Source organism: Pyxicephalus adspersus, chromosome 1 (genome assembly GCF_032062135.1).
Source record: "Pyxicephalus adspersus chromosome 1, UCB_Pads_2.0, whole genome shotgun sequence".
In the NCBI taxonomy this organism is placed as follows: domain Eukaryota; kingdom Metazoa; phylum Chordata; class Amphibia; order Anura; family Pyxicephalidae; genus Pyxicephalus; species Pyxicephalus adspersus.
In genome coordinates, this window is record NC_092858.1 from 93,356,014 (window position 1) to 93,500,192 (window position 144,179).

At 36.8% G+C, this 144,179-nt stretch overlaps 5 protein-coding genes and 2 long non-coding RNA genes across 10 annotated transcripts; 4 read left to right on the plus strand and 3 right to left on the minus strand.

Moving 5' to 3' along the window:
* The first annotated feature begins 9,267 nt into the window (after nucleotides 1–9,267).
* Nucleotides 9,268–25,112, plus strand: IFNLR1 (interferon lambda receptor 1). The gene is made up of 7 exons (XM_072419283.1): nucleotides 9,268–9,409; nucleotides 15,360–15,492; nucleotides 16,296–16,465; nucleotides 17,532–17,692; nucleotides 18,541–18,694; nucleotides 20,558–20,682; nucleotides 22,014–25,112. The coding sequence occupies exons 1-7, from the start codon at nucleotides 9,349–9,351 to the stop codon at nucleotides 22,728–22,730; spliced, it is 1,521 nt and encodes a 506-aa protein (XP_072275384.1). The 5' UTR covers nucleotides 9,268–9,348; the 3' UTR covers nucleotides 22,731–25,112.
* A 14,155-nt stretch (nucleotides 25,113–39,267) lies between these two features.
* On the plus strand, nucleotides 39,268–97,024 carry MYOM3 (myomesin 3). 2 transcript variants are annotated; one of them, XM_072419303.1, is made up of 37 exons: nucleotides 39,268–39,695; nucleotides 53,498–53,611; nucleotides 57,657–57,737; nucleotides 59,701–59,860; nucleotides 60,815–60,972; nucleotides 67,440–67,535; nucleotides 68,601–68,689; nucleotides 68,889–68,933; nucleotides 69,506–69,646; nucleotides 71,090–71,251; nucleotides 73,951–74,092; nucleotides 74,662–74,861; nucleotides 75,841–75,894; nucleotides 76,171–76,298; nucleotides 76,450–76,633; nucleotides 77,751–77,925; nucleotides 79,573–79,694; nucleotides 80,431–80,618; nucleotides 80,870–80,996; nucleotides 81,477–81,655; nucleotides 82,548–82,662; nucleotides 82,888–83,044; nucleotides 84,073–84,179; nucleotides 85,122–85,166; nucleotides 86,176–86,312; nucleotides 86,785–86,929; nucleotides 88,022–88,081; nucleotides 88,618–88,685; nucleotides 89,533–89,643; nucleotides 90,168–90,255; nucleotides 90,481–90,519; nucleotides 92,073–92,178; nucleotides 93,131–93,294; nucleotides 94,250–94,286; nucleotides 94,896–94,918; nucleotides 95,696–95,751; nucleotides 96,632–97,024. In XM_072419303.1, exons 2-37 carry the CDS (start codon nucleotides 53,505–53,507, stop codon nucleotides 96,917–96,919), a joined length of 4,284 nt encoding a protein of 1,427 aa, XP_072275404.1. In that variant the 5' UTR covers nucleotides 39,268–39,695; nucleotides 53,498–53,504; the 3' UTR covers nucleotides 96,920–97,024. The 2 variants fall into 2 exon arrangements, with proteins under 2 accessions (XP_072275404.1, XP_072275395.1); XM_072419294.1 differs by lacking the exon at nucleotides 39,268–39,695 and adding an exon at nucleotides 51,013–51,195.
* On the minus strand, nucleotides 71,428–75,421 carry LOC140336317 (uncharacterized). Its single transcript, XR_011921866.1, has 3 exons — nucleotides 75,311–75,421; nucleotides 73,731–73,775; nucleotides 71,428–71,506 (listed from the first exon to the last, which is right to left on the minus strand). It is a non-coding gene; the product is annotated as an uncharacterized lncRNA (long non-coding RNA).
* A 5,794-nt stretch (nucleotides 97,025–102,818) lies between the features above and the next one.
* On the plus strand, nucleotides 102,819–105,388 carry LOC140336320 (fatty acid-binding protein, liver). Its single transcript, XM_072419325.1, has 4 exons — nucleotides 102,819–102,977; nucleotides 103,801–103,973; nucleotides 104,568–104,657; nucleotides 105,271–105,388. Exons 1-4 carry the CDS (start codon nucleotides 102,911–102,913, stop codon nucleotides 105,319–105,321), a joined length of 381 nt encoding a protein of 126 aa, XP_072275426.1. The 5' UTR covers nucleotides 102,819–102,910; the 3' UTR covers nucleotides 105,322–105,388.
* Nucleotides 105,389–110,640: 5,252 nt separating this feature from the next.
* SRSF10 (serine and arginine rich splicing factor 10) lies at nucleotides 110,641–122,948 on the plus strand. 2 transcript variants are annotated; one of them, XM_072419344.1, is made up of 7 exons: nucleotides 110,784–110,828; nucleotides 115,446–115,612; nucleotides 117,137–117,451; nucleotides 118,825–118,920; nucleotides 119,590–119,752; nucleotides 119,834–119,881; nucleotides 120,981–122,948. In XM_072419344.1, exons 3-7 carry the CDS (start codon nucleotides 117,415–117,417, stop codon nucleotides 121,249–121,251), a joined length of 615 nt encoding a protein of 204 aa, XP_072275445.1. In that variant the 5' UTR covers nucleotides 110,784–110,828; nucleotides 115,446–115,612; nucleotides 117,137–117,414; the 3' UTR covers nucleotides 121,252–122,948. The 2 variants fall into 2 exon arrangements, with proteins under 2 accessions (XP_072275437.1, XP_072275445.1); XM_072419336.1 differs by lacking the exon at nucleotides 117,137–117,451 and having other exon boundaries at nucleotides 110,641–110,828; nucleotides 115,446–115,550; nucleotides 118,817–118,920.
* A 2,112-nt stretch (nucleotides 122,949–125,060) lies between these two features.
* On the minus strand, nucleotides 125,061–128,074 carry LOC140336349 (uncharacterized). Its single transcript, XR_011921873.1, has 2 exons — nucleotides 126,136–128,074; nucleotides 125,061–125,863 (listed from the first exon to the last, which is right to left on the minus strand). It is a non-coding gene; the product is annotated as an uncharacterized lncRNA (long non-coding RNA).
* Nucleotides 128,075–129,704: 1,630 nt separating this feature from the next.
* PNRC2 (proline rich nuclear receptor coactivator 2) lies at nucleotides 129,705–133,274 on the minus strand. Of its 2 annotated transcripts, none has more exons than XM_072419364.1 (3): nucleotides 133,109–133,274; nucleotides 132,274–132,422; nucleotides 129,705–131,756 (listed from the first exon to the last, which is right to left on the minus strand). In XM_072419364.1, the coding sequence occupies exon 3, from the start codon at nucleotides 131,736–131,738 to the stop codon at nucleotides 131,340–131,342; it is 399 nt and encodes a 132-aa protein (XP_072275465.1). In that variant the 5' UTR covers nucleotides 131,739–131,756; nucleotides 132,274–132,422; nucleotides 133,109–133,274; the 3' UTR covers nucleotides 129,705–131,339. The 2 variants fall into 2 exon arrangements, with proteins under 2 accessions (XP_072275465.1, XP_072275457.1); XM_072419356.1 differs by having other exon boundaries at nucleotides 132,274–132,456.
* Nucleotides 133,275–144,179: the final 10,905 nt, after the last annotated feature.

The window sequence follows — 144,179 nt, forward strand, 5'->3', positions numbered from 1 at the left end:
CAGTTGCCACTATGCAGTAGAACAGACTTCAAACTTCAAAAGCCGCCAGTCTTCTGCTCAGTGCTTCTGCTCGGCATTCTGGTACTCCCATATGGGCTAGTAGTCCAGGGATGTTACAACAGTACACAAAGTCTCCATCCTCAGACATATATGGTTGGAGTGTCACCTCTCTTGTCCTATAAACCGTTATTTTTTATTTCCGGTCCCAGACAGTTCTTTTCCTTTAGCCTGGATGCTAAAAGTTCAGATGCTTGTTTTGACAGACTTAGGTCATGTATTAAATCATTGAGCATGTTCTTGGGAGAACTGCTGGTTTGATGAAACACTTCCTTCATATTCACTTCTACTGCTAACTCCTGGATTAAACTGCAAACCCTGTATATCCTCCATGTCGGTTACATGAATATCAGGGAGTGTACTGAACACTGGTATGGGAACATCAGCACCATGCGGCACAGGTCGTCTTGCTGGTTCCAAATCGGGGTGCTCCCACTTGTTTTTCTTGTAACGATTGAAACCTTTTACATTCACAACACAAAAATAACAATCATTATGATGATCAATATGGTCATACCATAGGTACACCAAATTTCAAACTTTTCAGTTTTCCATTTTTCATCTGACGTAGACACTCTACACAAGTTTTGCATACCATATGGGGAGCCCAATACTTATCTTGGTCCCCTCGTTTAATACCAAAATATGCAAGATATGCTTGTTTCACAAATTCTGTAATGTTTCTTCTCTGTTTTTGCTGAGAATATTCATCACAAATGCATTAGGGTCATTTATGCAACTTCTTCTTAAACAACTCAGATATCTGTAAAAAAAAAAAAAAAAAGGGAAATGTATGAATAAAAAGAAGGCAAATGAAAGTTTCATAAAAATAATGCTACATTTAATATATAAAATGAAAAACATTGGTATAAATAAAGATTGATAATATTATGCTGTGTTAACATTTGTTGTTGCTAAAATCGTCTATTCCAATTCCTGTATCACAAGAACTAGAGCCAATTCAATTAAACTGATGTAATTTCTGGATTCAGCAGACCTGAAATACACTAAATATATTGAAAAATCGTCGTGAAAAATATGTTTTTTTTGTTAGGCTGTGTTCTGTGTTTTTCTTCTCAGAAAACTGTACAATTTTTTTCTACTTATCAGCAGTGCTTTGCTGCCATAGTTACTTCAATGGGTATAATTGTTCCCTCTACATGTAATAGCAAATATTACCAGAGTGGTACACAATTGCATCACTTGCACAATGATCCCTACCCTGATATCACAATTTAACCAAGACTATTCACCACCCATTCTCATAGAATTTGTAATATGCAGACCACCATGCCTTCTGTCTATGTTAACGCTGTGGTTCCTGGTAATACAGACCTGTCTGTCTGTGCCTGAATTGGGTCTAAATGCTACAGTTAGTATGGAATATAACAGCTAATAGAATGTGATTGTCACCTAATACAATGAACCTTCTAAAAGTGTACTTATATCACATATTTAATTTAAGGGACCTTGATGTAGATGTAGATGTAGACATTAATTTGCTGATCAAACATTTGTAGATGATTTTTCTAATACAACTAAACATCTGAAGTTCTCCCTACCTTCAAAACACTTCAGCACACATCTATCTTCGTACTTCTTTATTCAGTTTGATAGTGTCCTTTGAACTTTGATTTTGCAGCAATTCAGATTTTACTACCTTAAAAGTCACCCATGCAAATAAAGGAACATTTCATTACCCCAACCAACAAGTCTAAAAACTAATGTTTCTAATAATGTTTGGGAATTTAGACATCTGAAAAATTCTCTTCAATTCGGTTCAACTGGATTTTTTCATTTCACATTGCTCTTTTGTATTCTAATCCTGACTCTAAATATGAAGCACCTGATCTTTTTTCAGGCCAAAATAATTGTCTGATTGAAACTTTTGTACTGTATAGGTGAGGCCCATTTGCTCTTTACTGTTCTTTATTTAATTCAATGTCATTTAAATGTACTGGCTTTTATATGTTTCTAATTGATTTTTTACCTTGAACAACATAAAGAAAAGCTTGTATGTGCTGTTATTTAAAGTATATCCAACATATATATTTTAGATATAAAAAGAGTAGTAAGGGTTAGAATTCAGGCTCAGATTTTTGTTGTAGAGGTTGAACAAGTAGAGAAAATTCCCCCTTTGCTAGTTGATGGGAAGTTTTACAGATGTTACCACAACAGATGATGAAGAGAAATCTTCCAGTGAGGACACCAATTTAATAGGGGGATTCCCCCTATCTAATGAGAATTCATCTTACTTCCCGTTGCATTTACAGGACAGGAAGTTAAGTCAAATTTCAGTTCCTGTCCTGTATACAATTGGCAAAAGATAAACTGGTAGGAATTTTTAACCCCTCCCTACTCTAAATCCATATTTAAACAGAGCAGTTTTGGCTATAGATACAAAATAATTATTACAGTTGTGGTGAATTTGTTGATTTTTATCAGTAAAATCATATTTTATGTCAAAAACTGCCTCATTCTTGACTTTGCTACTGTAATACACTGACTGTAAATATAACAAAATGAAAATTGTTGTCACACATTTAGCATATAATAATATCCTCACTTAATGCCATAATGCATATGTCAGGTAGATGGAAAAAATATTCTTACATTATGATAAAAATGTTTATATTTTATGTTAGAAGGGATAAACCCCTCTGTACTGTTTAGCACAAAACATTTTCTTTATTAGGAAAGGGGAAGGACCAATGCACTTTACAAAGCTTTCTTTGGTTCCGTCTGATGTCTGTATTGGGAGTGGTGACAAAAGCCCCAAGTTTCTGTGACATACCACAACAAACAAACATACAAGCTATGGTTAATATTTTGTGTTTATGTGGAAAAATGTCACCTTTTATGTCATGAGTATTGAAGGACAAGTCTCCCACTAGTTCAGTGACCTGCTGGCTGACATTTAAGAAAGCAGTGATGTGAAAACTGCTCTTTAATGCATGATAATAACATCACAGCTATGTGGTAATCTGTGTACGGTGTAGGATGGTACAACTGGAAATTACTTGTGTTTTATTCGCTTCCTATGTCTATAACATCTTTTTTCTGACCTTTAAGATTTTCAAAGGCAGGAAATATACACGTTTGCAAATTTAAAACTCTGTATATTGATGCCCACAGTAAAATGTCTGATAGATCATTATTATTTAACTTTTTTGGAAATAAATACAAGCCAGAGGTTTCATACAATATTTTTAGAAACAGCTGTATATGATTTTTTGTTCACCATTTATTCTTAATCTTACCTCAGAATGTTACACCTCCCACAAATTGAAAGAATTTTTAACAGTAACAGTTGGCCAGGATTGTAAAAACATAACGGTATCATTATCATCTGGCAGAAATATATACAGTATGTATTCAACCAGAGTGGACATCCCATTCAAAGTTTAGGCCCTGAGGAATATAAATTAAAGTAAAAATCCAACAAACTTCTCTTCTATATAAATAAAAGAACCTATCTTCCCCCTTTAATGGGAAGAATTACCTATTGTTTAGTCTGTATTCTGTCTGGAATCTGTCTTTGCTTTGTGTCTTTTAACAAAATGGTTGGCTAAGTTAGTGGTTTTACCTGACCCTATAACAAATAAATGTTCACTAAAACCTGTCCCCTAATTTCCAAGTTGTTCTCCCTGCATATCGTATATCACATTCTACACAAGTGACAACATAAAACACAAGCCTGGTGTTACAGTTCAGTATTTATTTTACCTATTTCACAATTTTTCATTGTCAGTTGTAAACTCAACCACAGTGGTACCCAAGACAATTCAATCCTCTCCCCAGTCATTTAAACTTTGTGTTAATAACCCCAGGGTATTATAGGGATTTTAGGGTGATTGGAATGGATTTACTAAAAGTAATTTGCTATTAGTTGGAAAATGTTTTCAATCCTGGACCAGATCAGTTGCAGGTTTGCTGTATCACCCAGGTTCACTGATGAAAGTGTATCCTCCCCAGCCTTGGAGAACTTTAATAAATCAGGCCCAATGCCTCATTTCTCTAACTTAGACAACACCCAATTGCTTAATATTTATACATTTCCTGAAGAAAAATATCTTTGGCTCAGTATAGCCATATTTTTTTCTGATTTGTTTCCATAGAAAATAAATTTTTACCTTAAAAGGCAGCATATGTGGCTCTCAAACTCCAATTGTCATCGCAAAAGTAATACTTCTCATGCTGACTTATTCTACAATTTTAGGGAATATCCCTATAATTAACATTTCTGGCATCTCAATACTCACCACTAGAGGATGTACTGGGACTTGTAGTTCCTATTCTCAGATTTACAGTATGCAGAGGAGCATTAAGTTTTAAAGCGGACCTATCATCACATAAAAGGGTGGCTAACCCTTTTTATATAATAAAAAATGTTTTTGTTTTTTTTTTATAGATATTTTTTGAGGGGGCGGGAGCCCTCTTCCCTTCTATTTTTACTGCTGAAGTAGACTGTACTGAAACCCTCCTTGGATGCATTTGCCACTGCGTGTTGCTCCTTATGCCTAAGATCAGGCATACGTCAGGAAAGGCTTTCCTGGAATGTAAAAAAAAAACTCATTCACAGATTGGACCTTTTTTTTTCTGGAAGAAATGTCACCCTAATGTCACCCTGCTAAGTGCAAGATCGGGTGATGTGAGGAAGAAGTAGAAAGAAGATGGCGGTGCCCACTGTCCCATCGGCGCTGGAAATATACACACTTACATTTTTTATTAAAGATCTGCTTTAAAAATTGCAAGGCAAGGCTGGCAGGCTCTACATATGTACCTGTTGCACATGTGTGAAGCTCAGCGTAGGATACTGGGATATACCAGGCGCTGGTACTGAAATAACACCTGCACACTTCGTCTTGGCCTGGCCAATCAAGATGGCTAAAGGTCCAATACAAGGAAGAAGACAAGATGAAGATTGTGGCATTTGTGATAGAGTGAGAACAGGGGAGTGTAAACATAAAATTGCAACACGCATTTAAGGTTATTTTATTTCAGAAGTGATAGATAATGTACCTGTCTGGTTACAATTGTCTGTTTTAGTTCTGCTTTAAATAATATTCACCTTTTTCATGTATATTTACATCTAGTTGCATTTGTTTTGGAGAAAGGAATAAAAGAATAATAGATGTTAATATTATGTAAGCAATCTGACAGTTAATTGTATCAACTGAGCAATAATAGTTGCCTGTAGGTAGGGTTGGTAATGGGAGCTGTGAAGGTCATGGCAGTTTCTCTCCAGTTCTTGTTACATAGTCTTGCAGTTTCCTGCTTTCACTGAAACCAACAAGTTAGCAAATGGAATCTAAAGTTCTTAGTATTATTCAGATGGTTTGTAGCAATGACTTTCACAAATGAGTCATAAAGAGATTAAGTGTATGTCTGAGATTTCACATAAACAGTAGAGACACACTACAGAAAAAAAGTTCTTTTATATGTTTGAAGAAACCAAACTGTGTTGTGCCTATGCAGAAATTATTTTTCAGAGGTCTGTTTTTGCTAAATCAGAAGTATCCTTCCTAAATACCTGCAAATGGTAACAATAAAGAATGAAACTCAACACTGTGTAGTTTACATAACCATATGAATACTTGACAGTACAATAAACAGCATGTAAAAAAAATGCCCATAGGTAAAATATATACATAGTCACTGGATATTAAAGCTAATTTCAAACGTATGGTAAACATACCAAAAGTTACTATAAGCTTAGCCAAACTCCCAGTCATTCAAGTAGGAAGGTGAAGTAGTTTCTACTTCTGGCTTGTTCAGGTTATCTGGTGGCAGAGCATTCTGACTCAGCATTGTGCCTAACAATAGTAAAGCCTAGTAAAGTAGTATAGTAATAACAAAAGACTGATTTAGACTGCACCCATGTCCATATACACGTCAAGGGTTGGTGGAAAACATCAGCTTGCTCAACATTAAAGCTATGCACACAAGGATTATTGTGGCTCAAAATCTGTCAAAAACTCCTCCTATGGAAAGGAGCACAGCAGGGCACTGTTCACCCATTCTCCCCTCTCCATAAAATAGAACAGAACTGTGTGTACATAGCTCATTTGTTTTCCTGTTACTAAAAACAATCACAGAAGATTGTTTCTAGCCACAGAAATCTGGTCTATCTAGCTTAAGCTGTATGAGTCTAAAAAGGAAAAAGCTGCAATTAGGATTTTCGGATTCTTTTGGCCAATGTGGGGTGAAATAAAATGTCTGCTGGCTTACTGTAAAAAGCATTTACCTTGCTTTGAATTTTAAAGCCCCAAAGAAAAGGATTGTTTATCACCCATACAGTTATTGTATCACGCACACACACAGTACATGTAAACCTTTAAAGCTGTTTACTTTTCCTTTCATTGTTTGCTGTAAGATGATATATACACTGTGGCAGTTGCATGGAGAGAGTGTCAGAAAAATTAATAGAGGGTGTGTATTTATGTCCCAGATTTCTGTACCCTGCACTGCCATTTTGAAAGTTCACTCCAGGATTTTGCATTCTCCCTGGTAAGGGGGTTCCCAGCCATCATAAAAAGACTGAGCTGCTCTGAGAACCTAATGTCTGTGTTGGGCTGTGAAAGGATCTGCAGGTTTCTTGGCTCTATTCCTCTGTGATCTCTCACCGTCCCAGTGTCTCTCAGTGCATCAGATCAGGCACCTGGGAAGAATTGGTCAACGACGCATACACTCGTATGGTATCAAGCAATCTTCAACTTTATTGTAACAAACATCCAGTTTTTATAACATAACAATATATCCTAGCGCATGCTTATTCATTAGAATAGATACTAGTGTATCTATTCTAGATTGAAATTAATTAGCTACATAATTTCAGACACGTACAAAACATCTTGTTATTCATAAACAATCGACATTATCTGAGTTGGCAAAATTAACAAGGACACTGGTCTTGGCAGAACATCAGGTTTATAGAATCTAAACAACCAAGAAATACATTCATAACTAAGCTAGAATCTGAAACAAAATGGAGTGTCTCAGGCAACAAAATGGAGTGTCTCAGACCCTTTCAGGCTGTTCAAATTTTAAGAAATGTGCTGCTGTAATGCCAGCCTGTGTTGTATTTGTTTGGGGACAAAAGGTAGGTTTGCTTACGGGTAGGGTTCCTCAAATTTACATTGAAGTTAGTTGCCTATCTGCTGGCAACATTAGAGAGGCAACACAGAAAAATATTTTGGTACATTAAACATTTTGGTATAATATGGATGCCATATTTACAATACACTTTGTCTCTGGAACAACTGAATGAAATAATTGAGCTTTTTCCAGCATACTGTATGGTATGATACTAAAAACCTAGGTTCATCAAACAATTAGGAGATTAAGCTAGTATTTTATAGTCATCCATCCGATACTGGTGGGAAAATAGTTGAGCTGCAGGAATTTTCTTCTTTACCTTAGTTATTGTTCTCCTTCCCCTCTTTCCCTGGTTTTAAAGGTTGATGTTGGAAACTGTTTCTATATATAAAAACAAAAAGAATATACAAAAAAGAGGTAGATAAGGCTCAGGGTTGCAAATATTGCACTGAAACTATTTTGTAATATTGCTTGTGATGTTATGTCAAATGTATGCTTCTGTTGTGTATTATTTATATATTATTATATTAAAATATTATTTATATTTTTGTATGTTTTCTACCTTGTCAATAAAAATATTTAAAAAAGAGACAACACACTAATGAATTCTCTGTAACACCTCTCTCTTGTCCTATCAGTATGCTCATTACACTACAACACCTGTGATTGGCTCCTTGTGTTGCTGCTACCTACTTCTCTCTTAGATCTGATGTACAGAGACTGCAAGGAGCTGATACTAGGTCAAGTTCTGGTACTTATACTGTTTACAGAAACAAAAATGCATTTAAAGCCATATCGTGACTGATGGATGGGCATTAATAGATCAGAGAATTTACATTTGTGTTGTTACATGGAAATGCAATGCTACTTTTCCTGGTACTTATGGCCTGCAGACAGTACTAGAACTGCTATTAGACATCTTTGGTACTAAAACTGTCTGCTGCATGTAATCAGAGTACAATGTCAGGAACTGTAGCATCCCATTGATACCAATCTATTGTCCATGAAAGTCCATGCAGATACCAATCCATTGTCCATGCAAGGGATTTTTACCACTACCATTTGGTTGCATGAAAAAGATGCCAGCAAAGAAAGGACCCTGAAATAATATGGCAAAAGTGTGCAGTGGTAGAGGAGAGTGCAGAGATGTATAAAAAACATGACTTGTTTCATTTTATTTATTAAATCTACCAATGATCATTGCAAAAAAAAAAGATCCTGCCATAATCTCTTACTTTGCTGTTCTGTTATCAGTCACCTTCTTTTCAGCTGTCTCTATAGAAAATAGAATGCCTAATAAGAAAGATAGGTAAATGTTCTAATCTACATCCTATCCTCAGTCAGCAATGCTGTTCCTTCATAGAAACAATAAGGTGAGTGATGGGTATCACTGCAGGGCAGGATGGATGTAATGGCAGGATCAGCACATGAAATTTAACTCCTCATTTTCATCTCTTCATTGCCAGCGCCATCATCTTCACCTGGGTTTGTGATCCTCAGCCATGTTTATTGGACAGGTCGGATTGACATTCATTCCCGGCAGGAAGATATGCTGGGAATACACACTGGTTGTACATTCAAAGCTCAGTGTACATTTCAGTATGAGATTGTAAACAGGCAGATAGATTCCATAGACGTTTTTTGGATAGGAGATAAAGCACACATACGCTCACTGCCCCATTTACTATCAGGAATGTCCTAAGCCTATTGCAGCCTGGTTTCCAAATTATGGGGAAAGACCCCCAAACTGTTTCTTTTCCCTGTTTCGCTTAGACATTAAAATACAGCAAAACACAATATTTTGTGGTTTGTTTTCATACATTTCAAATAGAGCAGTTTAGTGTACTGTATGTTTTTTTTTTAATTTCTAAAAAGATAAGCATTGGGCAAAAGAAGAATTTATTTATCTGTTGAATCAGCAAAGGAACTGGCAACATTGTGAAAATTATTATTTAGGGACATGTAACTTGTAACATTTCACTAAATACTGTAAAGAAGACTGTGCATGACTTTGTTATCCTGACAGCAAGGGGTTACAAATATTGCCACACACCCAGTGGGACTTCCCTGATGGGCGTGTTGTATTACGTGCTGTGACGAGCTCAGGTGCAGTAAAGTTACCTAGTAAGTCAGGAAATCCATTTTGCAACATCTGAAAAACATGGTCTCACTGAAGAGGATTGTAATGTAGCAATGCGTACCATGCAAGAATGGACCCTTTTGGTCATATTTGGGATTCTGTATTGTGTATCAGGTATGTAACTTTATTTAAGTACAAGGGTTTTAGGAAACCTTTAAGATAAAATGCAGGGAAGGCAGCCGGAATGTACTATGTAGTGTATGAACATGTTGAAATGACATAAGTTAAAAGGAAACTAAAGCAAGGACATGTAAAGAGTATAACATGCAGCTGAGCAAATACAGTACGTAATGAAAGCGAAAAGTGTAAGGTGTGAGATCAAAGCTACAATACCCAGCTAACAAGTTATTTGGGAACATTTATAGCAGAATTGGGTAAACAAAATGTAGCCATGAATATTAATTACCGTGATTGGGACTGCGCTAACACAAGCTAGGAACCTAGCCTAGATTAATCATAGTGTAGAGTTTTAAATAAATGGATTTTTAAAAACCAAAAACATTTACACATGCGTTTCAAATGCTTAGCTTATCTTCCTGATGTGTCCCATTACCTGTAATATTTTTAATTTTTTTGAAAGCTGTTAATCAACATTTTTCAGGCTTGTATCATTGACCATGAACGTATACGATAAAAAGCATAACTGAGTCATTTAATTGTACTTTTCACAGTCTAGAGCAGGGGTGTCAAGTTCAAATACGCAGTGGGCCAAAATGAAAAATTTGAACAAAGTTGCAGTCCAACCTTGATATTTATTGATACCACACCTACTTCATGCCTAATTTACAAATGCAGTAGGTAAATTCTGTATTCTATCATAGCTGTAGATTTTTTTTAAAAAAAATTGCAATGTCAATAGATGTTCACTGTTTGTTGTTACAGTGCAAACACTGCAAATAATGGTCACAGCCAAAGCCACATAGTGTATATATATAGTGTATATATATATATATATATATATGTGTGTATATATATATATATATATATTTGTATATATATATATATACAGTATATATTCTACAGAACATTGCTTTGGATTTATGTATAAATTCTGGCAGAATAACCCATTGACACTGTGTAGCCATGTAGCTTTGTGATTTTACCATCTTTTGAATTGCTATTAGGTTTCAAAGCTACAACCAGGTGGCAAGCCTAAAGTTTGATGAACATTATGACCTCAGAACAAGACTTTCTGGAATGTGACAATGATTGCAGAAAAAGAATAGGGATATCAGCTGGGAACACTCCTCATGGCTTACGGCCATCTACTGTATACTATGCATTACAATAAGATTAATAGCCCTGTGGCAGTCACTAGTACACTTCATATTATGACTAATTGCAGCAAGTGCAAGTAGTGGCCATGACAACAGGGTGAGGTATGAGGGGAGCCTTAGTGACAGAATTCTGCCAGATAAATAGTTGATCTATGAGTATTTATCATATATCTCTAATTGATTTGCTCACTACAAAGTTTTTATTTTAGAAGACTTTAATTGACTGCTCACTTTGGCATTTTTACTTTCAAATGCTGTCCATCCTGTGTATATGCTGTTATCCTATATTATTTTCAATAGTTACTTTGTTTTATTTGTATCTAGTTTTGCTGTTAGCTATCAATTTAAAGCCAACACCTATTTGTAAATACATCTTCTTTACGAAGGAATTGTGATCAGAGATGTATAATTAGTATTGTTGTTTGGATTTGGATATAGTGTCCACATTCCCATGCCAGTTGTGCAAGACACTTCAGCACTCAAGGCGTCAGGCTGCTTGACTTGGCTCATTGGTGTTGTTTTCCTTGACTGCCTTTTTCTGTGCTCACATGCACTCAATATTAACATTCACATTTTTATTGATTTCTATGGCAAGAACCCAATTGTAAGTGCCTAAAGGATACAGTGTCATACCTAGGTGCGTGATAGAATTCAGATCAATCAGATGATCTGCTTTGAGGCTTTCCCTGGGATGTAAGGGTAGGCAGATCGCCTGTTAACCTCCTGGGCGTTACACTGATGTCTAGATTTCTGTACCAAAAGCGGTACACTGTTTTTCATGAAATTTTTTTTTTTAAATTGTAGACCTGTAACTTAAAGAAATATGTCCGAACAGGGTTCTAGTAGATATCATGAATATAAAAAATGTTTGAAACACACAATCATGTAAAAAAAAAATACTTTTAATAAAATTAAATAAAAGACACAAAAATCAGCTTAAACAAGAATACATAAATAAATGAAAAATACTGAAAATGCGATAATTCGGTATACTGTATAGTAATATATTTTTCTAAAACACCTCCCTAGTGTCCAACAGTCCAACGTCACATACCTATAGACAAAACCACATAAATATATTTTGTATTATTTTGGATTGGATTGGATACAGGACTTTGTATTCAATCCAATACAAAATGAGCGTTTGAATTTACCAGTTATATACTTTGTATTTATTTTATATTATTTTGTATTGGGTTGGATACAGGAGTTTGTATTCAATCCAATACAAAATGAGAGTTTGAATTTACCAATTACATACTTTGTATTTATTTTGAATTATTTTGTATTGGATTGGATACAGGAGTTTGTATTCAATCCAATACAAAATGTGTTTGAATGAGTTTGAATTTGAATTTCCCGCACACGCGCCGATGTCATCGCCGAGGGACACGTACACGCTACGGACAGAGAAGAAGAAGGCAGCCGGCTTCTTCTTCTCCGCCGGCCGGCTTCTTCTTCTCGGAGAAGGCACCCGATGCTGGAGAGGGAGATCGACACTGGGGGACGACGCTGGAACACGAACACGACGCTGGATGATCACAGCGGGACCAGGTAAGTGATCGATAAACCCGAACTTTTCTCACTGTATTTTCATACAGTGAGAAAAGTTCGGGTTTATCGATAATTGCAATTTTTTTTAACCAGAACCAAAGTCGGATAAGGGTTTAATGGTCGGATGGTTAAAGTTCCACTCATCATGTTTGGATTAGCTCTCTGTAGCACCTGCATGTTTATTGAGTCAAAATTATTAAATCAGGTACAGCAAGACAAAAACACATTTCCAGCTGGCAATGGCAACCCTTGTTTTTTTTTTTCTTTCCTTTATAACAAACCTGTACTTTGCCCGTTGGTTTACTAAAACATGTTTATTTTAACCTCCCTGGCATTATCTCCAGAAATAACTCCAACTAGGAATTTATTACAAACAGCGATCAGAGAATGTTACTCTAGGTAACTGTTTTAAAATTCAGGTTTTGGCTCAACACTCAAACTGGATTACTGTCGGGGACTCAGAGTGGCAAGCGGTGTTCAGTATGGCCTAGCGGATTAAAGAACATTAATTTATCAATGCTCACTATTTAATATAACCTGAGGATTTTTTAATCGATTACTTCTGGGTTGATGGAAAAATTGTAACTTGTCAGCTCCTTTGTGATATTACCAAGACGTGAGATGAAAACAATAATTTAATAAAATACATTTTTTAAAAATGAAGGGACCTACCACGTGCGCTATCACATAGAGGATTCTCAGTGCTCTTGTGGTAGTAAAAAAATTAGTACAAAAATAAAGTTGGATGTAACACAAACAATTTAAGCTACCCACAGATCTGCTTCGATGCCTATAAACACGGACAACCCCAGGACACAAGTATTGGGTATCCTACACCTTGTTGGAGGAGAATTTCTAGAATACTAATTTATAGTTGACACTAGTGATCAGCTTTCTAGGATTTAAAACATCTCCTATGAACAATTTTGAGTTGTATAATTTTTTATTGCTTTGCTGTTGCAAAATTATATGTCTGACATATTTGGTATTGTTTTTTTTTTACTTGACATGGTTTTATTTTATTAAAAATTTAAATGTATTGTTTATCGAAAAAAAAAAATAGAAACACAAAAATGATGCATTAACATAAACATTTGCAATTGCTATCTTTTTATTCTCTACAGTACAAATATTTGGTCATTCTAGACCCAAAATACCCATTTTAACATGTGTGTTTAAAAAAAACATTGTTTTGCATGTTTTTCTAGAGGGAAATGTAATGCTAAGAAGTGGTATACTCCATCACACACAAAAAACAGGAAAATCTCAATGCTCTAAATCAAATTTGTAGCAAGCAAAGGTTTTTTTTTAATTCAATGTAAGGAAGCAATTCATCACAAGTTATGGTATAATGTTATTTATTTTTTTTTGGGGGGGGGGGGGGTTCTTACTTTTTTAAGGAGCTTGCAGAACATAGACATCAATAACAGCCTTGGCATTCATTCAAAGAACTAGATGGAAAGTTGTCATGGTCATTAACAAAAATAAAAAAGTGTGTGCTATTTTTTTCTTCTCTGTGAAGGCCCCAGATTGTGATCTGCATGGTCCTGTAACATATATGACTGTGATATAGGAAATATTTTGCAACTATAGTAAGGCATTTATCAATGTTCATATTATAAACTGCACTGTATTATCTACAACAAGGAATATGAAGCACAACTCTGGCCCTTTGCTTTTGATATCTGAAATAATGGCTTTGTGAAATTGTTATTAGTCACATACAAATGTGCATTAAGTTACATGATATCCTAACTTTTCCCAAATTCTTCTACTAATTGAGTGCAGCCATAGAAATGTGAAAAAACACAATGATTATTCACCAAATGTAACGCACATTTGCCTTCTACACAATCATCAAGTCAGCTAAGGTTCACTACTAATTGAGGTTCATCTATATATATTAGTTAAATACTTTTACCTTAGAACCCCTTTCTGTAAATGTCAGCTGTTTAGAAAATTTAATACCATTCTGTTAGGATAGATAGGATCTATCTAAGGTGTGCCCATAGTGACATTGTGGTTGTCAGGAATGTTAGAAGTCATCTGTTCATACAGTGTAATCTTGAATACTCTACAAGTAAAATGCAGCTTGGAAGTCAGAGTGCAGCCATCATCTGAGGCTTTTGTAGAGGTGGTTTGCTTGATTATAGATTCTCTTTAAATGCTGTGAGTTCAAGTATTATTATAACTTTCAATAAAATTGGAAGTTATTGTACTAATAAACTCTGTGGGTTTGAACGTTTTATTTTTTTTAATTTTTTTTTACAATTTTTAAAAACATTTTTTAGTTTGCACTCACTAGTAAAAAGAAATTGGTGTACATAGTCCTCAGTCAATTTTATCTTTATTATAGCAAAATAAGGTGTGTGAGTCACAGAGCAAACACCAAAGGCATACCAGAGCAAAACTATGCTTACTCACAGAAACCTCTCTCCCTCCCACACCACTTTCTGTCTTTATCCTTTATTTTTCTGATGATATTTTTATTTGTTTATAGTATTATAAATGGAATAAATCATAGATTACAATTTTGTAAATGTTATCTGCAATACTACAAATAAACAAATAGAAAAAAGTGCACATTCTACCAATCTATCTCACAGGCATGAAGGGGCAAAAGACGCTACTAAGCCACACCATAAGTTCACTTTTGGACTTCAGTTTTTGAATTTGTGTTATTGTGTTAATATTGTTATGATATTATGTGATTTCAGTGTTTCCTTCTTGAACATAACTTTTTAAATATCCGTAAAACAGTTAAAAAATAAACAGGGAAATATACATCCACAATATTCAAGAACACCTCTTTACATTTCTGAAGCAGGAGAAAAGGGTCATAATCTGATCAGTTAAGCCTGCAATGTGATATCTTATTATTAAGTAAACCATAATTATCTGCAGCATCTAACCCTGCATAACAATGTAGAAGTAATTGTTCTTCTGATCCAGCTGTATATATGTTTCAGGAAATGTACCCTCTACATGAAAAATAAATATTTTTCATGTCATTTTTACCAGCAGTATTTTAAAATATGTTTGATTTTATTGTTTACATACATAATACATAATTAGTTTTTTTATTATATTTTTATGTTTATTATAATTTTATTATATTTATTATATTATAAAAGTTAAGCAACTAACTTTTTTTAATGCAAAAGTTTCATTTTAGTGACTTGAAATTAAATAAATACTTCTGAACATATTGATTTGACATTTTTTTTTAATAGGCAAGCTACATCAACCATTAAACATCAAAACAGAATCCAGAAACTTTAGTCTCTTCTTGACATGGCTGCCGGCTCCTGAAAATCCTCCTAATGTAACCTACACTGTCCGATATATGCTCGTCATGGCTGAAAAGTAAATATAGAACTGTTGGAAATTTTTTTTTTTTTTAAATAGAGAGTTGTAATCAGGAAAGTTTAGAAGCTATGTTGCTCGAAAAACATCTGTGTAATGCAAATATTTAAGGACATTAGTCATACTATTATCTTTATTTCTGGATCAAAGTCTTCTACCCTCCATATCAGGGGAAAGAGCTTTTAATGACCAATGATGCACTGTCATTGGACACAGAGGTTAATGCAGGGTAATACTTAGTGCTGAAGTTTGGGAGAAGGCTCTGTAGTAGAAAAAAGATAAGTGAGCCACACCATAGAAGATGTTTAGACTAACAAGTAATGTGATGCACTGAAGAGAAAGTGGGTATTAAGCCTCATCATGACGGTAAGAGCAGGTTAGGACCTGTAGGGGAATCAATTGATCCCACACAGCATCCCTTGCCAGCCACTCACAAGTTAGCTAGTTTCTTAAAAACCATCACTTTGACAATGGATGCCCCCTTCCATCTTCTATTGGATGACCACAGGTAGATTCTTTTTATTGTAGTAGACACAATAAAAACACACAAAAAATGCCCAGTGTTGGTGTCTGTGGACAGACTCATAACTCCCATCATTGGTGTTAGTTAATGCAATCATAACACACAGCATTTGTATTCGTGGGGGTCAGGAACAGTGTTGGTGACTACCCCATCTTTGCCTTCTGAAACTGGTGGACATTTGGCAGAACAATATATCTGTCATAAATATGTTTATGGTATTTTGTAACTAAATGTAGTATCTGTATGATCACAAACTAATATTTAATCTCTTTATTTTAAGGTGGCAAGCAGTTAAAAAATGTAGGACTACCTTCGCAACAGAGTGTGATTTAACATGTGCCCTTATACAGAACTTTAGTAACTTGCACAGAGTGCAAGTCAGGGCTGTTTCTGTGTCCCAGGAAAAGTCATCATGGGTTTTATTAGATAACATCACTTATATGTTTACAGGTAGGTGTAATACTGTACTAACTAGACATATGCTGCATATAATATTTGGGCTTCCTGTTTTGTAGTCATAAATGCTTTAAATAATTGTTTCTTTTTTTTCAGTAAAAGTATTTTTTTTTGTCCTGGAGGTAAAAATATAACAATTATAACATACCATATCAGAAACCTGAATAGACTATCTTTGAATTATAGTACAAAACAGCCATGATTTCAGGCCTGCATTTGTGGAACAGTGGCTCTGCAAAGAAACAGGCTTCTCTCTGCCTAGTGTAGTCCCCAGACTCCAGTCCAACATAGCTCCTCACTTTAAACACATAAAGCAATAAAACTATTGAGCCCAGGTATACATGTAGGTAGCCTATCCTTTCTTAAAAGTGCAATGACACACCTAAAACAGCACAATGGCAGAATAGACTTCTGGTGTGTATTTGCGCCAAATCCATCAAACAAGCGTAGAGCTCACCCTCACAGTACCAGCTCTTAGTTCCTGGGTTCTTCCTGGTGGGATGACTTTAGAAATTCACACAGGCTGTCACAAATGTCTTTTTGAAGTTTTATTATAAAAATCCAACATACAAAGGAGAAAGGGTGAGGGCAGAGGATCATTACAGAATATATTCAAACCTCCTACAGTAATGTCCCAAACACAAATGACATTTACATGAAAATCCAAAGGCAATAATATTACTTTCAAAAACAAAGTTAGCTTTACCCTAAAGTCCCAAGAATATGGACACCTAAAGTAACCCAATCACCCTAAAGTGGTACAACGCAAAGTAAAAAATGGAAAGTGCTTTGATGAATTCATAACTAGTTTTTTAAAGTAAGGTGCAGATCTGCAGAGCAATCCATAGAGCAATACAACACACAGTATTCCCCAGCACACTTTACCAGCAAGTCAAAAAAAAAACTCAACTGGTATAACCCTTAGCATTAAAAACCAAGGTTATTTTTGCATCTAAATTTCAGCAAACAAAATTAAAAAAAGGCTTTAATGTAGAAGACATATGTTGTACAGCTAAAGTAAAGTTTCCTATTGTAACCAGAATATTGCATTTTCTTGCAGTGGACCCATCACCTCCTATTTTACAAATAAAGAGAGTAGATGATGGAAGCTTAATCGTTAATACTTCAGTGCGAAGACCATTGTGCGCCCCACCAAGTTTTCCTTTTTTTTTGTATTTGAAGCATGTGTTGGAAATCAGAAATATTAACAACCCTGGAGAGGTATTTTTGTCTTTTTTTGCAATAATGATGGCACTTTGACAGAATTAAACTGTATGTATAGCCATTTTTTTAAAGATTTGAATATAGTAGGTAAGAGTTATGACTCTGCTAAGCTATTTACTACCAGTTCAAACAGAAGGGTAAATCTTTACAGTCCAGGAAAAATGAAGTAGCAAAATTTTACCACAAAAAAAAAAATATCTGGTGAAAGGGTGGGGGGACAAGTCAGTTCTGCTCAGGAGCCCACTGTTGATTGGATCTACCTCTGTTAGATATGTCTTTTCTTTTAATTGTTGGTTTATTAAAAGACCATACGCAAACATCAGTGGAGAGAAAAGTTTTACAAAAGATGATCAAAAGGTCTCTTTTTGAAGGCAAATTTGCATCTCATGATCAGTTTCCTACTTAACATCTTCCAAAGGTTTTTTTTTTTAAGGGTTTTGTTTAAAGGGTGTTTTGGAAGAGTTCACCAACCTCTAAGAAATATTATATTTATATTTTATACTGTGTTCATAACGTTTTCAGAATTGGGTTTCATTATTTTATTATTTTAACCTAATATGTTTTCTCTTATTACTATGTGATGTAATAAAATGCAGTATGTATAGTACCCATTCCATGGATAACATTGCACCCCTTACCGAACTGTACCAATTCTCCCTATGAACCATGTCTCCCTATGAAAATTCTGGTTGGATGAAACATGTAGCTGTTCATTTGTAGTTTGCCTAATGGTTTCTCCTACCTAGCCCCTCTAAGTAAGGTCTTGCAGATTGCATACTGTATTGATCCTCTGTAAAGTATCAATTCCCACATCTAATGTTGTAATATTGTTTATTCTTTGCCAGCAAATCCGGAAAATTGAAATGATGAAGTCATCAGAACTAATCAAAACAGATGCATATGAAGGAGAATACTGTCTGACTGTGAGCGCCATATTGGAAATAACTAGAAAAAACAGCACACCATCACCATCTATTTGTTTAACCTTTAGCCAGAAAGGTAATTTTGTAGTAAATTGTTTGCTATGTTACTTTGTATGCTTTGTATGATGAACAGTTATATAATGTAGATCCCATGTTTACAAAGTTAGATTTACAACAGAATAATATGATCCCTAAAACTTAAACTACACTACATAGTAAAAGCATCCAAGCTGTAAACACTCCCTATTGCATTGTTTGGCCTACATTTCAGAGGGAGTTTCAGGGTTCAAAAAGAGGGGTACATGCTGTAAAATTTGGCTTATAAACCTTGTTCACTGACAAAGGGTGTGCTGCCACAAACTGTGTATAAAGTGAAGTGGTGGACAGAATACTTGTTGTATAGGCCAAATGTGCTTCTACACAACTTCATCTCATTACGTCCAATCTCTGAATTCAGCCAGTGGGAAGGTCAATAAGATGTGACAATGTCACTCCCAAAACAAGGAAGCACAATAAATGCCAGAATGCATTCCCCAGCGTCCCAGCATTTTACAAGAAACCATGGGTTCATGTGTCAAAAGGGAGCAATCGCTTCTCGGCCTAAGATTCTTTGGCTAAGATCAAGTGTAGTACCTAATCCTTCTAGTGTGCAGGAGTGGAACAACACTGTATTCCTTGCCAGAATGCAGTGGATTAGTACCCCTGTTAGGAAGGGCAGCTAGATGGTGATGCTCTGTAAGGGGCCTTCCTATGCTAATTTCTCCGGTATGGTCTGGGCCAGAGAGAGGAGCGGGCCCTGCCCTGAGAAGGAGCTCCCGGAAAGGCAGTTCATCCCACTGGTTAGAAGTGGGGAAAGCTTCGTTCTGGCCCTTAGGTCTGAGGAGCTGTGTCATCCCCCTGGAGTGGTGAACCAGGGGTACTTTACAATCACTTTGGTCTAGTCTACCCACAGTAATTTTTGGTCATTCTGCATTAGCTGCAGCTAGTGCAGATGGGCAATTTTTTACTCTTTGCCCAGTGTGTTATGTACTGAGCACTTATTTTGTATTTATTTTTATTTTTTGTCACTGTCACTGGTGTGGTTTTGTGTGCCACTGTCAATGGAGGGTGCTGTTTCCCTATGGGTCGGCCCTGAAGTCTGGGAAGTGCTTTGGTCATATGGTTGAGTGCTCTCTTACTGGAAATTTCTCTTCGGGAGAGCTCCCAGCTTGGTATCTGGTGGGTAGGCTTAGGCCAAGTCCACAGAGAACAGAACCTAGTAGACCCACTGGACTTCGGCCGGGTGGTCTTGGTACCCAGTCCCTGTCAGAAGCATTGCGCCCTGGGGGTCAGGGCACATTTTTTGTGGTGTGTTTTTGCACATTCACTTTTTTACTGAGCACCAGGGTTTTTGTGTAGAGAATAATGATTAGCGAGATTCGACAAAAAAACAACTTTCCACCACTCCATATCTCACCTCCTATTGTATGATACTTCCCCCACCTCCTGGATTTTAGGCTTTTCTGGGTAGGGTCCTCTCCTCTTCCTGTGTCACTGTCTGTATTCATCTGTCATTTGCAACCCCTATTTAATGTACAGCGCTGTGTAATATGTTGGCGTTATACAAATCCTGTTTATTAAAAATAATAATTTAACACAACCATGCCAAGTGGTTTGTTTAAGAAATTAGTTTACTAATATGCAGGACTGTATTTCCTTCGTGTTTTCCACTTTAATGTGCATTTCCTTTGGACATACCAAGAAAGGATTATGGGTAAAAAATTGATGAATACAAAGCATAAATAAAACAAATCACACAAAGCTAAAATATATACTAATGTATATAACTACTAAGAAAGCAATTTTAAAGTGTATATCTATATAAGTACACTTCTATTACTGTAGGTGTAGAAGATGAAATGTATAATGCATTAAAACATAATTTTTTTTTCTTCTCCAGATCAAAATCATCATTTATTGCCATTGGTTGGATTGCCAGTAATACTGTTAGTCTTTGTGATTGTGAGTGCAATTTTCACAATCTTGCATGTGATAAATCTGAAAGCTACAATTCCCAAATCATTGGTAAGTTGTGTTCTGAGTCGAAAATTGCTTTGAAAGTATCAGTATATAAAGAAAGCCTTTCACATACTCTAATGGACTCTAAAAGAGTGGTATTTATTACAAGTAATATGGGTGTTATGGGGATTGCTCAGAACCATACATTTTACATGACTTCTGCTTTATGATAATCTTACAATATAAACATTTACACATTTAACTATTTATATATTTTTGTAGCACAAATAAATAGCATTTTTATGCATAGTGTTGGGAAAGACTGGAATCTCTGGATGATGACACTGAATGATGAGAAGGCGGGATAACTTGGGTCACATCCCTCTATAAATTTCAAAGTGTACAAAAAAGAGTAACCCAAAACAGGGAAGTTATAGGTATAAACAAGTAATGTGAAAATATGAAAAAGTGTACAGTTACATTATTAAAGTTAATAAAGTCTCCAAAAAATAAGTGCATAAATACATCACAGATTTGAGGTACAAAAGCAGAGGTGACCATCACTTTCACAATTGCAATATGTGATTTTAGAGACTTCAAAATATTTCTTTTTCCCCCCATATGTAATTGTACAAAAATAGTATACTTTTCTACTAGTTTATCATCTTTGATTAGGTGTTTTATTTTAATTGGTATTTTGTAATTAATGCAGGTGGTACAGTCCTGCTGTCAGATGTATACCTATAGTCCCTGCAAACCCCATAGTTGTGGGGTGGGGGCTAACAGGCTGCAGTAACCAATAACTTTCCTTTCCTGAGTTGCAGCAGTAACTTGTTATACAGTCATATCATTCTGCTGTATTTTCAGCAGGGGGATGTTTATGGATCAGAATTTCCTAAGGCTTATACTCCAGAACTTAGAGGGTGTATGAAGCAGTGAAGACCACCACACCACACTGATCATGCCAACATTACTCTTTCCAGTCACTAATTGGCACTAAGTCCACTTTTTCCCCAGGGCTCTGGCACTCAAATGTGGCTGAACTTGGAGTAGGAATAGATGACCAGTAGACTATGGGTAACTAAATATTCAAAAAAATTCTTCATCCTGCATCATGAGGCAGCAGGGACACAGCAAAGGTGGAGAGGTTAAAGGTTTAAAATATTCCAGGGTGGCTGGGTTCATTGCTGCTATCCCAGTCTGCCTATGACAGTGGATTAAAAAATTGTTTAGATTCTCCAAGAGAAGAGACGATAGACTATCTTGAGAGAACCTACATGGTCCAGCAAGCCTGCATAGGGTCTCTTATAAAAGAAGAATGAGTCTAGATGACTAGTATTTTTTAGAAAACATGTAATTCATTGTTTATTCTGAGTCTGTTTTTATCACATTTTTAGGACTTTTCACACAAAAGATGTGTTTTGCTGGTCTCTGTAACACATGAGGATAATCCATACCCTCTTACCATTAATAAAAACATGGATCAGACATCATCATCTACATACCTCTTATCAAGTGAAGACTGTGATAGTATAAATGAGTATCCTCTCAGTGGATGCGGCTACACAGAGAGAAAGACTATAAATGGTGGCAGTTTAGTAAGAGATTCCTGTTATGGAGATTCTACAAGTGGTGGATATATGTCCTCTGAAGGTTTACCAACAAATTCCAGCAGTGATAAGTCATCTAATAACAGCTGCATACAGACATCAGGTTCAAGTACTGAAATGACATTGATGCTAAATAAAATCCAACTGCATGATCAATCATCAGAGGGGACCGATATGATTGTTTCAGGGTATATGGAAACACTGGTCACTAACTCCATAACTAAGGGCCCACTCCTTGACACTCTGCATGTATTAGATTGTAATAGCTTTCAGGGTACGCTTTTGAATACATTATCCATGGCTCCTGCTAATGATCAATGCCCAGACAATGAATCTAATGATTTCCACCTTACAGACTCTGATGGTAGCCATGAAGAAATAACTAAAGGTTGCACAGACTGTGATGTGCCTACATGGCACATCGTGTCCTACGTGGGATCACACCCCCTCCAAAGGAACCAGTGCTCAGGTTATGAAAAACGAGGTTATATGTCAAGGAGATGATGAAAATACAATTTATTATTTAAAACAAGAGATAAGGTGAAAGCTTTGACTCCATAAACTATGTTATAAATATTTAGGTGCACATACAAGGCGTGTGTTGTGTGTTATCCGGTTTGCGATAATAACCAATTCTGATTACTTTCTTCTTTTCCCAACTTGTCCAGAGTTGTTTAGTGCATAGTCACAATCATTTTATTATTCTCCTACAAAATGTATTTTCGTGATGAACAGATGATGATCTTGGTGCAATGGTGCAATAAAAATGCTTAGAAGGTCATTTTAGGCATTTCGGAACTAATATTATCAAGCTACTTTATCAATGTGAAAAATCTAGCTCATAGTTTGACTGAGCAGGTCAAGCCTTTTTAAAATTACTGATCCACACTGTAACTATAGTTGAAGATTTGAATTCTTCAATATGGTCTGATGAGAGCCTCTGAGGACAAAGACATATGTACTGAGAGAAACAAATACCATTGCTATTCTCTTTCTAAAAAAAATGCTAGTTGTTGTAAATCGTGGGTTGTATTTGACTTTGGTACTATGGTACTTTGGTACCACTTACCTAAAAAGAGAACAGAAAACTGTTCTCCACTTAGTTTTCACATTGTGGAAACTCTACCACCCCCTTTTGAACGCCATGCTTATCGAAATGGAAACAGGTTTTGTTTCCCTGGCAATCCGGCTTATAAAATTGGGAACCAGGGTAGCATAAACATTTTAAAATGATGATCATGAACTCCATTCATTTGAATAGAATAATGGATGGTCATATATGCAACCTGTAACTTTCATTGTAGCCACATATGTTGCTTTTGTACAATGATAAGTGTGGCACAGAGTGGCAGTCAGGTTGTTTAAAAAACAGACGACTGATTACCCCAATTTTCAATGGAGATTACCACGATCATGATGGTGGTCTTTAAAACTCTCTGAACTTTTTAAGTGGCAATCGCTTCTGATTGCCACTTTATGAATGTAGTAAATGGCACTAAATGGCCATGGAAAAACTGACATTTTTTCATAAAAGTGGAAGCTTTTCAGCTGGTCACCACTATTAGGAAATGAAACAATGTCAATAGTACCTTTTTTTTTTTTTTTTTTTTTAGTAAACATAACACCACTTTTCTTGACTTGAGTGATCTAGCAATATTCTAGCAATATTTTGATGTATGGCACTGATCTACCTGTCTGTGGTGGTGCTATGAAGGAATTTATTTTTCCCACTATATCGTTTAAATGCCAGCAGTTGTACAAGGGTTTTTATTTTTTAATCCTCTGGAATACAGCTGCTGGTGTTTTAGTAGACTAAAATTGATAGACCTTCGACTTTATAGTCATTCATTACAGTGAGTAAGAGGTACAACTTCTGTCAATGTTTTTATTAATGTCTTCACTTCTCACATCTCATCCATGGGACAGAAGGTGGGACAATAAGAAATAATCTCCCAAAAGGATAGAAAATAAAAACCTTGCAGAATGTATTATTACCCTGTAATGTATCCAGAATGAGAAAAAGATTTTGGAGTATGCTTCAAGCAACACGGCTTAGATCTAGCATTGACCCCAGTCTGTGACTAGTCAATGAAAAGGCAAAAACAAATATACAGCAAGAATATTTTATGTATTTTCTAGTTGCATGTTAAAATGTTCTCCTTATTTATAAATAGTCGATTGTCAATTAAACTGTTAAATAATCTGATATAAAAAGACATTATAAAAAAAAAGAGGTATTTGTTTTGGTGATTTGTCACCTCTGTGAGGTTTTGACTGGAAATTCTAGGTGGAACGCTATCCAAGCTTTTTTTTTCCCCACTCTGATTACATTTTTTTTTATATACGAAGAAATCACACAAATGAAGATAATAAGGAAGCTGCCTTTAGCATCCCCTCCCAAATGCCATTTGGAAACAACTTCATGCTACTGAAAGCTTAAAAAGACTGGCTTGAGTTTCACTAAAAAGCCATGTTTATGGGAGTACAGAAAGCTACCTATATTATATATATATATGTTTGTGTATCTAAGAATTACTTGGTCATAACAAAGTGCAATATGTATGCAATATGAATTCTATGTAATGTGTAGTAGTAACCACATGTATGATTAAAATTATATCTACTTATTTTGTGTCTACAGTTTAACTTATTAGCCATCTATTAACGTTGCATAACCATGTTAAATAAGATTGCATTGGAAAGAATAATTTACCAATGGTAACTATTTGGGATGTAGAGATAGTACAACTGTGACAGTAACTGATAAGTTTAGAGCCATGTATATATTACTGTGTGTATATAAACTTCAATCTATTGCTCCTTCTCCTATCTCATCCGTATGCATGATAAATGGTTGTAAATAATAAAAGGCTTCTTTTTGCATCACTTTTTCTGTTTTGTTGTATGATTAATTATAAGACTATAGTTTTTAAGACCCCATAACATTTAAAGCCTTCGTACTTACACTCACCTATTTCTTATATCACACAATTCCTGTGTCTATAATTTAAGTGAAGCTAAATTTTATTACATGAGTGTTTATTTGTGGTAACAAGGAAGAAATTTTATATCAAATCTTTCTAAATAAAAGAATTGTAATTAAAACTATTTTAATCTTGGACCAGTCAAATTCACTTTCTATTTAGAAATCAATCGTATCCTAAGCCTAATTTTGTCTTTAATTGACATTCACAACTTGCAATCAAGGTTTTGACCTGCTGCTGGTGATCTGTTCCAAACATTAGACTTTACACGGTAAATCATGGAAACTTCTATTGCTGAATTTTGCTCAACATATTTTGAGTATGCTAGTTCCCAGGCAGTCATACTGAAACTTTAGCTTTGACATTTCATAAGTTGCTGACAACTTTTGTATTTTGAAAAACAACATCAATGGCAGAGCATGGTCACAAAGTTATTCCACAACAGAAATGACAATACAGTAAGTCTCAGCAAAAATGTAAATCTAGGTAAAAAGGTGGCATAATGGGTTATTATTTCAGCTCAGGAATTTTCACATAATTTAAGAGATTCCCAGTAACATCTCATGGGCCTTTGTTACAATTTAGTAACATCAATCTGAATAAGAGATAAATAATGAAGACGTTTATTAAAATAGTCTAGTAAATTAGTGTACATTTTTATTATTATTATTATTATTATTTATAATAAAATTTATATAGCACCAACATATTACGCATCACCCTACATTAAATAGGGGTTGCAAATGACAGACAAGTACAAACAATGACACAGGAGGAGGAGAGGACCCCATTCAGAAACTTACAGTCTGCAAAGAATGGTCCTGTCTGGATATTTATATATTATATATGATATTCCCTGACATTCATTTCCCTAAAAGAAAGCTTCCCAACCAAACTAACAAAAAACATTGTCCCAAAATCAAGCATAGAATGTACACTAAATATTCAAATTCTACTTTAATCTATTTGTGGCCAATAACATCCCAGGTGTAATGGATTTAGAATGATTAAGACAAACTCCTGGTTCATAGCTACCTGATCACTTTTACAGGAACTGCAGTGCACTACTTTAATCCCACTGGACCCCTCTTACCTCTAAAACAGTCAGGACTGTAATTATGAGGACATCAATTCCCCATTGTTCTCGGAAGAGTGTGACCCAAGGAGAGTTTAGCACTTCCAGATATAAAACTATCGGTATCCCAGTAGAAAGGTTGGGTACTCGGCTGGTGAAGTATGTTTCTTTTTGACCATTGATGGCTCAATAAAGGTACTTGTCATGTTCACCTTCAGTTGCTTTTACTTAGGTGTTTGTAGAAGAAGTCATTTGTGTCTCTGTATATGGGTCTATGTGGAAAACATTTTCTTTTTTTATTACATACTTTCTAAACCCTTCTAATACCCTCTTAATAAACCCTCTACACTTCTCTATACAATGAAGTCAAGATCATGGCTGGTGAAGGGGGTTTGCTGGATGTTGTACATAGCTGAAACATAAAAACATCCTGCATTAGTTCTCCCCCTAAGAACTCTCTGTCCTAAGTCAAGCAGAAGGCCACATTTTGGGTGTAGTTAGGGAAATACCAAAACACCCTAATGGAATATTTTCAGTATAGATGAGTGTGGATTCCTTGGCAGACTGCAATTGCATGCAGATAGTACTGGGTACCACCTAAATGTGATGCTGAGTACATTGTGCCTATAGAAGACTCTTTCTGACTTGCTGCATCTTCTAATGCACAATGGGCCTGATTTATTAAAGCTATCCAAGGCTAGAGATGATACACTTTCATCAGTGAAGCTGGGTGATCCAGCAAACCTGGAATGGATTTCTTCAAAGCCATTTACTATTTACTAGCAAATGTTTTGAATCCTGGACCAGGCCTATTCCAGGTTTGCTGGATCACCCAGATTCACTAATGAAAATGTATCTTCTCCAGCCTTGAAGGGCTTTCATCAAATTAGGCCCAATGTGAGAAGCTTACAGCAGAAGTTTATTCAGTGAAATCAATTCAAGCAGTATGAGGATGTAAAGTCCACCCAAATGAATGAAAGCTGTAAAAAGAAAATGGAAAGTGGAATGATTGACCAGGGGCAGGTGAAGAGGGTTACTTTCTGCTTTCTGGACAGAGAGAAGGTCTGCACCATCTGCATGAAAGCATCAAGTACGGCAGTAAGTCCCCCCTTCCCCTCCCCCAACATAAAGACACCACACCAATTTAGGTTAAATGGCCCATGGGCCTTTTTTTTTACACTAGTAAATAACCGTTTTAAAATAACTTATTATTACAAAAACAAAACCCCAATAACAAACAAAATAGGACATATTAATTACAATAATGCAACCACAGTTAACCCCCCTAGCGTTCTAATTCTGCCCGTATTTTCACGCAAAACGCATTACATTTTTTTGCATGGAAATTTATTTTACATTAAAGGCTTATCATTCTTTGGCATAACTCACCGAACTATGTCCAATATTTAATAAATTTAATAATAAAATTTAAATAAAAATCTGTAAAAAAAAAAAATTACTTAAAATTGTAATATAACTGTACAGTAGCATTTATAATATATAATTTAACTTTATATAATATAGATTTCTTTGTATTGGACTCAATACAGCCATTTTGTATTAAATCCAATACAAAATTATTTAAATTTCTCGCCACTCCTCCTGCCCCGCCCCAACTCATGCACCGACGTCACCAGGAAACCCCAGAGAACATCTCTGCATTTGCTGGCTGAGCATCCAAGAAAGAAGACGTGTCCCGAGGACCTTCAGGGACCAGCAGGACGCCAGGGGACGTCAACGGAACAAGGTAAGTGGGTTTTTTTAGGTTTTTAGGACCCCGAGTGTGAATCCACCCTGTATGACACTTGGGAATACCACTGAGGGTTAAATAACCTTTCACCAAGCATTATCCTTGTTACTGGTCCTCAAAGTTCTCCCCTTACCATTAACACCTTTTGGGATCTGTGTCACCATGATATGTATGCTCCCAGCTGCAACAGACCAAGCTTAGGAACAATATCACCACAAATCGCAGTCCAATCCCACAACAACCATGATCCTTCAAACACAACATTTTGGAGAATCCACACCAAAGAAGTATCCAACACTCCCACTGAAACCACTAACCAAACCAACTTCCTTCGAGGACCTCACCGCAGCATATCCACCAGACTCTAAGCCAAAAAGGGGTAAGAGGGCGGGGAAATCTTTTCTCTCACTCTGTCCCTTTCACTGAATGACCCCTCCATCTCAATTTCCTGTCTGTTTTAACCCTTTTTCTCCACCCAACTGCTATGTCCCCTTCTCCTCCCTTCTCTATCTCAAGCTACCCACAAGACACGAACACCCAGGAACAGTCCAGTCTTGATTGTTTTACATTTTTGTGCAGAAAGGTAATAAACACATACAGTTTAATTCTGGCTTTCTACAGTGCATAGTATAAAACAAACAAAGCATTAGCTTGTATACACACACACAGGTAAGTAGATGAACCAGAGTTCAAAAGGTAATCCATGTACACAGCATTCATGTTCTCAGTTACTACCAGAAAAAAACAAAAACCAGATGGGTTGCAGGATAAAGAACTTCACTTCCATTCACAACAGACTGCATGGATGTCTGAAATTGTTCTTGGCTGCTGTACCTGAATGACTGAAACTGTTGCTATCTGTGAATGCTGTGTGTAAGAAATAAAGTGCCACATAAACCAAAAGCTTCCCAGCACAGTTTCTGTCACGTCAGCAAAAAGAAAAAATAGCCTTATTCAAAATTGCAGAACAAATAAAAAAAATGCAACAATTAACCAAGAAACTGTGTAGTGTAACTACCAACCATGTAAACTATTTTCCACACAAATGACACACAAATGACAACCTCACCTCAGTCACACTCATTATATTTTAATCTCACTCATCAGGTTTTTCATAGTGCTAGACCCTGTTGCGGAATAACAGAAAACAAAACACATCACATAAACCTGACATGCTTCCGAAATATCAGTGGGCCCACCATTCTCCCTGCCCTAGCTGGTCTCTATGTGTCTCCAATGTCAGGTAGACCCTTACACTATATACGGTAAATCTACAGGGTATTGTGTATTAGGATTTAGAATGAGAGCAGATATACTGAAATATTCACAAATGATTTGATTACGATCTTAGACTTTGTATTTTCATACATAGATACCGGTTTCCTGATGTTCTACATATCACATGATAGCACAAAATAAGTCTGTTTTTTACAGCTAGCAGGTCATTGAACAAGTTTGGTAACCAGGAACTGCGTAATTTTATCTTTAGTCATCCACAAACCTTCAACTAGGAAACACCCTTCTCATAAGAAATGCTGAGACCTGGGTGTTCTACACACTTTCTGTGCTGCTGGCTCACAGAGTACAAGAGGTTGTATATCGTGCCATGATCACAACGCCTGTCCATGTCCCTGAAGGCCTCAAAGGATTGGGCTAATTCACTGGCTCACTGGGATAGATGAAGAGGGCATACCACTACCTTTATTTCAGCTGTGTTTTAGGTAAGATCTGTCATGCGTACTATAATTGTGTAGTAAACAGGAACATGAATGCAGATACTTAGAAGACAAGGGGAAATCACTGCTTCTGTAATCTGTGAATCAACATAGGAAATCAGTACAGCTATAAAACAATTTGATGATATATCTCTCTTGTACTTGTCTCATCTCACATTTGTACAAAAATTAATTTTAGGAACATTTCCAATTTAAATGTTGCTCAGAACCATATGTACATTTTCAGTGTTATGTCTGTATTTGTGATTCCTTATCAATATTTGCCTGGAAAAAATATTGTAAAACAGAAAGCTAGCTATGATTTCACAGGAAAAACAATGCAATATTTTTATTATTATGTTATTATAGTATTTAAAAAAATGGATAGATGATTGTGTGTGTTGCCATACAAAATGTTAAAATTGTAATTGGACATATTTTGTTTATTTGTAAAAAAATATCTGCAATTTCATTATAGGGGTAGGTTCAAAGTAATAAAGAACTGCGTATATAGTAAATATAGCAGCAGATATGGTCAGGTTTGTATATGTGTTGGTTGAATAAGAAAAGCTAGATCTGTAGAATGTTATGGAAAGATCCCCATACCAACAATATTGCTGTAACTTACTGCCTGGCAGGATGCTGGACAGCAATGGTGCTTATCTATGCTTCATTCCATCACTATGTAGAATCTGGTAATTTTGTTGACACTTAACAATAGCAAGTGGTTTTGAAATTAAGAAAACAAATAGTAATTTGAAAGAGCCAAATATATATTTCAAATACAACCTTGTTTTTAAGAAAAGTTAGGACAATGTATCAAATCTAAAAAAAAACAAATGCAATATTTTACAAATCCTTTAAACCATAAATTTGGTTGAAAATAGTACAAAAACAACATAAGAAATGTTGAAAATTAAAAATTGTATTGTGTTTTATAAAATATGCTAATTTTGCTAATTAAACAAAAGACCTACAAAGTTGTGTAGTTTAAGTGGTTAAGGTATTAAAGTGTGAAAGACTGCACAGGCAAATAGTGCTGCAACCTAATCACTTTAATCACGGTAAAATTGCAAATAATTTGGTAATATTATCATCTACCTCTTTATATACAATTAGTAGATTCAGTGCATCCAGAGAACTCTCTGTATGCAACAGCCACAAAGCAATATTATATGACCACGATCCTTGTCCCATCAGACATTAAAAAACTGACACAATTTGATAGTGTCACTGCATGGGCTCAGGAAAACTTTCAAAAAACACTTGGTCTTGCTGCATCCACCAATGCAGGTTGATCTTTACCATGCATCAGAGAAACCATATATAATCATAATCCAAGAAAAATAGAAAGAAACAGAGGGGTTCTTATGGCAAAAATACATATATATCAGTAAGATGTGAAGCATGTAAGTTTTTTTTACTATTTGGCTATATATATATATATATATATATATATATATCTTATTACCATAAACTGATGTTGATTTACTGTATATCACAAATAATTTTTTTTAACAATTCTTGCTAAAATTGAACCTCTGTACCCTGCTAAAAACTTTGTACCTCTGTACCCTGAAACTTTACTTGGTAATGTTGCTGATCGTGTTATGCAAAACCATATTACTAGTATGAAGTTTAATATCCATTGTTCTCACATATTGCCAACTAAGGGAATCCTATTTTACCAACTCACTGAGGAAAGCTACCACTACATTAACTACATACTGATTTTCATAATCCTAGAAACACTTTCTTTGGACCTGAGATTTATGATAAAGTAAGATGAAAACTTCATGTATTCTGGTAAACCAAATTTTGAAATTCTTTTTAATAGAATATAGGTACATTGATGCACATGACATAGGTATATTGCATATCTTTAATATACCATTAATACTAAATGATTTATGCAGGTATTGAAGCAACATATGCTTCCATTTAGAAAATTTATTATTTTAAGAAAAGACTTTGGGCCTGATTTATTAAAGCTTTCCAAGGCTGGAGAAGATACACATAGGTTCAAATCAGTGAACCTATGTGATCCAGCAAACCTGGAATGGATCTGGTCCATAATATCTCCCAAACAAAAATATCTCCCAAACAAATATCAATTAGCTTTTAAGAAATCCATTCCTGGTTTGATGGATCACCAAGGTTCACTGATGGAAGTGTATCCTCTCCAGCCTTAGAGAGCTTTAATAAATCACACCCAATGTACTGGAAAGGCAATGCCAAACTGCAATCTGCTAGAATTACAACAGCATGGTTCCTTAGTAACAAATTCTAAATGCTAAACTGGGTCTGCCTACCATCATCTATTGAAAACATTTGGGGCATTGTAAAATATAAAATATTACAAAGGAATTGGGTCTCACTTGTTTACAGAGTTTTGTTAAAACGAAAAGTGATGCAATATAGTAGTAAAAATTCTCCATCCCATCATTTTTGCGTTGAGCATACATTTTTTTTTTTAAATTACAATTTCTCAATTTTACATATTTTTATGTTCTATTTGTTCTATTTCCAAATAACAATAGGTTTTAAATGCACATTAAATTTGCACATTCTGTTTTATAGTGTCCAATTGTTTTGGAAATGGGGTGGTAAATACCAATGGGTTAAAAAATACCCTATCTTATATTTAAAAATGTATACATTACAATACCTGTAACAGGAAGAGTGAAATTCAAGTCACCAGGCTTCCTTTAAAGTTTTAAAACAGTAAGAATCAAAAACATTCGTAAACGATTTTAGCACTGGAGAATAAGTAGACTTTGGGTAATTTGACCAGTATTAGTCTTCTAATGAACCCAATACTGACAATGCATAGAGGTAGTCCCCGGGTTACATACGAGATAGGGACTGTAGATTTGTTCTTAAGTTGAATTTTTATGTAAGTCGGAACATGTAGATTATTTTATTCAATGCAATTAGGACTGATGTTTGTCCCAACATATTATTAGGCAGCATGGTGTCAGTTACTGTATAAAATCCTCACTGTGAGCTAATCACAAACAAAACAGAAGAAAAAAAAAAACTTCATGGGCCTAGACATTCATTAACTCCTGGAGATCTTCAGTCTCAGCTGTGTTTAGCAAATTTCTTCTGCAAGTCATGCAAACAACCCCCACCCCCCGTTCAAGCCTCCATTCGTATGAATCTAGGAGTCGTCCGTATGCTAGATGTCCTTAACTTGGGGACTACCTGTATATCTGAAATCTATTTTTTTTTTCAGTGGACCTCTGCCAAAGCTGCCTAGATTTTACTAACCACAATGTGACCTTTAATGCAACCAACTTTGAATATGTGCTACAATGGAAAAAAGACCACCTTCCATCTGATGTATCGTTCAGTGTCCAGTACAAGAGGTAAGTTTTACTACTTGCCTTAGTAGTCACTGTTTCAAGTAGGCTTTCAGTTGTCCTAATCTGTTTTTCTTATTAAGTAGAAAATGCACCTGTAAACAAAAACAAAGAATTATAGTTACCTTACCCCTTTGTTCTGAACTACCGTGTCTAGGGATGACGCCACTGTCTTCTTGTATACCATATAGAGCAAATAATTAGTCCTTTCTGCACACTGGCAGGGAGATAAAAGGATAAGCAAGGAAAAATCTGCATATAAAATGATTAAATAGGGCCACTCCACTGTATATGTACGTGATTCCTAAAAGGAATAACACACTCTGATTAATTTATTTCTATTAAATGTATTTTTAGAGCATTTTTTAATAGGGTGGTAAGGTGCTATGTCAGGTTTTTGTGGTTGTCTGTATTGGTGTATTGTCACTAGGACTAAAAAAAGAGAGTACATAAAAAAATATGGATTGTCACCAAAAAGGAATGGAGGAAACATCTTCTATTAGAGACACCTCATTTAATAACAGTCTGGAAGTGAATTTCCTACACTTTGCAAAGAAGTTTCCACTAAAGTCCTGTTTATATCTACAGACAATTAAATCTTCCCAGTGTTCCCACATATTAGGGAAGAACCTGACAGGGGATTTGCAATACTCTATATAAAATGGAGAAAAAAAGCTTGGTTTCAGATAAACTTTAAATTTGAATAATGGTCAATGAAGTAACAAGGATACCCTAACTTCAAGAGCTGTAGTTAAAACAGGTGGTTATACAAATCTTTGCATCCTTAGCCATTCTTATGGACAATCAGGATATGTATCGACACATTGGTGACTGGATTAAGGTGAATGTGCCTGAAAATAGTGGTATGTTCCTGATCATCATATGAATTATATGATTATCATATGAAGCCACTTGTATGAATATAATTTGTGTGACTTTTCAAAAGTCCAGTCAAATGTTACTGACAATTATTAGCTGAACAGTGCTTCATGCTTCTGTGCCCTTAGCAGTGCTTCACATCCTTTTTTTGTAATTCCACTCCCTAAAGCTTTTAAAAGCAGTACAACAGCTTCATTGGTCTCTTTCTGTAAAGAGCAGAAATGCCAATTCCATGAGTTCTGGCACCTTCTCACCTTATTACATCACCTTGTAGTGTCTTATACATTTCTTACCTGCAGTAGCTCAGTTAATCCTTTTATCCATATTATGTCCCTCTGATATACATTTCATTCCTCTCTTTTACATGTATTCCCTTATACATCTTAACTAATGATATACCCAATGCCTCACTGATTTATGCAGTTCATAGAAGGCTATTACCAGTCAGACAGGCTTTCCACTGACTGGGAGGTACTACTATGTGCATAATAAATTTGGTCTAATACATTTTTGGGCGTATTCTATAAACAGTTCACATGGTGACAAATCTGTGCAAAGAATGGTCAATTACATTGAACCAACCAGATTTTGCTTACAGGAGTCAACTAAAACTTGATTTGCGGTTCCTATTGGCCATTTAAATTTGCACATCATCATTGTTTTGCCATTTTTAACCAGTTTATATGTCTTACTGAGCAAAAATACCAGGTTAGTTCGTTCAGATAGTGTGTGCCAAGATCCTAAAAGACGACACCAGTGGGTATCATAACTTATGCCGCAACAATTTCCAATGGGACCATATTAACTAATCCTCTCCATTGATGTGTGAAGGCAAATCTTTGCAAGCAATACTACAGAGACTTAGTAATAGTACAAGACACATAAGCATATCCAGTAAAATGACAAAATATGTGTATACAGCAATTTGAGATAGGCAGAATACTGCAAAACAAATCACAGTACTAATCACTATGCCTCATATATGTTTGTTTGATCATTTATAATACTTCAGATGCGCATAGATGCTCAATGTTAAAATCCCTAAACACAGCATATCCAGACTCCTTAATGTAGCTGTAGACTGTGGTGTGATAATAAGTTCTTCAGTGTTTGTTTGCTTAACATGGAAAATAACAGAAACTAAACCTATTTTTTTTCAACAGATATGGCCAGACTGGGTGGTCATTATTTTCTGAATGTCAGAATATACCTGAAATCTTCTGTGATTTAACAAACGCAATCACGGGTGATGAAGAAGACTTCATGGAACACCAATATTTTGGGAGAGTCAGAGCCTCCTTAGGAAATTGTTCTTCTGACTGGGTCATGTCCAAGAGACTAAACCCACGAGATGATAGTAAGTAATTTTTATTTGTGTCTGATTATTGAACAACAGCTGAACATTTTATGAAAAGAGATAAGTCTTGTAGGGGCCAAATCTATAACTGCTTGTACTGTAGGTGCAAATTGAGACACTCAATGTCATTGAAGTCTATGGGATTTATTTATAATGCAATTAATCTGACACTGAACAACATTTTACAGTGGAGAATCTTTCAAGTGCATGGGTTTAAATAGCAGAAATTGGTTGTCCACCTGAAAAATTTGCTAAATGTTAGTTTTGTTGCATTGTAGTTCTGCATTTTTGCTGCTCAATAAAAACACATATTTTCCACAACAGCAATAATTTACTCAAATAAAATTTTTTTTAACAAATTATCTTTGCTAATATAGTTATTAGCACATGTGTTTGTGTGGAGGTAGGAGCAGGTATGGGCAAGTATATTCATAATGGTAAGATAATTATTCAAATGCACAGGCACTGTTCTGACCTGCTTGGAAGACATGCCAGCTTATTTGCATGTCCTAAAATAAAGTATTATGTACAGTCAATTGAGTACCAATTGCTTTACTGTTAAAGTGATATTAATGAAATATTCAAACAATGTTTTTTGTTTTGAGCTTTTATACTAAAGAATAACAGTAAGAATTTACGGTAATGACTTTATTAGATGAGAGAGATAGAAACTTGTAACTGTTCTTGAATGTTTTCAATTTAGAAAGAATGGCCCCAAAATGGCCTCTAGTTTTCAGCATTGCACACTGGCATGGACTGGTCATTTTAGAACCAGAAAAATGAAATAATAAATTAAGAGTTATCTTTCATACATAAAAAAAAGTTAATTTAGGCATACATATTTGTACACATATATAATCAGTATTTAATATAAGTATAGAGAATCCTGTACATTGCTCTGGTTTGGGGGTGTTTTATTACATAAACCTTCCAAGACTGCCTTGCTTAGAGGTAGTCAAAACAGTTCCACCATGGTTACTTTTACATATAGTTTATCTACATGGACACAATTATTATATTAGGATTATTATAGTAAATTTAAACATAAACATTATGCAGACTTTCACCTACTTTTTTCTGTTTTTCTCTTTATAGCTTTCCTAATTTTGCCAAAACTAAACTACATTGAACATGTCAGTTCAGTAACAATCCTTGTTTTAACTCCTTCATTGGTGTTGAAAAGTAAGGACAAGAAACTAATGACTGTGGAAGAACTTTACAGGGATCAAAGTTTTGAATACCACCTAATATTTTCTAATGCAGAGAAACATGACATAGTAAGCTGCAATTGTTTTACTAATAAGCATTATCTTTGTCTGTTTTGGTGTTCTGATGTGTGTTACCTGCAATGCTTTCCAGGACTATTTACTGACTTTTTTTCTTCTGAATTCTAACTGTGGCACACAGAAGAATAAATTATATAACAAAATTTAACATCATTAGCAATGATCACTTTTCCAAGATTAGATTATAAATAGAAAACAAAGTAGTCAAAATTAGAAAGTGGAGTTAGCTAAAGCCTGGCCAATCCATTTTTTTATTTTGTACAAGAGCCATTATAGTTGGTTCCATAAAGCAGGATAAAAACCTTACCACTACAAGATTAGTCCTTGCACTCATTACAGCTCACCTTCAGGAGACAAAATAAGAAATGGAAATCAGTTTGCACAATGAACGTCAATGAAAGTGTTGACAGTAAAATATCAAATAAAAGGGAAGAGAAACCTTTAGACACAGGATAGGTGTGTGTGTTTGTGTGTGTGGGGGGGGGGAAGCATAGCTGCACAAATCAATTCCCAATATAATATAACCACAGTGAGTGTGGGACTATAGTATTATATTTCTATTTATAAATTTTGTAGGACTGCTATTAGTGTGGTATTGATTACAGTCTCATTCATTCTACTTGCTCCATTTGGTTATACGATAGACCCTGCTGCAGTGCTTCCTTAGGGTTTTTGTAGTGGTTATTGTGAAGTATAATGTGGCCTTGTAACCGATAAAAAATGAAATAACAAACAAAATAATGACAAAAAGACATTGAAAATTAGGTGTGATAAATTATAAACCTATCCTTCTGTAACATAGTCTTATCTTTGATGAATGTTTGCAATTCTTTAATATTTTATTTTGCACTTTATTATTCTATTATAGTGGCAAATACCTCAGAAAAACAGTAAATTTCAATTGTCTGGATTGAGTCCCAACACCAAATACAATGGAAGCGTATATATTATGATTGGAGATAAGCGGAAAAGTAACATCCAGACTTTTGTGGTAAAAACTCTTCCAGGTAATAATTATGCTGATCTTTTATTTAACAAGAGGCCAAGTAAGAAATGCATGTGCACTGTACCTGCATGTGCACCTGTATAACAAAAGAGGTGTACTCATTTGCACATCCTGTTTAACCAATTCTATTATGCTGAATATTTAGCCTTTTCCTAATGCATAATGTAATCTGACAAAAGCATAAAGGTTTTATAAACCCCCTTCTATTCAAGAGGCAGCTTGGAATGTCTTACGCATCGTAAGCAAATACTCCGTGAAGTAGTTGGCCTTATTACAGCTTGCATATTGCATACAGTGTACTCATTCCAAGCTTGCTGAAAGCCAGTAAGTAATAGCAGAGCTCAGAACAGCACATGCAACTGTGACAATAATTTTGACACTTTGGGGCTCCATATAGGGAAACAGAGAAACAAAGGCAGCAGCCAATCAAGACTCTCCTTTCACCACATACATAGCTTCATTGTTTCCAGGCCTTAAAATTACAGAGCATGCTGATTTGCTACAAGTGGGAAAAGGGGGCTACAACATCCAGATCACCAAAATGGCGGTAAAGCTTTAGAGCTGTGCTCCTAGGTGGTGGTGTATTCTTCATTGGATAAATTCCTTTACCTACACCCAATGTACAGTGCTGCACTGTTTGAAATAATACACACAGAAGCTACTTGACAAACTGTAAAGAGAATAAGCATAAATTCTTATGCAAACTGGATTAGGGGACTGGCTGCATTTAGGTAATTTGATTATTTCAGTGTGGAACATTGGGAGAGAGATTGCTGCTGTACTCTATGCCCTTTTCCCAAATGGCAGACCTGCACTTCTGTTAATTTAAATATGAGAATGAATACACCATGTAGATTTTTTTGTGTCATGTCATGTCATGTGTCAACAGACAGTTCTATATACAAGAAGCGATTGTTCACTCTGGTTCACAAATCTGCTTCCCCTAAACTTGATGTACCAATTTTTATACTTAAGGGTATTTGTTATACATTGTTATCTTTTTTAGTATTATTATTTTCTCTTCCTATATTGAATTGTGTGCTATATTCTTCTGCTCTTTCTACTGTAACAGATTTTAAGAGCACGCAGAGGGTCCTCTGTGTGTACAGCCTTTAGGCCAGATACAGCCTAGCCGGTGGTTTATTCTGACTAGGTGTAGCTGGAGAACTAGGTAGGGAATAAAAAGGTAATAGAAATGTAAAATGAAAAAAAGAAATAATGAGCACATTGGAAACAGTTGCATTTTGAGTTTCTTTAACCATTTTAGTTTTGTTTTTGTTTTTAAACCATGCAGCATCTGATATGCTTGTTGTTTGGGGTTCAGTAATAGGTAAAGCTGATTGTGCTGTGCAGTCTTTTGCCCTTTTATGCTACTATGGCTTATGCTGTCTGGCCATTTTCAACTGTACTTGTTTTTATATACCCTGTTTCCCCGATGATAAGACACTGTCTTATTTTTTTTGAAGGCCAAAATATGCTCTAGGGCTTATTTTCAGGGGGATGCCTTATTTACCCATGAAGAAGACTACAGTACACAGTTATTGTTCTGCGTGGGCGGAGTCACTTCAGTCCTGTCACTTCCTCTTCATGAAGAGGACGCACGGAGGAACCACACACGGAATCACCCACCGCACCACGCGATTCTGGTAAGTAATCGGTGGGTGGCTTATTTGCGGGGGGGGCTTATTTTTCATTTTTACCTAAAAAGGGGGGGCTGTCTTATTTGATGGTCCTGCCTTATCATCGGGGAAACACGGTAGTAATGAAGATGTTTTGCAGTGAACCAAAGAAACAGCTTGGATATGCTGCGAAATGTCTTCAACAGAATAAAACAAATCCAGTTGAATATAAGTACCTATTACTAGATATACAATGACCTAGATAAATGAGAACCTTTATAGACATAACTTTTGTTGTTTATTGTTCACAGATCATTCATTGGTCACATTGATAATCTGTCTCATTGCCATTTTTGCTGTTGTGCTGGGTACAGTGATGCTTTACCTCAGTTGTAAATATGTTCGAAGCCAAGCAAAAACTCCAACCTCTTTGGTATGTATATATGCAACTAAACTAAGGGAAACACTTCTGTATTTATTTATTTTTTAGTACATTTTTGTAAGACTGCACATTTATTGGCATCCAAATTAGGAACTGATGAAAAAAAATATTTTTCCATGTTTCTCGAGAGGTCCTACTGGTTCATTGATGAGCTTTTTCCACTCTTTATTTAGATCTGCTTGAAGTAGAACTAAACCCCACTATACTCACCTGTTTCCCTCTTGCTTTTAGCCATCTTCAGCCATCATGATTAACAGGGCCAGGTGTCATAACTCTCCTAGAAACGCAAGGACGATCATTTAGTCCTTGCAAGCGCAGGGGATACTCAACACTTTTGACAGTTCTCCGGTGCAATCAGGCTGGTAAGGATGATTATTGTAGAAGGGTCATTTGTACCTTTCTGCAATAATGTCCTGCCCGATCCAACATTTGTAAAAGTGGAACTTTCATTTTGCTTTAGGGCTAGTTCAGGCAATCAGTCAAGCTGCAGTGTGGTTAACACCTACCAAGCCCTCAACCACTGGGAGACAGTAAATACTAAAAACCACTGTAGAAGCAACTTTGCAACATTGCAGTGTGTTTTTTTCTGACAAATGTTTCTAAAACACTTTTCTAACACTTAAAAACTTTAAGACAGTTTTCAGGTATTTGCAAATCATTCTCATTCAAAACAATGGAAGTGGTTAAGCAGGCAACCGACCAAGAGATGCTGCATGTAGCATCATATTGCTGACTAAAAGCCAGACATAGCCAACAGTGGGCCCCTGTTCAGAACTGACTTGGGGGCCCCTTGTGGCTGAGGAGGGTATGGGTACCTCATGCTTTGCACCTACCTATATCCGCCCCTGACCGCATGCTAAGTGTCTGCAAGGAAAGGAGTTTTTATTGCTAATTCCATATCTTAACTGTTGGATAGAACAAAGCTATAAAGTATATGCATAGCTCAAGTGTTTGGTAAATTTTGGATAAAGTGGGAATTGGGGTAGACCAAGGGTGTAATTTTTGGACTCTACACCTCTACACCTCACTAAATTTATTGCTATTTGTCACAGAACTACTAAGGACATACGCCAGGCTTAGAACCTATGTCAGTTGTTTTGTTGTCATTGTAGACCATCTCTAATCCTGCTGTTGGCTATCGATCCAAAACAGCAAAAAATGGGAAATAACAAAATTTTCACTCATACTCAGATTAGGAATAGAAGAAAAATCTTCTAATGAGGACATGTTTTTTGGGAGAGTGGGGTAATCCCTCTTACTTTGTAGAGATCAGCTTTCTCTTTCATGACAAGAAATGGGAAATACACAACAACAGCTTAACTTGGTGGTCGCCAAGATTTTTGGACCTACGGACCACTATATGCACGGATTCCTGACCATGCATGCGCGGGGAGCCGTGTGTCACTCAAAAGGGAAGAAACTTCCCCCGGAGTGATGTGATAATGACAGAACCCCCTCTCCCGTCGCAGTTCTAAGGGTTGTGTCCAGAGAAAACCCGCCCACCACCCTGAGCCTACAATCTGTACGGGAGACATCTACAGCTATGGATGGTGTGCCCCCCAAGGGGTCTTTCTGACCTCTGGCTTAACTGACATAGCTTTTCACCCTTTCACTACTCCAAAACAGAACAATACGTTTTGAGTTTATATGTACTTTAACAACATAATATGTCCATTTAAATTAAGGTTAACAATTCAGAATCCAAAAGATTTTAATTGCTATCTGTGCCCCACTGGGGAGATTCACTTTTGAATTTGTCCTGGTAAAAGAACCTGGTAATAGTTGTATTATGCACTATTTCATATATTTACCCCATGGGGCAAACTAAGCTAAAACTAAGGCAAACTAAAACCATTTAAAATCAAAGAATCTTACAATTGCTTTTTTTCCTAGGTTTTCAATACTCTGTCATGTAGGTAAACAATGGTGACTTGCAATAATCAGTTCTCCCATTTCACCAGATTGCTGACACATATTGATGGCCTTATTGCAAATTCCTCTGCAGGCTAAAAATGTTCTTTGGGTAGGACACTGGTAGAACTGGTTGTTTTGCATTGTGAACAGATTAGGTATTCTATACAGATCTACAATGTTCTAGCTTCAAACATCTAAATACAAAAATAAACCTCAATGTTCATCTTTGCTGTTTGTTTCATTGTTATGCAGCATTGCAGAATATATTTGGTCTCTCTTGGCTATTTTTTGCTATCACAACCCTGATGGAGCTATAACATAAAATAGGAAAAATACTTCTTTGAGTTTTTAAAGGATATTGTGGTTTCATTTAACCACATATTCCAAAGACAATGGGCCTGATTTAATAAAGCTCTGAAAGGCAGGAGAGGATACACTTTATCATTCATCATTGAAGACGGCAAATAAAAAAAGAAACTGACTAATGTTTCTATCCCTCACCAAAAAATAATAGCTTTAGTTGCACTGTAGGCCAAAGGCATGTATCTTATGGGTTAGGTCCCCAATTATGATTATTAAAATATGAACAAAATTGACTTGGAATAATGAAAACCCTACATTTTTTTAAAAAATCTGACCATCTTGTGCTCAGAGAAAGCATCTCTAGTGCATTGGTAAATGTGCCACTCTCAAAACATATGTGTCTATATAACCGAGAAAAAATCATTTAAAAAATATGTGACAAATTATGATAAATGTGATCTTTTTCTTACCAATACAGGACTTCAAAAAAGTTACAGGGATCCAGTTAATGACTGCAAAGAAGGAAAAATGCAGTTCTTGTACTATGGGCTTTTCTCCATCGATGTTTCCATTGATGAATTATTTAAATCTTACTCAATGTCAGGATCAAAGTGGGAATGCTCAGCCAGTTGCTTATGCCAGTCAGTTTCAGACTTCTACTGCAAATAAAGACTCTTCATTGTTATCTCAGGCCTCCTCCAATTTGCTGAGTGTGACAGACTCATCAGTTCATTACGGAGGTTTGTTTGAGGCTACTAATGTGGAATACCAGAGCAATCATACCCCAAGTGTTTTAAACAAGACTTCTGATAATTCACAGTTGGAGTTCCAAGTAACAGATCATCTGCCACTCCTGGATGGGCTACAAAATAATGGTGACATTTTCACCCTAATATTTCCTCTCCTTAACCAGAACCCCAATAGTAATCTGGATAATATGCAACCACTAGAATTATTATTAGGTGTAGTAGTGAGTGATGATTCAGAATTTATAGGACATGGGGAATTTAAAGAAACACGTCAACCAATTCTACTGTCAGACGTTAACATTTCTGGACTACCAAATGACCAAATAGAAAATAATGCTTTGCAAAATAGTTTACCAGAGAATGCCAGTAGCTCCTATAGGTTGCATCACCCAGTGGAAGATTTACAACTATCATATACTAATAGAACTTTTTCAACAGAAAATGCCAGTAGCTCCTATAGGTTGCAGAACCAGGTTGACGATTTACAACAATCATTTACTAATGGAACTTTTATCTATGAACAACCATACAGGTTACAACATTAACTTAAAAATGTATTCATGTAAATAAACCAGTGTAGAGTTACAGTATGTAAGTCCTAAATAAGGACATCTTGTAGTAGTAATAAATATAATGGCTATAAAGAATAAAAAAGATGTTACTATATTTATAAAAAATTAGATTATAATACTACAAAATACTAAATATTACATTCATCCGTTACATAGAATAATTCAGGAAGGGATTCTCAAAGAATCATAGTGGATCTGATATATATCCAGGCACAATAGGATTTAATATTGAGGGGGCACAGCCAGCAAGAGAGTACATTTATTAAAAATAACCTCTCAATTGTTTAGGGAACACTGTATTGTGTGCATGTTGGGCCATTGGAAATTCCATCATGCTGCAATTCTTAGAAAAGCTGCAGCTTCACTAGTTCATTTGTGGGAAAAACATACTTATTGGGCATTACCCCGTGAATAAAGCACCTGTGTTGCACAGCACTACACCACAGACTAACACACTTGAAGAACTGTATCGGAAAAAAAAATACAGCGCAGGTCTATTTTTAGGTCTGGTATTATGCCTTCCTCACAATATTTGACTGCTTAATTAGCAGTATAGCACACATAACTGCATTGAGCTGCACAGGTTTGTATTACATTAAAAAAAATAAAAAAACTTTAAATGGGCTTTTTATAATTATTCAATCTATAGTTTGTAATGATGCATGTTGACAGTCATATTGAAAGGTTACATATTTAGGTTCTGCTGCTTTTGTGATCCTCTTATATCACTGAAATTCTACCATGCTAGGTCTGTGTGGCCTAGTCTGACTACATAACATTGGCAGTCTAGGCTTTGGGTCATAAAGGACTGTTAATATATCTTTATGGTAATATTTGGGTTCAAATAGTGAATTGTTTATAAAAGATACACAGAGACCTCATGTTTTCTTTTCATGTCTCTTCATTCTTTGTACTATATTTTATATTTCTCTATATTGCATTCCTGTATAGGTGTAAAGAAAAAAAAAAGACTTTTGTTGATATAAATAAATTATACATGTTTGTATTGTATCCATTATTTAAAATGTATTTTGTTATACAATAAAAAAAACTGTTTGTTACTATGGATTAGATCTTTTTTAAACGAGCTAATGTTTCCTATGAGGGACATAACACAATTGTTTTTTCAACCAGGGTTTAGTGGAACCCTAGGGCTCCTCCAGAGGTGATGATCTTTTTGGCTATCTGTAAGAGTAATAATTTTTCCATTGGGCAGCAATATAGGAAGAATTCTTCTACTGATCACCACACTAATATACTGTGAGCTGTGAATAAATTATTAATAGTAGGGATTCCCTGAAGACTTGAGGGTTATTTTAAAGGGTTCCTCGATAAAAAAAGGTCACAAAACACTGGTCTAAACCTAGTCAAACCCTTTCTCTGATCACTAAAATGTGCCTTCATTTTTTTATTCCTAAGAATAAAAGTCCCAAGAAATAGAAAGAATTAGTGTCATCAGTGAAAGAGGTTTTTACATTTCCCCTTCCTACTAAAAAAAAAGCTTTTTGGTGTTATCATTGTTTCTATTGCCACTACAGGAACAGCAAAAGGGAGGAAATTTGTGATTTTTCAATATACAATATAATTTTATGGTACAGTTTATAGAAGCCCCAACTAGAAATGATACTCTGCTGGACCTAGTTCTCTCTAACAATGCAGAGCTTATAACAACTGTGCAAAAAAAGAGAATCTGGGTAGCAGTGACCATAATATGATTTCATTTAATGTAAGCTGTAAACAGAAAGCAAAAACAGGAAAGATAAAAACATTTAATTTTAAGAGAGCAAATTTTCCATTATTAAGTGCGGCTCTCTGTGACTATTGTCCTGAAAGAACACAGAACAGAAATGGGAATGTTTCAAGTCTGTTCTACAAAAGCACACTGAAAAATATATTCCAATGGGTAATAAGTTTAGGAGGCTAAAATAAAACCTATGTGGCTCACAGCTGATGTTAAAAAAGCCATAAGGAACAAGAAAAGGGCATTCCAAAAATATAAAATTGATGATGATTTATTTTGTTATGACTAAAGGAAAAGATGTAAAAAGGAGATAAAATGTGCAAAACTTCAAAATGAAAGACAGATTGCAAAGGAAATTAAGGCAAACCCCCAAAAAATTTTGAAATATACTATTAGCAAAAAGATCAGATCTGAACATGTAGGCCAATGTGGTTCCTACCCTCAAAAAGGGAGCAAAGTCATTACCAGGTAACTACAGACTGGTTAGTTTAAGGATGTCGCTGGGTTGGTAACTGTGGATAAGGACAAGGCAGATTTACTAAACACTTTTTTTAGCTCTGTGTACACAAAGGAAAATGTCAGAGCTCAAGTCCAAATTCATAATAGCAATGTCACTACCTTAAATGAGTCACAATGTCTCAGAATTGATATGATTGAGAAACAGCTGAGAAAAAAAAGGTTTGACAAAGCACCAGGACCTGATTGATTACATCAACGTGTCCTCAAAGAGCTGAGCTCGGTTATTTCAAAGCCATTATTTCTAATTTTTAGAGACTCTTTAGTAACTTCCAAGGTACGGATGGATTGGCGTAAGGCCAATGTGGTTCCTATCCTCAAAAAGGGAGCAAAGTCATTACCAGGTAACTACAGACTGGTTAGTTTAACGTCCATAGTTGCAAAGGTCCTAGAGAGTTTGATAAAGAACCACATAGAGGATTTTCTGCTAGAAAATAATATTATAAGTGATAGTCAGCATGGCTTCAAGAAAGACAGAAGTTGTCAAACTTCAGTTGTAAACAGGTAGACAGTGGAATAGCAGTTGATATAGTGTACTTGGACTTTGCTAAAGCATTTGACACTGTACCACACAGACAGGTAATATGCAAGTTAGGGTCGATAGGTTTAGGAAAGTCAATCTGTAAATGGATAGAGAACTGGCCTAAAGACCGCATCCAGAGAGTTGTACTTAATAATTCATACTCTTAATGGTCTAAGGTTATTAGTGGTGTACCCCAGGGTTCAATGTTGGGACCTTTACTGTGTACCATCTTTATAAATGATATAGAGTTTGGGATTAAAAGTACCATTTCTGTGTTTGCAGATGACACCAAACTATGTAATAGAATTATTTCCATACAGGATGTCTATAATCTACAAGCAGACCTGGATGTACTGTTTGATTGGGCAGCCAAGTGGCAAATGACATTTAATATAGATAAATGTAAAGTTATGCGCTTGGGAGCTAACAACATGCATGCTTCATACTGTCTAGGGGGAATACATTTGGGGAAGTCAGAAATGGAAAAGGATCTGGGGGTTCTGGTAGATCATAGACTTAACAGCATGCAACGCCAAGCTGCACAATCTAAAGCTAGTAAAGTACTTTCTTGTATTAAATGAGGAATAGACTGCAGAGATGAACATAATCCTGCCCCTGTACAAAGCATTGGTCAGACCACTTCTGGAATTTGCAGTCCAGTTTTGGGCACCAGTTCACAAAAAGGACATTGTGGAATTAGAGAGAGTGCATAGAAGGGCAACTAAATAATAAAAGGAATAGGGGAGCTCAGCTATGAGGAGAGATTAGCTGAACTGAATCTTTTCTTCCTTGAGAAGAGACGTGTAAGGGGGATATGATCACCCTGTATAAATATATAAACGGTCCATATAGAGAACTCTCTTCCCCATTATTCACTTTGAGATCATTACAAAGAACAAGAGGGCACACTTTGCGTCTGGAATTGGCTCTCTCAGGAAGTAGTTCAGCAACTACTATAGCTTGCTTTAGGATAAAGCTGGATGTTGTTCTAGAAGCACAAAATGTAACTGGGTATTAAGGCTTTAAAGTAAAAATAACAGTGACTGTTGATCCAGGGAACATCAAATTGCCTCATGGAATCAGGAAGGAATTTTTTTCCTGTGTTGAAGCAAATTGTACCAGGGTTTTTTTGCCTTTTTCTCTGGACCAACTATGTCTTATGGGGTTTTATATCTGGGATCGGTTTTTTTCCTTAGTGGTTGAACTTGATGGACTTATTCAACCTAACCTACTTTTCAACCTAACTTACTATGTAACTATGTAACTATTGACAAATATATGGCGTCTCTCTTTTTGCATGTCACTGGCACAGGAAATGAGGTGACATAATCTAAGTACTGTATGCTAGGAAAAAAAAACGAATGACACTCATTTAGAGCCTAAATATAATTTTATTTGTAGCATTTTTGGGGGAGAAGGGTCAAAGTGTCTGATATGCTGTAAATCAGGAACCTGGAGATTTACAATGAGCTTTGTAAATGGAGGAAAACAGGTTTAATGAAATGGTCCCTTCAATGCTCAGGGATCTCTCTAACCCTTTGAGCAAAGAGGGTTATGCTGCTTAATCACTAGTGAAACTTTTAAAAATTAGATGACCGCAATACAGAGTTGATAACAATATTTACATTTTTTAATATGCCCAAGAGTTTAACATAGGGTACTACCTGACCCTCAGCTACTATTCGTTAGAGAGATGCCTAATAAACACAATTCTAGCTACACCAAATTAAAATGCATGAATCAACACCCACAGCCTCCTTCTAACCTAAATAAAAACCTGACAAGGTTCTAACACTTCTCCACACTATTCAAAAAGAAAAAAAACATATATGCAGAAGATAGGCTTACGCTTAGTATTTTCAAATGCAGAGATGACAGATTGAAACACATTCTGACAAACCTCAGACTCAGACACTGATATCTTTATCATAACAAATGGAAAACCCATCTGTCTCTGGCTGGATAACTTGACTGATTACCTTCTCTAAAGGACAGTTGTTTATTGGTCTACTTAGAGTGAACCTGCAGGGGTTAATAAACTGACACACAACATCTTGCACTATGCTGGTATTCTCCGATAATCTCTTGCACCTGCTCCATTGCAATAATTCTGTGAAACTCTAGCATGTGCCTGATGTCTGTAGTCCGCCTAAGTGACATTCTTCCTTCTCTAATATGCCACTACTGTTTATGGTTTCTAAACAAATGTTTCACCAGACTCAGCTTTTTAATTTTGAATAGAGTAGTAAGCGTTTAGAACCTCTGTCTACTTTTTATTTGGTGGGGTCCCCATATGGTAACTTCTTCCACTGTTGTGGTTACCATTATTACTGTGACAGCAAGTCAAAATGTCAAAGTTGACATCAAGAAGAGGTGTTGAAAAATCTTGCAATGGGGGCAAATGTTCTTGTGATAACAGTATCAGAGGGGAATTCCCCTCACTTTGTAGATATCTATGATTATTTTTGATGCTTTGCTGGGCCTGGAAGTGAAGGGAATTCCCCTGAATAGAATACAGAACGGGTTTGAGTCCTTCTCTACTCTATTTACATCCCTGTAAATGTAATATATGGTAAAATAACAGTCAAAAACATTCCCTACATTCAATTCAGTCTATATATTGTATATAGAGATGTCACATTTTTTTGTTCAACCATATGTCTGTTACCCTATGCGGTATTTGGGGTTTTACCTTATTCCAAATTTTGAGTATTAGCTTGGAAGTTTGGGTTCAAAGCAGAAAAAAAGCATGTGCCCCCACCCCAATTTTGAAAGCTTTTAACTGGCTTGGGGCCTTCCTAGATCCTCTTCCTAACACCTCTTCTATCCATGAAAGGTTCTCCGGAATTTGGTTTGCCAAGGAGGGAATGGGCAAAAAGCATTTGCATTCCAACAAATTAAGAATTTGGGAATTCTAATCATCTCTAATGTCCACATAGGGTTATCCTGATCTGCAATGTTAAAAAGATGATTTTCTTTAGATAGGTTACGTATGATAAAATATTTAATTGGATTTACAATTGTTTGGAGTTCCTTCAAGGAAGAATGGTAAGCCAATGCATTAACACATGTCATAAGCATTGACAAGTTAATCCAATACACTAGTAGGAACAAGCCCTTAGGGATTTTTTTTGTAAAATATCCTTTCTTGGGTCTCTGGGTCTGAATAATATTTTTATTATTATTGATAATAACGTATCATCTTCCATGGAGCTGATATTACCTGTGGCCATTATGATAGGAACTCAAACAGAGGTGCTGGATGACGCAAAGCAGAAAAAACATCCAACTTTCCCTGCTGAGCAAGAATTGTGGTAGGGAGGTCGCACTGTTACAGTATTGTATAGAAGACATATAAGGAGCCAGGTGCTGGTCACATGCCCATTATGCTTCACTCATAACCCACATTATATTATATTGTATAAAAAAATGAAAAATTACACATCAGTATATCATAGGGTTTTAAACCACATTCCTATTCAAAGAAGCTTCTAAGTAATCCTGTGGACCACAGCCAAAATATGTTGTTACTTTCAAGCATCGCATTGAACACCAATGACAGTTCTTTTCCCTTCCGTTTTGCTGTGCTAGACTGCTGTTCTACTCTTCCCAAGCTGGATTCTTTATTTCCCCTTATACGCAAGATTCATGGAAGGATGTGAAAAACCTTTGCAGTATAGCAATGACCTATCATTTGAGCCTGTCAGGATTGAGGCAGATGATTAGTTACTTACTATTACCTAGGATGTGATATGACATGCAGGATGTAAGTGAGGTTTTAACCACAAAGATCTAAACAACAAGACTCTGAGCTCCATTTTAACCTGTAATAGCCAAAGTACACTTTACTTACCATCTTGGTGGTATCCCTTTAGCATGTGATAAAAGCAATTCAATTCTTCATGGTTGGGGGTATTTATAAAGGAAATAAAGAATATATATCAAGTCAGTAGGGGTTCAGAAGTAAGCCCATATTGCTAAAATCACATTCTGAAAGTTGTAATGCTATCTTTAGAATGTTCGGATTCAATTAAAATGTTATGCAGCATGGAGAGGATTGGTAGAATATTCAAAACATTTTTTCTTTAAACACAGACATGGCTAAGGAAAGGACAGGGGAGTACAAGCAGAAAAGCAGAATCTGAATTTGGGATTTAAGCCCATCTTGAAGTTTACAGACTCAGCTTTGATACCTTCGGTTAGTCTGCTATCCAATTAATGTTTGTTAGCTAACAGAGGCAAGCCTAGGGCTGTGTACATACGAGATGATACATCTTTTGTGATTGTTTATATTAACAAATGAAGAAAAAAGCACTGTAAACAAAGCACCGTTTTGTTCTTTAAAGTGGGGATGGGGGGAAGATGAGCAAGAGGCACCATCCTTAGCTTCTTCTTCCTAGGAAAGCAAAGTGTTCATCCCTGTTCAGTCATCCACTGAACTACCAGGACAGATCCCTTCTCCACTCAAATGTTATTCTCTTTGTCACACCTCAGGAGACCTCTTAAAAGTCAGCGCCGATCCATGATGGTAGAATATTACAAATGTCTCTCAAATAAAAATGCAACATGGACAGTTAAAATTAATAATAAGAAATAAAAAAGATATAAAAAATAAGAAATACAAAAAATTTGCATAATTCCAGGGTAATAGATTTTCAGCTACACAGGCCCATGGCTATACTTGATTGTGCTATCATTAAATGAACATCTCAATCCATGAAATAAATGCTGAACCTGGATGATGGCTAATGAAGTTGGACAAATATCTACAAAGAGAAATATTTTGATAAGTCACCAAGTCTTTAACTTCAATTCACTTCAAGCCATTTCTCCTATTTTTAAATGTCAATGTAGAGGATTTAATCCACTGTTGATCAAACCCCTCCCAATGGCCTTTCTGAAATCCATCTTAATCCCTGGTATATTTATATACCCATAGTGTATTCTCTCATCCCGTTATAAAATAGAAGATGGAGTGTACGCGAAAACTTTTGTTGAAATGAACCCAGAGATTGTTTGGGATCACAGTTTACAAGTCTCGTCCTTTAATAGTGAAGCTATTTTTGTAGGGTTTAGAATCAGCTTCTTTTTCTGAGAGCTGTTGAGAGCTGTTAGTATTGGGGGAGAGGAACATTGGTGTTATCTCTTGATCTAAACAGGCACTGGAAAATTTGTAAGTACAACTGTTTTTCCTGTTATCATGTCAGATTTATGTTAATTGTAATCATTTTTTTTTTTATTTTATTTTTTTAAGTATGTGGACACGTGTAAAATTTAAATATATAATAAATATTATTATTTAAACACAGTCATGTATTGTTATACATTTATTGTATATTCTACTGGAATGTGCTACTAATAGAAGTAATAATAACATAGAGGGCAAGGAAAATAATGTGGGATGCTTAACAAGACAGTATGTGGATACCTAATATCTGCATGCACAACATATTAACAGATAATACATACATTTTTGCTCAAAAATTCAAAGCTAATATTTGAGTTTTATAGGTTTACCATGGACAATTTATCCATTTACTATTATCTGTTTTGTTTGTATGATTAATGGTTTAAAAATAATATTACCTATGTGGTTGATGATGGTTTTAATTATTCCTCATTTATTTTACTATTTCTCTTTCCAGTTCAGGGGTTTGAAAACTAGAGATATGCGGGTAGTATTTATCAGACAATAAGATACACTTTAGTAAAAGGAAGATTGCAAGACAGACTTTTGAAATAACTATACCAATGGCATTGTGCAAAGGACATTAAATCAAAGCAATTAATCACTAAACTAGATTGTGCAGGTTTAAACTGGGCCACAAGGAAACAAGAAAAAAAACTTTGGTGGGCTCAAAAACTAGTTTTTCATGTCCATTGGTGGGCCCCAGGTACCTGCTGCCTTAGCAAAAAAAGAATGTATTATTGTAATTGTAATGTGTATGTGACAATTTGGAATACAAAATACAGCAGTTTCTCGAAATGCGTGAATTTAAAGGAGAAAAAGGTTTTATGAGCATGCATAAAATGTTCTCTTGAAAATTTCCCTGAACTTAATAGGTACTTAATAACAGAAGGGCTTGCATATAATGGTGTTTGTTTCTTGCTGGTCACAAACAGTGCATTTATAAGAATTTGAAAGTCACTATAAGAATTGTGCATTGGATTGTATGGCTCAGTGTTACAGGTTTCACTTTTGCCATTTATGTATTGCATTGAGTTTTTAAAAGTAGAGCACATTCTGTTTTGCTTCATTTGCACTTTTGGGTCTATAGTATCCATTGGTATGTTTGTATGCTTTTTTGTGAACAGTGATGTAGACTAAACTGATTTTGCTCCTTCACATGTTGAGTCTATAAAACAGGAACATCCCCTAATAGGGGACAGACTGAGTTAAAACAGTAGTTTTATCCCCTCCCACAAACCTAAACTAAAAATAAAACATTTGGTTTGAACTAAGATATACTTTTATATATATATATATATTGGTGGGGATTTATTTAGTGTAACTTTTTTGCTTTGTTTGTTTTGGCTGTGATGGCTTTAATTGCTAATCTTTCTTGTTCTAGCTGTCCTAAAAATATTATCTATAAAAATATATTGTACGATATTGAGGACAATGGGGTGTTGTTGCCAGAAGAACAAGTTCATGATAGTTGAGGAGTGTCCTAACTCCTTAGGAGCTTACTACACCCTTAATCACTAATCAAAATATAATTTCCTTTTCTGTACTGATTCCAATGCATTGCATTTAAATAATAATTTATTTTGTTTCTTTTTACCAAAATTCCAAGATTTCTGCTGACATTTAGGCAAACTAAGTCTCTTTCTTTCAATAACACAATGCTTTAAAATCAAGAAAACAGTGGACAGGACTAGGTATACCCAGGTATTACCTAGGTGTAACCAACTTTAGGCTTTTGAATCATCTGTGACAATTTCAATTGCCGTAAAGGTTTTTTTTTATATTAGGAAGAAGGGAGGGTCACAGTTCTGCGTTAATGCAATCAGTCAAGGATCGAATCCTAATATAAAATTAGATATATACTGAGATCCAGGGTACCCAAAAAAGAAAATAAGGATATTGTGTCACGCAGACTGGGCAGTAAATATTGCTGTAAAAGACTAAAATGCAAGTAAGATTGTGTGTTACCTGCCACAATGATAGATAAAATTAGTTTTATGGCAGTAACCTGCTGTAGATATGTCAAGGCGTGAGTCTTTTATCATCTTCTAGACCAGGTGAACCAAGGGCATGCAATATTAAGTATTCTTATAATCATCATCTAAACATGTTCCTTACACTTCACTCAAAGGTAGGTGCGAACAGATCATCACACAAAGGCAGATTTTAACATATGTATTTAGCATTATTATACAATATAAGCCTTGTATTTTGTTAGCCCAGCTATACACAACATTTTGGGAAGCAGGCAAATATGACCTGTCATAAATTTGTCTTTTTTCATTAGACTTAGGATGGAGAAAACCAGCAAATATTTTTATACAGAAGAAGAGGAATCTGAGCAGAAGAAACGGAAGTTTGAAATGGAAACATCAACAAGGAAAAAGAAATTTAGAACAAGGTCAGGCTCTGTTTAGTTATCACTAATGTTTAATGGCTTTTGTTTTGTACAATATATGAAAAGTGGCTTAGTTTTTGTCTTAGTGAGCAATTACAAAGCTACACTTCACTTGCACATGGTACTGCAACTTTTAAAAATACATATGTAAAGGGCTACATTATATGATCTTTAGAGACAACAGTATCTATTTGCAATTCCTTGGAAGAAGAAATGACTCTTAGGTTATGTAAACAAGTTAGATGATTCTCGACCGATACGAGCCTCAGGGATCCATGACCAACAGAAGACGAGCGACAACAATGGAAATGAAAGGGAGTGAGCACAGCGGGGTGCCGCTCACTCGTTCTCCCTCCTTAATAGAACAGAACGGCGCAGTATGTGCATTGCTCCTGCATTCCTTTTTCAGCCTTTTGTGAAAGATTGTTTCCATTACAAAAATCTAGCATGTGTACATAGCCTTAGGGGTATTTTGTAAAGAGAAGGGATAGGTTCTTCTCTATAAAGATGGCCTTATTTATACATAAATAACACAATTTTTCTGTTAGGCCCCTTTGTGAAAGTGGTGATCAGCTGCAAATATTGCAACTTTTCAGCAAAATCACCACTTTTATAAGTAACAACATTTTTCACACATTTGTCATATTTATTTATGTTGGACTGATCAGCAAGGGACAAAACCTGATCCTTCTTAAATATAGTATTATAAAAATAGTGAACAGGTTTCCAAAATAGGAAAACCTTCTGAAACCCTAACGCAATGGTTATAGCTCTCAAAGAGAGTGAAGATTGGGCTAGTTACCATCTGAACTGGTAAGTACTCCTGTATTACAGGCAGGATTTAGGATTGGTTTCAACTATAGGAAAATGTGTTGTTGTATGTAATACAGCAAATAAAAGCCATCTTTGTGGCGGTCTGTTGCCATGCTGACCCTATTTCTTACCCAAATGGGTCCGCACACAAGAATAGAGAGAATGCATGCACTGCAATCCAATGCAAATGAGAACATCAGCGATTGCACTTTATGCATTTTGCACGCTGTGTGAAGTGCATTGAACTCCACTGCAACACAGATGATGGAAACTAATTTCTTTATTGTGGCACATGGAACTTTAGGCTCTCTAAACATAGTTCTTCATGTCTGCTGCTTATCATTAATTTGCACTACTAATACACTCAGTGACTTTGACAGAAGTTCTGAATGGCTCTTTCAATGTCTTCTATGTTCTAAATGAAGAATGTGAAAAATGTGTGAGACCTTTTTCCCAGGCTAATATTGGTAACTTTTACAATAATTGCATTGCTAACTCCCTTCCCTACCCAATTTCTGTGCTTAAACCTGGCAGATCAAATGCCAAATATTTATTCATGTTTGCATAGAGTGATAGAATTACATAGGCACTAATCCCCCCTGGCACTGAACATCGTTCTCATTAAAATAGATTTATTAGTCTTTAAAGGAAGATAAGCTAGCATTGGCTGAATGTAAAAATAAATAGGTGACTATGTATTTTAAATTTGTTTGCTGATGATTGTATTTTACAAATATCATCACATACTGAATCATCTGTTAAAAGCTCTGGTGCAGATGACAAGTCTAATTTTGAAGTTTTTTAAAGTCAAATACACTCCTGTGCTTGTAATTGTGAGTGTCCAACACTGAATTTTTGGCACTTCAAGCACTGTGGCTTTAAAAAAGGAAAAATATACTATACTTTATAGTCCATAAAGCATATATAAGTAAATAAATAAATAAGTAAATAAATAAATAAGTGTGTTTATGGTTTTGTCTACCCACCCTCATTGTACTAACAAATCTACTTATCCCAGATACAGGCTTGCCTGCAGCCACTGGTGCTTGTTTGCATTTCACTAATGGATCTTCACTATGCTGGCCACGTGTACGTAGTAGCAGCCCATAGGGTTCTATACTATTTTATTGTCCCCCAAATTAGCAGATTCCTAAGCCTATGGAATCCAATAGAAAGCTACTGCGCAGTCATGGCCTGCTGTTTGGATTTGTACTCTAGATGCTGCAGGTATGAATGCAATGCATGCATGCCTCTGGAAAGATGGAAAGTGAACGTACTTAGGACAGGACAAAAAGGACCAATGAAATTTAAAAATATACTTAAAGGGTAAAGCAGGTCCTTGTAGGTAAATTTTACCTAATCTTTTACTGGGTAAAGAAACTCCCATTTATGTATTTTAATCTAACTGTTGAACTGTAATTGCAGGATTTGGCTGGGTTAGGCTAACTATAATACCGACTTGGCCATATAGGTTTGATGCCAGTGTTGCAGTTTAGATATAATGTCCCTATGGAAATGTGCCCATGATATCTGAGCTATCTTTTGGCAATGTCATAGCATTCTGAAACAAATCAATGTGTATGAACAGGTGTTTACCACAGACAACAATTATTTCTATGAATATGCCGTGACACACTGTTCTTGGAAACAGGAGTTCTGTTCACATAAGTGTTAAGTAGTTTCAGGAGCAGTGTCAGCAAAGCTTTATCATGCCAATGAACTTACAAACATTTGGCCTTCAGACAACACCTGGCTGGGAATAAAAAGCCTGATTTATAAAGAATGCTATTTTGGAGTTAAATATATTTTTGTTAAGTCCACAAAGCAAAAATGTTTTAACTAAAGGTACTGTTGACCTACAAAATATTGGTGGGTAAATGTATACATGCTGCAGTGATTTTTGCTGCTGTGTTTTAACAAAACAATGGCTGGGCAACCTTCTGAAGTCCATGATATAATGTATTTTTCTATCATCTTGCACAAGCAAATTTCTTAAACAGCTGTCATGGCCCAAGGACCCCTTTTTAACCACAAATTTAAATTTAATCATTTTTTGTATAAATGTAATCATTTTTTGTATAATATAATATTATAATAGTAATAAATTAAAACAAATGAAAATACATTAAAAAATTGAAAAAATGCACAAATAAAACCCTGCACCATTTTTATGCTTATTCAGGTGCATTGTAGATGTAATTCAAAGTATCGCAACACCCTTTAACAAACAAAAACATGTTTATTACAGCAAACTGCATTATTTTTTAAATGGGCCCTAATGGGGGCTTTATAAGGTATCTATTGGCATGCCACCTTGCACGATCCCCTATATTTTTCATTCCTTCAGTCTTCCAGACATAGAAGATTTCTTTGTGGCTCCTGGACAGCCTGAAAGTCCAAAAAGTGAAATTGCCACAGGTTTCTTCCATGTAAAAAATTTACAGCCAGAGTTCATGGGTGGTACTGAGCCTGAGGGCTTCATTCAGAAAAAAAGTCAGGAGAAAGACATGGCACAGTCTACATGGGATTTGCAGGGTGGCATCTGAGTGGCAAAGCTAAAAAAACATACAAAGTGGAACTAGATAGCCAAGCACTAGTGACACCACTGCTAGTCAGTAAGGAGCAAAGAGATATAGAGATCAAATGTTGTTTATAGTTCCCCATGAGCCATCTGTTGGTAAGCCTAGTTCTAAACAGTGTGAATACTCCCTTTTATTTGCATATAGATACTACAGCTGTTTATTCTAGTAAAATGGCGGTGGATGAGGAGAGGGGATATCTCTCCTATGAAGGCCAGGTGTCACATACTGGGAGACAGCACCACTAGGGGGCACTACGGCTTGTACAGAGGTGGTATGAGCCCTGAGCATTTGCTTTAAGCCTTCATTCATACAGGCATTGGTTCCCACGAGGAGATGGCCAGCTTTGGGGAAAAGTAGTAGACATAAGTGGACAGGCAGTCCAGCACATAAATTTGTCACTCTATCAGTTCTAGTATCTGTAGACACATATCCTAGCACAAAACAATATGTCCAATATCCTTTTAACACCCAACTAGACAATCCCTAACTTACTGTTGATAACCTATAAAGCTGTAATCTTGTGAAAGGCACAGCGGTATATATGGCTGTTTCTGCTGTAATGTTTTTAAAAGGTTATTCAATAATCTATTGTACTAAATAAAGCAGAGAACAAAACAATGCTTAGTGCTATTTTTTTCTGTTGTATGTTTCAGTGCGGAAGAGTTGGTGGATATTCCAGTTTCATCTATTGATCTTTCAATAGCCAGAGCTGAACAAACTTTAAGGTCCACATTGTAAGTAAACACAAGGTAGCTCTAAAAATAAATAACAATAAAATGATTGACTGTTTTTTTTTGTTTTTTTTAGAAAATTAGATAGCAAAAAGGTAACTCTTGTGATTTGGCCTAGGCTGTTTATAGCAAATCACAATATGTGTGTGTGTGCCAGGTCAAGCAAATATTTAAACCTGATTGATATGTTTAATGCAAAATAATTTTTAGATATTCCTATTACTAATATATTTATTCTATTCTCCAGATTAGTATTTGTCAAATATGATTGCTACAATATAAATTACAGTATATTGAGAAGGATCTAGACCCTTGTACGCTTGTGTCATATGAGTCACATGGTCTGTTATGGCTATAGTTACACACTAAGGAATGAATAACAATGTTTTCTGCTGGAAATGTCTTCAGTGATATCAGGTAAATCGGACAATTGCCCTATGCATTGCCCCAAGTTTGAACCAACCTTGTCAGATTTTTCTCTGCTACACTGATACCACGCTGGATTTGGAATAATTCCATTCAGTGGTATTGGCAACATTTTGGTTAAGTACTTATATGGATACCTACTTAGGTAGTAACTTTAGTAACTAAACTAGCCGAGCAGCCTCTGCAACAGTGGAGGGTCTACCATGAAACTTTATTGGATCTTAAATTTCTGCTTGCATTCCCACTAAAACAGTTCAACTTTTATGAGTAGCATCTTTTTCCATATAAGTTATTGTGTTACATATATCTAATTGTGGACTAGCTGGCAGTGGTATTGATCTTGTTTTTGTAAGGTGTAAAGGGAAGTCTGGATTAAATGTACTTTAGAGCAGATTCTTGGGGACTTGGGAGGTTCTACTTTGCATTTGAAGTCTGTAGTTTGATATTGTATACTTCTTTGTTTACCTGTAACCACTGTGATACATCAGTTATATCTAGGATGATTTCTGGGGCCTAATTTCATAACAAACATAACATAACAAACTGAAATTGTAAAAAATACTTTACAAAATCTGAACCAACAAATGATAAAAATGACTCATGATTATAGTTATACAAATATGTTTGATAATATAGTAAACATTAAAAGTAAATAAAAAGGCCAGTTTAAATATTCGTCATGTAGCACAGTCATTAAATGTTTGTATGTCTTCCCATTGTTGTAGATATTTAGAATTCATAAAACCAATGATTTATTCCTGGTCAGTTTCCCTCCCTACTTAGTAAATCACTGGCCTGAAATAACCTTGTAGCTAGTAAATCTGGAAAGCCTGATTGACATTTTCCACTCATATTCCTTGTCAGGGTTTTAGTCCCAAAGCCTGAATCTTTAAAAAAACAGGCAGGTAAAAATGGTTCCCATATTTCCATCCTTACAGAATTAATTGTCGCCACATACATAGTGAACATTCCTTTAACTATTTCTGGATAATCACATGTTATGGAAAGACTATTTGCCAGCTGATTTTGGCTGAACTGTTGTAATTATTTAGAATGAGAAGCTTGATAAATGAGCCTGTTGTGGTCAAATGAGCAATATTTAGTTTGATTTGGGTGGAGATTGATATACAAGCATTGCAATGTTGGAGTTATTGGCAGAAGTAATAAATAATAGATATAATATTGCAGTTAATAAATATGTATGATTGGTAGGTTTAGAAATTCTGTTGTACAGAAAATACCCTGTGAGTTATCTTCACTTACTACACCACCAGTATATTATGCTGTGCTTGATTCGTAATTTACAAGTTAGGAACTTTTCTTTTGTGGTGCAATAATAAAATGTTATTATTAATTGTTTTATAGCATATATTTGTAGATATTTTTTTTCTTCCCATTTTTTTTTCAAATTTCTTATCATTGTTCTTCTCCCTTCTTTAATCATGTTTAAACCCATGACAAACAGAACAGTGCTGTGCAACAAAAAGAAATCAGTTTTTATCCTGTAACTCCTACTGACCAATAATGAATGCCATTGTAGGTATTACGTACCAAAATGTGATGTCAAAGACTTGTGGTCGGAAATTAGGGAGCAGAGAAAATCTGGATTCAGGAATGAAATGGAGAAAATGGAAATTAAGGTACTCCAAGCCTGCAGAGCCTTACGTGTAAGAGCTGATCGCAAAGCCTCATTTAGAAGGGTAAGTCATGAGCGAGAGGTCAAACATAGAAAGTCAGCAAACCAGGCGGATAATCCAAATGTGTCAAAGGGTGTATGGTCAAAAAAGAACAGGCTAGAGATCATGCACAAAATGTCAGTCAGCCAAGAGGATAATCCAAAGGAGGCAGGTTTGTGGTTGGAAGAGAACAAGGCAGTGTTAAATGTGGCCTGCAAACATACAATTGTATTGTTCTTCTTGAGTTTAGAATGCAAAAAATATGATACTACAACTAAGTTTTCCTGTGCCAAAAAACACAATTTATATTTGAAATATAAGTCATCTGTTCTTCCCTTCTACTGAACTAAACCATGTCTGCAGATTGACAGCAGTTTAATGCATACATAATCATGTGGCAAAAAGCTCTCTTTGGGTTCTATTTATAAAACAGGGAAACTGACATTCTCTCAATTATTCCATGGTGGGAATCAATTACTGCCACTGAAACACATGGATCTGGATGAATCCCATGGGGGAACGTCTGATTTGTTTTATGAATAAAACCCTTTTCTGATTTTCACCACCTTAGCTGGGAAGATAGAGGTTTACAGGGATGCCATACACAGAAAGTAAAATTACCATTGGTGAACTTTTACATGAAAGTTAGGGGGATGGAAATAGTGCAAGCAGAACAAAAAGACATAGAAAGAGTTATAATTTTGTAAAATGACATTGTGGCCCCTTAAAATATAAACTGGGTTTAGAATAATCCATCCTATTGATTCTTATTTGCCTTGTTTTACAAGAATTTAGAGTAGTATGACTGTGTTTTCACTAAGTTACCATTTACATTGGCTTATTTTTAGAAACCCATTTAAACATTTATTTACATGACAAACCAAATGTTTCCTGGAAACCAATATTTTTTTTTGTCCATTGTGGTTATGCTGTAAGCAGATTCACCTAAATCTGACAATACCCAATATGTTTTTGTAGGCTGAAGAAAAATCCAGACAGATGAAAGAGTTCAGAGAGCTGTGTGCAAGACGTGCACCTATGTTCTGGGTCCCACTCAGGGCACATTGTGTGTGGGAGAGGATGTCTGTCACACTTACTTGCACTGTAATGGGCACACCTAGGCCAACTGTACAGTGGTAAGAAACATTCACGTTTTCTAAATATTGTCAGTGTGCTAACAATAAACCACAAAATATCTATCTTTTATTGACTACTATTTTCCTATGTATCATTTTAGACAAAGCAACTTGTCAGTGGTATAATAAAATTACATGGCATGTGCACCTGTCTATGTACATGTGTACTATGGATCAACATTGTTCCCAAATTGAGATAACTTAGTAGGATATAGGGCTCTGTGAACCTTATCAATACCAGCTTAGCTCTTCACCGGGTAACAAAGTGAAGCACAAATGAGCCCCATACAAAAATCTGATAGAAATTGGATTACTGATGCTGAAAACAATTTTTTGTTAAAGTTAACACAGTTAAAAATTGAGAACAGACAGGCACTCTATCATTACTATCTGCTCTGCCACAGAAGCCAACATCTTCACCCTCTGCTTTTCTGGGTTTGAGATCTTCGGTCATTGTGCTTGGCCAAACTGGAGACAGGAGTTAGTTCATTCCTGGCAGCCTCAGGTATACAGGGATACCCAGCTTTATATACTGGGCTTACCAGGCACAGCTCAGTGTGCATTTCAGGACACATTGTGAACAGGCGGGTATGTTTTATTTACAGAAGGGATATCTCCTGTCCCATTTGCAATAAACAACCTGTCTGCTTGCATAGCTTTTGAAAACATCTAAAAAATGTATCAGGTAGACTGAGGTATGCCTTTTATGCAGTACCAGTATATGAAGAGTGTGTGTCTGACCTTTCATAAATACACTCAGAAATAATTTAGTAAGACTGAACAAGGATTTCTAATGAGGGCCTGTATTGTAGAAGTTGTGCCCACAAAGATATGCAGAAGGGGGCAGACACAGGGAGTTGCAAAGTCTGCCACTGAATGAGGGCCATGGGCCAACAGGGGCCCCCCGCAACCAGGCCTGTGGCATTATTTGCTGTGCACAGAGGGCAGAAGTCGGGCCGTCCTATAAAGACACTTCCACCTTTTCCCCTGTAGATGTCGGACTTGTGGAAGGATCTGTTGTACAGCCATGATGACAGAGGTATTCAAGCAATAAACTCAGGCACAGAAAAACTTACACAGAAAAAGTTACCGTGTTTTGCTGCTGTTCTGTAAGACTCGAGCATAGCCACAAATAGAACATGTAGAAGGGTAGGAAGGATTGACACTTCTGTCAATTCATTCTACATGACCAGATGTCCTACTTGTGGTGATCCACCACTGACTGTGGTCTCCAAGTAGCTGATCTTTTTTTCATTACTAACTTATCATTCCTTGTTCTGCTCTGTGTCTCTGTGTAGAGGTTGCTATTTGAACTTATGTGATGTAGTTTTCATAATAAATTGTGTGAACATAATGTTCTAAACTGCTGGTAACTTCCTGACTTTTCACACATGTCAAGTAGAAGGCACTACTTTGGTTCGGGAGGTAAATAATTCAAGAGAAATATATTGTAGTTACATATTGCGTTTAGGTCCAACATAAGAAATAGCATCTAATCAAAACTTTTTATTTACTGGTCTTTCTGCACTAAAATCAGACATAATTTGTTGTTACAGCTAAGCAGAACATATCATTATTGCTTTACTGAGTAAAGCTGATACCATTAATGCTATAGAAGATATACAATTCATGTGTCTATTTTAAAAAATTACACTTTGCACAACAGCTTTTTCCTAGTATTCCCTTCAGCCTTCTTAAAAATATTCTTGCCTCTGGGAGTAAACAGCTTACATGTCTGTGGCAATAAATCAGAACCTTAACAGGTTACTTTCCTTTAGGGGTGGGTGTGAAGCAAGCTATGGCTGCTATTTCAGACACACCATTTATTTAGAATTCAAATTATAGTGAAACCAGAGTTGATATTAGAGGTGTAAACCTTTTTGAAGATTGTCTTCCTTTCCACTACTAAAGGTTTACAGTGCCCAAAAATATTTATTTTAATAAGTTTTGCATGGCTGCTATTATCACATCATTTTGGGTTCTCCAGGGGTGAAATGTCACCGCCAGGATTCCATCTTTAGATGAACTGCCCTGTCAAAAGATAATAAGATATAATTATATTCCTTGTTAGCATATCTATAAACTAGGTTATAATAAAGATCTGACACATTTGTTAAGACCCTGGAGACATTGTAGTGCAGTGGTCGCCAACCTTTTTGGTTCCGCGGACCACTAAAATCACCGGCTCCCGACCGCATATGCGCGGGGGGCTGGGCGTCATTTAAAGGGGGAGAAACCTCCCCCAGGGTGACATCATTATGACACAGTGTCCAGGGACACTGACTCCCTGAGCCTGGGAATTGCTCAGGGGACGTGGTCCGTGGCTCTGGCCAGTCCCCCGCTTGGGGGTGCACCGACCAAAGCCGCAAACCCCAAAAATTTTCTCACAGACCACCGATTGGCGACCGTTGTTGTAGTGTGTTGTGTATATGTGGGAAAGGCTGAATTCGACATCTACCCAAAAAGTATTTTGGTTATCAGTCAAAGTAGTAGATTCGATGGGATCCATCTTCATTGTCTCTATGAGCTGTAGATTTAACAGGTTAATGTAATTTATTGATTTTAATTAAAAATATGTTAAGGTTTTTAGTTAGAATTTTCGATAAACAAAAACAAATCATGTTTTAATTTAAAATGTGTTTTAATTTTAAACACAGAAAAAAATGTGAGAGTGAGAGTGAAAGGGGCAGTAGTGTGCATCAGGTGGGGCTCTATTGCTCCCCAAGTCTTATCTGTGAACATGCTTATAAGGTATTCCTATTCTGATTTCAGGCTCAGACCTCAGGTTCCTTTCCTTTCATTCTCTGGCAAGGGTGGCCCTAAATGGGCTGTGCTGAGGAAGACTGTGACAGTGCCTCTAGTACTGGGCTGTTGGAAGAGGATGTAGGGATAGGCGGATAAATAGAATATTCATAGGAAGATTCAATGGGTCTGATTCATTAAAGCTCCCCAAGGCTGGAGAGGAAACACTTTCATCACTGAACCTGGGTGATTTAGCAAACCTAAAACAGATTTCCTAAAAGTAATTTGCTATTTGTTAGCCATTGTTTTCAATCCTGGACCAGATCTATTCCAGGTTTGCTGGATCACGCAGCTTTACTGATGAAAGTATATCCTGTCCAGCCTGGAAGAGCTTTCATAAATGGCAAGGCCCAAGGTAATTTTTCTGCAAATTGATGACATGATAGTGCTGTGGTCAGAAATAGTTCCTCACTTGATGTGGTGTCCAACAATTGCTGGACAGTTTTGAATAAATCAAAGATTGAAGGGTTGTGAGAAATTATCTGGTCATCTTCAAGTTCAGCTTTACACAAGTTTTATAACTACTTATGAATGGCATGTGCTAAGCTATTTCAGCATTTCATAATATAGGCTTGATTATCACAAACTCAAACCTGTAATATAAGTGCACTGGTGAAAAAAAGATGTCAGTTTATAAGCCTATGCAAAAAATTTGGGAAATCAAATGTTTCCCAATCAGTCAGTGGGACAGATTTAAATTAAACACGTGTGTTAGGCAAGGTACACTCGTGCAATTGTTCTCGTCCGATAATCGTCTCACAGCCGATATCGAACGAGAATCTTGCGTGTGTACAGCACTCGTCATCCATCGTCCAAACGACTGTCCTGGCGGATCCACGGATGATGGACGATGAACAATTGTAATGGAAGTGAAGGGGGAGAGGGTGCAGTAGGGTGCCGCGCCATCGTTCTCCCCGCTCCATAGAGCAATGACGATGTATGTACAGCACTCGTTCATGCATCGTGCAGTCGTTAGTCGTTGGAAAGGATTGTGAAAGACAATGGTTGCAGGTGTGTACATAGCCTTATTAAGTGCTTTCAAATCAAATTAAGGATTAATATTTAACATAATACATTATTAAACCTATTCATATCCACTATAGTTCACTACAGGAAGTGTTAGGCAAACATATACTAAATGCCTTTTGAAAGTATGCCATCAGCATTAAAGGGAACTGAAAACCACAGGTTTCCTTTGATCTGTTGGTTAAACATCAATGTTACACAATAATAAAAGCTGTTGTTGTAATACCATACTAAAATGTACTTTGTTTACCTGCAGCTAAAAGTGTCATCTTTTTGTGGCGATCACCACAAAGTTTGAGCATACATTGAAGGATCCCCTTATATACCTTGAATAATATTCTCATTTGTAAATCACAGACAAAATACAGCCCTTATTTGCAATGTTTACCACAGTCTGACATGAATTATTCTTTCACTGTAACCTAAACACATATCTTTATCATACTACATTCTCGGTTTATGTTATGACCTTCATGCCACTGTGACAAAAAAAAAAAATATGCAGTACTGTTTATGCAGCATGGATCATATATTGTTTGATAAAGCATGATTTTTAACCTTCCTTTACCCAGTGACCACACAACACCACAACATTGTTAGTCATAGGAGTTATAACATACCTTACAATCAACCATAACAAATTACAGCAATATAGATAACATCACAACTTGGCAGTACCAAGAAAAAGGAAGATCCTCAAAGATGTTATCACCATCAACTATACCAACCTGAATGTATAGCATGGCTAATTGAAGAATATTGTGACATTTTGGCTAAAAATAGCTAAACCATATGAGCTACTTAGTTTTTACTGTATTGAATACCCTCTCTGGGAATTCCATTTTCCAATTCCATTTTGCTTGCATTACAAGTAATCACACACTGGATTTTCATGTGTGGACAGCAGTAAAAATGAATTTGATTAGGTGATAACTTCCTAACTAAATTCCTTTGAATATTTGGCTCCTTGAATACTTACTACTGCCAGGACTTGGAACACAGGAACATATCTAAGGACTTAGAATTCAGGATACAGTTTCTACCTCGGTACAGCTCAGTACTCCATAAATGTACCGATCACTCTACTTGTGCTGGAGAAGCATGACTTTATACCATGTGCTAATTAATGTAGCTGAAAAGATCCTGTTAACACTTTAGATAGATTTTAGTTATTATAATGTGTAGACTGATTACTGATCATAAGAAAATAGGTAAATGTTTAAATTATTTAATAACAAGAAAAAGGTTATTAGAAACAGGACAATTTTCTACAAAGTAAATACAATCACCAGAACTTGATGATTAATAGTTCTCAAATTATACTTATTAAACCTGTTTCTTAAATCATAAACAAAGCAGATGTGTAACATTGCACAGGCCACCTTCTACAAATGACTCACTGGTGAACTAAAAAAAGCTTTGAGAGTTTTCGAACCATCATAGCACAAAGATTTGTGAATATATGTGTATGTGATAAAGTGAATCTGTAGTAATGAAACTTTGGTTCATTTAATAGTCAGCTAACCCATTCATCAATGTTTCTCCCACACCACCAGTTTACCTGGCAGAGCACTGTATGTTCTGTGTGAAAATTATGTATAAAGGTGATTTTGTATAGCCAGTCCCAGGTCATGGGCCCCTTTTGAAAATAGTACAGTCAGAACTTTATTTTTCACTGTAGCAGCAAGCACAGTACGGCCCAAAACATACACATGTAGAATGGGCAGTGAAAGAGGAACAGCACTGTAATCCATGCTCTCATATTCACTTTTTTCTCTATCCCTTCTATGTTCTGCTATTTGAGGAGGTTGGTTTTTAAAAGGTTGATATCAACACGAATTGGAAAATTGAGCTAACTTTAACTTGTATTTACTTGTTTTAAATGAACACATAACTGCATTTCTCGTGTTTTTCTTTCTGAAAATTAGCTTCAGGCCACTCAGACACCCCTGATACTAGCTTTGTGAGAAAAATATCAGATTTTTATCTTAGAGTGGGTGAATAAATCCTTTCACCATGTTATTGTTAGTAGCAGTTGCTATAGCATTAAAAAGTCATCCTCAGTGAAAATAAAGAAATTGGACTCATCCACATTATTAAAGTGTATGTATAGCCAAAACTGTTTTTTTGATGGAGTCTTGTACCCCGTTACTCCTTTTTTTTAGTGCAGAAAGTCTGAAGTTTAAATGACACCTTACATTTTGCTACATTTGATTATTAAAGATACAAATGTTTTCTCTAGTCTGTTTGGCACTGGTGAGATTCGTTCCTGTCCTGGAGATACAACAGAACTAGTGTGAAATTCTCCCAAAGTGAGGGAAATTCTTAACTCTTGTTCAAGTGAAACAAACTGAACCTGTCCCAGGGTTTATAATCCTTCGCCACTCCAACAACCTTAAAAAAAAGTTTGGGCTGGACTGAGTCAATGATATTTGGTATAGTAACATATACTATAAATGACAACTATAAAAGACAACAGCAATTAGCAATTAATTTATTACAAACTAACCTGGCTTGTTTCACAACCTGCAGTAACTTGTTTTAACCAATTCAACACTGGTTTAACTATTAACAAATGTTTTGAGATTAGGAAATAAGTGATTCCAGTCTAGTTATTATTTAATTCATATAATTTTCAGGTTTAAAAATGGCCAGCCTATCGAATTGAGAACATCACCTCCTGCAAAATATAAGATACGTAATGAATATGGCATGCTAACTTTAGAGATCCGCAGGTAAGATCACCAAGATGCAGTGACCTATTTATTGTTGACCGCAGTAAAATGATCATGCAAACTACGCATGAAACAGTTAATTTTCATAACTATTTTGAACTCATGGACCTTGCAGGTTTGTAAGGGTTTAAGACATACAAAAAGCATATACTGCCATCTGGTGTAAAAATTTAACTGTAGCAATCACTGGTATACTACTGGTACCACTATTTTTATGAAAATGTTTACGCATGTCAATAATATCTGACATTATCTTATCTAACACATACATTACAGATAGTGAATTGTATGTAAATCCAGCATAATCCAGGGAAATGTTACAAAGTATGAGATTAGTATAAGTATGAGATTAGCAAGTACCTTGCTATTAAAAACATCAGGGCTGCCAGTTAAAACCCTTAAGCTACGTACACACTTCCAATTATTATCGTCGGAAAACGAACGACGAACGTTCCTGCACGATATACACGAACGATCGTATAGCACCGATCCTGCACATAGAGTTAACGACACGATCGTTCGTAGATATTGTACACACAATAGATACGATCGTTTGAGCGATAGAGGAACTATGTGCACGACAGGAAAGTGAACGGACGTTCGTTCATCACGCATGCTCTGAACATGGACGATCAACGAACGACCGTACACACGAACGATGTTCAACGATCGTCGTCCAATCCGATCCGTCGGTCCGGTCGTTCGTTTCCAGCGACTTTCCTCGTTCGTCGGCGTCGTTGGTTACTTTTTTACGAACGATTTTTTGCCCAATCGATCGTTCGTCGTTCGATTGGAACGATAAAAATTGGAAGTGTGTACGCACCTTAACTCATAATATTCAGCTATTCTTTACTACTTATGAGCAGACTGGTGTAAGATTAGGTCTGCATAAGAACTTTAATGTGTACATTTGATAATGTACAGACATGCCACGTTCCCGTTGTCAGTACACACACATAAATGTAAATATGGAGCTATTTTATTTAGAATGCATATATCAACGTTCCACAAAATAAGAGCAAATATCACTATATAAATGGCATTTGTCCCCTAATTCCTGAATAGATGTTCCATGGAAGATTCTGCTGACTACAGTGTTGTGGCTACTAATGATTTTGGTCAGGCAACGTCCTTCGCTAATGTGCTTGTAAAAGGTAAGTAATTTAAAGCAATAAAAGCAATCAATATGTAGACATATATAAATTACTTTTGCTAAATTAGAATCATACATACATCTTCTGCATTTTTTTACCATCTTCTTTCTGGTCCCCATTACCCAGACCTAAAGATTCTTTTCTATTCTTGGTACTTTTATAGGCTGCATACTATTTTTTATGTTTTGTTTTATTTCAGAATATGAAGGACTAAAAGCAGGCTGGGACTCAGTTTCATATCCTTGTAAGTAAACCAGGACTAGGATTTATATTACCAGATGTGCTAAAAACATTTTTCATAAAGCAAGAGGTGCATCTAAACTTTTCTTGCTCTGGTGGAAATTGTAAAATAATTAGGAATACCTACAAAAATTAATACCAACTGCTATACTTATAATAGACCCTCACAGCATTACAATATTGTGATCATGTACCTGGCCACAATTATATTTAAAATTGAATGCTCACTTAGCTTGATAAACAAAGTGAATTAATATTTACTTAAATTTTCCAATCATATGCAATGAAAAAGCACTTTTACTCTTACTTGCTTGATCGCTGGGTTCCCAGTGTTGGTTTTCTAAATACCCAGCAATCCTGGCTTACCCTTGCAAATGCTGGGACTATATGAACAATGCCAGCAATCCTGGGTACCCCTGTGCTTGCTGGGACCGAATTAACTCCCAGGCAAGACATTTGTCTTTTGTGGGCTTTGCCTTTAACAGCCTGTAACCCATTTCACTTTTAACATAGTATAGATAAGTTATTTAATGTTGTACCATTCAGTACAAAACTCTACTGTATTTTACTTTGTAGCTTTGTTGCCATCCTATGAAGGGGAGTTCACCAGTGTTTTGGGGCCTGTGTTTACCAGAGAAAAGGAATCATTTAGACTGTCGTGTTCCGTCTCATCTAGCCTTGAGAGGCACAAGCCAAACGTCCAGTGGTTTAGGGATGGTATGTAAATTGTTCTTTATGCAATGAAAAAATTGTAGGATGTCATTATCTGGACATAAATCCACAACGAAAAAGAAATTATATTATTATGAAACAATAACTATAGCTTTATTTCTTTAGATATATCTCCTAATATGTCTAGTTTAGATTTTTTTTCTTAACTACTACTTTGTGAACTGCAAATTAGCTTTATATACTTGAATATAAAGAAATTCAAGTATAAGCCAACCAATTTTACCTGATAAAATAGGTAGGGGTAAGAATGTTTAACTATTTATGCTAAGGGTTCTTTGAGCTATTTCTGATTGACCTTTCATTGGATGGTGGCTGTCTAACTTTTGGGTCCAACACCATCAGGCAGAGCCAATGGCATGATGTCAATGATCCTTGTAAATGTCTGTAAAGGTGGAATCATAACCTCTACTTGGTTTACTTGAACCCTGATTAATACTTTTTATAGGGGTTTCTTAAGACCTGAAAATTTTTTCAAAGTTTTTTCTGGGGTAAAAAGGTTGAGAAGTGCTCATTTAGCCATTGCTCACCCACTTCAGCTGGAAGCCGCATTATTCATTGTAGTTATAGTTTATATCTGGAATTTATACCAATTGCTGTGATCCTGAATGGCTCATTCAGCCTTATGCTTGATAGAAGGCTGAATGGGTCATTCAAAATGACAGCAACAGGGAAAGTAAACCACTGATTTAAACTACAAATATAAGCTGAAGACATGCAGGCAGGCGGTGGCCAGACCCAAGGGCTGGAAGTTACAGTTTTTTCCATTTACTATACAATCTAACTCTCAATTGTCTTCTGTCTGGTTTGGGGTCTAAATGAGTCTGTTTTTGAAGTTTTTAATATGTATCTAGCTTGTATCTATTTTGTTTCTACTATACATTTACAAACTTTGTTTTATAAATACACATTTATTAACAAAGGATTGCCAAAACATTATGGATTATCTAAAGAATAAATACATTCATAGTGTGTTAATTTTAAATCATTAAATCAGTATTTTTAGGTTAGTGGGTTAAAGTATTTGTATTTGCTCCTAAAAATATCTTTTCTGTGTTATTGTTTGCTACCAATAGATATTGTTGTATCCTCAAGTAAAGTGTGCAACAAACTAATTTCTTATTTCACCAACAAAAGTGCTTGTAGTACACTTTATATTAGGACACAATGCCATCTAGTGTGTGACCCAAGTATAAACAGCCATTCTTTTTCAAATGGCATTTTGAGGGAAAACTATCTCAGTTTATACTTAAATATATATGGTACCTCAAATTAGGGTTAATTAAGGTTTACCTAGAGAAAACATACAAAATCATTATTCAAGTCCATATTGTCCATTTTGTTGTCCTTAAAAGAACCAGACAGACAGACTAGGTCAAAATCAGCCCACATGTTTTACTAAACTTAGGATATCACTTTTTATTTTATTAGGAATATTACTAAAAGATACAGAGCACAGGAAATTAAGCTGTGAGGGCTGTGAAGTTTCTCTTCATGGATCCCCTGCTTTCAAAGAAGATGAAGGATTCTATACTGTCAGTGTGCCTGCTGCATCTGGACATCAAGAGCAAACTACCTATATGTTCGTTAAAGGTGAGCAGAATAAAAGCACATTTTTCTATATTTTTTTCTCTTCTGAGAAAAAAAAATAAAGGAGTATTTTATTAAAAATTGAGGATTTTCATGTAGTTAAAGCTAAGGTCCAGGCAAATAGCTAAATATAAAGTGCAGATAAGGGAGATGTTTACCTGCCAAAGATATTTTACAGTTGTGCCACACATGGGATGAGATAGGATAAGATGAATTGTTGAAGTGCTTTGCTTAGTTTTTCTGGAACACTGCATGTTTCTGTAGAAATTCAGAAATATCCGCAAATTATACACAGCATTATTTTTTAAGGCTAGTAGGCAGATACATGTTATGGTATACATGCATGTGTGTTCATATTTCCAGTAAGAAAAGTTGGAGTTTTTTTTTATGTAAGTTACATGTTTCATAAAGCAGTTTTCGTCACTGTTCTAAACCCCCAAAATATTTGCAGTACACCTGTGGTTGTGCTGATATGCAGTAACAGTTTGTATAGATCATAGGGTTTTTCTTTACCGAGTTAGGTAACGTGTACTTATATTTGCAGTAACACAGTTGGTGTCACAACCACTTTACTTTAATATTGCAAAAACATAATAAAAGGGCATATCATATATTTTAGCAGAGGTGCTAGGCATTAGAATTTTAGGTGACAAATGCAATCAGCTCCAGCACAACCAAACTGTAATAGGGCTTCACAGACTGAAAAAATGCCAGCATGACTGACAAACATGGTGCTGTACATCCCTTATAATTCAGAACATTAAAGAGTAAAAGATTTTTTAGGAAGACACCTCCATGGCCTTTGGTCTCTGCTATGAGATTTAAATATATATTTTTTAGGAAGCATGAACTAAGGCCTCCTCCCTCCATAAGAGCTATTTTTTAGAAAGACATTTTTTTAGAGGGCCTTCTGTCCCAAAAAAACCCTAAATTAGTGTAATGCGGGCCACACTGTCCAGGAACAGTGATGGTGACTGAGATAAGCAGATAAACAGTTGAAATAATAAGTGAACATTGTAATCACATATGTCACTTTTGCTAGGCATCACAATCTTGATAAAGCCTATAAACAAATGAAAAATTAAAAGGAATCAATATAAAGAATAATATCTTTACTTTAAATTTTCTTGAAGTCCCATTATGTACTATTGGCACTAGTGAACTAGAAAACTGCTTTTGTTGTAACACAAAGTTGCCCTTTAACCTTTTTACCCAGAGGTTTATGAACCCAATATGAAAATCTCTTATCTCATGTTACAGAGGACAGTCAATCGGAGTACAGATAAAACTTTCAATCACTGCATGTAGCTTTCCACACAGCATGTCAAAGATTTTTTAAGTAGTGTCTGTTACATTCATTGAAACCTTCCACCCTATTTAAAATAAACTATACCCTTTTGTTATGTCTCTTTTGAAGGAGAAACAAAAGTATATGTTTTATAATATTTAGATCCTCCCTAAATATTTTTTATAGGATGATACTAAGCATGTCATATGGAAACATCTGTAAAAACACTTTTAGTGGCTGTTTGAAGCATAAATTTGGCCTTTAAATGTTCAAGTGAGTGGTTCATTCATATTGAAATGTGTGCCTTTTTCTTATGAATTTGCATTTTATGTTATAAAATATATTGTTTTATCTTCACCCGGAGTTATTATTTTTTCTGCAATCAATAGACACCTAATAAAAACTCACAGGTTATTCTAGCCAGAAGAAGAAGGGCAATTTCAGACTTGTGATGAGCTGTAGCTTTCTGCCATGGCTGCAAGCGGCAGATTGTGGGGCAGTCCCCAAAAGTGACAAGTCACAAGTGATCACTTGCAATGCAGTTGTCTGCAGTTGCTGTGTGCCTGGTAGCTGTGTGAAAGGGCCCCAAGGGTATTTCCAGGAGTAAATGCTTATAGCAAAAATAATAATAATGTAATATTTTTTTTAATTGAATATGTTATTCTGTAAAATTGATAAATATAGCATACAGGTATATGTGGCACAACCCTTTAGTGAATGATAGACATGCATTGTCATAAAAATAATGCACTTATAGAGGCTCTATTTTAAAAACAGGGAATCATTTCCTCAAACATTCCCTCATAGGTATCTTCCAGGTTCATGTGTTTCAATGGTAGTAATTGATTCCTGTCAGGGAATCTTTGGGGGAATGTCAGATTTACTGTTTATAAATAGAGCCCATAATGTTTCTTGCGGAATGACAATTCTAATCCCAAATAAAAGTGATTAAAAACAAGTACTTACCTTGTCACTACACTACGTTTATAGAGCCACTGTGTACTAAATTTCAGTAATTCACTCCTATTTAGGTTGTTTTTGGATAATAAACCAGGGAACAAGACAGCGGAACAACCTCTACTTCCTATACTATACTATATAAGAGAACAACCTACTGAAAAAGTAATGATATAGAGCACTGAGTTGCACAATTTAGTTTTTTTTTAAAATATGATATAGATCACAAGCACTTACCAGTGTAGAGAGAAAATAATGGGATCTTGAGTAGATGATATGTTTCTAGGGTAAAGAAAAAAAGGGGAGATAAGAGTAAAGGTTTACAGGTCACAAGGGGCATTAGGTCTAATGCAGACCCTCCCCCTAATAACACCATTCAATAGTATGTAAAACCTTTACGAATTAATGTAGGCTTTATAAGCTGACCATCTTTTTGTACATTTTTATTATGGAATAGATGCTCCACCAGAAAGTCCTGGAGTGCCTGGATCCCCATTGTGTGTGCAGTGCCATGATATACAGATGGATTGCCTAGTGTTATCTTGGATTCCTCCTAGTGATGATAGGGGTAGTCCTGTATGTGGTTACTACATTGAGAGGTGAGTATATATAAAAACACTCATTATCCCTTGAAATGTGCCAGTATAGCCTCTGTAACTCATTACTATATTCACTTACTCTTGAGCAGCATGGGACACCAGAAGCCTGGTATGTATGTCTCTTTACTTTTCTGAGATGGAAAAGACGCCATGTGCATACCAATAATGTGATCTTTTCCAAAAGGTAGAAATCAATAGCCTGTGAATTTTACTAGATTTTTTTGCTACCTGTGTCGTCACTGGGGAGATTCACCCCCCTATTTATCCTGGTGAATATTGTAACCTTGACTGGGAATGAGGCACTGTTGCCACAATAGCTTTAAAAGGATAACTTCCAATGGGATTATTAGTTCTGCTGACAACATTCAGAAAGGGAATTTTTGATGTTTTCTTCCAATTTGCAGAATAGATGGAAAGAAATATATTTAAAGAGTCATAAATTGCCATTATCTCCCTTATCCAAAATGAAAAAGATTATACATCTTCATTATAATACAATAAAGTTAAAAAAAATTATAAAAAAAATGATGTTATTTTACAATATGAAAATGGTTTCTGTTTTTGTTAAGCTTTGATACTTCTACAAATCAGTGGATAAGGTGCAATGAAATTCCAGCAAAGATCTGTCGATATCCTGTCTCTGGTTTAATTCCTGGGCATACATATCAGTTCAGAGTAACAGCACTCAACCAGGTTGGTGTCAGCCATCCATCAAAACCAAGTGACCCTGTGACAACAAGAGATCCCTCTCTGGAAGATAGAACAATAGGTTTGTTCTGATCAAATGCTATATAACCATTACAAAATAAGTTGTCATTTACTGTGCATATGAATAAGTATTGCAGAACCATGTCATCCTGCAATAACATTTCATAAATGTAAATACTGTTTGCTCCATGTGTATATGTATTTATATATATATATATATATATATATACCCACCATAACAATTGTTGTGTATTCTTCACTAACACCCAGTACCACAACATTCTGTGCCCCGCTTTATAGTCAAATACCAGATCTCAAGTTCACTCCGAAAAGATCGCAAAACAATCCTTCAGTACACAAGAAGCTTTCCTTTGACTAGTCTGTTGCTGAATAATTTTAAAATCTATAGCTGAGCCTAGTATATACAATAGGAGTGTACAATCTCTTATACAGCATCTCCTAGATCTACCACAACTGTATAACATTAAAAAAAAAACAAAAATACATTACATTTGCATCCAGTAAGGTTGACTCTTGCCCTACATAGTTGGTGTCTAAAGCAGTTTGTACAGTCAGATTGCATATGGCTGTCCTTAGCTGACAAAATAAAATGTTTTCACGCTAATACATGCTAAGTAACTAATAAAAGTACATGGGTTGAAACTGTTTTATGAATGTGTTTTCCTGCATTTGCTTTGCAGTCGTTTGTGGCTTTTATGCACGTGAAGCACACTGAAAGTTAACCTTCTATCATTGCCAAATTACAGTCTGGTGTGCCTTTATTTATCTGATGTCAGATAATTTTTGGCATGAGGCCTTTCAAAGTTTAGACATCAGGGAGATCAGGTGAATAGTAACCAAGTCTTGCTTAGGCAAACATCTAAGTGATTGTGTTCTTCTGATTTTTGACCTTTTGGTTGTGCTATGTGCAATTATTATTAAAGAAATTACAATATTCTCTTTTTATCCCCAACAACATTGCCAGCAATATTGAAAAAGTGTTTAAACTGTACTTTTAACTATATTTTTCATACATTTAGTTATTCCATATAGTGAAGGAAGGAAAATTGCTGTTAACAAAGATGAACTGAAAGGTATGTACTGCATGCTGGATGACATCTTACATGTTTGTGTGTGAAGGAACATTGTGTGATAAACAGGTCAAGTACCAGAGATAGCTGGGATCATGGTAACCATATCTTTGTTTTGTGCTTGTATATGCCAGATGACCTCATAGTCTTCAACTATTTCTGCGCAGCTGTTGTCCTAGTTATTTCTGTATGAAATAATATTGTACCAACATGTCCTTGTTTAATAAATGTACTGTATGTTCTCACTCAATAAATTCTCTTATCGTTCCCCTAATTCAGAAGATGTCAAGGTGCCCTCCTCTCCAAGAAATGTTCGAGCTTCAGAGGTCACAGAGGACTATGTTGTACTTTGCTGGGATGAACCTGATCCTCGTGGCAAAGAACCTCTAAAATACTATGTAGAAAAGGTAGTAAACCATTATTTTTTATTTAAACTGTTTTTTTCCCCTTGAAAATAATTGGGTATTCAAATTGAGAATAACTATAAGTGAATATTCCCTTTTCCGCAGTAATTTGTTCCCTCTGACATATATAAATTGTACTGTCACTATTTATTAGTCTATTTCAGGAAGCAACTATTGGGAGAGGATCAATCTGGAAGAACCAGTGTCTTCTCCAAGGCTTGCTCTGCTGGATCTGGATAAAGATAAATCATATAGTTTTCGGGTACAGGCAGTAAACAAATATGGAATCAGTGATCAATCTGAACCTAGCGCACCTATTTCTCTTAAAAAAGTGTTAGGTAATTTCTATTACAGTTTAAAACTCCTTTCAAAAAATACTGATATCTAGACTTGTGATATTTGTAGGGGGTGTCACATGTAAAGAGAATAATATTCAAAACCTAATGATAATTATAGACCGTGTGTGGTATGATGCATAGCCACCAATTTTATTTAGTCTTTAAACTGAACTCCAGGCAGATATATAGACGCATGCCATGCCAAATGTATGATTTGTGAGGTGAAGGGAGGTGAACAGAGGAGGATAGTGCGGAATGACAATTGCTGATACACAATGCTTTGGGTTGGGTTGTGTTAAGTAGAAAAACTGTAATGTAAATCTCAGAACTAAATGGACAATTTAAATCTTTTGACAGGGAAACTGCTCTATTATATGCATGTCATCTGTATAATTAACTATTTGTCTGGAATTTAGCTCTAAGAACGTTAGTGTAGTCCATTCAGTAAAAAATATAATTTGCCTGATTGACTATGGAACAATAAGAGGTATACTTGGCTTAGTTTCAGCAGAAAGATGTGTGTAGGTATTAATCCATGCAAAATTTAGAATATCTAGCATCTGTTAAAATTAGCTGAACAAACTAAACTTGTACATTTTTCTGACAATTTAATTATTGGTCTTTAAACACATTCTCTGGTGCAATATTATAGTAATTATCTTTCTGCATACAAATGAAATAGCCCAATAAAAAACATCATCAAATGAAATTTTAATGTTCTGTAACCGTTCTTTGAGTTGTTCTGAATACTAAATTGACCTTAAATGTGGAACTTAACTGTATAGAGTTTTGTGTTAAGATAGAATAGAGACTGTGGAATTTGATGCTCTCTCATGGTGCTGTCTTTGTACATTTTGGAGAGACTTCCCCTCACTTCTTGTGCTGGAGACATAGACAAATTTTCTTCATCTACTGTCCCAGTGACTCACTTTCTGTTCTAGTTGTCATTAGAGCAGGATGTATGGAGAAATCTTCCCAACAGGGCTACAAAAAAAATATTACAAACCTAAAAGGGATGGCAAATCTACCCCACTGTACAAAATTTTAGAAAGTTTGGCTGTAGTTGTGCTTTACTATTAGACTTATAATTAAATACATTAAACATTTTTTATTGCAGCTCTTCCTCCAGCACCTGGACATATTTTAGCATTAAGAGACACAAAGACATCTGCTCTAGTGCAGTGGGATAAAGTTGAAGCTACTCCTGAGATTCTTGGCTATTACCTTTACAGTCGAAAAGTAGGAGAAGAAGACTGGCAACCAGTAAACAACAAGCCCCTGCAGTGTACTAGGTAAGGGGATTAAGGATAAAAAAAATGAAAAACTTGTACTGCTATAAAAACTAAAGAAATCAGAGATGGTATTTGATTACTCAATACATTTTCTTTCCACCACGTTAGAGATACAGTATTCATTCATGGGTACATTTTGGTTCCTAATCCAGTTCTATGCCAGTTGGATTGTGGTTACATGATGACAAAAAATTAGTGCACACTAATGAAATGTTGATATACTGTGTTACAAATTGAAAAGGGTCACTGTTGTCTGATAAAAAAAGGCCAAATGTTGGGCTCTGAAACATTGCTTATTTGTGACTTACAAAATGTTCTCATTATGCAATAGACGAGCCAGTGATACCTCCTGTATGAAGTTTTATTAGTATTATTATTATCTTCTTATTTCCCTTATTTCACTTGTGATATCAAATGATACATTCATCAGCCAGCATTAGTCATTTCACAAATTGTGTATATATACAGTGCAAGAATGTATACATTAACTTTTATCAAAATAGTACATTGATCCCCCTCCTATTGTGTGTAAATTCCCCCACCTACTAGATTGTAAGCTCTTCAGGGCAGGGTCCTCTCCTCCTGTATCACTGTCTGTATTTGTCTGTCATTTTCAACCCCTATTTAATGTACAGCGCTGCGTAATATGTTGGTGCTATAAAAAATCCTTTTGATTATTAATAATAATAATAATAATAATAATAATCATACAACTTTGCTTCCTAAGTAGCACTGTGAAAAGCTAATTGAGTTTCCCTAAACTTGCATTCAGTTCAAGATTCAATCCCTTAAATAAATGGATAAAGAAACAGCTGTTTGAATTGGGGAAGGTAATCTATTCAACTGAGATTTAAAATGGAAGTAGCATAGCTGTAAAAGTTTGCTGTGGGTCTCTTCTATATGAACTCATATTCCTAGGTATATGGATTGTGTAAATTAAACATTAGACTTTACTAGATTGCTAGACAGGTGAATTGTCAGCATGACACTTTTTTTTTTAAACTTTAAGCATGACACTTTGTAAGCACAGCAGATTATTATCTATGCAGATTTCAACAAAAAAGCGGATCTTGCAAAAGTCAAAATTGCAAAATAAGTAATAATAAACTAGTTAGTGTATTGTTATATAGTAAAAAGAATAGGGAATCTTTAGCAGACATATAATACATTCTTCTGTAAACTCAAAACCCCATAATTTGTATATTTTTTCACATATGGAGTCACATATGGGCTGATTTAATAAAGCTTTACAAGGCAGGAGAGGATACACTTTCTTAAGTGAAGCTGGGTGATCCGGAAAACCAGGAATGGAACTGGTCCAGGATTGAAAAAGTTTTCTAATAAAAAGAAAGTTACTTTTAGAAAATCCATTCCAGGTTTGCTGGATCACCCAGCTTCACTAATGAAAGTGTATCCTCTCCAGCCTGTAACATTTTTACAATTTAACATACATTATTCTATATACCCCACAAAATGTTTCCCCTTCAGTTCCTGTTCTAGAGACATTTCAAATTTTTGGATTTACTTTCCTTTCAGTTTAAAACCCAATGCTCAAAAGAACAGAGAGAGATGTCATCCCGTGGCTAACATTATCTACAGGCTTACAATTATTACTTATGTAGTAATAATTGATTCTTTGCTGTTTAGGTTTACTGTTCCTGAGTTGCAGACTGGGAAAGATTATGAGTTCTGCGTAAGAGCAGTAAATGAAGCTGGTCTAAGTGAACGGTCACCTACATCAAACCCGCTGAATATAAACGAGGCCATTTGTGAGTATTTATTTTTATAAAAACACAAGCCGTCTATTGACTCTATAACTTTCAGAAAAAAATCAAGTAGATCCATATGTTATTGAAAGAATCATGGCTACTGCTATATGCTTTTCTATTATAAGCATTACATTGAATTTTCCAAGGGATAGAGATTGTAGTGGTAAACATTAAAGAAGCATTTTTATTCTATTTGAATTATTACACTATATTAATGTTATAAATAGTATTTGCATAAAAATTATATCATACTAGCTCACTTGCTATAGTGACCTGAACACAGACATGCACAGCTCAGCACAATTTGACAGCTGGGAAGCAATCAGACCAGTAAGATCAGTTATTTCTGAAAGAACATTACCTGCAATATTCACCTGCCTGAAGCGCTTAAAGTTTAAAGTGCGACTTTAGTTCTACTCTAACATTGTCAGTGCTGATTGACAAGCCTTTAGCTTATAAGTCAACAGCTGGTCGGACCTAGTCCTGCCCACTGCTTTCCTGGAATGGCAGAACTGCCCCTGCCCCTCCCACTGTGAGCTGAGGTGTCTGAGAGGGGGAATGTGTGAGACAAAATAGGAGGATTAGTCTCAGTCAGTGAAAGTTGTTTTATGAGGCTTCTGCATCACATAGTAATTGGATTTAGTTGTACTTCAACATCTTGAAAGTATTGGATCTTTCTGTTTGCTCTGAATGTTTCTATGAGAATAAACTGCAACTATTGTTTTCTGTTGTTTAGACTGTCCCTCTGCTCCTTATGATTTTGCTCTCTTGAGTTGTGGTAAAGATGAAATGACCATATGCTGGAAGGCTCCTAAATTCACAGCAGGAAAGGAAATTTTAGGATACTTTCTGGATCAGCATGATTCTATGGAGGTGTCATGGCAAGATGTCAGTAATGAACCAATTCCTTCCAGGGTTTATAAGGTATTATATCACAGGCAAAATTGATAATTGTCCACTATTTTAACCTCTAATGAATATTTCCACAGTATATATATGTTTGACTGGAGTTTAGGAAATCCCCACAACAGGACATCTTAAGAGTTGCAAAAAAGTAAGATGTATATAGGCTACGGCTGTGAAGATTGTTAGAATACAGAACATCTATATACATTTTCTTCATTTGGCAACTAATTGGTACTATTTGGTAATTGTGAGATCTTTTTTTCTAACAGGTGACGGGCTTGACTGAGGGGCATTTTTATGAGTTTCGAGCTCGAGCAATAAATATGGCTGGTGTTGGAAAGATGTCAGAGCCAAGCGATCTTTTTAAATGTGAAGAGTGGACTATGCCTGAGCCAGGTAAAACATACATTTTTTTGTGACATTGTTATAAAAATGTAAGAGTACTATCTTTATTAGTGAGAAAGCACATATATAAATGTTAGTCTCATTACGACTGACATGACAAATAAAGTTGATGTTTTGGATAAAGTATAATAGCCCTTATCCCCTTGTCAATGTTATTCCTGTCTGTATTGTTGCCCAGACCTGAAAGCTGTCACTAGAGAAAGAAATGATTGAAGTTCTCTAGTGGAAATCCTGTGACTTTTTGGAGAAATATTCCATCTTTTCCGGTCGTATCTGCAATAAAAAAAGCTTTACATACACATGATAACATAAATGTATGTGCCAAAAAATGCTAAATGTTCTCAAAGGAACAGTTTTCAAATGTGTACATAGAATAATGCAAAATACATTCTTGTATTTGAAGAGTTGCAAAAAATTCCCATTCGGAGCATGTAAGGACTGCATCATAAAACAACATTTTTACATTTGCAGGTCCTCCTTATGATGTCCGATGTAGAGAAGTGCGTGATAGCACATTGATGCTCCACTGGGAGCCCCCAGTGTACACTGGGATCAGCCCAATTAATGGCTACATAGTAGAAGTGTGTGAGGAGGGCACTGAGGCTTGGAGGAAGATGAACGAGGAGCCCATCATGGAATCCCATATGAGGGTATTGTATGTTAAAGCTGAAGTTTATTCTGCCTATTTTTTTGCCTTCTCTGGTTCCTTCTCTCATCAACATACGTATTACATTTAACAATGTATATATATTTATATGGCTGTATGTAGATTTCTGAAAACCAATTATCCTCTGCCTTAGCCTTATTCAAATACAGAGGAGTTATGCAAATATCAAAATGCATTGGTAGCTGGTTGCAAGCCTAAATGAGTGTCTAGTCCTAGGCAGACTGCCCTGTGTGACATCCATAGTTAATGCTGGGCCTCCATTACTGAAAAAAAGGTAAATCCCATAAATGAACACATGTACGTAACTGTCTCAATCCCGACACGCTACATCGATAGGCTTCCTCAGGGGATATACGGAGAGTGTTACATCATAGTGTTGGTGTTTAGGACATTTAAAAATCAGCTCTTGAGGAGGGGTAGAATCCTGATAATAAATGTATCCACGGGGTGGCTGAAAGTAGCACACTTTTGCTTACATGTTGCAAACAATTTAGCTGTTCTTGTATAGCTATCAGGCACTATCTCCCAAAATGAATAAAATTGGATTTGCCTATCCATGCTGAATGTAACATGCTGTAATGCAATATATGAAACTGATTCTTTTCACCCAGGATTGTGGGATATTTTGTAACATTTTGTGACATTTAAATATCTGTTTGAAATTTTGCCGACAAACCCCAGGCTTTTCTGTCTTTCTTACTATTTATATTTCACATAATGGGGTTATCTAGAGAAAAGGGTGAGTGTGCCAAACTATATATATAAAGTTAGTAAGTTAGTAAGTGACTTATTTTTCTTAGAACTTAACAGTATTTCTTATAAAAGCTACTGAAAATGCAGAATGCTGTTTGACATAATGTGCATATTTGTTTTAGATCTCTGAGTTGGATACAGATAAAAGTTACCAGTTCCGTGTCCTGGCTGTTAACACATCTGGACCTGGAATTCCATCTCTCCCATGTGATCCTGTGGTGCCTACCACTAAAGAAGGTTTAAACATTCTCAAATGCGTATATTTCTGCACAGTGCCAGTACTGTCTTCTTTTTTTTTTCAAAATGTAAACACTTACATTTCAATAATTACCAAGCATCATGTTTAATATAAAACCATGACTATCATGGCTTACTATCAGCTCTATTTCCTAACATCAATGGCAGCATGCCTGTTACATCAACAATTTTGTGTTCAAGTAATAAAGTAATGTTTACTTACAGGCACAAATGAAATTGAGGTTGGGGTGGATGAAGAAGGATTTATTTACCTTTCATTTGAAAACCCAGAGCCTGTTGATAATCCACAGTTCCTCTGGTCCAAGGACTACAAGGGAGCCCCAGATTCAGATAGAACAGAAATTTCTACAGATGGAAATAAGTAATTACTTGGACATGTTTTTACTCTATGGGGCTGATTTAATATAGCTCCCCAATGCTGTAAAGGATTCATTTTTATAAGTGAAGCTGGGTGATCCAGCAAACCTGGAATGGATTTCCTAAATGTCTTTTGTTATTTGTTTGCAAATTTTTTTTCAATCCTGGACAACTTCCATTCCAGGTTTGCTGGATAGCCCAAGGATACACTGATGAAAGTGTATCCTCCCCAGCCTTGAAGAGCTTTAATAAATCAAGCCCAATGTGTTTATGGATTTAGATGTGCCTTCTCTTAACACTTTATTATGCTATAATTAAAAACTATTTTCACTATTTTCACAAAGTATGATCATAGCTATTTCTGCATCCTTGTCCATTATTACATTTTCCACCTCTATGACTGTGTTAGGCTATCCACCTTTGTAAACATGCCAATAGTCAATCACAGGCTTGTTTGATATTAATACAAAAGGGATGAAAGTTCTTACCCCATACAAGATGTACGCAAACATTCTATCCATATACACACTTACGTATATGCAGAAACTCCTGACCATGTTTTCATTGGTCTTAACTGGCCAACAGACTTGCATTGCAGCATACTCAAATAAGTGGTATAGCAGTAATGTGTTTTTTTATTGTTTGCTGCATCACAAGAAATAGTGCATGCACCTTTTTTTTTTGGGGGGGGGGGTTCTTGTTAGGAAAATTTAGTCTACCTTAGTGCAACAAACTTTATGGACCACAATTGTGTAAACCCAGCATAGAAAACTATCCATAAAATTAAAAATATGCTTATCAAAAATGTAATGTTTTCATTCAATAACTATAATATCTACATTTTCAATAGTTTTGTACAATTATCAAGTTAATTGGTCCTCACATTGGTTAAATCAGCCACATTGTTTTTTTAGTCCACAATAAAAATATACACCTAGAACATTTCCATAATACAAGGATTTTTTTTTAATTCAGTAAAAAAATAGAAAAAGAACAGTAATATGATTTTCTAAATTTTGTTTGTTGTTATAGGTCCAAACTTATTCTAACAAACCCTTCTGAAGAAGATGTAGGAACCTATTCTGTTGAAGTGCTGAATACAGATGGAGTATCTGCAAGTCACAACCTGACAAAAGAAGGTATGAAAATCTTTTATGCATTCTGTAGTACCTTAAGTAATTCAACTGAAACATAGCTCACAGCTATTCAGTATATTGGAACCAGATATTTATTAGTCACACTCCTCCCTAACTTTGCCTTCTTTGTGATCTGACCACCACTTAAACCTCAGTGACATGAATATGAGACTTACTGTAGTTTTCAATCATTGAAAATTGTGCTTCCAACGGGCCCACTTCAGCACTAATTTTTATATTCACCATTAGGTGTATTTAATTAGAGTTGTAGGTACCCTACAAATGCACAATTCATTGATTTTTTATTTGTTTATTATGAACTGCCTCATTCATATGTAGATAATATCAATGATACCATATTTTTTAGCTTTAGATAAAGTAAAATGTTAATACCCCTATTAGGTTTTTCATTTTTGGCCATCTGTGACTCTCTCATTATGACGTGGTGACAAAAGTTCAGGTTTTTCTTTACTTTGCATACCAATGACAATGGTTACCAAGAGAAATATAGAAGCTGTATCTCCTCAGCTGGGCCACAGTATTAAAAACATTGGTCCTCTAACTCTTTCTTGCTATTTTCAAACCTGAAAAAAAAATATTTTGCCTTGAGTTACACTTTGGGGATTATTACATGTTACTTTAAACTAAATCAGTGGGTTTAACCAGTCATTTTCTTTCTCCCATATTGCCTAAGTGGGGCTGTTGTAGGTATGTGTGCTTGTTCTGCATACTTTTTGTAAAGATTTCCCACTTTAGGAGCTTACAAAGTATCATGCTTTCAAAATATCTGGATGTTAAATACTATACATTTATAAGAATATCCAGGTTTTATAATATGGATAAATAAAAAAAAACACTTATCAATGTAATTAAGAAACCAACTTTGATTTGTCAGTACTGTTTCTTTTAAGTATTAAATATCTTTATGTTGTTTTTTCCTGTTAGAATTAGAGGAACTGATGCGCAAAAGCCATGATGTACGACATCCATGTAAGTGCATTCAGATGCCAAACAACATTATAATAAAATATTGTAAGAGAAATATGTGGTTAACTTGTGAATGATGTGAAGATAAATAATGTGCTGCTAAATTTTCTGATTGCTTAGAGGTTACTGTATTTACCACACTAAACAACACTGATTTGTCAAATATATTTATTATCTCCTACTCAACAAACCAAAGGAGATAATTTAAAGATGTGTCTATAGGCACAGACATAAGATGATAGTTAGACAGGGGGCCTTAATTTGGCCTCATGACAATGTCTTTAGGTACAACTGCTGGCATAACCATAAATGTTCATGGTTATGGAGTTGAGAGAAAAGAGACGTATGCGGTTTGTCTAAAGGGAAAATTACAGACAATGTTCTGAGTAAAGATACAAAAAATCTCCAATGTCTTCTAACAGTCTTACTGTGAATAATGTATCACTACTAGAGAAAGTTTTGGTGGATCTTTTGCCTTAAAAATGGGCTTCTGGCTTAAAAGTCATTTTAATTTTTAATAATCTGCAATATTTAAGGTATACCGAATAAAGCTTGTTCAGGCAGACAGTTGTAGAACAATGCTGCTTCTTAACTAGATAGTAATCAGTCTTCTACAACTGTGTACTTTGTTTCTTTAAGCTGTTCACAGGTGTTTGAAGAAGTTCAGACATTTGTTCTACTTTTTTGTTTAACTTATACAAGAGAAAACTGACTGCCAGAGGCTTCAAAAAGCACCGGAGAATCAGAGGCCCACCACGGCAGTTGACTTATGCCTGACAACTATTTATCAAAACCGCTGTCATTTGTTCCCCTATAACTATGGCCACAAACATGAAAAAATTGCCTTTGTTTATCGGGATTATTGGGCCATTCAACTTATATTAAATCACTTACTGCAAACACACAAATATTGTAGAATAATGTTAATTTTAAACCACAAACACTGTATTTGAATGCTGAATATGAACTAGTCTGGAGAGAAGTTAATATATTGTAATGCCTATTTCTTTAGTAATACAGAAAATCTCAGGCTGGAATGTGGAAGTTTTGGAGAACGGGGATGTGCGCCTCTGGTTACAAGTAGAAAAACTATCCCCTGCTGCAGATTTGGAGATGATCCTTAACGACAAAATCATCCAAAATACACCGGTATTATGTTTGTTTCCTATATGCAGAATTCTAAAAGTGTATATTAACAAGCATTACAGGCAGGAGTATAAATGTATTTAGTTTATCACTTTAGTTATCACTTTTATCAGTAATAGCCCTATAGTCATAACTAGGCTTGGTCTGCTTTGTCAAATTCTACACTATTTATTTAGGCCAAAATAAACATTGCTTATGAACTCGACAGTTCTTCAGTTTTTGTCTTGATTGGGCTAGCAGTTTACTACTTCTGTTATCATCTGCTGGCGTGATACACTGAGCTGCACCTGTACCTGTCATTTTCTATTAATCATTCAGTTGCAAAACTGCATTTAAAACTGTATAATAAAGGCTAGATTAGCAATTAGGCTGTATGAATCTTGTTTGTCCGTTACTGGTTATTAAAGACATATCCAATTAAGCAAAAACAAAAGAAAATAAATATAGTTTGAGAGTTTTTTTCATTTATTTTCAGAAGCGAAAAATAACATTCGACAAGGAAAATGGACTAATTGAAATACTTAAGGAAGACTTTGGTGAAGAGGATAAAGGAACATACACTGCAAAAATAGTAGATGGAAAAGCATCAAACCACTTCAGTGTTACCCTTATTGGGGAAGGTCAGAAAACGCTATATATATACAACCATATGCTGTTGATAAAAAAAATCATCTGGTCCTTAGCAGGTCTTAAAATTAGCAATTAAATACAACCTCAGATGAAGAACAGCACATGCCATGTTACACTAAGTCATTCTTTTTTAACAAATCAGTCAAAATAAAAAAGCAGTGTGTGCAAAAAAATAACTACACCTTTACTTTCATGGGAATTAGGAGGGTAGGTAGCAGCCAGACGCTGCTAATCTCAATGCACCTGATTATATGGTGTGATCACTTCTGTAAAAACAAATGTTTTGGCAGATTTGTTGGTCTGGAGCACGGCTTTGATTTGTATCTGAAGTGCGTCTGAACAAATCACAAGTTTTCTGGAAAAATATCCTTTGGACAGACAAAACCAGTGGAGATGTTTGACCTTACTGCACAGCTTTCTGTTAGGCGAAAACTCAACAGAGACTATTAGCATAAACACCTCATACCCACTGTCAAGCACAGTGGTTCAGAGGGGATGATTTGTTCTTCTTTTGCAGCCACAGGGCCTGGGTACTTTGGACTAAAGTCAACCATGGAGTCCTCTGTATACTACAGTAATCTGGGGCCAAATGTGAGGCTTTCTGTATGATAGCTTTAGCCAAGATGAAAAGGGGTCATGCAACCGCACAATAATGCCAAGCATAACAGCAAATCTACAACATATAGGTCTAAAAAGAAAAGATTTGTGGTTTTACAATGACCCAATCAAATGCCACACCTCAACCTGATCAAAGTTCTTTGGCAGGACCTTATAAAAGCTGTGAATAAACAAATTTTTGGAAACCTCAATGAAGGGATGATGTAATGAAGAATGGGTCAAAATGTGAGAGACTAATAACCATGAAAAATGATTACTTATGTTATTTCTGCTAAAAGTGTTTCTAGAAGCTATTGAATCATTGAGTGTATTTAGTTTTCCATACATTGCTTCTCCATTTTGGCTTCATTTTTAATAAATACATAATGACACTGTAGAGTCTGCTGATTGTATTTGATTTGTATCAATAGAATTTACCATGCAATGGAAATGTAATATACTAACCAATTTTATTTCTTTTTAAGATTTTGATAAAGTTTTTGATGAGTCTCAAAAGAAGCAAAAGGCGTGGAAAAAAAAGAAAGGTAAACTATGAATATCTATACTTATAATACTTATTCTAATGCTGTTGGCATGGTTTTTCATTAACCAAAAAAACTGTTTCACCTTCCTTTAAATATTTTATCTTGGTGCTGCTAGTTTTCTGCAGCTCACTGACTATCTGCATGCATGGCTTCATGCCATTGCTTAGAGTTGACAGAGCATCCCTGGACAGTTAACATCTTCAACATGGCACATGTGGAATGGAGACATATCAGGAGGAGAGACAGGGACAGAGTGTTTTCCTAACCAGAAATGCCTTAACCAAGACCTTCACAGCAACATTATCAAGAGATTCAAGATGCCTTAAAAACGTGACATTTAGTTTACTAATTAATTGAATGGGTTTAGATATCCTGTAATACTTTCTGACCTGCCTTATCACATAATCAGATGTAGTCTATCAAGCTTTTTCATGGCGGTAAGGCGCATTTGTTAGGGCTTTCATAAAACAGAGGTACCATGGACTATTGTGCTAAGTAAATCTGCTAACTAGTTGATCATGTCTGTGTCATGCCAGGACCACATTTTAAAGAGCAGTTGCACTGGAAGGTTACAGAAGACTGCCATGTTATTATGATATGCAAGGTAAGAATTGTTGTATAACTATGATCATTATGAACATGTTCTATTTGGACCAAATTTCTACTAAGGACCATGTGATACATGTAATACTGTCGCTGAGAGGAACATCTTACTCCTTCATCTAGCTCAGGGGTCGGCAAACTCTGGCCGACCCCTGGCCAGATACAGCCTAGCTGGTAGTTCGTTCTTGCCTAACACCCCCTGGCCGATCCGGCCTAATACCGGCAACCCACAGCTCCGGAGCCACGGGTTGCTGGCCGGATCTGCCAGGGGGCCTTAGGAACTACCAGAGCCGGAGCTGCCTCCTTGCTGTTGCTCCTCTATTTACATTGGCCAGCTGGCTTGGTAAATAGGGAAGGCTCCCTGAAGGGAAATCTCCTCTCCTATTCACTAATTTACTATTTAAACTATATCAAAAATCTACTTTATTCTACTAATCTAGGAACTGCTAGTTTATCTCAAAGAATTATAATAGCACTACTATTTATACTTACGGTATATAATGTCAATTTATGAGTATTTAAACACTGCTGTACAGGTAGTTATGTAACTAACTATTCTAGGAGGAGGCTCACAATCAAATGCCCCAAACTTTAAAAAGATATCACTGGGATGTTTTGTTTTGTTTATTTTTTGGGGGGGGGGGGTACCTGAGCGCCGAGAGGAAACCCATCACATTTGATTTTTACCTGAAATCCTAGCGCTGAACAAGTACAGTGCTAGCCACTGAACAACCATGTCACACAAATACATAGGTATTCTAAGCACTTGCGCATACTTCTATTTGTCGGTTTTTATGGTCTCAATTTTCAACAGCCAAACAGAGGTTAAAGAGCTTTGTTCCTTGCAGGTGACAAATACTAGCAAAGAGACAACCCTCAAGTGGTCTGTGGACAACAAACCACTACCTAATGGACAATTTGATAATGAAACTGGCTCGGGAACGCTGATAATTAAAAAGGTAGGTTAAAGCAAAGCAACAATGTGTTCACGACAATCAACAACAGTACGTGAAATATTTCAATGGGGACACCTGTTCCAATAACAGTCTAAGAAGGGATTTCTTCTCACTCTCTGTTGTGTCTTTAAAGTGAAAGGAACTTTCCTAAACAGGACACAGCAAAAAAAGAAAGAAAAACCCCATGATCTCTTTAAAAGATAATAAAAAAGTTTTTGGTTGTGGGTACACTTTAAAATATATTCATTTGGTTATTCAAACACAGATTCACTGGTGTTAAGGCAAATGCAGCCCAACTTTCTATAATATTTTAGTTCTTACTTCAGCATTTAGTATTAAGAATTACAAAGAAAGATGAGCATATTTATTACTGTATATTAAATTACTGTATAAATAGTGAAACCTAATTTGGTTTTTAATGAAAGTTCTTTTTTTGATATCATTAATTAATGTTTAGTAGTTAGATAATGAAAACACATGTTTAGCAGGTTTTACATATGATTTACTTTATATATAATTATTTCTAGTTCACAAATGAAGATAAAGGTCTTTACAAAGCTGTAGTAAAAGATAGCAGAGGAGAGGACACGACTGAACTGGATCTTACCAAAGAAGGTAGGTGTGATGATCATTATTAAGCTGGAGGATATATAAAATTGTTTGTTATATAATATGTTATATTCAATATTATTTTGATTTGTACTACAATGTGACGAGATGGAATACATTTGTCGGTGTATTCACTTATTTTTTACCTTATACACTTTAATTAAAGAATGCTACTTTTATTACTGTAATTTTTGTAATCCCTTGCATTTTGTTCCCTTTTTATTTTTTTAGGTTTTGACGACCTAATGCATGAGATTTGTAAAATAAGTGGTAAGTGTATAAGTAGGAGTTTTCGAATCTCAGTTACAACAAATAGTGGACAGATAGTCCACATTTATTTACAAAGTCAAAATAATATCAACCCTAAAAACTATATTCTATGAAAAAAATGAGAAAAAATGTCTCTTTATAAACTAAAGACAGACCTATATGAAAACATTGTAATATAGGAAAAATGTGTATGGGTACCTAAAGACATGTGTCTGCATATTACCTGTATATGTACTGTATAGTATGGGAAAAATTCTCATCCATACAGTTGCAGCATTTCTCATGACAGTGAGCGCTAACCAAACACCAAAGAGTATTTACCATGATGAGGGTAGCTCAGACACTCTAGCCCATCCTTCACCACCACCATCAGAACCTCCGCCTCTCCCCGAACCCCCCATTTGCTAACCAACCATTCCCCCACCAATAAATACCCAGACACCAATCTTGGATTTAAATTGGCTGGCAAGCAGCTGTTTATTTAAACACCAATAAATAAATAAATGACAAATAAATAAATACATTTACACTTTTGATATGCAAGCATACATTAACATAACATAACACTCCATTATTATTACTTAACCGGGATTATATAACGCAAACATATTATATTGAATATAACCTATTTAACCAACAACCTAATTTTTCCCTTTTTTTAATACCTAACCATAACAACAATATCCATAATGTTATCAAACTCCATACTCCCAGTTCTACACCCAAACAACCAGGCTGCAGGTCTCAGAAGGCAAAATCCACACCCAACAGGACTTTAACTCTTCCAACATCTCCACCTTGGCCCCTAGCCGCCCAGCACCGCCTCAGGAGTCATAATCATCCGTTCACCATAAAGGGGGAGACCCCACCAAAGAGCATCCCCCCCTGCCAAATACCACCACTTTACCAATGCACTGGATCCTTGCCTTCCAAGACCCCAACCGCTAAAATTAACCACATTTTCAAAATATTTATCAAACTTTTTCTTCCAAAAGAGGGCCTCTCACTTCCATCCAGGCCCTTTTAACTCATCCTATTCCTAATCCCCTCCTACTCCACGCTCCACACAAGCACAACCCCCTCTAGCCTCACTACATTTTATTAACCCTTAACACCCCTGGGCTAGGCCTACCACCCCGTCATGTAGGCCCTGTGCCTAAATTCCTACGGCTACGGGCCTCACTTAACTGTTTACCAAGCTCCTTTTGTAGCATGAAGGTCAAAGAATCAATGTCCTAAAGAGATAGGGAGACTGTCTGCATGGAATGTGTATGCTCCAGTTTCCTTTAACAAACCAAAACTTGGAAATGGTTTAATTGGTATCCCACTGAATTGGCTATAGTCTGATTTTTCTCCATGACCAGCCCTAAGCCATTATATTTCTACTTCATTGCATCGTAAAATTCAAGCTGTTAATCTCCAACAACACATAACAATAAAAACCTAAATGCTAAACATAAAACATTTTATTTGTTCATGAGTAATGTATAATAGCTGGGATAGTAGGGATTTCTGAATTTTTAACTAACCAATATAATGTTCTCTTTTACAAGCATTGTCTGCTTCGCCGCTGAAATGTAAAGGCACAGCTGAAGGAATAAAGATCTATAGCGATGTGAAATATTTCACGGAGAGCATGAATCCTGTGTGGCACCACAAGTATGTTTATCTATATTCATATTCATTAGAGGGAATAAAACTGAGTACCCTGATATCAATGTACATTATTAGTCACAAAGAACTCACTGGGGTTATTTTACAAAAGAGAAACATCTATTATCTGGGCTGTATACCAAGCAAAATTAATTATTCAGAAAGCTTAAAGAAAACCTAATTATTTGCAAGTAAATATAAAAATTGCAATTTTGCTTAATTGGATGGCTGATGTCAGCAAAAGTGCACCTCATTCACTAACCTAGGTGAAATTTTGCTACACTGGGAGAATACAGTGGAAGCCCATTAAATAAGTTTTACAGAATTTGGGATCATTGGATAGAATGAACTCACAAAACTAATATTAACACATGTACAACCACAAATATTTACTACTTAATTTTTAAATTAAAAAGAGTCATTTAATAAATATAAATATGGGTATGGTCATCTGTCCACTCACCATTTTTTGTTTTAAAAACAAACTAAACGTGAATTATCCCTCGCTGTCACTTGCTGGTGACTGCTACAGGAAACATTTTGCTTTAGATACTTTTAGATCAATATTATTTATATATGATACCCTTTACATAGAGCATTTTCAATTTGGATTTAGGTAAGAATATAGTACTGGTGTAGTAAAGTAAGCCTGTAATCACCTAGCAATTGTCTACATTTTCCCTAAAAAAGCTGGTTTCAGGGAAGCAAATAAGCAATTCTACTGCAGTGTAGCTGAACCCTAACAGATAAGTGGTTTCTTTGATTGGGAGTTCCAAGATGAGAGTTGCAGTCAGAAGCTTCTCACTCATGTATTACAATAACGGATTTATCAATATCTTTTCATAGTTTGGATGATTCTGTTTTTATGTTACAAAATAACCATTTTGGCTTTCTTCAATATCCTTTAAAGAAAAATTAGGATTTAAAGAAAACTCACAGTAATTTCTGTTACATCCAGAGATAAGAAATTAAGCAGTACAGATCGACTTAAATCAGGAAGCACAATGGAGCAGGTTTGGCTGCACATAATAAATCCTACGGATTCAGATCGAGGCCTGTACACCCTGGAACTGTTTGATGGCAAGGACATTCATAAGAGGACTCTTGACTTGAGTGGCAAGGGTAATTTGTATATACTAATTATAGAAATTTTCATGTTTATTATGTGTTTTGTAGTAAAAAATACAGTAAAGAACATGAATATATATATAATTTTATATGGCGTCACCTTTGATTCTGCCCTCTCATTTACCCCCGATATTCAGAACATTTCCGGGTCCTGTCAATTTCACCTGCATCTCCAAAATCCACCCCTACCTGTCCCCTGAGACCACCGAACGCCTTGTACACGCTCTTATCATCTCTCGTCTAGACTACTGTAACCTCCTCCTCTCTGGTATTCCACTAACCCGACTTTCTCCTATCCAATCTATTATGAATGCTGCGCCCAGACTCATCCATCCTTCCCTCCGCTCCTCTTCCGCTGCATCTCTTTGTAGTTCTCTTAATTGGCTTCCATTTCACCTTAAAATCAAATTCAAGCTCCTGTGCTTTGCCTTCAAATCCCTCCACAGTTCTTGTCTCACTTACATTTCTGACCTGGTAAAAAAAATACTTCCCTAGCTGCTCTCTTCGCTCCTCCGATGACCTACAACTTATTTCCCATAAACTCATCACACTTACGGCTACAAGACTTCTCTAGAGCTGCCCCGACTCCCTGGAATGGTCTTCTTCATCCTATTCGGCTTGCTCCTACTTTCTGCTCATTTAAAAGAGCACTCAAAACCAATTTTTTCAAACTTGACTACCCATCTTCCTCTGTCTTTTGAAACCATCACTACTTCTTATTTGGGGCAGGGTCCTCTCCTCCTGTGTCACTCTCTGTATTCGTCTGTTATTTGCAACCCCTATTTATTGTACAGCACTGCCTAATATGTTGGCGGTATATAAATACTGTTTTTTATTATTATTAATAATAATATATGTATATAGCCATTTTTTCCTAAAATGGAATAATTATGTACACGTGCTTGTGTGATATAGCCAAATTCTCCTTATTTCTCTTTTTCCTTTTCAGCATTTGATGATGCAATGGCAGAACATCAGAAATGCAAGTAAGTACTAACAATGTATTTACTTTTTACTACCAGTGAAATGCTTGCTCCTCCAAAACACCTAAATATACATTTTTATATAATTCATATCTATTTGCTAAGTATGCTAAAGGATGTCCAAATATGTTCATCTACAGTTTTGATTTTTACATGTCAGCCATGTGGATTGCTCTGTTTGTTCCTGATTTAACAGTACTAGTTCCTGATTCAGTAGGAAGCTTATTGCACCCACAGACAGTAAATGCCAGTAAATAGTCTGACTGTTAACATTTCTTAAAGCTTAATTCTATAGAGACATAAAAGACACAAAATATTGCACCAAATCGGTATGTTAGAAAACTGAAGAACCTGGTGTGGGCCTCTTGTAGTCCAGCTACAAGAAGTGAAGTGAACGTCTTTTTGACAAAAAGCTGACAGTGACCCAATTTTTTCATTTGGTCCTATGAGTTGTTTCTGCTTTAAATGTACATGGTACAACTGAATAAGAGTGGTCAATTGGTCTTGTGAGCCAACACATTTATTTTAAAGAAATGTTTGTAAAAATGTATGTTAATCATACTGTTTATCAGTATTCAAAACATGTAATTTTTTTTATTTATTTTTTTCTAGGGAAGCTCAGATAATAGAAAAAAGTAAGTGGAAGTCATGATTGCCATGAAAAATCACATTTAACAAGTCCTCTTCCTGTCAGTCTCATTTATGGTATTCCCCAATACTTATAAACCAAGGTACAACAATGCCTGGTATATGTGTGTTCACATTCTTTGCGAAATCAATGTTGCTTTCCCTTGCTCTGACCACCAATATTAAAACGTAGCGGGAGGACCTCCCCCATTATGGTGGTGGGAGCAGGAGGAGCGACATTGATTGGGCAAAGAATGGGCCTGGTCAATAGGAACACATATGTAACCATCAACTGTTTAATTGTCTGGCACCTGCCCACCAGTGTATGGCCATCATTAAACTTTGAGTCCTCCCTATTCATAAGCAGCAGCATTCATTTCTGATGTTCATTTAGCCTTCTAACAGGGGACAGCTATACAAACTCTAGATTTTCATCCAACATGATCACAAAGATTTGTCTCAGAAGATGATATTCTAGCATGTGTACACAACTTGGGTTTAGACTTCATTAAGATGCATAACAACCAAAGCAATAGTGGAACTTCCAGGAGAAGTATCTCAGGGAGCAAATTCTTGCTTGACACAGCAACACTGATTAGCTTACTCTTGCAGACAGTATACCACTAAATATCTCAAAATGAGCAATGGTATCACAGTGCCTCATTCACACTGCTTATGACCCAGGCCCAGCACATTCGTACTTCTAAATCCAGTATTCTGATCACTAGTGGAATACGGTGAGTTCACATCTGCTCCTGTAATCTATGTGTTTATTATACTTCTAGATCGTGCTAAGGTGGTTCGAGGTCTTCCAGATTTGGCAACAATAATGGTGGATAAGGTATGTTTAAAATTAGTCACTGCTTTGTAGTTCATGCCATAAGATTTATATTTGATTCAATAAAGCTTTCCAAGGCTGGGGAGGATAGACTTTCATAAGTGAATCTGGGGGATCCAGCAAACCTGGAATTGATTTCTTATAAGGCATTTGCTACTTCCACTCCAGGTTTTCTGGATCACAACGGTTTACTGATGAAAATGTATCCTTTCCAGCCTTGAAGAACTCCAGCCCACTACATCTAGGTATTCACCCATATGCAGTGTGTAAAATAGTACAACAACATTTTATCAAGGCATTTCTACAAAAATAAATCAGAGCAACTGTTCTATATGTAAATGCTTTCTGCAAGAAAGGCTATTTATTTGTTTTGCTTCCCCCCTGCTATCTCCACCTTAAGATGATATATAAAGTGTTGGGTATTTTGCTTTCCAGTTCTCTCAATTTGTTCCTACTTTTGTGAAAAAAAAACTGATCTCTAGATATGTTATAAACCAGTGTTTCTCAACCAGGGTTCCTCCAGAGGTTGTTAGGGTTTCCTTGAGGAATTAGCATTTGTGACAGACACCAAAGATCTTTTTGTCTACCTGTGGCATTCTGCCCACTGGACAGTAATGTGACATTCTTCTCAATAACCACCACAATAATGTACTGTGAGCTGTGGATAAAGTAATTGTAGCAGGGGTTCCATGAAGAACTAAAAGTTATTCCCAAAGGTTCCCCAATTTTTTTAAAAGGTTGAGAAACACTGCTATAAACTATACCCGCAACCAAAAAACTTTTGGGCAAAAATATTTTTCAGATTATTTAAACAAATATTTTGTATTGTGCACATATTTCCAGAATGTTGAAATCATGTCAGTTTTCCTGTTTGTATTGCCAGACTTTGTGTTTGACATGCCACATATCTGGAGACCCTGCTCCTGAAGTCTCTTGGGTAAAGAATGATAAGAAAGTGATATTCAAGGATCGCTATAAACTTGACGTGAAGGGTACTGTGGTAACTATGACCATAGAGAAGATCTGTGCTGAAGATTCAGGCCGGTATTGTATAACTGTGAAAAACAAGTATGGCTCAGAGATCGGGCAGGTGACTGTAAGTGTATTTAAGCATGGTGAAGAACCAGAAGAACTAAAAAACACACCGGACATAACTGCAAACCTAGAGTAACTGATATCACAATGAGAAAGAGAAATTATAATACTTAATAAAAAAAAATTGTGTGAATTCTGCAGAAAGATTTCAATTATTATCTAAATAAAACAACTCTGTGTATATTTGTGTTTGTTTTCATTTCTCCATTTAGGGATTTTCTGCTATTTTATTTTACTTTAGTGTTCAAATTTTCATATTTAGTGTATCTACATAAGACTTGAAGTTTACACTGCACTTCACCACTGTAACAGAGACACAGGCAGAAATATATACCTTCCAGCCTTCTCAACCCTACTTGAGTGTGCTTTGTGCAATAAACTTATAGGGTCTTATTTATTAAAGCTCTCCAAGGCTGGAGAGGATACACTTTCATTAGTGAACCCTAGAGTGTGAACAATGTGAAAAAAATGTCATTCTCATATTTAATTCTGATATTGTTTGAGGTATTTAATCATGAGCTTTTGGTAATAGAGGCCAAATGTCAAAGTTCCAATGAAAATTAAAAAAAAAACCTTTAAGTATAAAAAACAAATATATACATGCAGGTATTTAGGGGTATCTATACAAGTTTTAGCATTCTTACCATAGGGTCTGAATGGATACTTGTATTCAAAATTTATATTTTTTTTTTACTAGGGTTATGGCCTTGTCATTTTCATAGCAAAAGAGTTCAGTGAACTTTCCCTGACACAAACCAGTTCTAAAAGGTTAGTAACCTAGACTTTGTTTAAAGGTCAGCATATCAGTTACTATTTCTTACTGTTGCATTCTTAGTCATAGTTTTGTAAGGTCAGTAACCTGGGCTTCATTCACAAGCTTAAAATTCTTTGTCTCAGTTACACAGTTGGATTCCCCATGTAAAATAGTTATTATAGTTATTACACACACACTAAATGTCTCTTAAATAAATCATACTGGGTTTTAAACTTTTGTGCCTGAGTTCTGAGTATGCAAATGTAATGTACTTGCATTTTTTTAATACCTGCTTGTTATCAGCCAATATTCCTTACAGATACATACACAGAGTGTTTGGAAGACATTTACTTAACATTATATTTTTCAGGGGGAAACCAAAGCACACATGCAAAGAACATATACATGTCATGATTAAGCCCATAGGGGGATTTAAATCCCCTGAGGAGGGTGGCATGTGGGAGTGTGTATAGGTGAAGGTATTTTACCTGGTTAAATGACACCCCTGACTTTTCACAGGTGAAGAGCTAAAAGGTGAGTGAGAGTTATTGGGCATTCTGTTCTGGCATGCAGACAACTGCTAGAAATGCTCACCTGCATGGATGGCACTGTGATAATGACCCCCACCCTACCTGAAGCCAGGCTGCTGATAAGCTGCTTCGAGGTAACTGGGTGTCTTGAGCTTCATAAAAAAGACAGGTTTACAAAGTAATTAAAATGCTCACAACACTAATGTAAGGACAGGTTCAGACCTGCACCTTTACAGCTGCTTGGCCACTCACCCACCATGAAGCCCCAGTACAGTCTGCAAGGATACAATACCACTCATCCTGGGAGCAGCACTCCCAGCCTTTGAGCCCAGGTTTTTGCCTTTCGAATATGTGCTTTTCTACCCCTTTGTTACAATAATATCATATTTTATGAAAAAATAGCTAAAACCTTAACTTTTTATTACATTTCTGACAGATAACTGCACTGCACCTTCCTGCTAGTATGATAAAAGAAAATGTAACAAAAATCATTTTATACATTTTACTATATGAGACCTGTCCTGAACTGTTGATTATCAATATGTTTTTAGGACACCAATACCTAGGTGGATGTACTTATGGGGACACTTATGGGTGTGCAGAGGTCTCTAGACCTCCTACTCTACAACAGAGATGTGACCTCATCCAGCCTTGAAAACCTGCAAGAGTTTGGAAATCTCTGTGTCCATTATTATATCTGCTTCCCATCATACACAAATCATACTTCACAATAAACAATGTATTACACATATACAAAATATGTGTCAAGAAAACCTCTAGGTAAAAGCCTGGCATTAAAGACAATGAAGATTACGGCATAATATTTTTATGGCTGGCAACATTTGACACGCCATAAGCGCTGACAAGATGGATTTTAAAAAATTATTTTGTTTTGATATTTTGTGATCTTCCACTTTTTAGTTTATACAATTTATCAGTTTGGAAGTAAATTGATTATTACAAAGGTGCTGCAAAAAATGTGTTGCAAAATATTTAGGAAAGTATGCAATTAGTTAAAGTTAGGCAGCTCCCTCATTCCCATATGCAATAATTAGGAATGTCAGTATACATACCTTTTTTCATGTGTTTTCTAGCCAGTCATGTTATGACTTTCCCTTTCAGCTTTGCTGGCCTTCAGTTCTGCAGAGAACATAGTTCACATTATGACAGTGGTGCCATTCCCTGAAATATTGTACTGTAAAGCTAGGTACACACGTCTAGTGATTTTCATCCAATTTTTGCATCAGGGCTGATATCGGATGAGAATCTGGAGTGTGTACAGTGAAACTATCTAGGGGAGAGCGCAGCAAGGTGCCATTCCATCTTTCTCCCCCCTCCCCTCTTGATAGAACAGAACGGTGCTGTATGTACAAAGCTCATTCATGCATTGCGCAGTCATTTGTCGTCAGAAAGGATTGTGAAAGATCCTTTCCAACGACAATTATTGTACGCGTGTATGTAGCCTAAGACCTAGACTGAAGTTTTGGCATCCTCCAACAATGACTGGTTTCAGTCAACCCAGAGGAGGACTAACAGTCATTTGTTGAGAAGCACATGGAAGAAATGAAGGAGGGAGTGGAGTGTAATTTAGTTCTATAACTATTTAAAAAATAGGAGAAGGAGTTAAAGGTCTTGCAAAAATGCCTGCAGGTTGGCATTAAGAAAAAAAAGCAACCACATACTGTTTAGGACGGTCACTTGACTGTGTCTAATAGGATGCCCCAATTTGACCCCAAGTGATGGTAGGCGATGGTTGTATTGGCTTCTCTCCTACTAACCTTGAATTTTACTGTAATGGTTCTACCTGATAAACATTACAGCATACCGTATATAACAGTTACCATTATAAAAGTATCTAAATAAAGAAAGGTGGGTAATTAGTCATGGTTTGCATTCAGTCACCAATTGCTGCAAGTGCAGCAACGTAGCAGGTCACACTGGGAGTGTTTTTCCAGTCTGTTCTTAAAATGGACAGTGAACCCAAGGAGATGGATGCTGAATAAAATTGGTGGTAAGAAACTCTCCAGAAAGTTGTGCTGTGTGTGAACAAACTGGGAGTCTGTTGAAGAGACTGGGATAACCAGTCCAGTGTGGGGGCTGGTACTGAGGATGTACTTGTCCAACTAAGAGGGCTGAACTGGGTGACTAATAGTCAGGGTTATTCTTCATAGATGTATCATAGGCACCCTCTGCTATCCTGTTTTACTGACAGATACAAATGGGCTAAAAGTAAACTATGTCATTGAACATTTTCTCCCTGGTGCTGAAGATTTAGATTTGGTTTAAAATGGTTGCTGGCTACTATTGTGAAAAGATGTAGCTATAGGTTATACAGAGCCACTTTTAAGTAAAAGTACCTACACTTTTGTGCACAATTTCTTTTCTAATATTGCAAGAACAATGTTTCATTTAGGATTGAGATAACATTCAATAATGGAAGGTAAAGCAATGTAACCCAAAGGCTCTTACCACTTTCCAGGTATAAACTCACAAGTATATCTTCTGGTATCTCATGTTACTTCTAAATAAGTGTACACACGTCTGATGATCCTCGCCCAATATGAACGGTCAGGCTCTTGTTGGGCGAGATAGGTCCATGAATGACCAGCGATGAACGACCGCAGTACAAGTCAAAGAAAAGAGCAAGGTGACGCTTGCTTATTCTCCATCTCCCCTCTCCATAGCAGCAAATATTGAATGTGTGTTCGCTGCCTTATTCCTAAAGTTGTCTCTTGCTATATTATCCTTGGAACCCATAAAATCAAGACAATGAATGGTGAATATCACATTAATATTACCTATCTAGGACAACAGCCTTTCTCTATTTTTTATTAAAACTACCCCCACTGATACAGGAAACATTGGAAGAATTTGATAAGTAGGAAAGCTTGCTGCTGTCCTTGTTTGGTAGGTGCCATTTGATAAAAATGTTGTCATTCTCTAAACTAATATATCTCTTACAGAGCATCTTACAAACCTAATTTTTACAAATCTTTGACCCTCAACACCAGCTCCCCCTATGACAGACTGTGTTTGCATTCACCTCAATCTGTCTCATCGTTTTCTTTTTCCAGGACAACTTTCTTTCTATTAAATAATTAGTATTGACTTGGTTGAAAAAATTAAGTGAGGATTCCAAACAGTTTGGAAAAGTATGAAACATGGAGGGAAATGCCCATTTAATACTGAACTAGGGGCTGTTGTCCAAAATGTATTCTCTGGTACATTATCATTAGAATTGTATATTGTGAATTTCTGGGAATAAAAAATGAAATTTGTTTATAAAATAACAAGTTAGGATATACTTCTGAAACCAGTATCATGTATTTTTAGATGTTGGGATAATGTTCTCGCCAATATGACCAGTACAGGATGTTTATTAAGAGACTTAAGAGTCTTTATTAAGATCCATTTTCATCTGCCCACAATATCCAGTGTGATTGTCTCTTTAAAGATTGTTTTAATAGGTAAATGCTGAGGGTACAAGCTGAAGACACAATAACACATGTTTTCAAAAATGGTATGCATTTATTAACCATGAGTTTAGTTTGCCTGAATAAGGACAGATTTATGATACTTTCAAATTTACCATCCAGTGGATTCTAAATCGGGTGTACTGATTGGGTGGGCAATTTAGCTATGCAAATTGCTAATTAAAAAGATTTTTTTTTTTAAATGTGTCTTGATAAACTACAGAAAACCAACCCTAAATAGAAAGTAAAGGTGCGTACACACTTCCAATTTTTATCGTTCCAATCGAACGACGAACGATCGATTGGGCAAAAAATCGTTCGTAAAAAAGTAACCAACGACGCCGACGAACGAGGAAAGTCGCTGGAAACGAACGACCGGACCGACGGATCGGATTGGACGACGATCGTTGAACATCGTTCGTGTGTACGGTCGTTCGTTGATCGTCCATGTTCAGAGCATGCGTGATGAACGAACGTCCGTTCACTTTCCTGTCGTGCACATAGTTCCTCTATCGCTCAAATGATCGTATCTATTGTGTGTACAATATCTACGAACGATCGTGTCGTTAACTCTATGTGCAGGATCGGTGCTATACGATCGTTCATATATATCGTGCATGAACGTTCGTCGTTCGTTTTCCAACGATAATAATTGGAAGTGTGTACGTAGCTTAATTGTTTAGTTGTCCAAGATAAGAACCTAGGAGCTGCCCATTGGACAGTACAATCAGAATCAACAGGAATGCTGTGAATTTCCAACATGATCAAAGGGGAGAGTTTATTAATTTATCGAATCAATATAAAAAATGTTTATAATTGTAAATTTAACAGATCAAATAGGATAAGTTCAGATAAGTGTACATATATTCTGATAGTATTCCCTGGGCACTGCATTGGGTAGATATTGCTTTACCTGTGGTGTTTTTTTGGGCAAAAGCACAATTATATTTAATCAGACTAAATTGTTCAAAGATTAGGAAATAAAAGAGGATCATAATTCCATCTGGCCAGTCATAATAAAAAATGGTAATAATTATATCTATACACATTTTTAGTGTAGGCAACTGACTGAAAAGGTAATATTACATAATATTCACATATGAAGACAACACTGGACAGTGAACTGAGGGTCATTTACTTGACCATTAAACACATCATTAATAATTGATAACTATCTGGTTAATAATTATGGCTAGCAATACCTAAGTCAGTATATCTAGCCAGATATATATAGTGTCCCGGAGAAAGAAGAGCACTATCACTCCTGTCACTTCTAAACAAGTGCATCCTGATCTATAGCCAGATTCACTATGGCCTTCAACGGAACCTGGAACGTCTATGCTCAGGAGAACTATGAAAATTTCTTGAGGGCTGTGGGTAAGTTGGGTATTTTTCCTAACAGCTATGGGAGATTCAATAAAATAGAAGTAGAGGTTAAGGCATAAATATTGGCATTTTGTTGCAAAAATGATTGTGGTTGCATGTAGATAACACAACTATAGACCACAAATATTTATTTAATTTTACAAATTGCAAAAAATATTACAAATATGGGAATAATATTTATTTTTGATGATTTGGAACTCTACATTTTGCATGTCTGTAAATGTGCACTGTAGTTTTCTAATCCTATAAAGCTACGCGCTTAGGTTAGACATACAGCTATGCTTTAATCACCACAATATTATTAATATTATTATTATTATTATCATTATTATTATTATGAATAATAATATTAAACAGGATTTAGATAGCGCTAACATATTACACAGCGCTGTACATTAAATATTCATGAAGGAAAATGGCATCACGTCCCAAATTTTTGTTTGCTGCCATCCTGTTATGATGTTAAGAAAAGTGCAATTAATGCAATTAAAGGAAAATAAGACAAGGAGAGATTTTGTTTCAGCACCCCCCTGCAAAATGATAGAAAAATTGCATCTTGTCTCAGCATAGGAACAGTTTTGTAACCATGGATACACTGTTCATCTAACATTTCTGCTAATAAAGTGTTGCCATGGTTCATTGTAGCAATAGTAAAATCGGTGGATCCACATCAACAAATTTAAGGGGTATGAATCACAAATTTTGGAAATGGTAAAAGGATCCATGAAATTATCTTTAACAAAATGTATTTAATTTAAAAATACTTTTTAAGGATAAATATGTTATGTGTATTATATAAACTTTTACATTCCAGGTCTGCCTGAGGACATTGTCAAAGTGGCAAAAGATATTAACCCAGTGATTGAAATCCAGCAAAATGGAAATGATTTTGTTGTTACATCAAAGACCCCAAAGTCATCTCAGAGTAATACATTTTCTGTTGGGAAGGAAGCAGAAATCACAAGTGCTGGTGGCAAAAAGTTTAAGGTAAAAACCTAGAAATATACCATTATTATTTGTCTACAGAGTGAGGGTACTAAAAGAAGAATGCTTGTATTTATATATATAAGTTCTGCCAAATGGGTTAGAAATATTAAAAGACACTACAGGGAATTCTACATGAACGAGCATGAGGTCTGTCCCTATACTAATCAGTACATTAACCTCGGCCTGAAGTTAGTGATTAAACAAACCTTTACATTTTCTTAATTTTGGAACTTTGTAAGTTTGAATCTTTGTTTAAGGGAAGAGTCTGTGTTAAGAGTCTAGTTTGGGAAAATGTTCCCTTACATCTTGTTCCAGTTTATTCTCTGTTGTGGTGACATGTGACACTTAACAGGAGGATGTCAGGTCTAAATGCCACCATGTTAAATGCCCCTGTGTGCATTAGGGGACAGGTGGGCAGAATATACAAATAGGAATAAGTAAACAGACCAAAATATTACAATTAAAAAAGGCTCTGCATTTTATTTTTCCTGCACATACAGTGATTTAAAGATACTTTTGTATGGTAAAAAAATGATTCAAATAAATAAACTTTAATCCTGTGTACATGTTATGTTATTGCCTTCTTTTCTTTAGGTCACTGTCAACCTAGAAGGAGGAAAACTTACCTGCAAGAGTGATAAATTTACTCACGTCCAAGAAGTTAATGGAGATGAAATGGTGGAGGTATGTATACATTTTGGCACATTTTGTTCTAAAATCTTTAGGTCCCATGACAGTATATGTTTTGCAGCTATTCCCACATATATACAGGTAGATTAATTTTTCAGCAATACAAAAGTGCTGAGTTACCTGTGTGAATATGCACAAATAATGAATTGTTGGAGGTACCTGAAAAGCAGGTTTGAGAAACCCAGTGGGTCTGGGTAGTAGGGAAATTTGAGAAAGCAAATCCCATTGTGCATATACTGCTCATAAAATATTTAGTAATGAGTTTACACAAGCAGAAAAGAATCTGTAAATGGCAGAGTACACATTTTATGCCGAACACTTTGTGTGTAGTAGAATTTAGCACTGTATGCTTTCATTGATACCCCGACTCAAGCCACATATTGCAAAGGCTGGCTTTAAGGTGATGATATGTGTTTGTGATCAGCCATACAGTGCTCTGAAAACTATATACAGGACTTACATTTTAATAGGTAGATTTATTTTAATCTTTATGTTACACAATATACCTAAATTCAACAAAACATACTTAAGATAAAATATTCAGGCTAAATGACATATAGACAGTCGGTATGCAAACATGACTTATGTTTTTTTTTTCTTTTTGCAGCAAATCACTATTGGTTCCACCACCCTCGTCAGGAAAAGCAGGAGAGCATAACTTAAAGATAGTATTTTTTTACCACTAAACTGAAGTTTGTTGCCTAATAAAACGCAATTGAATCATATATTGTAAAAGTGTATTTTGTTTTGAAATATGCCTAAAATGCTGTTTATATGGACTCAAACAAAAATTTAATATATTGCTGCTTATCAGTTATTTTGTCCAGTTGCTGGCTGCATTAGCTTTATTTTCTTCTTGTTTAAGGCTAAGCACAATGCAGTCACTTAACCTGTCAAGTTACAACATATTAAATATACCCTTTAAGTTGTGCAATGAACCAGGAAAACTTCAAGGAATCTTCAGGCTCAGAATTAAAAAAAAATACCCCAAAATCTTTTTAATAATTGTAAGTAGGTACACATAGCTTGACACTGAAGTGGACCTATGAATAGTTGAATGTTACACACCTTACGTTTTTTTAACATTCTTGCTAGAATGGTTTATTAACAGCAACAGGATCACCTAATGGCTTATCATTCTGGATAATTCTTTTGCTTCAGGCTCCCTCTGATGCAAGGTACATGACAAGAAATTTGGACATTTGTTCATTTTGTAACAGCCTGATCTTTATTCTTTCCTTTTAACAGAGATCACATGATCAAAAATCCACATTGACCATTATTTTCATCAGAATGGTTAAGAATTTAATTCCTTTTGTATTTTTTTTTTTCATTTCCTTCAAGGAAAAGTGTGTAAGTTATCATATAGCTTTATTTATAGCTGTACCTGCAAGCTAAAATTATATAAACAATGGGGTGTGTGTGCTTGGTTCCTCCTTTTTTGGTGACCATTCTACAGTAATTGGTATTTTGTTCTCCTAACAGTGTGCCCTTTTACCAAATGTGAATAACAAACTACATTGTATACAGCTTCATAGCTAGAGACCTATGGGACCCTATGTAAAATTTGGACCTGCCCCCCTCCAACACAACTCTACACCCCATCCAGTACAGTTCAGTGACAGAACCATCTTAAAAGCTAAACCGCCTTCCTACTCAGTGACAGACCTTCTTCTCTGCTATGGATTGTGGCTCAATGTCCTGTTACATTAACCAGATTACAATGTTGGCTATGAAACTGCTCCAGCCCATTATTTACTAATTTAAATGTTGCCCAGTATGAGGCTCAGTGTCCTGGAGTTAGTGGACCCTCTATGTCCCAAAGTAAATTTGGTGCTTTAAAAGGGGCTTTAGTACAGGTCTAAAGCTACATACACACGTGCAATTATTGTTGTTGTAAAGGATCTTTAACGATCCTTTTCAATGACTAAGGACTGCACAATGCATGACGAGTGCTGTACATACAGGATCGTTCTGCTCTATGGAGGAGGGAGGGGGAGAATGATGGAGCGGCACCCTGCTGCGTGCTCTACCCCTTCCCCTGCATTAGGATCGTTCGTCCTCCATAATCCGTGGATCCGCCAGGACGGTCATTAGGACGATGGACGACAGACGCTGTACACACACCAGAATCTCGTCTGATATCGGCCCTGAGCCGATTATCGGTCGAGAACCATTGGACGTGTGTACCCAGCCTTAGGAAGGGTTAGTATATACCAGATCAGATAGCTGACTAGCTGCAACAAGAGCGGGTAGTAGGTTTTAGAGTAGGTTGTAGAGCATGGCCTTTTTTAGGCAAAGGTCACCTGAGCAAGCATATGTTGCACCACCTAGTGGTGGGAGTAAAGATTGCATCCTTTTGTAGTGGAGCAGCTCCAAAAGCGCAAGCTGCCATGAAAGAGGGACCAGAAAGCAGAGTTTGTATCCTCAATACATAGACTTTCCAGAATTGTCCACCAGACAGAACTCTTCCTCAACTTAATGCTGGAGACAACTGTTGTTAGTAAAGCTTCTGGTAGCTAAGGGAGGTTAAAAGAAGGTTGGAAATGTGTATGTATATAAATGTGTGGCTATGTGTTTTTTGTATTCATACATGTTTGTGTATGATGTTGCTGTATTTTTTCCCTTTTCTTTGGGAAGGGGGGGAGTGACAGTAAAAACCATCCTGAACAATCCTGAACTTCCTCTATTGAAAGCAGAACTAAACTACTCATGCTGGTTCTAATGCCTAAAGTGGGGGCGGTGTCTCCCCCCCTTCATCATATACATCCTGTATAAATGTTGGGGTATGACGGCAGTAGCACTTTAAACTGAAAAGGTTGTATCCTTCTCTACTGTATGTGTAAAAAAGTTGCATTCATCATATCAACATCAGAACAACTAGACCTTAAAAAGTGTATAACCCAAGCCTTCTTTTCTGGTGACAAAAGTAAATGTTTTGGTTAACCCTTCACTTACTGTACTGATAACAATGGTGAACAGCATACAAAAAGTAAGTTCCCCCAGTGGACATAAAACCAATATTATTAGCAACCAGATACCTAATTCAATAGAAACATTTCAAAATGTTACTGGTCACTAACGCCAGTACTTCTAACACACCACTAGGTGGCAGCCACGTACCCAAAAACTTCAATCAGAGCTGTAACACCATTACAAGCCCTAGCTGTTAGATTGAGAATAAATTCACAGTATTATTAGTATTATTATATTAGAATTAAAGCGTACCTAAACTCAGATTTTTTTGTGTATTTTTTTAAGTGCAAAAAAAAAAACTGCGGTACCACCCCCTTAATTCTCGATTGCCTAGGCAATCAAAAATGAATTGGAGCGCAGAGCTTCCCGGGATACCTATGTCACACATCCCAGAAGGCTCTTGCCATCTCAGGCATGCGCAGGAGGAGTCCTTTCATCAATAGGGAAAAAATTTGGCAATCTCACGCATGCGCAGTGAGATCGGCAAGTTTTTTCCCAATCTACATCACCTGATCTTGTGCCTGTGCAGCCCGAGATCGGGTGACATAGGAAGAAGAACACGGAAGACAAGAACAGAAGATGACGGCGCTTGGCACTCCCTCTGCGCTGGGCCGAAGACGGATACCAGGGTGACACAGGATCTGATGAAAGAAACCTCCAGACAGATAGATTGCTCTGCGGGATTGAGGGTAAGTTTGATTTTTTGGTTTTAGGTTAGTTTTGGGTTTACTTCCACTTTAATAATGGCAGCATAACATTGATCTCCTTCCTCCCAAAAAACTTTCCAATAACCATTCTGTGTGCCACTGGCCAGCAGCTATTTCAGCAGAAAGCAATGTATATGAACAGCTTTTGTTCATTTATTTTTTAGTTGTTTGTTCCTAGAAATGATTGTAAAAGATCCTTTCCAATGTCAAAAATCTACGGTGTGTATACTCAGTGGCCACATTATTAGGTACACTTGCTCATTAACACAAATAAACACTACAACAAATTCAGTTCACACTGCTCACACCATTGCATTATATCTTGTGGTAATACAAGCTCACTACCACAATATACAATAACACAATATATGCATTGGTGCTCTGTGAGTCAGTCTGAATGACACCCCAGCACAACCTTTGTTCAGAAAATCAGACCCCATGGTTAGTATTTCGGAAGGTCTATGGAGGGGCTTTTTGGCTACCAGTTTTATTTCTCAGTGTATTGGCTAGATGTAAGCCTTCAAGGGTAAAGCATACTTAAACTCAGAAACTTCACTTTACATAAAAGGGTAGACAACACTTTTATGTAAAGTAAAAATTCTGTTTTGTTTTTTTTAAGTGCAACACCCTTTTTTTAATAAAAAGGTGCAGAACCACCCCCTAATTCTCGACGGCCTAGGCGATCGAGAATGAAAAGGATCGCAAAGCATCCCGGAGGCTCTTGGGTGCTCCTTCTGTGCATGCTCGAGCATCCTGGGCATGCGCAGAAGGAGCCTTTTCATGCAAAGGAAAAAAAATGTGCTGATTTCACGAATGCGCAGTGAGATCGGCAGGTTTTTTTTCCCATCCTATGTCACCCGATCTCGCGCCTGGGTCGGGTGGCGTAGGATGAAGAACCCAGAAGAAGAGACGAAGATGGCAGCACCTGGTGCATCGGCTCTGGGACAGATGCCGGTATGATGTGGGACCAGATGTAGGAAACCCCCGGATGGATCGAACTGCCCTGCGGGTTTGAAGGTAAGTGTATTTTTTTTGGCTGTTTTCAGTTTAGTTCCCCTTTAGGGTCCCCCCTTTCCCAGGATGCATTTCACCAGAACACTGCATAAGCTTATGTACAAAGTCCAAATGTCCGTTGCCAGAAACATTCTTTAGAGATTCCAGCACCACTAGGATGAACCAGTGCTGTATAGACATCGATGTTCAGTTTTATAGAAAAGGTAAAGGATGTGCAGAGGCAGTCCACTGCCTCCTCCTCCATAGGAAATGACAGCAGTTGTACCTGGTCAGTCACTGTGTGATTTGTACAGGGAAAATGTTAGGACACCAAGGGCCTGCTCTTCACATATTAGCCTGTCCCTTTTTATTCCATGATGAGACATTTTCATGTTTTAGCCTCTGATGCCATTTTTGGCAACAAAGTTTTGCAGGCTGCTTACTTCAAGACAAGACGTCTCACTTTTCTGTGTGCAGCCCCACAAAGGGGCTCTGAATTTCAAGAGGGTCTAGAACAAAGATATACATATTCTTTAAAGCCTATAGCCAAAACCTAAAAAAAGGTTTTATTGTCAGATTGTATTGCTGTATGCAGATGTGATGTGGATAACTTTATACAAGTGAGTGGAACTTTTTTAGTAGAGGATTTCCTCTTGTCGACTTGTCCCCATATTACATATGTACAGTGTGTGCCCATACTCTGTACAATATGATTGGACAATCTCTTTGGAATAAATTGACTAGAACGTGTGCGGTGCACAATAGTGAGGACAAGGCCTTGGTTACACTACATGAGGGCCCCAAACTATAGGACCTAACTAGCACCAAACCTGGATGTTTATACACTGCATGGCTTATGACTGACTGTATAGTCTATGGCCACATAAATGGAACACAATAGTAGCCAGACCTGACATGGGCTCTTAGGCCTTCCGAATGCATGCAATCCTAAGAAAAATTGCGGCTTTATCTAGCTGCGTCTATCTATATATCCTATCTATATGTATTTCCCAGGACATTATAGCAGAAGCTGCCAGCCATATACAGTCAGTAGGTGTATCTCATGCAAACAGAAAGTATTTCCTGCTGCACCACGCGAAATCTATCACAGATTCTCCGCAAACCACGCCTCTGACCAATAACTCCTCCCCACCATACGCAATTCTTTTATACCTCAGCCAATAAACACCGCCTTTTACTACAAGCCCCTCCCCGCTGTACGCATTTTCGTAACACCCCCACAAGCCACCTTTATACAGCGCGCGAATATTCCCGCTCGCAAGCTAAGTATCGCTCCACCCCTTCCTCAGGAAGTCTCGCGAGGTGCCGTGCTGAGGAGAAAAGTGAGGGGGTCGCGGCCATTGTGCGGGTGTGTGGAGAGATTTTCTTTGCCGGGTTTCGCTGTGTCGTTCGTGTAATTCGCCATGTCCCGTTATCTGCGCCCCCCAAACACGTCGCTCTTCGTCCGTAATGTAGCGGACGATATCAGGTAAGTGGTGAATGAGGCGAGGCCTATGTACAGTGCGTATATTGTACTGCACGGGGGGGTGTGGAATGTTCGTCGTAATGCCGTGCTGACCATTACCGCGGTGTGGGTGGTGGGTGCGCGGGATACTTAGCTGCGGGCTGCGAGGCCTTCGTATAGTCCATCTAATGCTAACGAGCAGTAAATTCCGCGCGGTGTGCGCTGAGGATGTGATTACCGCGCTTTATCCCCAATGGCGTGCCGCCCCTCCCCCGTGTCCTGGTTTTGTTACTTGCAGGGTGTCGGGATGCAGATCGGTGAAAGATTAGTCTGATACGACACGGGTGAATAATTTAATAGCATTTCTCTGACCCCAAAATGAATCCGCAGACCCCCAGAGATCACTGCACCCACGGCCTGCCCCTGATCTCTGTATTAAAGGGGAGCTCCAGCCTTTCCTATGACCATTGCATGTGGTGGAGATTAATATAGAATGTTATCCAGTGCTGTCCCTGGAGTTCCTTCAGCCGGGGCTCTGATGTGTGGCCCCTTCCCAGGGGTAATATAGCTTAACCTCCTGTTTTACTTTTTAAAACGTTGCAAGGAGTGTTCTCTATAACTCATAAATGTGCCTGAAGGAAACATCCTGGTGTGGATTAGCCCATTGCAATGCATGGGAATTTCAAACATGGGCTTTTAAAGCCTTAGATTAAACGCTGGGGAAAACGTCCGTGTAGACTAAGCCTAAATGCAGTATGGACCAGGAGACCGGCACTTCCAAAACTGTTCTGAAGAGTTAGCTCTCTGGCATTTACAGGGCTGGGTCCCAGGTTGAAATCTCAGCCAGGACATTATCTGCATGGAGTTTGCAGGTTCTCCCTGTGTGTGGGGGGGGGGGTTCCTCCGGCTACTCCGGTTTCCTCCCACATTACAAAAACATGCTGTTAGGCTAATTAGCTTCCTACCAAAATTTACTTTAGACTATTTTAATGACATGTGACACTGGTAGGGACATTAATTTGTAAGCCCCTTTGAGTGACATTACTATGGACTTTGTACAGTGCTGTGTAATATGTCGGCGCTATGTAAATATTTTGTGATAATTCTTCATCTGGTGCTTTCTGATTGTTGCAATTATTGTGGAATTCAATGGAGCAGCAATGTTATTTACGATTGTGGCAGGAGTTATCTTTTAAAGTAAAAGTTCAGTTTTGGGGAAGAAAACCCCACCTATGGCCATTCCAGACACATGCACAACTGAGATCCCATCCTCACGTTCAGGTGAATGGGAAAGATTGGGAAACCATTTTTTGCATGCTGCTGTGGCAGATCACAGCTCGGTTCACAAAGTGACAAGTTGTGCGCTGGTAGATTAAAGATATGCAGCATGCTGATTTTATTTCTAAGGTTTGGGACTTACAGACAGGGTGGGAGCTGCTAACGGCATGCTTTCACTCCACAGGTCTGAAAGGGTCCTGTAAAAGCCTGGGGGTCCTGTAATCTCTCCTGTATAGTAACCTGCTACAGACCAAAGACCTGCCTCTTCCAGCCACATACATTGTACAATCCTCTATATTGAGCAGATACATGCTACCACACATCCGTGCCACTTTCACTATTTTTCAGAAGGCGGCATCTTTAAGATGAGCAAAAATTTTAGCAATGAAATGGCTCTTAGTAGCAGCAAGTAGATGAAAATATTTACCTGTTATCCTGTGTGTCCTCAGTCTGCACCAGTTTGTATTTTCCCATAAACATTACTAGGGATGAGCGATCAAGATTTTAAAAATCGATTTTGTGGCGAATCGGGTCCTTCTCTCTTCCTGAACTTGTAAGCGAGAACAGCCTGTGTAACTTCGGCCATTGAGATTAAATTTGGGACCTGCAAGAGCAATCATCCCGTAATGATTACCTCGATCTTCCGGTCGCCGAAATTTCTTCGGACGTTTAGGGGAATTTTCGCTCATCCTTAAACACTACCACAAACACAGTGTTCCCCTTTTTGCCAGAAACCATCTACCCAACATTAGGACCTTACTGTGCATGTTGGAAGCCTTTTTAAAATATTCATATGTAATTTTTTTATTAGATTGACAAAGCTTTTCATTTATCTGTAGCAGTAAATAATTCTGGGGGTGATCTGTTTTAATATATATTACTAAAGTTATTCTGTTTGTTCGTTTTAATTTAAAATATTTGTGAAGATAATTTTTTAGCTCTTAAGCTGCGTACACATTTGCAATAATTATTGCTGGAAACGAACGACTATTTACCGATCATCCGATGATCGTTAACAAAAAAGTGCACAATGACGCCTGTGAACAAGGATTGTCGCTGGAAAGGAACGACCATCCTGATGGATCTGATTGACCGGCGATCGTTCACTATCTATTGTGTGTACAGTTCAGTGTTCGTGGATGGTTCTGCAGTACACTTTCTCCTTTATAGGTCACTTCCTGCATCGTTCAAGCGATTGTATCTAGTGTGTGTACACTATTGGTTGATTTATTTTTGACCGATCGTATTGTTACAACATGTACAGAATTGTGCACAACATGATCGTTCAAAATAATCGTGCATAATCGTTAGTCTTCTAACGATAATTATTGCAAGTGTGTATCTAGCTTTTAGGGGGTCACAGATCTTGACAGCAAATCAGAATTTTTTATTTGGTTTTTCTGGGTCACAGATTTTATTAAAGCAAAATGGTTGTCAAGGTACCCAGACAAGTATTCTTTTCAGGGGTGTAAAAGCAGGGGCAGCCTCCATATTTGTCTGCTAAATCAGTGGCCCCCAACCTTTCTGGCAGCAGGGCCTGGTAAAATGTTACATTTCCCTGCCATTCCCAGCAGCTCTGCCCCCTGACAGCACCCCAGCTCTCTTACGTTACTCTGCTATTCCCAGCGACTCCCCCTGCTGTCTGCTGAGAATAGCGGAGAATTGTACCAGAGCTGCTGTGCTGTCATGGGGCAGAGCTGCTGGGAATGGCAGGGAAGTTTAAGCCTTACGTACATTGCTCTGACATTCTCAGGTCCTGTGTAAGCAGTTTGAGGAGAGCCGCGCTCCTGCTAGTTGGGCTCCTACTGTCATTAGCTTAGGAGCAGTGAAAGAGGGCTGCTGACACTCGCTGTGATGGTGTGGTAGCAATAAAATTTTATGGGTAGTTAGCCACAAGAGTCCTCCAATTGCACCTACATTTTAATATACGTACAGCTCCCCTTTCAGGAGAAATTGGTGTTTAAAGAACAAAGAGGCAATTATATGTGATAGGATACCATAGTATGGTAAGAGTGACGAAGCTTTGTTGGGGGGGGGGGGGGGGTGTAGTCACAAAAGTTCCCCACCTCCATTTCCCTGTTTTCCCTGTACTGTTAAAGTAAAATTGGGGTTCAGCAAAGTTAATGTGTAACAGGCACCCCACCAGCCGCTCATTCCCTTGCACCGCGGCGTCTGTAGGTTTTGACTCCAGCCAGCAGTGAGCATTGCTCAGCGTCTCCCCCAAGCCAGGGTTCATTGGCATGAGGAAGGAGTAACCACTCTGCAACCTCACTGCCAGTCTAAACGCAACCTTAAAGTCTTGTGAGCTGGTAAATTTGTTTGAGGCAGTACCCAATTAGAAGTGGCCCCCTGGTTTCCTAATATGCAAACACAATTTGGGGACCCTGGTCTTGAAATGGCCCCCCTTAAAGTGGACCTATAAGCACAATTTTTACTTTATTTAGAAGGGTAGATGACTGAATGGGAGAGCAGAGCCTCTTGGGAAGGGAGTTTTCTGTCATTGAAAAAAGAAAGCTCACACGTGCAGATAACAGTGGCATACATCACAGATCTGTGCAAACAAGTGTCATTTAATGAGAAAATATCTGATTCCTAATAGGATTTTATATTTGAGACCCCATATCTGGCAACTTATGTTCGGGTTTTTATGTTTGTCACCAAGCTTTTATCATTATGTTATTACTTGCTTCCTTTTGTCTTTATTTTGTGCCGATATTCTGAAATAGAAACTCTGAACTCTTCATCGGTGGGCCCCTGCAACCTTGTTATATATTGTTACATTATTTATACCTTTTGCCAAGATATTTGGTTTAATTTTTTTTTAAATGAAGCTCGGTAAATCGGTAGCAATACAAACTTTTGCATACAACCTCTGGACTAAGAGAATGAGGTGTAGATGTAGGGAGACAGGATGGTTTGACTGAAGGGGGATGCTGGGCTTTCCAATACATTATCTGATGATGTGTTAACGGCAATGAGTGTAGCTTGGCAAATCGCTTTGGTCAAAGCAGTGGGTAATTAGATCAGATCTTCAATGCTGGATTTCCCTTACAAACATTGATTGCATTCTCTAACTCTAACATTTTAGTGTGTAAATATCACATTTGGGGTTTTGCTAGCAGTGATATGCAATTACTTTTAAAAACAATAAATGCCTTTGTTCCTACCTGCAAAACTAAAAGCTGTGTGTGTAAAATGGCAAGGCCAATTTAAAAAAAAAAATTGGCATTTTTTAAGTTGAGATTTAAGAACTATAAAATGCAAACCATATGTTTTTTGTAAATCCTTGCATTTTGTGATTGCTTTAATGTGTTAGTGATGTTCGGCAATGTCTTTAAGGTCACAATTGTTTGTTTTTTTCAGGCCTGAAGATCTTCGCAGAGAATTTGGTCGATATGGGCCTATTGTTGATGTATACGTCCCCCTTGACTACTACACTCGGCGCCCCAGGGGATTTGCATATGTACAATATCCTTTCTTCCCTCAACTGGCTTATGAGGGAAAATGATGTTAAAGAGATTGTGTGAGAGGTAACTGCATACAATATGAATTGCTTTGCTTTGATAATCACTGTCTGTTGCGCACTATACATTGCAAAGTAATTCACCAGCATATGCGTTTCTCTTAACTTCTGTCCAGTGTAGAACTAACAAAGTTCAAGTAGCTCGTTCACTAGTAATTATTGTGAAAAATGGTATCAATTTTTGTGTTTCATTTTCTGTTTTTAGATAGATAATTTACTTTTCTTTCTCGTTCATTGAGGAGCAAAGGAAGTCTTCACCACTGGTTATACAGCCACTTACAGAAGGATTGGAAACGGCCAAACAAATTGTAGGCTAGGGTAACCACTCCTACTACCAGCATGTCCTAGAAAAATGGATGTCTCATCACCCCATCTGTGTAAAAAACTAACCTCTTAACCACATGGTTTTTCCAATGAGCTTGTAAAGCTAGTTGCAGCTTTTCCTCAGTCTAGAACTCTGGAGTTCCCCATTCAGACCCCACTGAACTGGATGTTGTTAGCTATCCAGGAATTTACATTGATCCAGCTGGGTCCCTTGCCTTGTTTGCTGAAACCTTTTACCACAGTCCAATTTGATCTGTGGGACAATTCTCCTCACAGTATCAATGTCTGAGCTGTCCATAACCTCAACAGCTTCTGTGGCACTGCTTGCATGGATTCAAAATGGCTTGTGTGCTTAGCTAAGAAGCATATGCTGAGGGAGATGCAGTCTGCTGCTTTTATTGTGTTACTCTTACTGATGTGCACACCACTATAGACATAAATCAGCTGGTTCTTTGTTTTCATATGAGGATCCCTTTTGTTCTAGATTTTCCCATATGAGGTTATTACATTTGTCTTGTAGAGCTTTTGACAGTCTCTTATAGATCTTTGTATTTGAGTAAAGAGTGGCCTCTGAGCCTTCTTTCCTTCTATGTCACACAGTAGGTTCATTTTGTCTCTTCTGTGGCATTGTTTATTACTTAAAGGTGTTGTTTTTTCCCTCATAGTCTTTATTCCTCTGACTTTAGATAGGCTTACTGTTTTTTGTTTTTTTTTTTTTGTTTTTTTTGTTTGTTTTTTTTTGGTAATCCTGTTGTGCTAGCATGTGGGCTTTTTCTGCTGTTGTCTTTGAAGACATAGGAGTTTGTAACCTATTTTCTCTTACATTTCTTCTTTATTTGGCCATTTCTATGTCCCTTGGACCTAGGTTTCGCTTCCTATATAGGTGCTCTACTCTACTAGATGGAACCTATGGTCTCATGATGCCAGATTTGGGTGTAATGTCTTTTAGGCTGCAGACAATTTCATTTTTTTGCGGAGGTGGAGGGTAGTCAGCAAAACCATGGCATGCTGGCTGTAGGAGTTTTCTTGGCCTGCAACTTGTTTTCACCTAATGTTCAATCATCTTGTAGGTGGCATTATAACCTAAAGGGTAAAGATGTTGTGTCCCTCAGTGGACTCTCAAGAAAAGGATTTTATGGTAAGTTTTAACAAAAATCCTTTTACGTTAAACCTTTTTCCTAATTCTACTGTTCTGTTGTTACCTCAGAGTTGTAAAGCTGTACAGTAAAGGCGAAACCACAGACAAAGCATGAAAAGACCTTTAGAGTAGAGACAAGTAGACAAAGCAAAGACACCTTAATGATCAGGCTTGAAGATTAAAAGGGAAATTGGGAAAAGAAAGCTGGAAGAAGGACAAGCCAAATAGGAGTCAAAGCTTCGCTTAATTCACAAAAGTGGGGAAGTTATTTTTGAAAGTTAAAGATAAAAGCATGAAGCCCCTCCTGACAAGTCCTTCTGACAAGCTCTTAGAAATAAAAGGCCAAGATGTCGTTGAATGGTGACCAAGATGACAGGAGACTGTGTATCCTACCTTCATTTGTTCTCTTGTGTAAGTACACAAAAAAAAATGGTGGGTGTAAGCTGTAGGGTCTGACTAGTTATTTGTCTATACACTTCAATTTTGTTGGTGGATCATTGTTTCATTTTTTTTATCTTTTGCTACTCATTCAGATTAAAATTGTGGTTTTGAAGGGAGTTGTATAATGTAACATCTGTACAATAATAGCAGATGTTCAAATTCAAATGCAGAGTAGGCTAGATTTCAGAGATGACCATTCTGTTTTGCATGGTGTTTTTGCATGGCACAGTGTATTGCTTGCTTGTGGGATGTTTTTGTTTCCTTATGATGTACATTTTTGTTAAGCTCTGAGTAGACCTTAGAAATTTTCAAAATCCATACAGATGTCACACAAATCAAAGGAAAAAGTGCTGTCGGACCCAGGCCTAGTAGTAATGCTATGACCTACAACATGTGACATGTAGAACATTGTAGAGGACATTACTGTGTGTTCTGCTCTTATTCCCTGATAGACGCCTCTTCAAGTAAACACTAACAAATGTATTCCATGTGAAACACTTCTAAACATTTGGTTGAAGATTTCGTTTATCCAGTCTGTTATGATAGTGTTACCACAAAAGCCATGACACAAATATGTTTTATAGATGTAATAGGTGGAAAGACTTAAGACTTCAGATGTTCACTAAATTTTACTAAACTCTTGACTGTCCCTGAACTTTTATTCTTGGTCAATGATTTAAAGCAGAATTAGTCTGACATAACATACACAAAACACCTTTCTGCAGCTCTATCATGCCCAAATAGTTGTCCTAGCTGCATTTTTTCTAATAAAATAAATATATCATTTGCTGTGACCTCTGCTCTCTATATAAATAGTCTTGAACATGCTCAATGATGAGTCCAAGCACCTTAGGGGTAAGCAGGACTATAGGTCTGACTAGGCAGGGGACCTCTCCAAGGAGCGCAATTGCTTCACACAGAGTAGGAATCCTAAGCTGCGCACTGGCAAAGAGCTATAAGTTATATTAAATGCATTCCTTTGCACCTGGAATGTATTTTGATGCTTTTAAATGAGAACTGTCTTGAGGTGCAACAGAACTTCAATGTAAACCAGAATCAGGTGTCTAGCATTTTTAGGGAAGCGTAAGCAGTGGTATCCTGTTCCTTCTTGATCCTTCAGGATGTCTGAACCTGTTACCTAAAAAAAAAAAAATCCTGTTTTAGCAATGAGCTGGATCAAAGAATGCAGAGCTGTAGTAATTCTACAGACTAGGATTGTACTCCTGTTGGTATGCCATTACTCTTTTAGGTATTTTGTGGAAAACAGTTTTTCATGTTGATTTTGTAAAGTACCTTGACTGCAAGCACATTTGAAGATGTCCGTGATGCAGAGGATGCTTTGCATAACCTGGACAGAAGATGGATTTGTGGACGCCAGATTGAAATTCAGTTTGCACAGGGAGACAGGAAAAGTGAGTATGAAGAAAATCTTTTGCTATTGCTATGTATCAGAGTTTAAACCTAACAGCCTTGATATAAAATGCACCTGACCTGCCTGCAGCAGCTTTCTAAGACGCTGTACCACTTCAGGGTAATGTTGACTATTATGCAGAGCTTTGCTAAATTATAATGAACTCATGTTTGATGGGTTGCTGTGTGTATTAATACCTGCTAAGACGTTACCTGAAGGTATTAAAGCAATAGTTGTCTGCTTGCACATAACACCAGTCTCAGATATTCTTGCTCTAGTACTTTTTACATTAAATCTATATTGATGTCTCTTTGCTGGTATTACCTCCCAAATTTGGTGGCTTGATTGAGAATAAATGGCTGGGTATCTCTGTAGAATACCATATATCAGAAGTGGTGTGTAAGCACCATATGAAATGCTACTTCTTTTTGTAATTTTATTTGACAGCATAAAAGCATGTCTTGTACCTTTAAATGCAAACGCTCACCATGTTTAGATTTTTGCTGCAAAACGGTCTTAATAAATAAATGCTGTAATAGCCTATGTATTCCTCTGGACAGGATTTCTCTAACAGCACAACTGTCCTGTCTGAAATTATTTTCCTTTTGCTGCAAATGGTTTAAAGTTTGTTTGTTTTTTTTTAAATATATTTACCAATTAAACTTCATAGCACCCAATCAAATGAAAGCAAAGGAAGGAAGAAGCTCCTATGGTTCTTCACGTTATGACGATTATGATAGACACAGGCGATCTAGAAGTCGTAGTTATGAGAGGCGAAGGTCTAGGAGTCGATCTTATGACCAGAACTGTGAGAGGTCCTACAGTCCTAAAGGGTAAATAGTCTTCTCTGCCTAAAAAAGTGCAAGTGTGTGCATATATTTTTGTTACATAAGTATTTGTTTTTCATCCATTAGACGATCCGATAGACAGCGCCGCAGTAGGAGCCGATCACATCGTGGCAGGTATGTAATTTTTGCTCTTCTGATGCATTTTGTACATGTAAGACTAGAAAGATGATAGGAAATCAATGCAGGTCAGGAGGACAGGCAATACAACGTTGGAACAAAGAGTAAGGGGCCAGTAGAAAGCCGTCACAACTATAGGGGCTCCTAGATACCTATGGCAAACAAATCACTGGGAACACAATAGGTATCTGTTGTTTTAAACAATTTCTTTTTAGAGATTGAAACAGTTTTGCCTGTTTGTACACTCATAGCATTTTCTAGCTTTTTATCTATGTATTAGGGACTTTGTACAAAGTTGGTCTTCCCACGGTAGATTTGTTCCTAATGAGGTGCCTACTAGTCTGGTAGAGGACGCATCCTGGAACCCCTATCTAAGTGGGTGCTTGGTGGAACTGATGGCAAAAGCACCCACTGACCCTAGCAGAAGACTGACAAATTGCAGTTTTTTCTCCCTCTGTTAAATGTTCCCTTTATTTTTTTTTTTCCCCTTTCTCAAACCTAAGAAGTCCTTGCATCTTCAATGCTTGAGTGCAGGATGTGGTATCCAAAGCTGCAAACTGAAGTTCTTCTCTGTTTTACACCTCTAACTTTTTTGGCACCACCCAGATTATCAGATCTCTATCATGTGCTCACAGCCCAGCTGCATTGTCCTCCGTACGAAACAGGGTCATTGGAAGTGTGTGGTTTAGTGATTGGGCAGGATGAATCACTAAATTGTGTTGGACATCACTATACAGAGTAGTTTTATTTTCATGTCCCCATCTTTTCAGTGCATCAGTTTTTCCTATTCCTTCTGTGTGGCCCCTACCAGCTCAAGGAGCTTTTGTGGAATACTAATACTATATTCTCTGAAGTAACACCCTGCAAGGAATTTGTTAAACATGTCCTTTAAGTTTCTTAGATGTTACAGCGATTCTAATAGAAATCTTCACTGATACCGTTTTAAAATTTGGATTTATCTAGTCCTGAACATGGACCAGGCCAAGGGTGTTCTATCTACACAAGTGACCAGACTTTGATTTGCTTCTCCAGCCTTTTCAGAGCTAAAGGATTGGATTGATTTGTGTTAATTCCAGCTTCTTTTTCCCCCCTGTAGATTTAATCGACGACATCGATCACAGTCCAGGTCTAACAGCCGTTCTCACTCCAAGTCGCAGCCAAGAGAAGAAAGGAGAGAGAGGCAATCTGGATCTAGATCACATTCTAGATCTAAAGCTGATGGCAAATACAAAGCAAGTTCTAGACTGAGTAGGGAATCCAGAAGAGAAGAAAATGAAAGATCAAAATCTCCGTCCCACTCAGAGTCTAGATCACGGTCAAAATCAAGATCTCGTTCTTGGAACAGTCACAAATCTAGTGGTCATTAAGGAGTATTCCCCTGAGCAGTTTTATCCATGGAAATGTGAAGGGTTTTTTTTGTTTATTTTTTACATTTTGAGCTTGTTAGAATATGCTACACCTCATTTTATGTCCGGCAGCAAATGATCAAAGTATCTTACCATCAACAAAATTAAGCAGTCGGCTTATTAATACAAATATTCTGGTTCAGTAGGGCCTTTTAAAATTTTATACAGCCTTTAGGTTAGGGATTTTGGTGCAGTTCAATACATTTTAGTGCCTGTAGGAGTTTAGCTGTATGGCACTAAAAATGTTCTTAGGTCCCACAAGTGTTTTTCAGTTTCCTTAGAACACTCAAATTCTGAAAATATTTTACATTTTTGCAGTTTGAGGCTGATAACTTTCTGCCTTGTATTTATAAAGGGAAACTATGTATTTAGAGTGAAGAATAATTTGATGTTGGGCTTTTTAGATATTAGTTATCCTCGTTCACATCTCTTGTTGAATGGAAGCTTTATTTTAAAGCATGTTTGATGCAGCAGACAGCATTCACTTTACCCTTGAACATTTTGGAGTCTATTGTTTGTGTCCCAGCAGTATTGGTATAGACTGTTTGTTTTACTTTTCCTTTTAATGTATAATAGACCCTCTGAGCTTTTGTAGTTCCAGAACATCATTGAAAAAGGTTTCCTCTGGTTTAAATGCCTAATGCGCCCCCCTCCCTCTTCCTTTCCCCAGCAGCATATATGCATCTTTCTTTTTCTCACCACTGCTCTGTTCTATCTCCAGTGGTGAAAGAAAGCCTTGGGTAAACTCCAAAATGACTTGAAATTATACACAGGCCTTAGATTCCGGCCCATGTGACAGTGCCAGCCCAGGTAAATCACCAAGCCCCAGAACGTACACATGGGAGAAGTGGGAGCAAATCACATGTACAGTTGTTAGGTATTCAGTAAGTGAAATTCCATATGAGCATAGGAAGGTTTTCACTCATTGGCTTTTTGTTTAAGTGATGACATTTTACTTACCCATCCATCTTGCCCCCCTCCGGGTATTTTCTCTAGTGAAGCACTGGCCCCCTTCTTGATTCAAACAAATATATCTGACTTAATTACAGATAACAACGTTCTCTATGGAGTAAACGTTTAAAATATTTAGCACATGCCTAATTCTACATGTTTCTGTTTTTTATGCTGATCCTATGTTCCTCATAGCGCACACCTTTACCATCCATTTTGCTTATATTTGCTTAGGTGTATGTAAATGTGCGTATTCATTTATTATACCTTAATTGAATGATTTTGACACTTCTGTGTCCGTGCTTTATGAATTTCTTCAGATAAAGCCCTTTGAATTTCATGCATATGTAGGCTTCTCCGATGGCCTGCCGTTTCTTGCATTTGAAATGTTCTGTAGGTTATAAGATAATTGTGTGATACCTAACATTTTTGTACTAAAGTGTTTTTGTTTTTGGATTGGCAGTTGCTATTATTTACTATGCAATCATTTATGTGCATGCCTTGAGTACATTTCATGTGGAAACTACAGTTGAGATGTTGAATTAAAATTTGTATTTCTTTTCTTTATAGAGGCTTACAAAATATTTTTATATGTTCTTTAACCGATGCTGTATTTAAAAAAAAATTGGTGACTATTGGAAAGTCCAACAATATTGTGCTTGCTGTAAATTTTGGCAATAAGCTGAAATAAATTGGGGAAACGTTGATTATCTTTCAATTTTCATTTAAATTTTGGAGTGGAGCTCTTGGATGAATGTTGTATGATTATTAAATTTTCTTCACGGACCCGTCACTTTGCTTTTCTACTCTGGCTGTTACCAAAATATTTATCAAGGTTTATAAAACCTTACAGGAAGCATAGACATGACTGGATAGGCCTGCAGATTACTGCGATCACAAACCCAAAAGAGAAAGTCCCTGGTATTGTAGAAAATGCCTGTGGATCAAACAAAAAAGTACAATTAGATAATGCATTTTAGTTTATAGTGTTACATTTTGTTTGTGGAAGGAGGGGCTCTACAACTACTTTAAAGAACACTCCATAATAAAGATTATACCAGGACCTAAACTCAATTTTTTACTTTACATAAAAGGTTTGTCTACCCTTTTATGTAAAGTACAGATTTCTTTTTTTAATTTTTTTTTAAAGGGTGAGCGCAGAGCCTCCTGGGATAGATGCATCACGTTTGAGGTTTTTAGCTGCTCCTTTTGCACATATAGCATGGGCAGAAGATGCGTTTTTCCTCACTAAGAGGCAGGGGTTGCTGATCTCATGCATGCGCAGTGGGATCGGCAATTTTTTTTCCTTCCGTTACAGTGGGCTACGTCACCCGATCTCTCGCTTGCTCAGTGCAGGATCGGGTGACGTACCCAGAAGAAGCCGGCGCCCCGAGACCAAGAAAAATTCCAGGAGGGTGCAGGACCTGATCAAGCATAAATAAAGGTAAATAATATTTAAAGGTAAATGTCCCTACCATAGTTGTATATCATTACACAGGGAAGTCAATTACTCTAACTGCATATATTTGAGTTGTGGAAGGAAACCACATTTCTAGTTGCCACAAAAACCAGAGCTTATAACCCTCCCTTTAACAATCTTGCTTTGTTTTTTTCACAAGTCCTAGTATAACCACAACCCCCACCCCCCCCAAAAAAAAAAACCTATACCAATTGAGTTATTTATTGTTACTTGTTGTAATATGTCAGTCCTAGTGGTGTGTGTGGCTGTGTCAACTTGCATCCATGAAAAATAAAACATCCATTTGTTTTATAAATGTACAGTTGTATCCCAATAAATTAAAATATATAAGAATTTTTTTTCCAGTAATTAAGAAAGTGATACTCATGGATTGATTACAAAGTTATGGTTTAAGTATTTTTCATTTAATTCATTTAAAACTTTTTTAATACAGAAATGTTGGCCTGGAAAGTATGTCCTTGGTTAGGGTATTTTGCATCATTGCATCCTTCCTCTCTACTTTCCACTAATATGCTTGGATCCAGCGCTCTGTGCACAGACAGCTTCTTTCAGAAAGGATCTTTTGTGGCTTCCCATCCTTGTGGAGCGTGGTAGTGTCTTCTGGACAATTGTCAAGTCAGCAGCGTTCCCTATGCTAGTGTGGTCTACTGAACCAGATGTAAAGGCTCAGGACAGTGGCAACATCAGATGTCTTCCATATTGAACCTTTTCCCAGTATTCCAATTTTCTGAAATACTGATTTTGGGTTTTCAATACCTGTAGCCATAATCGGCGAAATAAATGCTTGAAATATATCACTGTAACCGTTTTTAAGGTGATAATCCTGCTCCTTTGTGGTTTCCCTCAAATGCTGTGTCTACAATTACCTAGTTGGGTCTTTAGTTGGCAAAGATGGCACAGCTCCAGGAGTTTGAAGCAGTTTGCCTTTGGAGGACTATACTGCTAACCATCCACTCAGACTGACTGGCGAAAGCCCCAGTAGTAGTTTACATCATTCACTTTACATCATCATTCAAGGAGACACAAAAAGCAGTGCCATAGTCAGGTAATAAAAAACACATTCCTAGTGTGTGGCATTTTTTGTTTAAGTTACAGCTTACCTAAACTCAGAATTTTCACTTTACATAAAAGGGTAGGTAGACAACCCTTTTTTGTTAAAAAAAAAAAAAAAAAAAAAATATTTTTTTTTTTGCCCTTTTTTTTTTTTTTTTTTTTTTTTTAACAAAAAAAAAAGTGCACCACCGCCCTCTAATTTTCGATTGCATAGACATGTGCAGAAGACACCTTTTTGTCAAAAGGTTGGGGGGGGGGGGGCTGATTGCATGCACGCACAGTGGGATTTCCCCAACTACGTCACCCAATCTTGCGCCTGGGTCGGGTGACGTAGTAAGAACCTGGAAGAAGAGAAGATGGTGGCCTGACGCTGGACCCAATATAAGAAAGCTCTGGCCCAAACGACTGCGGTGTGGGATTAAAGGTAAGCGCTTTTTTTTTTTTTTTTTTTTTTTTTTTTTTTGCGCCCGTTTTTGAGTTTACTTCCTCTTTAGGAGTGATCACACGGACGGGCAGTTCCAGAACCTGTTTCTGTTGCGGGAGGCTGGGTATAGACCTGATAACATCCACTTTGGCAAGCATCTTGTGATCTTCTGATTTACTCCTTACCTCCTCTCTTACTTTTACCATAGCTACCTGGAAGTAGGGGGGCATTGATTTTATTAGTCTTAGATCTGATGTGCCAACCTAATCTGTGTTTATGGAGCTACTGCAGTCTTTTCTATATCTGTTGTAGCAAGGACTGGACCCTGCTACTTGCTTATTGAAGCCAAGGTGCTGAGAGGAAGCAACATCTTGGATTCTATGAAGCTCTTGTAAGAGCTTTATGCTTGTAATTATGCTTTTAATTGGTGTATGGCTCTCTGGTTTACAAGTTCAGACTAAATAGAAAGCTGGTGAAAAGCACCATCAAGGGTCAGCCAAGGCTTGTCACTTTTTCAAAGGCTATTGGTTTATTAATTCAGACTTTTGTGAATTAAATGGGGCAGTAAAATGGTTCCACTTATCAGATCACTGCTCAAGCGTGACAAAGTAATTTTTTTTTAGTCTTAGTATACTTCAGAAACTTTCCTTTTTTTACCAGCTGACCTTCCTTGTGGCAGTAATGTAAGGAGTGTTTTGAAGCTGGCTGTGCTTAAACAGTCATCGATAAGTTATATTTAATTTTACAAATCCGTGTACAGATTTTTTTGTTGTAAGAAGCGCATATTGTGGTATTCCTGATTCCTTACTGACTTTAAATGGTTTGATTTATTTCCTCACTTTGTATCCTGATTTTTTGGAAATCATCATGTGACAAAGTGATTTTGTTTTTTAGTCTTATTAGTACTTCAGAAACTTTCCTTTTTTTACCAGCTGACCTTCCTTGTGGCAGTAATGTAAGGAGTGTTTTGAAGCTGGCTGTGCTTTCCTCCTGCTTGCCCCTGGAGCCTGACCTCCCCACTCCATATAATAATTTGAGAAACATGACTGAACAACTTTAAAGGGTTGGATTGGACTGTGCTGGGGAAAAATAAGTCTGCTCCATTAGACACTTTTCATTTAATGAACATCTTGCGTAGCACAGGACATAGAGGCACAGTCCACATTACCTGGCCAGTGGCATTTTTGCAGTATTGGGGGTAAGTAAATGATTTTAGACAGGAGCTTTTGTATATTTTGTCTGCTTAGCGTACTGTCCTTATTTTTCTCTTCACACTACTGCTGGTTTTGGCTTCCAATGTTGTGCCTGCTATACAATCACAAAATACCAGCAGGGACATTGTTGTGATTATAAAAACACCTTCGGGCACGCCATGAAGTTAGGGTTGGGTTCTTTATACAATGATAGACATTACAAACACGATCAGTACTTTTGGTCAGGAGTATGTACAACAGGGCATGGAGTCAGGAGAAGCAGTATACAAATTTAAATGAGGGAAGAGAACTGGAGTACTGACTGAAGAAGGGTGCAAAATGTTAGCAGCCTCAATCACCTTTGATAAAATTAATTTACTAATTTCTTAGCTAATCTAATTGATCAGTATAATAGAATTTCACACCATCCAAGCCCTGGACAGAAAATAGGACATGGTGGCAGCCATACTGGTCTTCTGTCTTCAATATGGAAACCTACAAAACTGTGCTGATAAGGGATCTTACAGATACATACTTTTTTAAGTCAGCAACTTGGAAATCAAAGAAACCAGGCAAACCAGACAAGTTTACCTGCAATAAATTGACTGGAAAGTATAGGGACTGCCATATATCTACACTTGCCCTGGCTCAGGGCCACCAGAGATCTTAGGCTACGTACACACTTGCAATAGATCTCGTCTGCTAATCAGCTCGGCCGATACCAGATGAGAATCTGAAGTCCTGCTGGATGTATGGACGATCTTATTGGAAGTGAAGGGGGAGTGCAGCAGGATGGGGGATCCATCATCCTCCCCGTCTATAGAGTGGTGCTGTATGTACAACACTCATTCATGCATCGTGCAAGTCCTTAGTCATTGGAAAGGATCGACAAATATCCTTTCACACGACAATGATTCCACGTGTGTACTTAGCCTTAGCAAAGCCTCCTACTAATAGTGCTTTATCTGTACTATCAGTGAGGTAGGGGGATTACACATACACACACACCAACATAGCCTTTGTTTACATCCTGACTGAATTTCTCCATTGAAAAGAGTTTTGTAATCATTCTTTAAAATGTACACAAATACCCAGTTATCCTCAGTAAAAAACTTTGTTTATGTACTGCTTCCAGGAATGTTTCCACCTATGTCTGAGAAGGGAATGGAGGCAAGCTTTAGTCCAAGTCAGAAGCATAGGGCAACAAAGAGCAATCATTGTTAGGACAAAAAGGAAAACCAGAGGAGGTAAAACAACTGTGGCCACCACATCCAATCTGCAAAATTACATTTTTGTTCTTGCAACACAGACACATATACACAAAACCATATAAAGATGAAAGAATACAAACACAAGATTTAGGGGGGGTCAAGTAATTTTATTTTTTTTCTTTTCTTCTAATTTGTGTGTATTCATACACATTTCTTTGTAAACATTTTGTTAGGCCAATTGTTTTTGGGACACATTAGAACATTTTTTTCTGGGGAATACATTTTAAAAATTTGATAAGGCTCCAAATATAGTGAACAGATGTCATAAATTCACAGATTGTGTATTAAGTGCTGCTGACACACTCTTCATGTATAAATAGATGAATTTTACATTTAAAATTTGATAACTATTTGACAAAGACGAATACAGCTCAGGAGTATAAAAAAAAAAAAAAAAAAAAAAAAAAAAACGCACGCAGGGAGAAGCCTTCCGTTTTTTTTTCTCCGCCGGACGGCTTCTCCCTGCAGAGATCATCCGGCGCTGGAACAAGAAGGACGTGGACGATCAGCGGGACCAGGTAAGATGCCGGGCAGCGGAACACAAGATACCGGCCGGCATCTTACCGGTCCCGCTGGCACCCGACGCTGGAGGAGATCGACGGACGAAGGACGACGCTGGAATAGGAAAACGACGCTGGAATCCTTACCTTCATGGTCCCGCTCGATGTGCACAGCGGGACCATGGAGGTAAGGATGTGACAAAATTACGGGGTTAACCATCCTAGCCATTTTTTTTTTGCCCGACCTTCGTACGGGCATACCGGCAAGGTGGTTAAGTGCTGCTGACACACTCTTCATGTATAAATAGATGAATTTTACATTTAAATTTGAGAACTATTTGACAGACGAATACAGCACAGCAGTATTCAAAAAAAAGGCATGCCTAGAAATAAAATTTATATTTCCTAGTAAGAGGTTAGACATTGATTTAAGTGGAAGTTCATCATCCCAATAAACTGAATGAAACAAAATGTCTTTGGGGTTAAAAAAAACTGGGGCTCCTAGGATGCACCCCATATATCAGTCAATATTTATGAGGTAAAATAGTTTACTCATTACAAGCAGACAGCCGTCCACTTGAATCAATCATAAAAAGACTGCAGATTGTCAATATAAACACTTTGCAGGTAACAGGTGAATCCATATGAACCACAGAGCAGTACATATTTAGGCTTTAACAATAAATAGAGGCACTATGCCCATTTAAAATATTCACCCGTACATAACGTGGTACTTCGGTTAAAAAGGTGCAATAGAGCACCATACAGAATGCATAGAACAGAACTTGCTTTGGGCTAGTTGTAACCTAATCCAGCACAATAACTGTGTAATGTTACAACCCCCCTCCACCACCCCAATGATCTTTTCCCCCCAAAGCATTTTCATAGCTTCTGTAAATATCTGAACACTGTGCTGCTACATTTCATGCAGAAGACTGGCAACATACTGCTTTCAAATATCTATGGAAGGTACATTTTCAAAACGTTCCAGCAAAGTCCAATAATAAGAGTTTTAACATGTGAGGTTCCTCAGCTGCCCACAAATGTAAACTTTTTACAAAGGCCCATGTGTCTCCACAATCCTTTCCTGCCAAACATTTCAGGTTGCACACAGACGTGGATACTAATGCATATTCCTAATGAATATAATGTGTAAGATTGGGCAATCTTGAAAATCACAAATTCTGTTTTCTACATGAATAATGAAAGTTAAAGGAATGTCCAGTCTTTACAGGAATCCAGGATGGAGAGGTAAGGCTGTTGTCAAAAAGTACTAGCGCAGTCCAATTGGGCATACAAGACTACTCCACTTTGCAGATGTCTCCACGCCAGCGTACTCCTGAACATAGGAATACAGCTAAACAAAGGCCCATACAGTGCAACACAGCTCCCTATATACTCACTGCGCTACAATTCACTTACATATGCCCAATACACATCACTAGCTGACCAAGGTTGTGGGAATGCCCAGGCTTTTAAAACTATCAAAAAATACATCTATTTATACAAAAACAAATGTGTTGTCAACCAGGCTTTAGCAGCTTTTTTTAATTTTTTTTTTTTTTGTTTATTAAAAAAATGCTTCATTTGCACCAATCCCACTACAAAACCAGTTAGAACTGCGAACACGAGAACGTGTACATATTTATACTGGCACTTTGTGCAAAGGCTACACTCATACACACACTCACACGTATGTGTTTTCTTTAACAAAATATTCATTGTGTGAAGTCACAGCTTGCGCCAGACTACATTCAGCAGTTTGTATTAAAAAATACTTTTATCTATGCAGGATTTTCCTGCATTCATTTACATATGCTACAACTTTTACAGTTATTTACAGAACTTCAGAGTTCTATTTATCACAAGCTAAAAACAAATAAAGAGTGGCAAGTTGAAGAGTGTATGTCTCACATTTAGGAGATAAGCTATACACTCACTATACAGCAGCAATACTAACAAACACTGCCAAAACATATTACATGACTTTAGAGCAAACCAAATATTAAACGGTATTGGATATGCACTCCAGTCAACACTGAAGTGTGTCCAGAATGCAAAAAGTGCTAAGAAGAGAGTAAGGCGCCCCCGGAACATACCGAGAAGTGCTTACCCCCATATACGACTCAGATCAATATTCCCGTGTAGTATGGCCTGTGCCCTTCTGTTCAACAAGAACAAAACAAAGACAGACCTTGAGGGTGAACCAAGTTTTCCCTATGAGGTATTTGCCAAGTTATCCTTTACAATCAGGACCTATATTGTAGAGACTCTGCTTTCTATAAAAACAGCCTTGTCTATGGTGGAGTTTGATTTTTATACATATATATATATATGACAGATGGGGCTGCTTCTATGTACAAAGATTTGGGAACGGTTGTTCAGGGAAAAAGTTTTATATACATAGTCTGAAATGTTGGTCAATAAACAAGCTATCAAAAGGCTAAGCCTTCTTACTTTAAATATTGGCAGTCCCTGGCAGTGCAAACATGCAGTGTTAATTGGCACAAAATATTTAAATATAAGTAATATACTTAACTAATAAACCAGTGTAGGAAGGATCAGTCCGATAGTCACCCTACAGCTATCATGATGGTGCAAGAAAAAAAATAAAAAACCTAAATCACTTTAGCTACTTTTGTAAGGCGGATCAATGCTATGCAAACAGACAAGACAGGACTAAAGCATTTACCCCATCCCCAGTTATGCTTGACTAATCCAGTACAGGTCAACTAGAATGTCCAAGTCAGAAAAAAAAAATATCTATATGGATGTACACAAAAGCAACAAATTAAAAATATACAAGAAAGGTAAAGCACAGGTAAAGACTAGTTGGAGAATGCTACCTTGTTCCAAACCAGCTTTAGATGCACCCACCAGTTCACATTAAGTGCAAAGTATTGTATATACTTAATTTGGTTAGGAGGTGACAGGGAAATTCAGTGCAATACGCACAATTGATGCTGTGGGGGAAAAAGTGCTTCAAATGCAGGAGTCTTCACAGAAGTGTCTCCTCACATTTAGTTTAGATCTCCTGAGTGACTTTAGCCAGAACGGATCCCTTCCTTACTGGTTTATGTGCCTTTCAACACATTAATAGCCAAAGAAGCGAAAAGAACACAGTCTTCAACTTGCAACTCCATATTGGCCTTTATCTGCTTGGTTGTCCCGGGCTCCTTAGGCCTGGACCTTCAGCAGTGTCTTGAGCTGGAAAGACATCAATTCTCTCTCGCTAGGATTGCACGTCAGAGGTACCCAGTGGCTTGGTGGCTTCGGAAGAACATTTGGTGAAGGCGGCTCACTGAATTTGGCACCGGCATAATTCTGGTTTTCTTGACAATTCAAGAGTTGCTTCGGCCCTGGGAAACCGGAATTCCAGTTCTGGTTTGATGAACGATTGTTATTCATTCTGTTCTGCATGGCCTGCCACGCAAGGCCGGATGGACCGCGACCTCTCTCCTTTGCATAAGAATGCATTCTCTGATTGTTCCGCTCCAATTTCTGCCGGTTGTTCTGTTTGCCGAGATTGTATCGATGTTGTTGAATGGGAATGTTTAGTCTTTCACCTCCTCCCATCTTTAAATTTTATGTCACCTAAAAAAAAAAAAAGATTTTAAATGAAAATACTGGGTATTGTCTTCACTTAAACACCGTCATCAATATCACTGCCCACCAGCACAGATAATCAACACATAACCCTCACATCAATGCCAATGTTTTCCATGTCCTTCTACCAGTATTATAGAGCCATGACCAATGCCATCTGATCAGACCCAACTACAAGTCCCCCCCCTTAGTCCAAGCCGAGATGTTGGGCCCGATTTATTGAAGCTCTTCAAGACTGGAGCGAGTACACCGTGAACCGGGGTGATTGCTGGTCCAGGATTGAAAACATCCAGGTTTGCTGGATCACCCAGATTTACTGATGAAGGGTTATCCTCACCAGCCTTGGAGATCTTTAATAACTCAGGCCCATAGAATGAGTAAGCTGAAACTTCTGGAAAATCTTCAGGAACTTCTACTAAAACTTACATGTGATAACATTGTAGATGAAATACAAATCTATATCACACAAGACTATGCCACATAAGTGGAAGAAATGATCATTTACCTTCTAGCCAATGCTTTAAACACCTCCACGTCCTTTCCAGATCTCAGAAGCGACAAGGCTCCAACTTTCCTCTGTGATCCTCGCCTTAACTTGCCAAAGTGTGTTTTCATGAGCCGATGAAGGTCCAAATCCAACATGAATCCCCGGGGCTGCAGGGAGCAGAGAGCAGAGAAGTCTGCACAGCTGTCAGGGAAAACCCAGAGAAGAAATGAGAGCAGGATCAGGGGGAGGGGAACAGGAAAACATCAATGCCATGGCATGCAGCCAACATCACCGATTGCAACACAATCAGCTAACACACACACAAACTTTATGCCTTGAGAAACCATCCCCCTATATCTACAACCACAATAATCCAACAACAGCCACCCCTAGGAGTGGAACTATTCTAATCATACGAGATAAACCCCCCAGATCACCAATCATTATACTTTGATGGCGCCCACATAATACGCAGCGCTGTACACTAAATAGGGATGTCTGAACGGCATTATGACATTAAGATAATGAAAAATACGTGACCATAATAAATATTACTCAGGCCATTGTGTGGCATTACTCAAGCCAGATGCGATCGGCCGACCATTCCCCGTACGGAGTGCTGACAAACAAAGTCAGTGAGTGGGGGAGGGGTATAAAGTCACCACAATGCTGCGGGAAGCCGGAACAGCAAGCTACCGATAAACGACTTAAATATAAATTTGGGGTTCCGGGGCCATTGCGGCTACTGGGACATCACTGGCAGCAAAGAACCAAACAAAGAAACTGGCAGAAGACAGCTCAACATGGCGCCTGGAGGGGAGGGGCCGGGCCCCAGAAACACATAACAACTTACCAAGACTTCAGAGCTGGCTCCTCGTTATCCCCCACACAGCAGTGGTAAAAGAACAAGTCACCCCAATCTGTGTCCAGACAGTGGCCCCCTGTATGCTGTCACAGCCCACCACCCTGCTCTCCTCACAGCACGCAGCTCACTCCACAACCTTGCCAACTCAGGCTAGAAAAAATAGTGGAAGGGAGGCTCCGCCCCTACCGCCCCAGCCAATGAAAAAGCGCTTGTCTCACCGACAGCCAATCAGAGCGCTAGTTCCGTGAGGGACGCCTGTTGCAGTGCGTACTTAGACTTCTGCTTGTGTGACCCCGCCCTCTGTTTCCATCTGCTGTCTCTTGTTATTGTGTGCGGGGGAGGCGGCTGGGAAAGCAAAACAATGTCGTCACGTCACATAGAAACTTACCCAGAGACTGCCATATCCGGAGGGTGAGGGGAGACAGGAGTTGGTGCTACAACAGCCTTTGTCCGGATAAAACCAGATTTTGCCCCAAAATGGTGAATTTATATTGTATTAACACGTGTTTGTTGTTAGGAGAACAGACATTGCAAAGGAAAAGATAATACAGCTTTTGTAGAATGTATTTAAGGGGTTAAATATAAGAATACAAGTATAACATTTCTATATGTTACAATAGAACTCCCATTAATATGTATATTCACCCTGTGTATCACTATTCATCCAGTTTTTCACCCTTGCTATGTACAGAGCCCTGTTTGCAGCATGTAACCCTCACTGGATTTTAGTTTCCAGGCCCTTACTACTACTCATTCCAAAAAAAGTATATGATCATTCTTTATTATTTATATATCACCAACATAATATGTAGCGCTGTACATGAAATGAGGCCTGTTACACACAGATCTGCTGCTGATTTTTAACAGGATCTCCCTGATGTTCCAATATTGCTCTCACTGCTGATATTTTGCCTCTCTGATTATTGGGATTGGGGTGAGATTACCATAGGACCATTCACATATAAAACACAAATTATATGTTTGATTCAATGTAATAGAAGACCAGTAATTAGGTTCCTTACAATCAGCCCGCTGCTGATTTAGTTATAGATTCATGGGCAACCCCATCATATTATTGGAATATTGCTCTCAGATTAGAAATCACAGCCGGCCTGTGTGTTCTAGGCCATAAGTGAACCCGAAAGTAACGGGTAACTAAAACCTAATCCATGAGAAAATCCCATTCTCTAATTCCTGAGCCTGCACCAATACAAACTGCACCTGATCTGTAAGCAACCCCAGAAGTGAGATTTACATCAATCAAATCAGATGGCTGGCACATATTATGTGTATGGTAGATAATAATAGGTGTATGGTAGAGGTGTTATTACTAATCTTTCCTCATGCTATCTAAAATTAAGGAAAAAAAGCAAAAAACATAAACAACACCTAAATTCAATGTGCCCTCTGTGAGAATACAATATTTATTCTTATTTTCATCACACCCAAGACAGATCACTGTAGGTATACAAGGATATCAATTTTTGATTGAATCATACTTTTAATAATCACATAATTGAATACAGTACAGTCAGGGTACATTCATACATGTATAAGGATATCAATAGGTTAGAGATTCACATCCAGTACCACCACAAATTTACATGTCACAAAAGGCAAAGGATTGCCATGAAAATACATGTATATTCTGTGATACACAATGGTGGTATTGTTTAAAAAAAAAAAGAGATCACTCAATACAATGTCTGGATTCTCTCAAATATAAATAAAGACATTCAATTAAAATATCAATGGAAGTTTGCTGGACTTGCATTGGTATTGTCCTAGAAGGGATGGCTGTGCATTGACTGCGTATCACCCCCCCATGCTGTGTTTGATAAATGGAGGTGAATTAAACAACTGGGGGTTTTCTTATGCTAAATGGAAGCATGGTTATGTAGACAAAGAAATTGTATTAGTTTTAACAATTTATTTCCTTATCCTCCTTTTGTTGCTGATCCATGCAATTGAAATGATAAACCCATGCCCTGTTTTCACCTTGATTTATGTAGTCATGTGTATGTTTGTGTTTGATCAGACTAACAGATTCATACCTAGGTGTTAAAGTGAATATGCATTTCCATTGAAGTTGATTAAAAAAATTGTGTGGGAGGTCCTAGTACAGCAACAGACTGGAATTATCAGATAATCACCAAGAATATTTAACAGGGTGCATACATAGCTCACAAACTACCCATAGATGTATGCTGGACATGTATCTGTTTTATAAACCGAGCCTTGATATTTTCATCAAAAATATTTTTTGATATCGTAAAGTACTGTTGGTTGAACTTTTGAATTTCAATAAAATCGAAATCTTTTTTCTACTTTTGAACAGTGTGAAAAAAGGTTTAAACCCTTTTTTGAGATTTTTCTGGTATCTGGGGCTCAGATGGGGGATTAGAAAGTCCCAGCAAAGTAGAATATGGCCCTATTGTAGTCACACCACTGCTATACAACAAATAGGATTACTATACATGTATAAAGCAACCTGTGATTTAAACATGAGTCTTGCTGCATTATTATGAATAAAACAAAATACAAACAAAATTTATTTGCAAGCTTGTTGTGGGGGATTGTAATGTAGTGTTATGCACTGTGTCGCAGTTCCATGTATGTATGAACCCTGATTGTATTGTTTACGAATTGTGTGATTAACCACCTGGGCGTTACACTGATTTCTAGATTTCTGTACCAAAAGCGTTACAGTTTTTCATGAAATTTTTTTTTTAAATTGTAGACCTGTAACTTACAGAAATATGTCCGAACAGGGGTTCTAGTAGATATCATGAATATAAAAAAAGTTTGAAACACACAATCATGTAAAAAAAAATACTTTTAATAAAATTAAAATACACAAAAATCAGCTTAAACAAGAATACATAAATAATTGAAAAATACTGAAAATGTGATAATTCGGTATACTGTATAGTAATATATTTTTCTAAAACACCTCCCTATTGTCCAACAGTCCAACGTCACATACCTATAGACAAAACCACATAAATATATTTTGTATTATTTTGTATTGGACTGGATACAGAACTTTGTATTGAATCCAATACAAAATATTTGAATTTCCCGCTATGACCCCCATCAACGGGCGCATGCACGCACACCATCAGGAATCGCCGAGGGACGCGTACGCGAACGCCGGGTATTCTAATTCTTTACAAACTTCTGTACTTCCATGCAAAAAGTGTTAAAAAAAAAAGTGTCAAAAAATTTTTTGATGGAAATTTATTTTAGATTGTAGGCTATAATTCACCGAATTACTCAATAATTACTTATAATTCACCGAATTACCGCATAACTCACCGAAATATGTCCAAAATTTTATAAATTTAATAATAAATTTTTTTTTATAAAACATAAAAAAACCTTTAATAAAAAAAATCTTTAAAAAAAGTTTAAAAAAAAAATAGTGTATAATGTAATGTACAGTAGCTTATATAATATATATATATAATACAATTATATATATATTATATAAGGATTTCTTTGTACTGGACTCAATACAGCATTTTTGTATTGAGTTCAATGCAAAGGAACTCAATACAAAATTTTGAATTTCCCGCCCCGCCTCCCTCCCGCACCGACACATGCAGCGACGTCACCGGGAAACCCCGGTGATCGTCACTGCACTCGCCGGCTGAAGCAAGAAGACAGAAGACGTGTCCGGAGGAGCAGCGGGGAGAAGGTGAGTATTTTTTTTTTCGATCAACGCTGGATCATCGCAGCGGGGACCAGGTAAGTAATGGGAAATTAGGTAGGGAGAAAAGTTTGGGCTTATTGATAGTTGTAACTTTTTTAAGCCCGAACCAAGGTCGGGGTTATCGGTTGGGTGGTTAATAAAATACTTTATTCAATCAAAAATAAATAAACAAAATACAGTGCACAGCATTGTAATAAAACTCTGTCTGTGGTTAATTGTATTGAGGGAGAAAATCACATGGGGTCAACAAGGGACAACAGTAAAATACAATTACATCTATTTTTGATTTATCTGAAGAGTGACATTGGTCAAATGTTTATCACAATTATCTAAAACATTAACATTTACTGACTATACCTGGCAGCAGGGTGGCTCAAAGGTTAGCACTTTGGCCTTTGCAGAGCTAGGTCCAAGGCTCAAATCTCGGCCAGGACACTGTCTGCATGGAGTTTGCAGGTTCTCCCCGTGTTTGTGTGGTTTTCCTCCCACATTCCAAATGCCTGCAGTTAGGTTAATTGTCTCCCCCAAATTGGCCTTGTACTGTGTTAATGACATATGATTATTATAGGGACATTAGGTTGGGAGCCCCTCTGAAGGACAATTAGTGACATGACTGTGGACTTTGTAAAGCACTGCGTGATATGATGGTGCTATATATATATACAGTGTAATAATAATAATAGTAGAAACTATAGTAGGCTTTCTTCTCAACATCTGACGTTGATATCTTTGGCCTTGCAAGCCTATGTAAAATTACACTACAGACAGTCAATATGATCTGTTACCTTTAATTACTTTCTTTACTTTATCTTTAATCTGGTAAAGTCTATATGTGGCCAAATAAACATCAAAGTCATTTTTTAACATTAGTATGTATATATGGCCTCTGAAACTCTTCTGGTAGTGGAGACCAGTGATTCAGCACTATTGTCCCCAACTATTGTTACATGTTGATTTCACCATATTAAGGATAAAGGAGCCCCACCAGTACCCTTCAGGGCCCATGTAATGGGCTTTTCTATCAACCAATAGGACGTCTCCACATAACCATACTTGGTCTTTGATAGAAGGACTCTCTTATGCTACGGACCAGAAACAAAAATAGAAGTTACTAAAGAGAGTCACAAAAGGGAGGGTGGGGGGAAAATGGTAAACTTGTTTGTTTTGTAAGGGAAGTGGGGGCTGAAGATTAGATTTATAGTAGATTTAAACCCTAGAGGGATGACAATTAGCATTAGAAAGTTTCAATAAACTGAATTGTGCTCCACGAGCTTTACATTTCTAAAGCCAGAGGAGCAAAATGAACATTTGAGAAGCACATGTCCAAAGCATTTTTATTTTAATTATTATTACCATACCAATGCTTCTAAAATATATCTCTTATGACCATTGTAGACCTGAAGCTGAATGGGAGCATCTGGGAGCCATTATTGGCCGAGTGTTGCGTTTCCTTCTCTGGAAGAAGAAGAACATTGCAGCCACTATTGCAGCCAATGAACATTGGAATATGTTTATCTATTGTCAGTCCTGGGTGCATCGCAACAGTTTTCTAGGTGCCTGGGAGTGGCTAACTGCGTGTATAGGAAAGGCTCCTACATTTGTGAAAGTACAGTGTATCATAAACTTGCCATTTTAAAGAAAAAAAAAATTCACCTTTCTTTAGATGTATTTATTTTTTTTTTTTATCTCATTGCCGCTGTTGTCCTACAATATATATAAATCACATTCTAGCTACATGTTCTTGCTCCAGCATTGGCTGGAAAACATAAAGCTTACATGCTATTTTAATGATTGGGTTTAGCTATAAATCTCATACTAAGCAACAGGGAATCAGACATTCCCTCAAACATTCCCCCACGGGAATTTTCCAGCTACAGGTGTTTCAATGTCAGTAATTGATTTCCACCAGGGAATGTTTGAGGGAATGTCAGATTATCTGTCTTATAAACAGAACTATAAATGTTTTATTTTACATTAAATTGCTGAAAGGTCTCCTTTTGCAGTGCTGTCTCCCTATACGCTCTTTGGAAAACACCAATATTTTTGTGTACCCGTACGTGCAAGATAACAAACAGCAGTACATTTCAGTTATATATCACCTGACCCAACGTCACTCGCCCTACCCAGCATGTTTGTACTTCATCCAGTTCACTAGTTCTGTTAATGAGTCAGCAGGCTGTATCTGTCTCTGTACATAGTTGCCAAGCATTGTTTGCTCAACTTTTTTCCCCTCTGTTGTTTTTCATCAGCTGCTCTTATGTGAACATTATATATCTTTTTAAAGTTGGCTGAATTTAGGAAAGTTTATTTACATTTAAAGTCTCTGTGCTCTAAATTAATATTTTTTTTCAGTGAAGGGTGAAGTTAACTCTTGATGAACATGTAACAGCCTCATGGAGATTCTATTCATCTCTGCTCAATAAAAAATAACCAAGAACATATGTGAACTATTATTTCTGTGAATTTGTAGTGCAGATTTTGATGTTTTTGTTTTGCTTTTTTTTTAATTGTAAGCAGATGGCTTGCTGTAATTCTGCATTTTAAAACAAACCTGTGCTTACCTTTGTACCCATACAGCAGGATTACAAAACTGGTATGTGGGAATGTGTGACTTAGTCCTCTTCCCTACCATGTGACAGCAATAATTCTTGGTGATCAGCTACTCTGACATCTTGTATTAGGACATGGGGGAAGGGAGAAAAGCCTTGGGCCTCATTCAGATGTCTAATAGACGTCAGTGGATTGTCGCTGGAAAAGATCTTTCATGATTGTTTCTAGTGACAGATGAAAACAGCGCCATTCTGTTGTATGAAGAAGGAAGAGGGGTGGATGAGCAATTGGCACACCGTTGTGCTTTTCTCCATAGGAGTTCAACCAGATCGACCATTCATCAATCCACCACGGTGACGTTGGAGGATTGCTATACACGTCAGATTCTCCCCCAGGAGGAGTAAGGCCGTTCGTCTTCGGTGACAATTATCTGACGTGTGTACATGGCTGGAGCTTACCCTGAACCTAGAGCTTATACAGGACCTATCTTCATTCCAAGAAGCCAAACAAACCAAGCCAAACTAAGCCAAACTGTTATAATCCAAAAAGAAGTTATATGCTGTTTGTACCACTAGAAAAGAAACATGTTGAAAATATGATCTTATGATGTAAATATTAGGTATTTGTGTGTTATATATAAATCTATAAATTACATTTAGCATGCAAATAGTTCTTGTGAATGATCTATCCACAAGCATGCATTTATACTTTTACTCAATACAAACCTTATGTCTATGGAGGAGATATGGAAAAAGTAGGAAGACATTCCCTGTGCCAGCTCATCCCAGAGAACAATCCAAAGCAGCTGAATAATTCTTTACCCAAGATGACCCATAGGTTTAGATGGAAAGACCAACTATAACCAAAAGTTTAGTTCAAGCGATGTTTAGAAAGCTGTATTGAAACCCAGAGCTGTAAAGAGAGCAAGTCTTCTTTTATTTGTGCTTAGCTTGTCTTTTCATGGTGAACCTGTCACATGTAACGGGGTCATAGATACACATGGTGAACAGAACTAAATAAGACCTGGTAAAGCAAGACTGCTTCTGCCTAAACCATTTGAAGCATCTGGGAATTCATAGCGCATGGTCAAGGTAAGCTAAATGTGCAATTTATAAAAATTTGAATATCACTCACATATATTAAATGATATTATTTTATAAATTATTAACAGTTACCATTTCTTACCTAATATTTGACCCCTGTGAATGATAATAAAGTCATAATGATATTAAGAAAATGCAGATAACCACTAGTTAGACTTTGATTTTTCTGAAACTTTATTATTTTTTGGCCAGGTGAAAATGTAGCCAATTTAATGTCATCCTAAATGAATTACTCATATAGCATCTGATTTAAAAAAGAACAAACTTGCACAGCAGAGTATATATTGATCTTGATTTGTCTGAGTAGCCTATGATCCATCCAATAAAACCTTAACAATACAAAAAAGGATATACCGGTAGTTAGAAATTTTGCCCAGTGTGGTGAGTTATAGTTTGATAAGTACACATGGCCTTATTTTTTTATGCGTAGTAATGATTCCCTCCCTACTCCATTATTGATATTTAAAGAACAAAAGCATAGCAATCATCCAACCCGAATTGGCAGCCCTGTCACTGTGCAATATTGTCATTGTTTTGATGGCATTTTTAAGAGCAACCAATGTTTTTTTTTTTTTTTACAGTACCCTGCATGATTTGTCCTCATATAGCCAAACAATGGCTAAAATTGCCATAACTGCAGGACTACAAGGACAGATCATCTGGATCCCAATATGATTATTAAGCATTATATTATAATGTTGTAATTCAAAGTTGGTTTCATTTACATTAAAATTAGAGCACACTCAGAATGTAGTGACTACACTGTAGTGTAAACCCTAATGACAATTTTGGGTCAGCTACAACATGACATATTAATAATTTTAGGGATTTTAGGAAACAGCTTAAAATATGGGCCATTGTGTGAAACAAATATCATATTGTGGCCCAACATCCCTGTGTTAAGCTTTGTCATTTGATTGGTGAATCTGTTGTCTGGAAAGAGCTTGGCCAAAATTACAGCAAACCTCCAGACAAAAAGTAAAATACCTTGAACAGGATTTGTATTTTATTCTGGCCTGTTTTTTTCAATTCACGTGCAGGAGTCATCACTGTTCAGCCAGGAGGATGGCTCCGGTTTTACCTAATTCAGCTTTTTAGCTTCCTGTGTCACCTCTTTGTCACCCAGCCTTCCCAGTGAACATTGAATGGCAGCTTTGCTTTGCTGATTGATCATACTATGAGCAGTCAGTTGTAAACAGGAAGCTGTAAAGCTGAACAATGTGGTCGTAATGTGGTGGCACAGAAGTGTGTGATTCACAAAATTGCCTAAATAAAATTTGGCGTGTGTTTAATTTTTTTCAATTTTCACTTGAAAAGTGCGATGGCAAATTTTGGTGTGTGGGTTTAAAATGAATAGTGAAGATCTTCGATCAAATTTACAATGTTGTATGTGTGCTCTCTTTCCATTCCCTTCCTGACTATTTGATGGATATCACCCAGATCTGCAGACCTAGCTAATGGGGAAAATAAAACATAGCTCTACCTTATACAAAACTAATAAAATGTTTGGATTAGAGATTGCTTTTTATAATTGGAATGTCTTAATTTACTTTTGTGTAATTTCACAATGTATTTATTTTTGCCCATGCAGAGTGTGTTTTCCAAACATCCAAATATACTTCTGTGTCACATGCTAAAGCCCCTGAAAGCTTCTAGTACTATTTTAATGCCATAAGTAAAGACAGAACATACCATAACATATGATATATGGATCACTAATTTTAGGAGCAGAAGGTGTAGGACCATTCAATATGCCATGGAAAGCATGATTTATGTTCAAAACTACGGCTACGGTTCTGGCTTTGTTTTAGAAGCATTTCTACCTCTCCTTTAGATAAGACAAAAGGATCCCTATGAGATCTGCATGCAGCAAAATACATAGAAACCAGAGTTAAGTAAATGCCAGGTTTGTAGTTGCATACTAGTAGGACAACATTAGCAGTTCAATGTTCTTTCTCTTAAAGAAAAATTGCACTCTCTTGTTCTGCTAAAATACCATTGAAAGCATTTCCTAAATTTGTTTGATAGGTGGAAACAAACCTGATTACCTTGAGGTTAGATATGAGAGTTATTCAGGTTCCAAGGGCTGCAGTGTGGAGGGGGGGGGGGAGTCACATGCTACTCCATACCCAAAATGAAGAGGTATTTTCTTTCACTCTTGCGAGTCAATAGAGAACCAGCAATATTTACAAGCACAAAAGTTCCAGGACTGTTTATGAAAAAAAAAGAAAGCAAAATGTATCAACATGCCCTTACAGTATTCAATTGTCTCACGTGGATGGTGGCATAAAGATAGATGTTCAGCAATTTTCCATAATATCAGTTTAGTTTAGGGCAGATATTGTTCATCACAATGAATGTAAATAAATTATGTATAGGGAGACAATACAAAATGATGTTCTAGACTACATTGTCTGAGCCTTTAGGATTTGTTAATGTTGTTGATTAATGGAAATACATTGACATTGGTTTGAAACCTTATATGTAAATTGGAGGTGTGAATATCAATCTATTGTAAAAAGATTTAGACATTTATACTGGGTTTAAGTGTAAATTACTTTCTGAAAAACAACAGTTTTTAGTGGAACAAAAGAATGGCATATTTTACCTTTACTGTTACTATGGTGCCACTCAGTTTAATGTTAGGTGTTGGCCAAAACTAATCTAAAAGTGTAAACCTCCATACAATATAAAATGCAAATGATTATGTAGTTTTAAATCATCTTGTAACAAGAAACATTGCAAAATCAACATTACTTTAGTTTTTTAAAGTTAAAAACTTTAAAAAAGAGGAAACTCTCAATACAGAACCTATATATATTCCAGAGATAAAATTCACTAAAAAATGTAATTACAAAACAATTTGAGCAGCAGTTATAATGGTTATGCAATTTTTTTTTTTGTTGGGGGGGGGGGGGGGGGTTGTGTTTGTCTTTAACAGTAATTTGAAGCATGTCTAATGGAATGCACAAAAGGGGAGTTCATATGAAATAGAAACCTTTTTTTGATATAGGCATATATGAGAACCATTTGCACCCACATTTAACATGATTAAATAACCCATCATGGAAGAGAATTTATTGATAAACTCCAAATTAGGAGGGAAATAGCAGACAATTTACACCCATTCCCTCACTAACCTCATAGTTTAGACTTCATAACATGCTCACATCTCCTTCACAGGTATATTTAAAGAGTAAAGGTATGCAGGCAGAACTGTTTAATTTAATAACAGACATGTTGCCTTGAACAAGTGTTTATAATATAATACTATGCATATTTTAGATGGTATTATCCTCCAGAAAGACATACTGTACTCTTCATGTGAGCATGCAGGAAAGTCTGGTATCTTGTAAGCATAATATAGTCATTTATACCATGGATCATTAATGTAATAAAATATAAAGCAAGTTCTGATTGTGTACAATTTGCAAATATTTATCTTTTTTTCTTACTAGTAAGTGCCAAGTGCTGACTGACACTAAGCTGCCTTCAAGATATCAAGACAGGCTTAATAATGCTCTCACATTTACTTGGCCTTGCGCTAATGGACTTGCCTGCCATGGATCAAGGTCAGATTCTTAGGGCTTTATTTATAAAAGTGGGAATCAGACATTCCCTTAAATATTCTCTGATGGGAATCTTTCAGGTCCACGTGTTTGTATGGCAGCAATTTGATTCCCATTTGGGA

Excerpts from the sequence above, each read along its gene's own strand:
- IFNLR1 (XM_072419283.1), top strand. The coding sequence starts at position 9,349 with ATGCGTACCATGCAAGAATGGACCCTTTTGGTCATATTTGGGATTCTG. Across the intron at positions 15,493-16,295 it reads ATGCTCGTCATGGCTGAAAA|GTGGCAAGCAGTTAAAAAAT; the intron begins GTAAATATAGAA and ends CTTTATTTTAAG. Across the intron at positions 18,695-20,557 it reads TTTAACCTTTAGCCAGAAAG|ATCAAAATCATCATTTATTG; the intron begins GTAATTTTGTAG and ends TTTCTTCTCCAG.
- MYOM3 (XM_072419303.1), top strand. The coding sequence starts at position 53,505 with ATGGAGAAAACCAGCAAATATTTTTATACAGAAGAAGAGGAATCTGAG. Across the intron at positions 67,536-68,600 it reads CTAACTTTAGAGATCCGCAG|ATGTTCCATGGAAGATTCTG; the intron begins GTAAGATCACCA and ends ATTCCTGAATAG. Across the intron at positions 90,520-92,072 it reads TGAGATTTGTAAAATAAGTG|CATTGTCTGCTTCGCCGCTG; the intron begins GTAAGTGTATAA and ends CTCTTTTACAAG.
- LOC140336320 (XM_072419325.1), top strand. The coding sequence starts at position 102,911 with ATGGCCTTCAACGGAACCTGGAACGTCTATGCTCAGGAGAACTATGAA. Across the intron at positions 102,978-103,800 it reads AAATTTCTTGAGGGCTGTGG|GTCTGCCTGAGGACATTGTC; the intron begins GTAAGTTGGGTA and ends TTTACATTCCAG. Across the intron at positions 103,974-104,567 it reads CTGGTGGCAAAAAGTTTAAG|GTCACTGTCAACCTAGAAGG; the intron begins GTAAAAACCTAG and ends TCTTTTCTTTAG.
- SRSF10 (XM_072419336.1), top strand. The coding sequence starts at position 110,764 with ATGTCCCGTTATCTGCGCCCCCCAAACACGTCGCTCTTCGTCCGTAAT. Across the intron at positions 115,551-118,816 it reads AGGGGATTTGCATATGTACA|ATTTGAAGATGTCCGTGATG; the intron begins ATATCCTTTCTT and ends GACTGCAAGCAC. Across the intron at positions 118,921-119,589 it reads TGCACAGGGAGACAGGAAAA|CACCCAATCAAATGAAAGCA; the intron begins GTGAGTATGAAG and ends TAAACTTCATAG.
- PNRC2 (XM_072419364.1), bottom strand. The coding sequence starts at position 131,738 with ATGGGAGGAGGTGAAAGACTAAACATTCCCATTCAACAACATCGATAC.